Source organism: Lemur catta, chromosome 6, assembly GCF_020740605.2.
Source record: "Lemur catta isolate mLemCat1 chromosome 6, mLemCat1.pri, whole genome shotgun sequence".
Classification (NCBI taxonomy): domain Eukaryota; kingdom Metazoa; phylum Chordata; class Mammalia; order Primates; family Lemuridae; genus Lemur; species Lemur catta.
The window spans coordinates 73,935,173-74,039,083 of record NC_059133.1 but is presented as its reverse complement, the minus strand read 5'-3'; the positions used below and the strand labels follow the sequence as shown (position 1 = coordinate 74,039,083).

General features: G+C 41.8%; 1 protein-coding gene across 1 annotated transcript; it reads right to left on the bottom strand.

The window, feature by feature from the left end:
- Positions 1 to 2,085: 2,085 nt before the first annotated feature.
- Positions 2,086 to 99,488, bottom strand: LOC123640579 (ovochymase-1-like). The gene is given in 26 exon segments (XM_045555179.1): positions 2,086 to 2,174; positions 2,740 to 2,874; positions 3,914 to 4,048; positions 9,966 to 10,073; positions 10,392 to 10,484; positions 10,786 to 10,942; positions 70,051 to 70,205; positions 72,730 to 72,925; positions 73,366 to 73,438; positions 75,651 to 75,831; positions 76,925 to 76,999; positions 78,505 to 78,540; positions 78,543 to 78,632; positions 79,388 to 79,481; positions 80,244 to 80,374; positions 80,476 to 80,609; positions 81,794 to 81,931; positions 87,688 to 87,775; positions 88,322 to 88,420; positions 89,959 to 90,148; positions 92,661 to 92,812; positions 93,793 to 93,888; positions 97,325 to 97,497; positions 98,280 to 98,377; positions 98,664 to 98,782; positions 99,419 to 99,488. Coding segments are annotated over 26 exon segments (3,105 nt in total).
- Between the last annotated feature and the right edge of the window lie 4,423 nt (positions 99,489 to 103,911).

Here is a 103,911-nt window from a genome sequence, read left to right as displayed (position 1 = left end):
GGGGGCTTCACTATATAGACATCATTGATCCCATCATTAGTCATTGGTGATTAAGTCAATCTCCAGCCCTTCTCTCTTCCCCAGAGGTTAGGCTGTAAGTTCTACCCTCTAATCACATGGTTGGCTCCTCTGGCAACCAGCCCTCCATCCTGAGGGGCTTTCCACAAGTCACCTCATTAACATAAACAAAGGTTTGGTTGAAGAGAGCTTGTTCAGAATCATGAAAGACACTCTTTTCTTATCACTTAGGCAATCACAAGGATTTTAGGAGCTCTGGCCATTGATAAAGACCAAATATGTATTTATTATGTGACAATATCACAGATGGATAGAGGGAAAAGAATTCTTTTCCTCTCCTATACCCCAGAGCTTATAAACCTTATTTAAAGAAATTTAAATTGAATCATCCAACTTTTTGGGGGAAGAAAATAGGAAATAGTACCTATGTTTTATGAATTAATTCTATGAAAAACAGGTATAGAGTTAATTAACATAAATTATAATTGACATTGCCAATGTACTTTTCCTTTCCCATCCGTTTCTTTATTTCTTTGTTCTTCCAACTTTTGTGAACTCTGACACCCGTAGGAGAGGCAATAGGGAAACAGTCTAATATTTTCTTTCAAAGCAGCACACTTTCAAGAACAGGTATCAGGACACATGTTTCTAATCCATTGTTTCTTACATATTGACTAACATGCATTCTCTTATTTAATTCTCACAATAACCTCATGAGGCAGTGCAAGGTAACAGGTGTTCTGTAAGGCAAGAATGGTAGAAGCATACATAATTTTCAAGGATACTGCATTCTCCCCATAGGAAACTATTGTTGATACTAAATTGGCTCAGGAACCCAAGAAAGCTCAGTGTTTATTAGCATTCCACGAAGTTGAAACAAAGATTGTTAGTGCTCTTACTTCTGAGATGGTAACATAAATCCAAAGAATAAAAAGAACAGTGGTTTAGCAATTGGCTGTTGTATCACCTATGAATAGGACCCTGCCTGCGTGTAGAGTGACATTGGTATCTGGCTCCCTCTTAGGGAGGCAAAGGCCAGCAAAAAGGCATACATTCTCTTTCTCTAGGTTGTTACCTTATTTCATTACACATTTGTTTCATTAAGTAAATTGGGAATTTATGGTACAAAGTATGTGTGAGTGATGGTGGGGTGTCTCTTATAAATAAAGAAATTGAGTCTCAGAAAACTTTCCCAAAGTCACTGAACTACCATGTGGTAGAAATGAGATATGGACCTAGAACTATCAGATTCCAGAACTCTGGACTGCTATGTCCCATCACGTCTGGAAATGTTGGTTGACCACTCAAAGCCCATTTCCATTTTCTTTCTCCCTAGTCCCCTTCCAGTCAGGTGTGGCCGTGTGACAACTCTGGCCAAAGAGATTTAAATCTGCCACAAAATTCTTGGAATACATGCTTGCTCTCTTGATAGGGACATTCCTCCCTACCCCTCTCTTTCCTTCTTCCTTCAATGTAATGATGAGAACTAAAATAATGATTATGCAATCACTAGGAAAAGGCCAAAAGAATCACAGTAACTTTTGTGCTGGCAGAGATGAATTGTTGAACTATTAAATAACTGCATCTGCATACCCCTGGATATCTCTCTTAATAAGTTTAAGTCAGTATAACCAGGTTTCTAGCTACTTCCTAATTGATAAACCCATTTAATACCTTTTCCTGTGATTATTTTGCCTGATTAATAGTACAGTCTCAATTTTTATGGGTTTATATTTGTCTAAAACTGCTTTATACATCATTTATTTTTTGTATTTCTGAGAAAATTTAATCTAGGTGTGATCCATGTGGGAAACACAGATGCATTTTATTGTTAACATAATCTGAGAGGATGTCACCTTAATTTTAAATCTAAGAAAATAATAACAGTAAGGCTATTTCAACATCACATAAGAAGACCCTAGTTGATGTCATGTGTAAGCCACATACTGGATATAAAACAATCTAAAAATGTTTCATAAAAGAATATCAGTAGCTTAGTTCTCCGTGGGAAATTAGTTACCTATTTTTGCCTGGTCCAAATCCTTCAGAAACCCACCGGTGACTATGTCAGGCTAAGGTTCTTAGCTCCGTCTGGAAGTGGATAACATAAAGGCGAATGATGTGATTTAAAGGGGCTACTAACCCTCATTGGCAATGATGGCATAGATGAGAGAAAGAAATTATTTCTAAACAGAATACACTTATTTACTCAGAATTCAATGCATCAATTTTATTGCCTCTCAGTGAGCCTTAGTTTTTATGCCTGGGTGAGAGAAAGATTTCTACTTTAAATAATACCAATTAATAATATTCTCTAATACTTTATTTGCCAAAAGTTACAGTTAAGTTCACACATTATGGTGAATGGTTGGTCCATCATGTGTATTGTTCTAAATCCTGATTGGTAATCTATAAGAGTTGAAGGACCTAAATGTGCCAGAATTTGCCCCAAATTCTCCAAAATCTCTTTCATAGAGATTTGACTTTCTACTTTGCCTAATAAATTGGTCTCTTTTGTTGATAAAGTACAATTTACCAACAGGAATGTTCTTACATTGTTTTCTTTCCATATTAAAAGCCATAGATCCAGGGTTACCTAAGAGTCTATTTTTTAAGGAGAAGAAGATGGAGAGTAATGCTTTAAGCAAATACCAAGTATTGATGTTAGTCAACTGATTTTTCACATGCTTCATTCATCGTCATAAACATGCCTCCCTTATCTTACAGTGGCTCCATGAGAATATCTTGGGATCTGTATGACTTTGGCTGGTTTGGTCAGAAGAGCATCCTCAAAAGTGACCACATGCTCTTGGTTTGAACTCTGGGAAGGTCTGGTTATTTTACTGTCCTTTGGACCTAGAAGAAAAGGAAGCAGATGGAATGAGATAAAATTAATTTTAAACAGGCTTATAATATGCCTTTTCAGATGAAGGTAATCAACTCTCCTCCCTAATTGTCTTATGGAAAAAAGTAATTATCAGGATGTGTTGGTTTCACTGAAAACTCTTCCCACCTTAAATATTCAAAGATACAGGAAAAAGCACATCCCTCAGAATTATCTTTGACATAGCCTAGGGTCTATAGAAGATTATGTGGAAAACTATAGATAATGCCTGTTAACTGCCCAATTCCACCTAAAAGCAATTATTTTTTTACTCCTTCCCCTTCCCTGTGCACCATGCCTGAAAACAATATTCTTAATATAGTTCCTCAAGAGAAAATTTTCATATGATAAGAATTCTTTTATTTATTACTTTTTCTTGTTTAACAAATGTACAGTATATACAGGTCTGGAAAAATATATCCTCTGCAATGCTTTTTGGTGCCAAGAAGGGAAATTAACTTTCAGTTGTCTACATTAATCAAGAATCAAAAAGCCTTACTAATTACATGTTCTAAAGTGCAATCTTACAACTCTGAATTGCATAGTTTACATTTATAGTGCTGGCATCTAATCTGTGCAGTTTGTTTTCAAAATTTAATCTTTTGTTATTACATTACTACAAAGAAAATTGTGATACAGAGACAAATTGTCCAGAGCTGATCACTCAGCTAAGATTTAGACCCAAATCTGATCCAAAAGAATTACAGCAGGAGAAAAGGTTCTCTCTGGTCTAAAATCACAATCACAGTAACAATAAAAAAGTTATCTCATAACCAACCTATCTTAGCCATGTGGAGAAATCATAAGTCAAATCAATCAATATATCCACTGAGCAGTTTTTTTCCTTTTGGAACTGATCAAATCTTAGATGACTTAAATAGACTTTCCTCTCAAACATAAATTAATTTTTTCACAGAAACAATTTCTTACACAAAATGCTGTATAAGTTTTGAAATACTCCTAAAAAAAGTGACATTGATTTTTTTAACTTTTATATGTTTATAAAATGACCAAACATATCTTGGACTTTGAAGACAATATAGCTTATGCCAAAAGCACCTTGTACAAGGGAATGAAATGTCATCCTCACCAGTGGTCCAGAGCTCATGAAAATCATCAGGTAAACCCTTCTCCCACATAATTTACCTATTTTTTTTTTTAAATCAATTCTAGTAAAAAAAAAAAAAAGAACACAAATTTTAGAGCAGTTTTTATATGTAGGCAGTTTAACCTACAAGGTAGGAATTTACTCCATTCTGCAAAATGAGGACACAGGGTTCCAGAACTCAAGTAACTCACTCAAAGTCACAGACTGGTGTTGGGGGATGGGGGCTGAGGGTTAGGGGGAAGCTAGGATCTCAGCTCAGGTCCATGAATCCAAAACTTATCAAAGTTTACTATGTTAACAGTGCTACCTTGAAGGACACTAGGTAATAAATTATTTTATCTTTAAAATGGCACTGATATGCCATTTTCTCCTAGAAAAGTAACCTACTTATTAAAAACATCTCAACACAAAGAACCGCAATACAAAACTTTCTACTTGAAAATTTATTCTTTTCCTACAGTCAATCTTCTATTGAATGCTTTGAGAACCTAAATCAAAGATGGAAGGGAAAATTATAACCATAATTCTAAATGATTCAGAAGGTTGATTAACAAGGTGTGGAAAGAATCTGTGAGTTTCTTAAAATAAAACTCACCCACATTAAGAATAATTCAGTATCATTTTGTAACATTTATTTGAATGTCACCTACTCAGAAAGACATTTGCTGATCATACTACACACAACTATGAGGCACATACATCCCAGAATTTTTTTTCCCCTTCCCACTTCATTTTTTCCTCCTTAGTTCATCTAAGATATCATATATTTTATCTTATCATCTGTCCTCTCCTTTATAAGCTTGATAAAGGCAGGGATTTTTGTCTGTCTTGTTCACTACTAGATCTCCAGAACCAAGAAGGCCCAGTCCCTGGCCCAGAGCATGTACTCCACAAATCCTTGCAAGGAGAGAGGGAGGAAGGGGGAGGATATGCCAAAGGAAAAGAAGAAAAAGAATTTAGTTGGCATATCAGGGCAACTGATGTTGAAATACTGTTTGTAGAATGATCAAACATTTATTTGCAGCAAGTAGAGATAAATGCAACTCTTGAAAGAATGGCTAGCTTTCACAGGGAGAAACACAGCATTTACAGTATAGAAGAATACTATGCAACTTGAGTAATGGGTAATATTTCCATTACAGTCTTATAGTTCTGCCAGCTATAATCTAAAGAGTCAGAACAATTCCACAAGGTTCAAGCTGACAATTTCAAATCAAGGAAATGCTAGTCTGGAAAATTATAGGTGTTTCTCAGTTAATCTACAATAAAGTCAAGCATCGTTTTCAGTAGGGAATAATGATAAAGGTAAGTTTCCCCAGAAAATGTCTCTCTCTATATATGAATCTAGTATATCATAAAGATAGTTATAAATTGGGAAGAAAAAAATCATTTTTTAAAAATGAAACAGGTAGAGTCACTTTACCATATGAGACAATACATTTCAGCAGGGTTAAAGAGGTAGTTTTTTTAAATTATAAAAAAGATTGTTCTGACCTCAGAACGGAGAATGAATGTTCAAGCATGAAAACAATGAGATGAATCAAAGACATGTATGGATAGATCTAAACAAATAAATTTAAAAATTTTTACATCAACGTATATTAATAATAAAACCTAAAGCAAATGACATTAAGAATAAATGCTTAGGAAGATGGTTGACTAGAGACATTGTTTGTTGGATCATCCCAGCTAGAAAGTAGTATATTGCACTGAGAAGAGCAGAGACCAGTTACAGCCCAGCTGTGGATTATAGGGAGAGACAACAGAGACATCTGGGGACTTAAGCAGGAAAAATGGCGAAGCTGAGAAAGAAGAAGATAGAGAGGAGAAGACAGCAGCGCAGGCCAAACAGAGAGAGGCTCAGATCCCAGTGAAAGGGTAAGGGACGCTTCCCCTCCCCCACCTAGGTACCTTTGGTAAAAAGCGGGACACAAAACATACTGAAGGTACTTCTACCCTCCATGAGCCCAGGCATGGTGGCTAAATAGGAATAGAAGGTGGCTAAATAGGAACCAGCAAACCCCAGAAGTTTGGATGTTAAATAGGGACACTCCACAGCAGAGTGCCAGGAGAGACCAGACTGCTGGCTGTCTTACAACTAGACACTTCCTCCTCTGTACCTCCTCCAATCATGGTATCAGACAAAGTAATTTCACCTTGGGTCAGCTGGTAGCCACAGCCCCTCACCACCCACTGCATCCATGAGAATACTCTGACCAAAAAGCACATGAACGGCTACTCCTCTATGGCAGGTGTGGGTTCCCGACTGAACCTGCCACTGAAATCAGGGCCACTGCCACCATTAGCAAGCTTCCTGCCCACCAGCATTTCACAGGATCATGCTCTGGCAGCTTAGAATGGTGGGATGGACCTGGTGCCCCCTGGACACGGGAGTTGTACAGGGAGTTGCAGGGGAGAGGTCTTGGTCCCAGACTCAGGTGCTGAGGAAGCCCTTATTGGACATATCCAACAGGAAAGTGTGGAGGGGCACTGAGGAACAGAGATCTGTGAGCACGCCAATCCTTCACCCCCACTGGAGAACTACCATATTGGATAGGGGTGCAGCATTTGGAGTGAATTAGCCTGGCCCTTTGTTCCAATGACAACTGAATGCCCCAGGAGTGCTGGCTGAAAGGGAGCAGTGGTCCCTCCCCCATTCATTACAATAGGGAGTGCAGCTTGAGCCAAGAAACTCATCAATGGCCACTTCTCTCCAGAAGGAGCATACCCCTGGCAGAGGCACCTGCAGACAGAGAGACCTACCTTTCTCCCCTTGGGGTCTTGCAGTTAGTTAAACAGGCATGCTCAGCTGGGGAGCCCCCTATCTGCCAGTGCCCCACACAGACTCACGCTAATGGGTCAGACACATGGATTGAGGGGTAGTTCCAGGGCTGGTCTTGGGCAGTGAGGGAACCCACATGGACTATTCTGACTGGAGAATGCTGTGGAGTTTCAGGGAGCAAATAGACAGAGTGCTCACCCCACCCCACAGAGAAACTGTGCTAGTGGACAAGGGCAGAAAGAGCCTGGTCCTTAGCACTCAAGTGATTAGGCCCCTCCCTAGGGAACAGCTGTCTTGCCTTGGAGAGATTGCCCTGAACTCCATACCAGTGGCTCCCCCTAGTAGCCAGATAAGAAACTGCTGAGCCTTGCTGAGGCTTTGCAAAGGCTCATAGGCTCTCGCCATCCAGCCACAATTTGTAACAACCTGGATGGAACTGGAGACCATTCTTCTAAGTGAAATATCACAAGAATGGAAAAACAAACACCACATGTACTCACTTGGAACTAATCGGTTAACACTCATGTGTTAACAGAAATCAATCAGGTGGGTGGAGGGAGGAGGAGATGGGTAAATGCAAACCTAACAGATACAATGCACACTATCTGGATGATGGGCACACTTGTAACTTTTATTCAAATTGTACAAAAGCAATTCATGTAACCAAAATGTTTGTACCCCCCTTAATATTCTGAAATTAAAAATAATAAAATATGAAGTTATAATCACAAAGACATTAGAAGAGATAGCATCAGATCAAAGTTAAGGGTCATTAAACCTTATGTGAAGCAGAAAGTATCACATGTGACGAAAGGTACACATCTCCCTTTGAGAATATGTATTCATTCATTTCACAAACATTTAGAAATTTAAAAAATAAATACTTACAACTTACGACAAAGGAAAAATATCTTTGTTTATAAACCAGAAGAATAAATCAATAAAAATAATAGTCAAAATTTTTAAATGGACAAAAGGTAATGCCAATTAATTAAAAAAAATAAGAGCTGGGCATAGTCGCATGTATGCCTGTAGTCCCAGCTATTCGGGAGGCTGAGGCAGGAGGGTCTCTTGAGTCCAGGAGTTCAAGGCCAGGCTGGGTAACATAGTGAGAGACCCCCATCTCAAACTAGCAAACTTACTTTACCCCCATTAATGATAAAAGAAAAAAAAGTAAAACTGCCTATCAAATTGACATCTTAGGTTCTGGGCATGGTTAAAGAGGACTCTATGCACTGCTAATGGCAGTGAAAACTGAGTTAGCCTTTCTGAAGAGTGATTTAGCAAAATTTTATACAAATAAAAAAAATATCAAAAAAACCCTCAAGTTCTGAGTCCCTAGGCATTGTCCTCATTTGGAAGTATACAGAGGGGAATGTATACAGAAGGTGTCTCTCATAGGGCTTTATTTTAGTCAGGTAAATGAAGATGATTTCAGGTAGAAACCAAGGCTACCAATGAAACAGCCATCATAATAGACAATGACTGTGAAAGAGATGGATCATGCTATTATACTTTAGACTGAGAAAACCTTCCTTAGGAGTGACCATTCCCCCATTCACTTATTTGTTAAGTGTTTTCTACGTGTCGGGCACTGTTCTAGGCCCTGGGCCTTCTTGAGTAAAGAGACAAAAGTTCCAGCCCCCGTGAAGCCCACATTCAATAGGCAAGATACAGACAAACCATACTCATGAAAACAAAAATCATAATGTGTACAGTGAGTGCTCTAAGAGTAGGGGGCTGAGAAGTATGGAGGCAGGGAAGAGGCAACTTGTATCAGTTTCATTACGAAGTTAACATTCTATTCTGGGTGTGGTGGCTCACACCTATAATCCTAGCACTTTGGGAGGCAGGAGGATTGTTTGAGGCCAGGAATTCAAGACCCCATCTCTACCAAAAAGTAGTAAAAATAAGCCAGGCATGGTGGCACAAGCATGTAGTCCCAGCTACTTGGGAGGCTGAGGCAAGAGGATCACTTGATCCCAGGAGTTTGAGGTTGCAGTGAGCTCTGATGACGCCACTTCACTCTAGCCCAGGCAACAGAGCGATACTCTATCTCAAAAAGAAAAACAAAAAAGTAAAAGAAAAGCTAACATTCTAGTTAAGAATCCAGGGAGCTGAGGGACAAGGATGAGATGGAGCTCTTCAACTGTTGGGAGTAGACAAGCAATGGCCCTGAGGTTGGAAAGAGAAGTACCAGGAGCCTGTGAGCTAGAGAAGGAGGTGAGAAGCCTTCCAGGGAGGTTGAATTTTATTCCAGCTGCAAGGAGAAGCCCTAGAGCAGTTTTAATCAATGGGGGCAAAGGAGGTGATCTGATTATTGGGGGAAATGTGCCAAGTGGATAGGCTGGTTAATAGTTTTTTCTGTGATCTAAATGAAATTGTACTTAGAAAGAAAGATTCTTTAAACAACTGTTTATGCCTTCTAACACCACAATTTAATCTCTCAGAATTTATCCAAAGAAAACAACCTCACCCTCAAAGCAGTTTTCTTGGCCTCTATCATATGTACTTCAGAATCAAGCATGAGCATGTACTACACATGCTCTCACCATGACATATACCGACTCATTTTCTTTCCAGGTTTGCCCCATTAACCAAATTATTTCTATCACTTTCCTACCTCCCACTTTACAGAGAGCCAAAAAGCTCTCATTACACCTATCCAAACAGAAGGTGGCAAGTTTGTGTTGTTGCACAAAACCAGGTTTGCCTGTGCATGAAATGAAAAATGAGGGCTGCCATACTTGTAGCAAATCTTTTTAATCCTACCACTTTTAAAGCCTTTAATGTAGTTTGCTTTACTTTTTTCATTCATTTCCCTCCCCCATTCCTACTCTATTTTTAACCATCTTCCAACCTCTTCCTCTTCTATACTATATGCTCTTCTAGCACCCTGGTGTGGTTCAGGTATGTTTGAAGAAGGTGGACCCATCTGTCCTGCCCCCTCCCTTCCAAATACACACACACACACACATTCTTTCTCCCTCTATCTTTAGTATATCTGCTTTGTGGATCCAAATTTTGCAAATACTAAGGGTACACAGGGATAGAAAGACATGCCTATTACATGAATCAACATTTTGGTGGTATTATTACCAAGTCACTCTTGATCATAAGCTGCCTACACAGAAAGGCTCCTAGCACAAAGTTTACATGCCAGGACAGATTACCTGCCATCCTTCTCCCACTGTGGCTTTCTTCATAAATGGTCAGAACTGAGTTGATACTGATGCTAGTCTTAGTCATGTCATACCCATAGTCTTTACTTAGCAAGACACCTGAATGTTGAAGGACATTTGTTCAGGTAGGAGTTAATAGCTCAGAGTTGAAAACAATTCTATGGACTTCTCCAATATTCAAACACTTGTTCACAATCACAAGATTTTCTTTTTACCTAAAACATCTGTACCTATAGTGTAGAAAAGATGCTGAGACAATTGCGATAACTACTCTCCTCACTTTCAGCATAAGCTACCAACCAGAAGGAAAACACAGAGTTCACAGCGTTTCAAAGAAAATGAGTGAACCCACATATACAGTGCTTTTTGCTAAATTCTTGCTGAATATATTATTGGGATAATGTGAACATTTATTACCTGGCCCAGATGCACTGTCTGCTGAAGGTGTGAGTGGTGGTAATTGTGGTTCTAAGGTTTTGCTTTTATTTTTTGTCTGAAGTGAAGCAGGACCTATATTTGGGAAGAACATGTTAAAAACAAAGATGAAAGCCTGAGGACAAAATGTAGTCTATACCAAAGCAGCACTGTCAAATCCAGGATTAAGGCAGCCTCAGGAAAAATTGGTTTTATCCTAACTCTGCCCAAGGAAGAACTTATACTTATAGAGCCTTGCATTTTAATGTGTTTAGAAACTAAGTGAAATTCTACTCTATGATTTTCTTTTATAATGCTCATTTGCATCGTACTCACTGCTCCCAAACCCACTCTAAAGAAAGAGGCACTGTTTTCATAATATTTGAAAACAACTTACCTTTGATGTTGGATTGGATCCAGTCCAAGAAGACCCTCACCCTGGCAAATACACCTGGCTTCCATGGCAGGACACAGCCAGTTCCCCAGCTGACAATGCCATACAGGACAAAGGGACCACTTTCACGTCTACATACCAATGGACCACCAGAGTCTCCCTGAAACAAGAAAACATGTTCTAGAAACTTGCTTTAATTTAAACCTCCTGCATTCAAATGTTGGAAAGGAATGACCAATAATTTATTTATAAAGTGCTTAATTTAGATATTTGTTCTTTGTCAATCTGTATACTTTAGATATTAATATTAACTGTATATTCACTTTTTCACAAAATGGAACAAAATTTAAGGACAATCAGGTAGTAATTTGATTCCAGGGTTAAGTGAAAACCTACTTCACATAATAACAAGTCTTCCCAGCTCCATCAGAGGGGATCCTTCTTTAAATGATATCATCAGTTAGTGAAACTGCAACATTTAAGATTTCAAGCTATATCTTTTTAAAATCAAAATTTAATCAGAAAACTGCACAGTGGCTCAAACTGATCCAACTTAAGAAATGGGCTACCTGTCCCATTAAGATAATTGAGTTAGGATCAGTCGGTGCCAGCCTCTGTAGTGTTTTCCCTATCACTGGACACTCTTAACACAATCTATTCAGATCAACCCAAAAGTAGAATTACGACATATGCAGAGAAAGTAGAAGAGAATGTTGGGGGTAGGGTGAAGAAAAAAAATTAAAGACTGTCTAATAGCTATTAAAATGCATTTGTTCTAATTCTAGCATTATAATTTTATTCAGCTTACCTAAAGATTTCAAAGTTACAGAATTTCAGAGATTATAAGGACTGAACTAATCACTAGGTTATCAGATGCAGAAACTTACCCTTAGAGAAATGTGATCTGTCCCATTTATCTGAGCCCACATCACCTGCCAGAGTCCAGCTCTTCCCTCTCCAGCAGGTTGATAAGTGTGCATTAATGGAGCCACCTCGGACAGCTCTAGTATCTGGCTTACACAATTGCAGCACTCAAGACTCATAGACATTTGACTTATTATTTTTGCAATCTTAGATATTGCTATCTTGGTCATAATTAGAGTGAACACAGTTTAAAAGGCAAAAATACTACCCAACAGCATCATGGGCTCATATAGAGAGATGGTTCTCTCAATTTTCCTCAAAATACTTGCTTTGCTTAAATTAACAAATTATAAGTAGAAGAGGAGATTTTGAAGCAAACAGTGATTTTTTTATTTGTATAAATTTAAGGGGTACCAGTGCAGTTTTGTTATACAGATATACTGCATCATGGTGAAGTCTAGACTTTTAGTGTAACCTTCACTTGAATTATGCACATTGTATCCATTAAGTAATTTCTCATCACTTGCCCCTTCCCATCGTCCCCCTCCTCCGAATCTCCAACGTCTATTATTCCACATTCCATGTCCATGTGTACACATTACTGAGCTCACACTTATAAGTGAGAACATGTGGTATTTGACATTCTGTGTCTAAGTTGTTTCACCTAAGATAATGGCCTCCAGTTCCATCCGTGTTGCTGCAAGATACATTCCATTCTTTTCCACTGCTGAATAGTATTCCATTGTATATATACACCACATTTTCTTCATTCATCTGTTGACGAATATGTAGGTTGATTCCATATCTTTGCTATCGTGAACAGTGCTGAGATTGACATACGAGTGCATTAAGGGCCCAAAATACGTACGTCACACATATTCATCTGTTGGTTAGGACTAACGTCTTACAGGTCTCCTCATGGTTAAGTATGACAATCGATGCACTTGTTTACATGTATTTCTACTTCCATTATGTGCTCTTTGTACCCCAAGAGACCTAGTACAACACTTGGCACATAATAGATGCTTAAGAAATGTTTGCTTAATTTATAGTGAAGTGCTCTAAATTAGATGTATCAAAAACAAGCCTTAAAGCATATGATTTTCATTTTTTAAGGCAGTCTTTCCAATTTTCAATCAGGTCTTTTAGGGGATAGACACAAACGTATTTAGGACCAAACTAAATCCTTTGTCTTCCTATAAAATAAATTAAGCTGATGGTACATACCTGAGATATCTATTTTATATTAAGAATTTCACAGATTGGGAATAAAGAGATAGAGTCCCTAGTCTTTAAAGTAGAAAAATTAACATTTCTCTGGGCCTAATTTTTTTCACATAAAGATTATACTTAAGACCCCCTTCTGGTCTGAAAATGGTTTGATGTGTCCAGTCAGGTTTTTTTTTTTTTATCTTAAATCATTCATTCTTTCAGTTATCAACACATAGACAATACATAATTTTTCAGGCAATTACAAATATTCGATGATACAGGGAACCTGTCTAATTTCTTTTATTGCTGGTATCTATCCTAGGATCTAGCACATGGTAAATAATATTCAATAAAGAAATGAACATCTTTTATTTAATAAAATTATCTGGTGCTACTGTGAGCCAGACATACTGAACAAGACAGAGTATAAACAAATAAGATGGCGATAGTAGCTATAAAGGAAATGGAGTGAACGGTAGAAAATAAAGGCAGGTAAACGTGTGTGCTTACATGTACACGCACATGTATGCAGTTTCAACATCTGAGCTGATACATGAAGGAGGAGGAGGAGACAGATTTTCAATAACCTGGAGGGACGGCATTTTATGCAAAAAAATGTATCTGGGTTAAGGCCCTAGGACAGAGAAGACGTGGCAGGTTGGGAGGTTAGAAGGCAATCCATGTGGCTGAAACATAGTAAGTAAGGAGGAGAAAAGTATGAAATAGATGGAAAAAGTTAGCAGGATAGGACATACGTCACTGTGAGGATAGACATCTATCGCTTTGTAGGTCAAAGAACTTCGAATTAAAAAAATCTAAAATTGAAAATCCACTGTGCAAAGAACAGGATTCCACGTTGCATATCTGAAACCCCTATGTGTCCACACTCCAACATTGTCATTTTTACCTTCGTGGATGAGAAATTATACTAGCAGGTCCATCACTTTGAGCATACACAGGAGAATACAAATCAATTCCCTGATAGAAAAAGTCCATTTTATCAAAGCAAGTTTCTAAAGTCACCCTTTCAGTAATTCAGTGATCTTTGTAAAAGAGAGCTAAATATATTTATTGGAATCTACTCTCTTACTTTCTTCCCACATATTGGCAGTATTCAGTCATGCTGCTGCCAAAGTGATAGCTGTACACAGGTGAAATAAGTGCGAACCGAGATAATGGTATTTGGGCCACATATGACATGGACTCCTCTAAACTCCGCTCTGGTTCTTCTGCTCCTTTGACACAAAAAAAGATTGTCCCATAACGTTAGATGCTGTCAAATATAATAAAGACAACAAACCCTCTTGCCATTTCCTTGATTCAAAGCAGAAAGAAAAACCATCCCTGAAATTCTACAATAAACTAAGGGAGACATAATGGTTACTTCAAAAGTGTCAGGCTAAAATCTGAAACAGGATCAGCACTTCCACGTCTTACACAAGTGTGCACTTCTCATCTCTGGATATAATCAAATCAAACCCAGGACTGACAGAGGCCCTGCACCTACAGCCCACACAGAAATCTCAACTACAAGGGAGGATTCTTATGCTAATGGGTGAAAGTTGCTCCAGTTCTGACAATATTGGTTTAACGATGCTGCCATAATACTTAAAAGACTGACTTCCTCAAAGCCTCAAGTAGCAAGCATTGGAATGCCAAGGTAGCCGGGCCACAGCATAGTATTGTCTGCAAAACCACCTTAGGTTTAGGGATGCAGAGACCAACCTTATCACCATTATGGTGAATAGTGCCATAAAAAATGGCAAATAATTCTCCACCTAGTGGTTATTCCAAAAGGTCTGCCACACACCGCTTGGAAAAATCCAGTTACCGGGGCCTAGCCTTAGATTGGTTTAGAGAACCCGTCGCAATTCCCAGCGGATGAATCAAATGATTCTGAAAGGAACGGTGAAAAGTGCAGATCCTGTGTCAGTCTTTCGACTGAAACAGGATCCGCACTATTCACCTCTCCTACAAAGGCGCACTTCTCATGTCTGGTGCTAGTCCAACAAACCCAGGACTGACAGAGGCCCTGCACTTGCCACCCCAGAAAAATATCTCATCTCCAAAGAATGATTCTTATGGTAATGGTTGAAAAGGGCTCCCATTCTTGAAATAGTGGGGAAAGGATGGTGAAATAATACTGAAAACAATCCTATTTTCAAAGGCTCTGGTGCCAGGAATGGGAAATACCAAGTTACCTGGGCCACAGTAGAGTTTTCTCTGCGAAAAGCATCATAGGCTTAAGAATGCAGAGACCAACCTTATCAATATTACCGTGGAAAATGTAAAGGAAATGGCACATAATTTCCAACATACTGGTTATTTCAAAAGTGTCAGGATGAAATCTGAAGCACGATCCACACTTTTCCCATCTCCCACAAATATGCACTTACCAACTCTGGAGGGAAACAAATCAAACCCAGGGCTGACAGAAGCCCCGCACTTACACCCCACACAGAAATCTCAACTACCCGGAATGATTCTTATGCTAATGCGTGAAACCAGCTCTGATTCTGAAAATGATGGTGAAACCACAGTGGGATAATACTAAACAGAACACTTTCTTTATAGTCTCTACTACCAACTATTGGAAATGCCAAGTATGCTGGGCCTCAGCATGGTTTTGTCTGTGAAAATTATCCTATGCCTGAGGATGCAGAGACCAACCTTAGGACAATTATGGTGAAAAGTGCTAAGGAAAAATACCAAATAGTTCTCAACCTAGTGGTTATTTCAAAACTAGTGCCAAACACCTCTTCTAGCTTTCCATTGATCTAGAGAAGGAATCATCATTCCTAGCTGATGAATCAAATGATTCTGAAAGGAACGGTGAAAAGTACGGATCCTGTTTAAGAAGACTGAAACAGGATCCGCACTATTCATCTCTCACACAAAGGCGACTTCTGACGTCTGGCGCTAGTCCAAGAAACGCAGGACTGACAGAGGCCCTGCACTTGCCACGCCAGGAAAATATCTCATCTCCAAAGAAGGATTCTTACGCTACTGGTTGAAAAGCGCGCCCGTTCTTGAAACAGTGGGGAAAAAATGGGGAAATAATCGTGAAAACAATTGTATATTCAAGGGCTCTGGTGCCAGGGATGGGAAATACCAAGTTACCTGGGCTTCAACAGAGTTTTCTCTGCGAAAAACATCAAGGGTTAAGGATGTAGAGACCAACCTTATCACTATTACGGTGCAAAACGCTATGGAAACAGCACATAATTTCCAACATACTGGTTATTTCAAAAGTGTCAGGATGAAATCTGGAGCAGGATCCACACTTTTCCCATCTCACGCAAATATGCACTTACCAATTCTGCAGGTAAACAAATCAAACCCAGCGCTGACAGAAGGCCCGCACTTACACCCCACTCAGCAATCTCAACTACCAGGAAGGATTCTTATGCTAATGCGTGAAACCAGCTCTGGTTCTGAAAATGATGGTGAAAACACAGGGGAATAAGACTGAAATGAACACTTTCTTGATAGTCTCTAGTACCACCAATTGGAAATGCCAAGTTTACTGGGCCTCAGCATGCTTTTGTCTGTGAAAACTATGGTATGCTTATGGATGCAGAGACCAACATTAGGAAAATTATGGTGAAAGGTGCTATGGAAAAATACCAAATAGTTCTCAACCTAGCAGTTATTTCAAAAGTTGTGCCACACACTTCTTGGAAAGATCGAGTTACTTTGGCCTAGCCTTCGACTGGTATGGAGAAGGAATCACCATTCCTAGATGATGAAAAAAAATCATTCTGAAAGCAACGGTGAAAAGTGCGGTTCCTGATTCAGAAGACTGAAATAGTATCCGCACTATTCACCTCTCCCACAAAGGCGCACTTCTCATGTCTGGCGCTAGTCCAACCTACAAAGGATTGACAGAGGCCCTGCACTTGCCACCCCAGAAAAATATCTCATCTCCCAAGAAGGATTCTTACGCTAACGGTTGAAAAGGGCTCCCGTTCTTGAAACGGTGGTGAAAGCATGGTGAAATAATACTGAAAACAATCCTATCTTCCAAGGCTCCGGTGCCAGGTATAGGAAATACCAAGTTACCTGGGCCTCAACAGAGGTTTCTTTGCTCAAAGCATCATAGGCTTCAGGATGCAGAGACCGACCTCATGAATATTATGGTGCAAAACGCTATGGAAATGGCAAATAATTACCAACATACTGGTGATTTCAAAAGGGTCAGGAGGAAATATGAGGCACAATCCACACTTTTCCCATCTCATGCAAATATGCACTTACCAACTCTGGAGGTAAACCAATCAAAGGCAGGGTTGACAGAAGCCACGCATTTACAACCCACCCAGAAATCTCAACTGCCAGGCAGGATTCTTATGCTAATGCGAGAAACCCGCTCCGGTTCTGAAAATCATGGTGAAACCACAGTGGAATAATACTTAAAAGAAGACTTTCTTTGTAGTCTCTAGGACCAACTCTTGGAAATGCCAAGTTTACTGGGCCTCAGCCTGCTTTCGGCTGGGAAAACGCTCGTATGCTTAAGGATGCAGAGACCAACCTTATGACAATTATGGTGAAAAGTGCTACGGAAAAATACGAAATAGTTCTCCACCTAGCGGTTCTTTCAAAAGTTGTGCCACACACCTCTTGGAAAGATCGAGTTACTTTGGCCCAGCCTTCGATTGGTCTGCAGAAGGAATCGCCGTTCCTAGCTTATGAATCAAATGATTCTGAAAGGAACGGTGTAAAGTGCGAATCCTGTTTAAGTCTTTAGACTGAAACAGGATCCGCACTATTCACCTCTCCGACAAAGGCGCACTTCCAATGTCTGGCGCTAGTCCAACAAACCCAGGACTGACAGAGGCCCTGCACTTGCCACCCCAGAAAAATATCTCATCTCCAAAGAAGCATTCTTACGCTAACGGTTGAAAACGGTTCCAGTTCTTATAACAGTGTTGAAAGAATTGTGAGATAATATTGAAAATAATCTTATCTTCCAAGGCTCCCGTGCCACGTATGGGAAATACCAAGTTACCTGGGCCTCAGCAGAGGTTTCTCTGCTCAAAGCATCCTACGCTTCAGGATGCAGAGACTGACTTCATGACTATTACGGTGTAAAACACTATGGAAATGGCAAATAATTACCAACATACCGGTGATTTAATAAGGGTCAGGAGGAAATCTGAAGCATGATCCACACGTTTGCCATCTCACAAAAATATGCACTTACCAACTCTGGAGGTAAACAAATCAAAGGCAGGGTTGACAGAAGCCCCTCACGTACACCCCACCCAGAAATCTCAACTACCAGGGAGGATTCTTATGCTAATGGTAGAAACCTGCTCGGGTTCTGAAAATCATGGTGAATCCACAGTGGAATAATACTTAAAAGAACACTTTCTTTGTAGTCTCTAGGACCAACTCTTGGAAATGCCAAGTTTACTGGGCCTCAGCCTGCTTTCGTCTGTGAAAAAGCTCGTATGCTTAAGGATGCGGAGACCAACCTTATGACAATTACGGTGAAAAGTGCTACGGAAAAATACCAAATAGTTCTCCACCTAGCGGTTCTCTCAAAAGTTGTGCCACACACCTCTTCGAAAGATGGAGTTCCTTTGGCCTAGCCTTCGAATGGTCTGGAGAAGGAATCGCTGTTCCTAGCTGATGAATCAAATGGTTCTGAAAGGAATGGTGCAAAGTGCATATCCTGTTTCAGTCTTTAGACTGAAACAGGATCTGCACTATTCACCTTTCCCACAAAGGCGCACTTCTCATGTCTGGCGCTAGTCCAACAAACCCAGGACTGACAGAGGCTCTGCACTTGCCACCCCAGAAAAACATCTCATCACCAAAGAAGCATTCTTACGGTAATGAGGAAAAGGGTTCCCGTTCTTGAAACAGAGGTGAAAGGATGGTGAAATAATACTGAAAACAATCCTATCTTCCAAAGCTCCGGTGCCAGGTATGGAAAATACCAAGGTACCTGCGCCTGAGGAAAGGTTTCTCAGCGAAAAGCATCATAGGCTTCAGGATGCAGAGACTGACCTCATGACTATTACGGTGCAAAACGATATGGAAATGGCAAATAATTACCAACATACCGGTCATTTCAAAAGGTCTGGACGAAATCTGAAGCACGATCCACACTTTTCCCATCTCACGCAAATCTGCACTCACGAACTCTGGAGGTAAAGAAATCAAAGGCAGGGCTAACAGAAGCCCCACACTCACACCCCACCCAGAAATCTCAACTACCGGGCAGGATTCTTATGCTAATGCGAGAAACCTGCTAGGATTCGGAAAATCATGGTGAAACTATAGTGGAATAATACTTAAAAAAACACTTTCTTTGTAGTCTCTAGGACCAACTCTTGGAAATGCCAAGTATACTGGGCCTCAGCCTGCTTTCGTCTGTGAAAACGCTCGTATGCTTAAGGATGCAGAGACCAACCTTTTGACAATTAAGGAGAAAAGTGCTTCGCAAAAAATACCAAATAGTTCTCCACCTAGGGGTTCTTTCAAAAGTTGTGCCACACACCTCTTGGAAAGATCGAGTTACTTTGGCCTAGCCTTTGATTGGTCTGGAGAAGGAATCGCCGCTCCTAGCTGATGAATCAAATGATTCTGAGAGGAACTGTGAATAGTGCGGATCCTGTTTCAGTCTTTAGAGTGTAACAGGATCCGCACTATTCACCTGTCCCACAAAGGCGCACTTCTCATGTCTGGCGCTAGTCCAACAAACCCAGGACTGACAGAGGCCCTGCACTTGCCACCTCAGAAAATTATCTCATCTCCAAGGAAGGATTCTTACACTAACGGCTAAAAAAGGCTCCAGTTCTTGAAACAGTGGTGAAAGGATGGTGAAATAATACTGAAAACAATCCTATCTTAAAAGGCTCCGGTAACAGGTATGGGAAATACCATCTTACTTGGGTCTAAGCAGAGGTTTCTCTGCGAAAAGCATCATAGCCTTCAGGATGCAGATACAGACCTCAAGACCATTACGGTGCAAAAAGGTATGGAAATGGCAAATAATTACCAACGTACTGGTGATTTCAAAACGGTCAGGAGGAAATCTGAAGCACGATCCACACTTTTCCCATCTCACGCAAATATGCACTTACCCACTCTGGAGGTAAACAAATCAAAGGCAGGGCTGACAGAAGCCCCGTGCTTACACCCCACACAGAAATCTCAACTACCAGGTAGGATTCTTATGCTAATGCGAGAAACCTGCTCGGGTTCTGAAAATCATGGTGAAACCACAGTGGAATAATACTTAAAAGAACACTTTCTTTGTAGTCTCTAGGACCAACTCTTGGAAATGCCAAGTTTACTGGGCCTCAGCCTGCTTTCGTCTGTGAAAACGCTCGTATGCTTAAGGATGCAGAGACCAACCTTATGACAACTACCGTGAAAAGTGCTACGGAAAAATACCAAATAGTTCTCCACATAGCGGTTCTTTCAAAAGTTGTGCCACACACCTCTTGGAAAGATTGAGTTACTTTCGCCTAGCCTTCGATTGGTCTGGAGAAGGCATTGCCATTCCTAGCTGAAGAATCAAATGATTCTGAAAGGAACGGTGAAAAGTGAGGATCCTGTTTCAGTCTTTAGACTGAAACAGGATCCGCACTATTCTCCTCTCCAACAAAGGCGCACTTCTCATGTCTGGCGCTAGTCCAACAAACTCAGGACTGACAGAGGCCCTGGACTTGCCATCCCAGAAAAATATCTCTTCTCCAAAGAAGGATTCTAACGCTAACGGTTGAAAAGGGCTCCCGTTCTTGAAACGGTGGTGAAAGGATGGGGAAATAATACTGAAAACAACCCTATCTTCCAAGGCTCGGATGCCAGGTATGGGAAATACCAGGTTCCCTCGGCCTCAGAAGAGGTTTCTCTGCGAAAAGCATCACAGGTTTCAGGATGCAGAGACCGACCTCATGACTATTACGGTGCAAAACGCTATGAAAATGGCAAATAATTACCAACATCCTGGTGATTTCAAAAGTGTCAGGAAGAAATCTGAAGCACGATCCACACTTTTCCCATCTCACGCAAATATGCACTTACCCACTCTGGAGGTAAAAAAATCAAAGGCAGGGCTGACAAAATCCCCGCGCTACACCCCACCCAGAAATCTCAACTCCCATGCAGGATTCTTAAGCTATGCGAGAAACCTGCTGGGGTTCTGAAAATCATGGTGAAACCACAGTGGAATAATACTTAAAAGAACACTTTCTTTGTAGTCTCTAGGACAAATTATTGGAAATTCCACGTTTACGGGGCCTCAGCCTGCTTTCGTCTTTGAAAACTCTGGTATGCTTAAGGATGCAGAGACCAACCGTATGACAATTTCAGTGAAAATTGCTACGGAAAAATACCAAATAGTTCTCCACCTAGCGGTTCTTGAAAAAGTTGTGGCACACACCTCTTGGAAAGTTCGAGTTACTTCGGCCTAGCCTTCGATTGGTCTGCAGAAAGATTCGCCATTCCTTGCTGATGAATGAAATGATTCTCAAAGGAATGGTGAAAAGTGCGGATCCTGTTTCCGTCTTTAGACGGAAACAGGATCCGCAGTATTCACCTCTCCCACAAAGGCGCACTTCTCATGTCTGGCGCTAGTCCAACAAACCCAGCACTGACAGAGGCCCTGCAATTGCCACCCAGAAACATATCTCATCTCCAAAGAAGGATTCTTACGTTAACGGTTAAAAAGGGCTCCCGTTCTTGAAACGGTGGTGAAAGGACGTTGAAATAATAATGAAAACTATCCTACCTTCCAAGGGTCTGGTGCCAGGTATGGGAAATGCCACGTTACCTGGGCCTCAGCAGAGGTTTCTCTGCAAAAAGCATCATAGGCTTCAGGATGCAGAGACCGAACTCATGAGTATTACGGTGCAAAACGCTATGGAAATGGCAAATAATTACCAACATAGTGGACATTTCAAAAGTGTCAGGACGAAATCTGAAGCACGATCCACACTTGTCCCATCTTACGCAAATATGCACTTACCCACTCTGGAGGTAAACAAATCAAAGGCAGGGCTGACAGAAGCCCCGCACTTACACCCCACCCAGAAATCGCAGCTACCAGGTAGGATTCTTATGCTAATGCGAGAAACCTGCTCCGGTTCTGAAAAGCATGGTGAAACCACAGTGGAATAATACTTAAAAGAACACTTTCTTTGCAGTCTCCAGGACCAACTATTGGAAATGCCAAGTTTACTGGGCCTCAGCATACTTTTGCCTGTGAAAACTATCGTATGCTTAAGGATGCAGAGATCAACCTTTTGACAATTATGGTGAAAAGTGCTACAAAAAAATACCAAAGAGTTCTCAACCTAGCGGTTATTTCAAAAGTTGTGCCACACCCCTCTTGGAAAGATCCAGTTAGTTTGGCCTCGCCTTCGATTGGTCTGGAGAAGGAATCGCAATTCATAGCCGATCAATCAAATGATTCTGAAAGGAACGGTGAAAAGTGCGGATGCTGTTTCAGTCTTAGACTGAAACAGGATCCGCACTATTCACCTGTCACCAAAGGCGCACTTCTCATGTCTGGCACTAGTCCAACAAACCCAGGACAGACAGAGCTCCTGCACTTGCCACCCCAGAAAAATATCTCCTCTCCAAAGAAGAATTCTTATGCTAACGGTTGAGAAGTGCTCCTGTCCTTGAAACAGTGGTGAAAGGTTTGTGAAATAATATTGAAAACAATCCTATCTTCAAAGGCTCTGGTGCCAGGTATGGGAAATACCAAGTTACTTAGGCCTCAGCAGAGGTTTCTCTGTGAAAATCATCATAGGTTTCAGGATGCAGAGACCGACCTCATGACTATTACGGTGCAAAATGCTATGGAAATGGCAAATAATTACCTACATCCTGGTGATTTCAAAAGTGTCAGGACGAAATCTCAAGCACGATGCACACTTTTCCCATCTCACGCAAATATGCACTTACCCACTCTGGAGGTAAACAAATCAAAGGCAGGGCTGACAGAAGCCCCGCACTTACACCCACCCAGAAATCTCAACTACCAGGCAGGAATCTTATGCTAATGCAAGATACCTGCTCGGGTTCTGAAAATCATGGTGAAACCACAGTGGAATAATCCTTAAAAGAACACTTTGTTTGTAGTCTCTAGGTCCAACTACTGGAAAAGCCAAGTTTACGGGTCCTCAGCCTGCTTTCGTCTGTGAAATCTCAGGTATGCTTAAGGATGCAGAGAGCAACCTTATGACAATGACGGTGAAAAGTGCTACGGAAAAATATGAAATAGTTCTCCACCTAGTGGTTCTTTCAAAAGTTGTGCCACACACCTCTTGGAAAGATCGAGTTACTTTGGTGTAGCCTTCGATTGGTCTGGAGAAGGAACTGCCAATCCTAGCTGATGAATCAAATATTTCTGAAAGGAACGGTGAAAAGTGCGGATCCTGTTTTAGTCTTTAGACGGAAACAGGATCCGCACTATTCATCTCTCCCACAAAGTCGCACTTCTCATGTCTGGCGCTAGTCCAACAAACCCAGGACTAACAGAGGCCCTGCACTTGCCACCCCAGAAAATTATCTCATCTCCAAGGAAGGATTCTTACGCTAACGGGTGAAAAGGGCTCCCGTTCTTGAAACGGTGGTGAAAGGATGCTGAAATAATACTGAAAACAATCCTATCTTCCAAGGCTCCGGTGCCAGGTATGGGAAATAGCAAGTTACCTGGGCCTCAGCAGAGGTTTCTCTGTGAAAAGCATCATAGGGTTCAGGATGCAGAGACCGACCTCATGACTATTACGGTGCAAAACGGTATTGAAATGGCAAATAATTACCAACATCCTGGTGATTTCAAAAGTGTCAGGACCAAATCTGAAGCACGATCCACACTTGTCCCGTCTCATGCAAATATGCACTTACCCATTCTGGAGGTAAACAAATCAAAGACAGGGCTGACAGAAGCCCTGAACTTAAACCCCACCCAGAAATCTCAACTACCAGGCAGGATTGTTATGGTAATGCGAGAAACCTGCTCGGGTTCTGAAAATCATGGTGAAACCACAGTGGAATAATACTTAAAAGAACACTTTCTTTGTAGTATCCAGGACCAAGTATTGGAAATGCCAAGTTTACTGGGCCTCTTCCTGCTTTCGTCTGTGAAAACTCTGGTATGTTTAAGGATGCAGAAACCAACCTTTTGACAATTAAGGAAAAAAGTGCTTCACAAAAATTACCAAATAGTTCTCCACCTAGTGGTTCTTTCAAAAGTTGTGCCACACACCTCTTGGAAAGATTGAGTTACTTTGGCCTAGCCTTCGATTGGCCTTGAGAAGGAATCGCCGTTCCTAGCTGATGAATCAAATGATTCTGAAAGGAACGGTGAATAGTGTGGATCCAGTTTCAGTCTTTAGAGTGTATCAGGATCCGCACTATTCACCCCTCCCACAAAGGCGCACTTCTCATGTCTGGCGCTAGTCCAACAAACCCAGGACAGACAGAGGCCCTGCACTTGCCAACCCAGAAAAATATCTCATCTCCAAGGAAGGATTCTTACACTAACGGCTAAAAAGGGCTCCAGTTCTTGAAACAGTGGTTAAAGGATGGTGAAATAATACTGAAAACAATCCTATCTTAAAAGGCTCCGGTAAAAAGTATGGGAAATACCAACTTACCTGGGCCTAAGCAGAGGTTTCTCTGCGAAAAGCATCATTGGCTTCAGGATGCAGAGACCGACCTCATGACTATTACGTTGCAAAACGCTAGGGAAATGGCAAATAATTTCCAACATACTGGTGATTTGAAAAGTGTCATGAGGAAATCTGATCACGATCCACACTTTTCCCATCTCACGCAAATATGCACTTACCAACTCTGGAGGTAAACAAATCAAAGGCAGGGCTGACAAAAGCCCCGCACTTACACCCCAGCCAGAATTCTCAACTACCAGGCAGGTTTCTTATGCTAATGCGAGAAACCTGCTCGGGTTCTGAAAATCATGGTGAAACCACAGTGGAATAATACTTAAAAGGACACTTTCTTTGTAGTCATTAGGACCAACACTTGGAAATGCCAAGTTTACTGGGCCTCAGCCTGCTTTCGTCTGTGAAAACGCTCGTATGCTTAAGGATGCAGAGACCAACCTTATGACAATTACCGTGAAAAGTGCTACGGAAAAATACCAAATAGTTCTCCACATAGCGGTTCTTTCAAAAGTTGTGCCACACACGGCTTGGAAAGATCGAGTTACTTTCGCCTAGCCTTCGATTGGTCTGGAGAAGGCATCGCTGTTCCTAGCTGAAGAATCAAATGATTCTGAAAGGAACGGTGAAAAGTGCGGATGCTGTTTCAGTCTTTAGACTGAAACAGGATCCGCACTATTCAACTCTCCCAGAAAGGCGCACTTCTCCTGTCTGGCGCTAGTCCAACAAACCCAGGACTGACAGAGGCCCTGGACTTGCCACACCAGAAAAGTATCTCTTCTCCAAAGAAGGATTCTTACGCTAACGCTTGAAAAGGGCTCCCGTTCTTGAAACGGTGGTGAAAGGATGGTGAAATAATACTGAAAACAATCCTATCTTCCAAGGGTCCGGTGCCAGGTATGGGAAATAGCAAGTTACCTGGGCCTCAGCAGAGGTTTCTCTGTGAAAAGCATAATAGGCTTCAGGATGCAGAGACCGACCTCATGAGTATTAGGGTGCAAAACTTTAGGGAAATGGCAAATAATTACCAACATCCTGGTGATTTCAAAAGTGTCACGACGAAATCTGAAGCACGATCCACACTTTTCCGATCTCACCGAAATATGCACTTATTCACTCTGGAGGTAAACAAAAAAAAAGGCAGGGCTGACAGAAGCCCCGCACTTACACCCACCCAGAAATCTCAACTACCAGGCAGGACTCTTATGCTAATGCGAGAAACCTACTGGGGTTCTGAAAATCATGGTGAAACCACAGTGGAATAATACCTAAACGAACACTTTCTTTGTAGTCTCTAGGATCAACTATTGGAAATTCCAATTATGCGGGGCCTCAGCCTGCTTTCGTCTGTGAAATCGCTCGTAAGTTCACGGATGCAGAGACACACCTTATGACAATTGCTGTCAAAAGTGCTACGGAAAAATACCAAATAGTTCTCCACCTAGCGGTTCTTTCAAAAGTAGTGCCATACACCTCTTGGAGAGATCGAGTTACTTTGGCCTAGCCCTCGATTGGTCTGCAGAAGGAATCACCGTGCTTAGCTGATTAAACAAATGGTCTGAAAGAAACTTTGAAAAGTGCGGTTCCTGTTTCAGTCATTGGACTGAAACAGGATCCGCACTATTCACCTCTCCCACAAAGGTGCACTTCTCATGTCTGGCGCTAGTCCAACAAATCCAGGACTCACAGGGGCCCTGCACTTGCCAACCCAGAAAAATATCTCATCTCCAAAGAAGGATTCTTACGCTAACGGTTGAAAAGGGCTCCCTTTCTTCAAACAGTGGTCAAAGGATGGGGAAATAATACTGAAAACAATCATATCTTTCAAGGCTCCGGTGCCAGCTATGGGAAATACCAGGTTACCTGGGCCTCAGCAGAGGTTTCTCTGCGAAAAGCATCATAGGCTTCAGGATGCAGAGACCGACCTCATGACTATTACGGTGCAAAACGCTAGGGAAATGGCAAATAATTTCCAACATACTGGTGATTTGAAAAGTGTCATGAGGAAATCTGAAGCACGATCCACACTTTTCCCATCTCATGCAAATATACACTTACCAACTCTGGAGGTAAACAAATCAAAGGCAGGGCTGACAGTAGCCCCGCACTTACACCCCACCCAGAAATCTCAACTACCAGGCAGGTTTCTTATGCTAATGCGAGAAACCTGCTCGGGTTCTGAAATCATGGTGAATCCACAGTGGAATAACACTTAAAAGAACACTTTCTTGGTAGTCTCTAGGACCAACTATTGGAAATGCCAAGCTTACTGGGCCTCAGCCTGCTTTCGTCTGTGAAAACGCTCATATGCTTAAGGATGCAGAGACCAACCTTATGACAATGACGGTGAAAAGTGCTACGGAAAAATACCAAATAGTTCTCCACCTAGCGGTTCTTTCAAAAGTTGTGCCACACACCTCTTGGAAAGATCGAGTTACTTTGGCCTAGCCTTCCATTGATCTGGAGAAGGAATCGCCATTCCTAGCTGATGAATCAAATGAATCCGAAATGAACGGTGAAAAGTGCGGATGCTGTTTCAGTCTTTAGACTGAAACAGGATCCGCACTATTCACCTCTCCCACAAAGGCACACTTCTCATGTCTGGCGCTAATCCAACAAACCCACGACTGACAGATGCCCTGCACTTGCCATCCCAGAAAAATATCTCTTCTCCAAAGAAGGATTCTTACGCTAACGGTTAAAAAGGGTTCCCGTTCCTAAAACGGTGGTGAAAGGATGGTGAAATAATACTGAAAACAATGCTATCTTCCAAGGCTCTGGTGCCAGGTATGGGAAATACCACGTTACCTGGGCCTCAGCAGAGGTTTCTCTGCGAAAAGCATCATAGGCTTCAGGATGCAGAGACCGACATCATGACTATTATGGTGCAAAACGCTATGGTAATGGCAAATAATTAGCAACATACTGGTGATTCCAAAAGTGTCAGAACGAAATCTGAAGAACGATCCACACTTTTCCCATCTCACGCAAATATGCACTTACCCACTCTGGAGGTAAAAAAATCAAAGGCAGGGCTGACAGAAGCCCCGAACTTAAACCCCACCCAGAAATCTCAACTATCAGGTAGGATTCTTATGCTAATGCGAGAAACCTGCTTGGGTTCTGAAAATCATGGTGAAACCACAGTGGAATCATCCTTAAAAGAACACTTTCTTTGTAGTCTCTAGGACCAACTACTGGAAATGCCAAGTTTACGGGGCCTCAGCCTGCTTTTGTCTGTGAAAACGCTCCTATGCTTAAGGAAGCAGAGACCAACCTTATGAAAATGACGGTCAAAAGTGCTACGGAAAAATACCAAATAGTTCTCCACCTAGCGGTTCTTTCAAAAGTTGTGCCACACACCTCCTGGAAAGATCGAGTTATTTTGGCGTAGCCTTCGATTGGTCTGGAGAAGGAATCGCCATTCCTAGCTGATGAATCAAAAGATTCTGAAAGGAACCCTGAAAAGTGCGGATCCTGTTTCAGTCTTTGGACTGAAACAGGATCCGCACTATTCACCTCTCCCACAAAGGCGCACTTATCATGTCTGGCGCTAGTCCAACAAACCCAGGACTTACAGAAGCCCTGTAATTGCCACCCCAGAAAAATATCCAATCTCCAAAGAAGGATTCTTACGCTAACGGTTGAACAGGGCTCCCGTTCTTGAAACGGTGGTGAAAGGATGGTGAAATAATACTGAAAACAATCCTACCTTCCAAGGGTCCGGTGCCAGGTATGGGAAATGCCACATTACTTGGGCCTCAGCAGAGGTTTCTCTGCGAAAAGCATAATAGGCTTCAGGATGCAGAGACCGACCTCATGACTATTACGGTGCAAAACGCTATGGAAATGGCAAATAATTACCAACATACTGGTGATTTCAAAAGTGTCAGGACGAAATCTGAAGCACGATCCACACTTTTCCGATCTCACCCAAATATGCACTTACCCACTCTGGAGGTAAACAAATCAAAGGCAGGGCTGACAGAAGCCCTGCACTTACACCCACCCAGAAATCTCAACTACCAGGCAGGATTCTTATGCTAATGCGAGAAACCTGCTCGGGTTCTGAAAATCATGGTGAAACCACAGTGGAATAATACCTAAAAGAACACTTTCTTTGTAGTCTCTAGGATCAACTATTGGAAATTCCAAGTTTACAGGGCCTCAGCCTGCTTTCGTCTGTGAAAACGCTCCTATGCTTAAGGCTGCAGGGACCAACCTTATGACAATGCCGGTGAAAGGTGCTATGGAAAAATACCAAATAGTTCTCCACATAGTGGTTCTTTCAAAAGTTGTGCCACACACCTCTTGGAAAGATCGAGTTACTTTGGCCTAGACTTCGATTGGTCTGCAGAAGGAATTGCCATTCCTAGCTGATGAATCAAATGATTCTGAAAGGAACGGTGAAAAGTGCAGATCCTGTTTCAGTCTTTAGACTGAAACAGGATCCGCACTATTCACCTCTCCCACAAAGGCGCACTTCTCATGTCTGGCGCTAGTCCAACAAACCCAGGACTGACACAGGCCCTGCACTTGCCAGCTCAGAAAATTATCTCATCTCCAAAGAAGGATTCTTATGCTAACGGTTGAAAAGGACTCCCGTTCTTGAAACGGTGGTGAAAGGATGCTGAAATAATACTGAAAACAATCCTATCTTCAAAGGCTCCGGTGCCAGGTATGGGAAATAGCAGGTTCCCTGGGCCTCAGCAGAGGTTTCTCTGTGAAAAGCATCATAGGCTTCAGGATGCAGAGACCGACCTCATGACTATTACGGTGCAAAACGCTATGGAAATGGCAAATAATTACCAACATCCTGGTGATTTCAAAAGTGTCAGGACGAAATCTGAAGCACGATGCACACTTTTCCCATCTCACGCAAATATGCACTTACCCACTCTGGAGGTAAACAAATCAAAGGCAGGGCTGACACAAGCCCCGCACTTACACCCACCCAGAAATCTCAACTACCAGGGAGGATTCTTATGCTAATGCGAGAAACCTGCTTGGGTTCTGAAAATCATGGTGAAACCACAGTGGAATAATCCTTAAAAGAATACTTTCTTTGTAGTCTCTAGGACCAACTATTGGAAATACCAGTTTATTGGGCCTCAGCCTGCTTTCGTCTGTGAAAACTCTGGTATGCTTAAGGATGCAGAGACCAACCTTATGACAATTTCAGTGAAAATTGCTACGGAAAAATACCAAATAGTTCTCCACCTAGCGGTTCTTACAAAAGTTGTGGCACACAACTCTTGGAAAGTTCGAGTTACTTCGGCCTAGCCTTCGATTGGTCTGCAGAAGGAATCGCCATTCCTAGCTGACGAATCAAATGATTCTCAAAGGAATGGTGAAAAGTGTGGATCCTGTTTCAGTCTTTAGACTGAAACAGGATCCGCACTATTCACCTCTCCCACGAAGGCGCACTTCTCCTGTCTGGCGCTAGTCCAACAAACCCAGCACTTACAGAGGCCCTGCATTTGCCACCCAGAAAAATTTCTCATCTCCAAAGCAGGATTCATACGCTAATGGTTTAAAAGGGCTCCCGTTCTTGAAACAGTGGTGAAAGGATGGTGAAATAATACTGAAAACTATCCTACCTTCCAAGGGTCCGGTGTCAGGTATGGGAAATGCCATGTTACCTGGGCCTCAGCAGAGGTTTCTCTGCGAAAAGCATAATAGGCTTCAGGATGCAGAGACCGACCTCATGAGTTTTACGGTGCAAAACGTTGTGGAAATGGCAAATAATTAGCAACATACTGGTGATTTCAAAAGTGTCAGGACGAAATCTGAAGCACGATCCACACTTTTCCGATCTCACCCAAATATGCACTTACCCACTCTGGAGGTAAACAAATCAAAGGCAGGGCTGACAGAAGCCCCGCACTTACACCCACCCAGAAATCTCAACTACCAGGCAGGATTCTTATGCTAATGCGAGAAACCTGCTGGGGTTCTGAAAATCATGGCGAAACCACAGTGGAATAATACCTAAAAGAACACTTTCTTTGTAGTCTCTAGGATCAACTATTGGAAATTCCAAGTTTACGGGGCCTCAGCCTGCTTTCGTCTGTGAAAACGCTCCTATGCTTAAGGCTGCAGAGACCAACCTTATGACAATGCCGGTGAAAGGTGCTATGGAAAAATACCAAATAGTTCTCCACCTAGTGGTTCTTTCAAAAGTTGTGCCACACACCTCTTGGAAAGATCGAGTTACTTTGGCCTAGCCTTCGATTGGTCTGGAGAAGGAATCGCCATTCCTAGCGGATGAATCAAATGATTCTGAAAGGAACGGTGAAAAGTGCGGATCCTGTTTCAGTCTTTAGACTGAAACAGGATCCGCACTATTCACCTGTCCCACAAAGGCGCACTTCTCATGTCTGGCGATAGTCCAACAAAAACAGGAGGGACAGAGACGCTGCACTTGCCATCCCAGAAAAATATCTAATCTCTAAAGAGGTATTCTTACGCTAACTGTTGAAAACGGCTCCCGTTCTTGAAACGGTGGTGAAAGGATGGTTAAATCATACTGAAAACAATCCTATTTTCCAAGGCTCCGGTGCCAGGTATGGGAAATACCACGTTACCGGGGCCTCAGCAGAGATATCTCTGCGAAAAGCATCATTGGCTTCAGGATGCAGAGACCGACCTCATGACGTAATATTACGGTGCAAAACTCTATGGAAATGGCAAATAATTACCAACATACTGGTGATTTCAACAGTGTAAGGACGAAATCTGAAGCACGATGCACACTTTTCCCATCTCAAGCAAATATGCACTTACCCACTCTGGAGGTAAAAAAATCAAAGGCAGGGCTGACAGAAGCCCCGCACTTACACCCACCCAGAAATCTCAACTACCAGGCAGGATTCTTATGCTAATGCGAGAAACCTGCTCGGGTTCTGAAAATCATGGTGAAACCACAGTGTAATCATCCTTAAAAGAAGACTTTGTTTGTAGTCTCTAGGACCAACTACTGGAAATGCCAATTTACGGGGCCTCAGCCTGCTTTTGTCTGTGAAAACGCTCCTATGCTTAAGGATGCAGAGACCAACCTTATGACAATGACGGTGAAAAGTGCTACGGAAAAATACCAAATAGTTCTCCACCTAGGGGTTCTTTCAAAAGTTGTGCCACACACCACCTGGAAAGATCGAGTTACTTTGGCGTAGCCTTCGATTGGTCTGGAGAAGGAATCGCCATTCCTAGCTGATGAATCAAATGATTCTGAAAGGAACGGTGAAAAGTTCGGATCCCGTTTCAGCACTATTCACCTCTCCCACAAAGGCGCACTTCTCATGTCTGGAGCTAGTCCAACAAACCCAGGACTGACAGAAGCCCTGCACTTGACACACCAGAAAAATATCTCATCTCCAAAGAAGGATTCTTACGCTAACGGTTGAAAAGGGCTCCCGTTCTTGAAACGGTGGTGAAAGGATGCTGAAATAATACTGAAAACAATCCTATCTTCCAAGGCTCCGGTGCCAGGTATGGGAAATGCCATGTTACCTGGGCCTCAGCAGAGATATCTCTGCGAAAAGCATCATAGGCTTCAGGATGTAGAGACCGACCTCATGATTATTACGGTGCAAAACGCTATGGAAATGGCAAATAATTACCAACATCCTGGTGATTTCAAAAGTGTCACGACGAAATCTGAAGCACGATCCACACTTGTCCCATCTCACGAAAATATGCACTTACCCAATCTGGAGGTAAAGAAACCAAAGGCAGGGCTGACAGAAGCCCCGCACTTACACCCCACCCACAAATCTCAACTACCAGGCAGGATTCTTATGCTAATGCGAGAAACCTGCTGGGGTTCTGAAAATCTTGTGAAACCACAGTGGATTAATCCTTAAAAGAACACTTTCTTTGTAGTCTCTAGGACCAATTATTGGAAATTCCAAGTTTACTGGGCTTCATCCTGCTTTCGTCTGTGAAAACCCTGGTATGCTTAAGGATGCAGAGACAAACCGTATGACAATTTCAGTGAAAATTGCTACGGAAAAATACCAAATAGTTCTCTAACTATCGGTTCTTTCAAAAGTTGTGCCACACAACTCTTGGAAACATCGAGTTACTTCGGCCTAGCCTTCGATTGGTCTGCAGAAGGAATCGCCATTCCTAGCTGACGAATCAAATGATTCTCAAAGGAATGGTGAAAAGTGCGGATCCTGTTTCAGTCTTTAGACTGAAACAGGATTCGCACTATTCACCTCACCCACAAAGGCCCACTTCTCATGTCTGGCGCTAGTCTAACAAACCCAGCACTGACAGAGGCCCTGCACTTGCCACCCAGAAAAATTTCTCTTCTCCAAAGAAGGATTCTTACGCTAACGGTTGAAAAGGGCTCCCGTTCTTGAAACGGTGGTGTAAGGATGGTGAAATAATGCTGAAAACTATCCTACCTTCCAAGGGTCTGGTGCCAGGTATGGGAAATGCCACGTTTCGTGGGCCTCAGCAGACGTTTCTCTACGAAAAGCATAATAGGCTTCAGGATGCAGAGACCACCTGATGACTATTACGGTGCAAAACGCTAGGGCAATGGCAAATAATTAGCAACATCCTGGTGATTTCAAAAGCGTCAGGACGAAATCTGAAGCACGATCCACACTTGTCCCAACTCATGCAAATATGCACTTACCCATTCTGGAGGTAAAGAAATCAAAGACAGGGCTGACAGAAGTCCCGAACTTAAACCCCACCCAGAAATCTCAACTACCAGGCAGGATTCCTATGCTAATGCGAGAAACCTGCTCCGGTTCTGAAAATCATGGTGAAACCACAGTGGAATAATACTTAAAAGAACACTTTCTTTGTAGTCTCCAGGACCAACTATTGGAAATGCCAAGTTTACTGGGCCTCTTCCTGCTTTCTGTGAAAACTCTGGTATGCTAAAGGATGCAGAGACAAACCTTCTGACAATGATGGTGAAAAGTGCTTTGGAAAAATACAAAACAGTTCTCCACCTAGCGGTTCTTTCAAAAGTTGTGCCACACAACTCTTGGAAAGATCGAGTTACTTTGGCCTAGCCTTTGATTGGTCTGGAGAAGGAATCGCCATTCCTAGCTGATGAATCAAACTATTCTGAAAGGAACAGTGAAAAGTGCGGATCCTGTTTCAGTCTTTAGACTGAAAATGGTCCGCACTTTTCACCTCTCACACAAAGGCCCACTTCTCATGTCTGGCGCTAGTCCAACAAACCCACGACTGACAGAGGCCCTGCACTTGCCACCCCAGAAAAATATCGCCTCTCCAAGAAGGATTCTTATGCTAACGATTGAAAAGTGCTTAAATTCTTGAAACAGTGGTGAAAGGATGGTGAAATAATACTGAAAACAATCCTATCTTCAAAGGCTCCAGTGCCAGGTATGGGAAATACCAAGTTACCTGGGCCTCAGTAGAGTTTTCTCTGCGAAAAGCATCATAGGCTGAAGGATGCAGAGACCAACAGTATCACTATTACGGTGAAAAACGCCATGGAAATGGCAAATGATTACCAACATACTGGTCATTTCAAAATTGTCAGGATGAAATCTGAAACAAGATCCACACTTTTCCCATCTCACGCAAATATGCACTTACCAACTCTGGGGACAATCGAATCAAACAAAGGGCTGACAGAAGCCCCGCACTTACACCCCAGATAGAAATCTCAACTACGAGGAGGGATTCTGATGCTAATGCGTGAAACTGGCTCCGGTTCCGAAAATCATGGTGACACCACAGTGGAGTAATACTTAAAAGAACACTTTCTTTATAGTCTCTAGTACCAACTATTGGTAATGCCAAGTTTACTGGGCCTCAGCATACTTTTGCCTGTGAAAACTATCGTATGCTTAAGGATGCAGAGACCAACCTTTTGACAATTATGGTGAAAAGTGCTACAAAAAAATATCAAAGAGTTCTCAACCTACGGGTTATTTCAAAAGTTGTGCCACACACCTCTTGGAAAGATCCAGTTACTTTGGCCTCGCCTTCGATTGTTCTGGAGAAGGAATCGCCATTCCTAGCTGATCAATCAAATGATTCTGAAAGGAACGGTGAAAAGTGCGGATCCTGTTTCAGTCTAAAGACTGAAACAGGATCCGCACTATTCACCTGTCACACAAAGGCGCACTTCTCATGTCTGGCGCTAGTCCAACAAACCCAGGACCGACAGAGCTCCTGCACTTGCCACCCCAGAAAAATATCTCCTCTCCAAAGAAGAATTCTTATGCTAACGGTTGAGAAGTGCTCCTGTCCTTGAAACAGTGGTGAAAGGTTTGTGAAATAATATTGAAAACAATCCTATCTTCAAAGGCTCTGGTGCCAGGTATGGGACATACCAAGTTACTTAGGCCTCAGAAGAGTTTTCTCTGCCAAAAGCATCATAGGCTTAAGGATGCAGAGACCAACCTTATCACTATTACGGGGAAAAACGCTATGGAAATGGCAAATAATTGCCAACATGCTGGTTATTTCAAAAGCGTCAGGATGAATTCTGAAACAGGATCCACACTTTTCCCATCTCCCGCAAATATGCACTCACCAACTCCGGGGACAATGGAATGAAACGCAGGGCTGATAGAAGCCCCGCACTTACACCCCACACAGAAACCTCCACTAGGAGGAGGGATTCTGATGCTAATGCCTGAAACTTGCTTCGGTTCTGAAAATAGTGGTTACACCACAGTGGAATAACACTTAAAAGAACACTTTCTTTATAGTCTCCAGTACCAACTATTGGAAATGCCAAGTTTACTGGGCCTCAGCATACTTTTGTCTGGGAATACTTTCGTATGCCTAACGATGCAGAGACCAAACTTATGACAATTATGGTGAAAAGTGCTACTAAAAAATATCAAAGAGTTGTCAACCTAGTGATTATTTCGAAAGTTGTGCCACACCCCTCTTGGAAAGATCGAGTCACTTTGGCCTCGCCTTCGATTGGTCTAGAGAAGGAATCGCCATTCCTCGCTGATGAAGCAAATTATTCTGAAAAGAATGGTGAAAAGTGCGGATTCTGTTTCAATCTTTAGAGTGAAACAGGATCCGCACTATTCACCTCTCACACAAAGGCACACTTCTCATGCCTGGCGTTAGTCCAATCCAACCCAGGACGGACAGAGGCCGTGCGCTTGCCACCTCAGAAAAATATACCATCTCCAAAGAAGGATTCTTATGCTAAAGTGTGAAAAGGGCTCCCGTCCTTGAAAGCATGGTAAAAGGATGGCGAAATAATAATCAAATCAATGGTTTTTGCAAGGGCTATAGTACCAAGTATGAGAAATTCCAAGGCACCTGGGCCTCAGGAGAGTTTTCTGTGCGACAAGCATCCTAGGCTGAAGGGTGCAGAGACAAACCCTATCACGATTATTGTGAAAAATGCTATCAAAAATGGAAAATAATTATCAACATCCTGGTTATTTCAAAAGTGTCAGGCTAAAATTGGAAACAGGATCTGCACTTCTCATCTCTGGAGATAATCAAATCAAACCCAGGGCTGAAAGAGGCCCTGCACCTACAGCCCACACAGAAATCTCTACTACAAGGGAGGATTCTTATGCTAATGGCTGAAAATTGCTCCAGTTCTGACAATAATGGTTTAACGATGGTGCAATAATACTTAAAAGACTGACTTCCTCAAAGGCTGCAGTAGCAAGCATTGGAAATGCCAAGGTACCTGGGCCTCAGCATAGTTTTGTCTGCGAAACCACCTGAGGTTTAGGGAGGCAGAGCCAAACCTTATCACCATTATGGTGAATAGTGCCATAAAAAATGGCAAATAATTCTCCAACTAGTGGTTATTCCAAAAGGTCTGCCACACACCGCTGGAAAAATACAGTTACCAGGGCCTAGCCTTAGATTGGTCTAGCGAACCCGTCGCGATTCCCAGCTGATGAATCCAGCGATTCTGAAAGGAACGGTGAAAAGGGCAGATCCTGTTTCAGTCTTTAGACTGAAAAGGGTCCGCACTTTTCACCTCTCACACAAAGGCCCACTTCTCATGTCTGGCGCTAGTCCAACAAACCCAGGACTGACAGAGGCCCTGCACTTGCCACCCCAGAAAAATGTCACCTCTCCAAAGAAGGATTCTTATGCTAACGATTGAAAAGTGCTCCCATTCTTGAAACAGTGGTGAAAGGATGGTGAAATAATACTGAAAACAATCCTATCTTCAAAGGCTCCAGTGCCAGGTATGGGAAATACCAAGTTACCTGGGCCTCAGTAGAGTTTTCTCTGCGAAAAGCATCATAGGCTGAAGGATGCAGACACCACCCGTATCACTATTACGGTGAAAAACGCCATGGAAATGGCAAATGATTACCAACATACTGGTCATTTCAAAAGTGTCAGGATGAAATCTGAAACAAGATCCACACTTTTCCCATCTCACGCAAATATGCACTTACCAACTCTGGGGACAATCGAATCAAACACAGGGCTGACAGAAGCCCCACACTTACACCCCACACAGAAACCTCCACTAGGAGGAGGGATTCTGATGCTAATGCGTGAAACTGGCTCCGGTTCTGAAAATCATGGTGACACCACAGAGGAATAATACTTAAAAGAATACTTTCTTTATAGTCTCTAGTACCAACTATTGGTAATGCCAAGTTTACTGGGCCTCAGCATACTTTTGCCTGTGAAAACTATCGTACGCTTAAGGATGCAGAGACCAACCTTTTGACAATTATGGTGAAAAGTGGTACAAAAAAATACCAAAGAGTTCTCAACCTAGCGGTTATTTCAAAATTTGTGCCACACCCCTCTTGGAAAGATCCAGTTACTTTGGCCTCGCCTTCGATTGGTCTAGAGAAGGAATCGCCATTCCTAGCCGATCAATCAAATGATTCTGAAAGGAACGGTGAAAAGTGCGGATCCTGTTTCAGTCTTTAGACTGAAACAGGATCCGCACTATTCACCTGTCACACAAAGGCGCACTTCTCATGTCTGGCGCTAGTCCAACAAACCCAGGACCGACAGAGCTCCTGCACTTGCCACCCCAGAAAAATATCTCCTCTCCAAAGAAGAATTCTTATGCTAACGGTTGAGAAGTGCTCCTGTCCTTGAAACACTGGTGAAAGGTTTGTGAAATAATATTGAAAACAATCCTATCTTCAAAGGCTCTGGTGCCAGGTATGGGAAATACCAAGTTACTTAGGCCTCAGTAGAGTGTTCTCTGCGAAAAGCATCATAGGCTTAAGGATGCAGAGACCAACCTTATCACTATTACGGGGAAAAACGCTATGGAAATGGCAAATAATTGCCAACATGCTGGTTATTTCAAAAGCGTCAGGATGAATTCTGGAACAGGATCCACACTTTTCCCATCTCCCGCAAATATGCACTCACCAACTCCGGGGACAATGGAATGAAACGCAGGGCTGACAGAAGCCCCGCACTTACACCCCACACAGAAACCTCCACTAGGAGGAGGGATTCTGATGCTAATGCCTGAAACTTGCTTCGGTTCTGAAAATAGTGGTTACACCACAGTGGAATAACACTTAAAAGAACACTTTCTTTATAGTCTCCAGTACCAACTATTGGAAATGCCAAGTTTACTGGGCCTCAGCATACTTTTGTCTTGAATACTTTCGTATACCTAAGGATGCAGAGACCAAACTTATGACAATTATGGTGAAGAGTGCTACTAAAAAATATCAAAGAGTTGTCAACCTAGTGATTATTTCAAAAGTTGTGCCACACCCCTCTTGGAAAGATCGAGTCACTTTGGCCTCGCCTTCGATTGGTCTAGAGAAGGAATCGCCATTCCTCGCTGATGAAGCAAATTATTCTGAAGAGAATGGTGAAAAGTGCGGATTCTGTTTCAATCTTTAGAGTGAAACAGGATCCGCACTATTCACCTCTCACACAAAGGCGCACTTCTCATGCCTGGCGTTAGTCCAATCCAACCCAGGACGGACAGAGGCCGTGCGCTTGCCACCTCAGAAAAATATCCCATCTCCAAAGAAGGATTCTTATGCTAAAGTGTGAAAAGGGCTCCCGTCCTTGAAAGCATGGTAAAAGGATGGCGAAATAATACTCAAATCAATGGTTTTTGCAAGGGCTATAGTACCAAGTATGAGAAATTCCAAGGCACCTGGGCCTCAGGAGAGTTTTCTGTGCGACAAGCATCCTAGGCTGAAGGGTGCAGAGACAAACCCTATCACGATTATTGTGAAAAATGCTATCAAAAATGGAAAATAATTATCAACATCCTGGTTATTTCAAAAGTGTCAGGCTAAAATTGGAAACAGGATCTGCACTTCTCATCTCTGGAGATAATCAAATCAAACCCAGGGCTGAAAGAGGCCCTGCACCTACAGCCCACACAGAAATCTCTACTACAAGGGAGGATTCTTATGCTAATGGCTGAAAATTGCTCCAGTTCTGACAATAATGGTTTAACGATGGTGCAATAATACTTAAAAGACTGACTTCCTCAAAGGCTGCAGTAGCAAGCATTGGAAATGCCAAGGTACCTGGGCCTCAGCATAGTTTTGTCTGCGAAACCACCTGAGGTTTAGGGAGGCAGAGCCAAACCTTATCACCATTATGGTGAATAGTGCCATAAAAAATGGCAAATAATTCTCCAACTAGTGGTTATTCCAAAAGGTCTGCCACACACCGCTGGAAAAATACAGTTACCAGGGCCTAGCCTTAGATTGGTCTAGCGAACCCGTCGCGATTCCCAGCTGATGAATCCAGCGATTCTGAAAGGAACGGTGAAAAGGGCAGATCCTGTTTCAGTCTTTAGACTGAAAAGGGTCCGCACTTTTCACCTCTCACACAAAGGCCCACTTCTCATGTCTGGCGCTAGTCCAACAAACCCAGGACTGACAGAGGCCCTGCACTTGCCACCCCAGAAAAATGTCACCTCTCCAAAGAAGGATTCTTATGCTAACGATTGAAAAGTGCTCCCATTCTTGAAACAGTGGTGAAAGGATGGTGAAATAATACTGAAAACAATCCTATCTTCAAAGGCTCCAGTGCCAGGTATGGGAAATACCAAGTTACCTGGGCCTCAGTAGAGTTTTCTCTGCGAAAAGCATCATAGGCTGAAGGATGCAGACACCACCCGTATCACTATTACGGTGAAAAACGCCATGGAAATGGCAAATGATTACCAACATACTGGTCATTTCAAAAGTGTCAGGATGAAATCTGAAACAAGATCCACACTTTTCCCATCTCACGCAAATATGCACTTACCAACTCTGGGGACAATCGAATCAAACACAGGGCTGACAGAAGCCCCACACTTACACCCCACACAGAAACCTCCACTAGGAGGAGGGATTCTGATGCTAATGCGTGAAACTGGCTCCGGTTCTGAAAATCATGGTGACACCACAGAGGAATAATACTTAAAAGAATACTTTCTTTATAGTCTCTAGTACCAACTATTGGTAATGCCAAGTTTACTGGGCCTCAGCATACTTTTGCCTGTGAAAACTATCGTACGCTTAAGGATGCAGAGACCAACCTTTTGACAATTATGGTGAAAAGTGGTACAAAAAAATACCAAAGAGTTCTCAACCTAGCGGTTATTTCAAAATTTGTGCCACACCCCTCTTGGAAAGATCCAGTTACTTTGGCCTCGCCTTCGATTGGTCTAGAGAAGGAATCGCCATTCCTAGCCGATCAATCAAATGATTCTGAAAGGAACGGTGAAAAGTGCGGATCCTGTTTCAGTCTTTAGACTGAAACAGGATCCGCACTATTCACCTGTCACACAAAGGCGCACTTCTCATGTCTGGCGCTAGTCCAACAAACCCAGGACCGACAGAGCTCCTGCACTTGCCACCCCAGAAAAATATCTCCTCTCCAAAGAAGAATTCTTATGCTAACGGTTGAGAAGTGCTCCTGTCCTTGAAACACTGGTGAAAGGTTTGTGAAATAATATTGAAAACAATCCTATCTTCAAAGGCTCTGGTGCCAGGTATGGGAAATACCAAGTTACTTAGGCCTCAGTAGAGTGTTCTCTGCGAAAAGCATCATAGGCTTAAGGATGCAGAGACCAACCTTATCACTATTACGGGGAAAAACGCTATGGAAATGGCAAATAATTGCCAACATGCTGGTTATTTCAAAAGCGTCAGGATGAATTCTGGAACAGGATCCACACTTTTCCCATCTCCCGCAAATATGCACTCACCAACTCCGGGGACAATGGAATGAAACGCAGGGCTGACAGAAGCCCCGCACTTACACCCCACACAGAAACCTCCACTAGGAGGAGGGATTCTGATGCTAATGCCTGAAACTTGCTTCGGTTCTGAAAATAGTGGTTACACCACAGTGGAATAACACTTAAAAGAACACTTTCTTTATAGTCTCCAGTACCAACTATTGGAAATGCCAAGTTTACTGGGCCTCAGCATACTTTTGTCTTGAATACTTTCGTATACCTAAGGATGCAGAGACCAAACTTATGACAATTATGGTGAAGAGTGCTACTAAAAAATATCAAAGAGTTGTCAACCTAGTGATTATTTCAAAAGTTGTGCCACACCCCTCTTGGAAAGATCGAGTCACTTTGGCCTCGCCTTCGATTGGTCTAGAGAAGGAATCGCCATTCCTCGCTGATGAAGCAAATTATTCTGAAGAGAATGGTGAAAAGTGCGGATTCTGTTTCAATCTTTAGAGTGAAACAGGATCCGCACTATTCACCTCTCACACAAAGGCGCACTTCTCATGCCTGGCGTTAGTCCAATCCAACCCAGGACGGACAGAGGCCGTGCGCTTGCCACCTCAGAAAAATATCCCATCTCCAAAGAAGGATTCTTATGCTAAAGTGTAAAAAGGGCTCCCGTCCTTGAAAGCATGGTAAAAGGATGGCGAAATAATACTCAAATCAATGGTTTTTGCAAGGGCTATAGTACCAAGTATGAGAAATTCCAAGGCACCTGGGCCTCAGGAGAGTTTTCTGTGCGACAAGCATCCTAGGCTGAAGGGTGCAGAGACAAACCCTATCACGATTATTGTGAAAAATGCTATCAAAAATGGAAAATAATTATCAACATCCTGGTTATTTCAAAAGTGTCAGGCTAAAATTGGAAACAGGATCTGCACTTCTCATCTCTGGAGATAATCAAATCAAACCCAGGGCTGAAAGAGGCCCTGCACCTACAGCCCACACAGAAATCTCTACTACAAGGGAGGATTCTTATGCTAATGGCTGAAAATTGCTCCAGTTCTGACAATAATGGTTTAACGATGGTGCAATAATACTTAAAAGACTGACTTCCTCAAAGGCTGCAGTAGCAAGCATTGGAAATGCCAAGGTACCTGGGCCTCAGCATAGTTTTGTCTGCGAAACCACCTGAGGTTTAGGGAGGCAGAGCCAAACCTTATCACCATTATGGTGAATAGTGCCATAAAAAATGGCAAATAATTCTCCAACTAGTGGTTATTCCAAAAGGTCTGCCACACACCGCTGGAAAAATACAGTTACCAGGGCCTAGCCTTAGATTGGTCTAGCGAACCCGTCGCGATTCCCAGCTGATGAATCCAGCGATTCTGAAAGGAACGGTGAAAAGGGCAGATCCTGTTTCAGTCTTTAGACTGAAAAGGGTCCGCACTTTTCACCTCTCACACAAAGGCCCACTTCTCATGTCTGGCGCTAGTCCAACAAACCCAGGACTGACAGAGGCCCTGCACTTGCCACCCCAGAAAAATGTCACCTCTCCAAAGAAGGATTCTTATGCTAACGATTGAAAAGTGCTCCCATTCTTGAAACAGTGGTGAAAGGATGGTGAAATAATACTGAAAACAATCCTATCTTCAAAGGCTCCAGTGCCAGGTATGGGAAATACCAAGTTACCTGGGCCTCAGTAGAGTTTTCTCTGCGAAAAGCATCATAGGCTGAAGGATGCAGACACCACCCGTATCACTATTACGGTGAAAAACGCCATGGAAATGGCAAATGATTACCAACATACTGGTCATTTCAAAAGTGTCAGGATGAAATCTGAAACAAGATCCACACTTTTCCCATCTCACGCAAATATGCACTTACCAACTCTGGGGACAATCGAATCAAACACAGGGCTGACAGAAGCCCCACACTTACACCCCACACAGAAACCTCCACTAGGAGGAGGGATTCTGATGCTAATGCGTGAAACTGGCTCCGGTTCTGAAAATCATGGTGACACCACAGAGGAATAATACTTAAAAGAATACTTTCTTTATAGTCTCTAGTACCAACTATTGGTAATGCCAAGTTTACTGGGCCTCAGCATACTTTTGCCTGTGAAAACTATCGTACGCTTAAGGATGCAGAGACCAACCTTTTGACAATTATGGTGAAAAGTGGTACAAAAAAATACCAAAGAGTTCTCAACCTAGCGGTTATTTCAAAATTTGTGCCACACCCCTCTTGGAAAGATCCAGTTACTTTGGCCTCGCCTTCGATTGGTCTAGAGAAGGAATCGCCATTCCTAGCCGATCAATCAAATGATTCTGAAAGGAACGGTGAAAAGTGCGGATCCTGTTTCAGTCTTTAGACTGAAACAGGATCCGCACTATTCACCTGTCACACAAAGGCGCACTTCTCATGTCTGGCGCTAGTCCAACAAACCCAGGACCGACAGAGCTCCTGCACTTGCCACCCCAGAAAAATATCTCCTCTCCAAAGAAGAATTCTTATGCTAACGGTTGAGAAGTGCTCCTGTCCTTGAAACACTGGTGAAAGGTTTGTGAAATAATATTGAAAACAATCCTATCTTCAAAGGCTCTGGTGCCAGGTATGGGAAATACCAAGTTACTTAGGCCTCAGTAGAGTGTTCTCTGCGAAAAGCATCATAGGCTTAAGGATGCAGAGACCAACCTTATCACTATTACGGGGAAAAACGCTATGGAAATGGCAAATAATTGCCAACATGCTGGTTATTTCAAAAGCGTCAGGATGAATTCTGGAACAGGATCCACACTTTTCCCATCTCCCGCAAATATGCACTCACCAACTCCGGGGACAATGGAATGAAACGCAGGGCTGACAGAAGCCCCGCACTTACACCCCACACAGAAACCTCCACTAGGAGGAGGGATTCTGATGCTAATGCCTGAAACTTGCTTCGGTTCTGAAAATAGTGGTTACACCACAGTGGAATAACACTTAAAAGAACACTTTCTTTATAGTCTCCAGTACCAACTATTGGAAATGCCAAGTTTACTGGGCCTCAGCATACTTTTGTCTTGAATACTTTCGTATACCTAAGGATGCAGAGACCAAACTTATGACAATTATGGTGAAGAGTGCTACTAAAAAATATCAAAGAGTTGTCAACCTAGTGATTATTTCAAAAGTTGTGCCACACCCCTCTTGGAAAGATCGAGTCACTTTGGCCTCGCCTTCGATTGGTCTAGAGAAGGAATCGCCATTCCTCGCTGATGAAGCAAATTATTCTGAAGAGAATGGTGAAAAGTGCGGATTCTGTTTCAATCTTTAGAGTGAAACAGGATCCGCACTATTCACCTCTCACACAAAGGCGCACTTCTCATGCCTGGCGTTAGTCCAATCCAACCCAGGACGGACAGAGGCCGTGCGCTTGCCACCTCAGAAAAATATCCCATCTCCAAAGAAGGATTCTTATGCTAAAGTGTGAAAAGGGCTCCCGTCCTTGAAAGCATGGTAAAAGGATGGCGAAATAATACTCAAATCAATGGTTTTTGCAAGGGCTATAGTACCAAGTATGAGAAATTCCAAGGCACCTGGGCCTCAGGAGAGTTTTCTGTGCGACAAGCATCCTAGGCTGAAGGGTGCAGAGACAAACCCTATCACGATTATTGTGAAAAATGCTATCAAAAATGGAAAATAATTATCAACATCCTGGTTATTTCAAAAGTGTCAGGCTAAAATTGGAAACAGGATCTGCACTTCTCATCTCTGGAGATAATCAAATCAAACCCAGGGCTGAAAGAGGCCCTGCACCTACAGCCCACACAGAAATCTCTACTACAAGGGAGGATTCTTATGCTAATGGCTGAAAATTGCTCCAGTTCTGACAATAATGGTTTAACGATGGTGCAATAATACTTAAAAGACTGACTTCCTCAAAGGCTGCAGTAGCAAGCATTGGAAATGCCAAGGTACCTGGGCCTCAGCATAGTTTTGTCTGCGAAACCACCTGAGGTTTAGGGAGGCAGAGCCAAACCTTATCACCATTATGGTGAATAGTGCCATAAAAAATGGCAAATAATTCTCCAACTAGTGGTTATTCCAAAAGGTCTGCCACACACCGCTGGAAAAATACAGTTACCAGGGCCTAGCCTTAGATTGGTCTAGCGAACCCGTCGCGATTCCCAGCTGATGAATCCAGCGATTCTGAAAGGAACGGTGAAAAGGGCAGATCCTGTTTCAGTCTTTAGACTGAAAAGGGTCCGCACTTTTCACCTCTCACACAAAGGCCCACTTCTCATGTCTGGCGCTAGTCCAACAAACCCAGGACTGACAGAGGCCCTGCACTTGCCACCCCAGAAAAATGTCACCTCTCCAAAGAAGGATTCTTATGCTAACGATTGAAAAGTGCTCCCATTCTTGAAACAGTGGTGAAAGGATGGTGAAATAATACTGAAAACAATCCTATCTTCAAAGGCTCCAGTGCCAGGTATGGGAAATACCAAGTTACCTGGGCCTCAGTAGAGTTTTCTCTGCGAAAAGCATCATAGGCTGAAGGATGCAGACACCACCCGTATCACTATTACGGTGAAAAACGCCATGGAAATGGCAAATGATTACCAACATACTGGTCATTTCAAAAGTGTCAGGATGAAATCTGAAACAAGATCCACACTTTTCCCATCTCACGCAAATATGCACTTACCAACTCTGGGGACAATCGAATCAAACACAGGGCTGACAGAAGCCCCACACTTACACCCCACACAGAAACCTCCACTAGGAGGAGGGATTCTGATGCTAATGCGTGAAACTGGCTCCGGTTCTGAAAATCATGGTGACACCACAGAGGAATAATACTTAAAAGAATACTTTCTTTATAGTCTCTAGTACCAACTATTGGTAATGCCAAGTTTACTGGGCCTCAGCATACTTTTGCCTGTGAAAACTATCGTACGCTTAAGGATGCAGAGACCAACCTTTTGACAATTATGGTGAAAAGTGGTACAAAAAAATACCAAAGAGTTCTCAACCTAGCGGTTATTTCAAAATTTGTGCCACACCCCTCTTGGAAAGATCCAGTTACTTTGGCCTCGCCTTCGATTGGTCTAGAGAAGGAATCGCCATTCCTAGCCGATCAATCAAATGATTCTGAAAGGAACGGTGAAAAGTGCGGATCCTGTTTCAGTCTTTAGACTGAAACAGGATCCGCACTATTCACCTGTCACACAAAGGCGCACTTCTCATGTCTGGCGCTAGTCCAACAAACCCAGGACCGACAGAGCTCCTGCACTTGCCACCCCAGAAAAATATCTCCTCTCCAAAGAAGAATTCTTATGCTAACGGTTGAGAAGTGCTCCTGTCCTTGAAACACTGGTGAAAGGTTTGTGAAATAATATTGAAAACAATCCTATCTTCAAAGGCTCTGGTGCCAGGTATGGGAAATACCAAGTTACTTAGGCCTCAGTAGAGTGTTCTCTGCGAAAAGCATCATAGGCTTAAGGATGCAGAGACCAACCTTATCACTATTACGGGGAAAAACGCTATGGAAATGGCAAATAATTGCCAACATGCTGGTTATTTCAAAAGCGTCAGGATGAATTCTGGAACAGGATCCACACTTTTCCCATCTCCCGCAAATATGCACTCACCAACTCCGGGGACAATGGAATGAAACGCAGGGCTGACAGAAGCCCCGCACTTACACCCCACACAGAAACCTCCACTAGGAGGAGGGATTCTGATGCTAATGCCTGAAACTTGCTTCGGTTCTGAAAATAGTGGTTACACCACAGTGGAATAACACTTAAAAGAACACTTTCTTTATAGTCTCCAGTACCAACTATTGGAAATGCCAAGTTTACTGGGCCTCAGCATACTTTTGTCTTGAATACTTTCGTATACCTAAGGATGCAGAGACCAAACTTATGACAATTATGGTGAAGAGTGCTACTAAAAAATATCAAAGAGTTGTCAACCTAGTGATTATTTCAAAAGTTGTGCCACACCCCTCTTGGAAAGATCGAGTCACTTTGGCCTCGCCTTCGATTGGTCTAGAGAAGGAATCGCCATTCCTCGCTGATGAAGCAAATTATTCTGAAGAGAATGGTGAAAAGTGCGGATTCTGTTTCAATCTTTAGAGTGAAACAGGATCCGCACTATTCACCTCTCACACAAAGGCGCACTTCTCATGCCTGGCGTTAGTCCAATCCAACCCAGGACGGACAGAGGCCGTGCGCTTGCCACCTCAGAAAAATATCCCATCTCCAAAGAAGGATTCTTATGCTAAAGTGTGAAAAGGGCTCCCGTCCTTGAAAGCATGGTAAAAGGATGGCGAAATAATACTCAAATCAATGGTTTTTGCAAGGGCTATAGTACCAAGTATGAGAAATTCCAAGGCACCTGGGCCTCAGGAGAGTTTTCTGTGCGACAAGCATCCTAGGCTGAAGGGTGCAGAGACAAACCCTATCACGATTATTGTGAAAAATGCTATCAAAAATGGAAAATAATTATCAACATCCTGGTTATTTCAAAAGTGTCAGGCTAAAATTGGAAACAGGATCTGCACTTCTCATCTCTGGAGATAATCAAATCAAACCCAGGGCTGAAAGAGGCCCTGCACCTACAGCCCACACAGAAATCTCTACTACAAGGGAGGATTCTTATGCTAATGGCTGAAAATTGCTCCAGTTCTGACAATAATGGTTTAACGATGGTGCAATAATACTTAAAAGACTGACTTCCTCAAAGGCTGCAGTAGCAAGCATTGGAAATGCCAAGGTACCTGGGCCTCAGCATAGTTTTGTCTGCGAAACCACCTGAGGTTTAGGGAGGCAGAGCCAAACCTTATCACCATTATGGTGAATAGTGCCATAAAAAATGGCAAATAATTCTCCAACTAGTGGTTATTCCAAAAGGTCTGCCACACACCGCTGGAAAAATACAGTTACCAGGGCCTAGCCTTAGATTGGTCTAGCGAACCCGTCGCGATTCCCAGCTGATGAATCCAGCGATTCTGAAAGGAACGGTGAAAAGGGCAGATCCTGTTTCAGTCTTTAGACTGAAAAGGGTCCGCACTTTTCACCTCTCACACAAAGGCCCACTTCTCATGTCTGGCGCTAGTCCAACAAACCCAGGACTGACAGAGGCCCTGCACTTGCCACCCCAGAAAAATGTCACCTCTCCAAAGAAGGATTCTTATGCTAACGATTGAAAAGTGCTCCCATTCTTGAAACAGTGGTGAAAGGATGGTGAAATGATACTGAAAACAATCCTATCTTCAAAGGCTCCAGTGCCAGGTATGGGAAATACCAAGTTACCTGGGCCTCAGTAGAGTTTTCTCTGCGAAAAGCATCATAGGCTGAAGGATGCAGACACCACCCGTATCACTATTACGGTGAAAAACGCCATGGAAATGGCAAATGATTACCAACATACTGGTCATTTCAAAAGTGTCAGGATGAAATCTGAAACAAGATCCACACTTTTCCCATCTCATGCAAATATGCACTTACCAACTCTGGGGACAATCGAATCAAACACAGGGCTGACAGAAGCCCCACACTTACACCCCACACAGAAACCTCCACTAGGAGGAGGGATTCTGATGCTAATGCGTGAAACTGGCTCCGGTTCTGAAAATCATGGTGACACCACAGAGGAATAATACTTAAAAGAATACTTTCTTTATAGTCTCTAGTACCAACTATTGGTAATGCCAAGTTTACTGGGCCTCAGCATACTTTTGCCTGTGAAAACTATCGTACGCTTAAGGATGCAGAGACCAACCTTTTGACAATTATGGTGAAAAGTGGTACAAAAAAATACCAAAGAGTTCTCAACCTAGCGGTTATTTCAAAATTTGTGCCACACCCCTCTTGGAAAGATCCAGTTACTTTGGCCTCGCCTTCGATTGGTCTAGAGAAGGAATCGCCATTCCTAGCCGATCAATCAAATGATTCTGAAAGGAACGGTGAAAAGTGCGGATCCTGTTTCAGTCTTTAGACTGAAACAGGATCCGCACTATTCACCTGTCACACAAAGGCGCACTTCTCATGTCTGGCGCTAGTCCAACAAACCCAGGACCGACAGAGCTCCTGCACTTGCCACCCCAGAAAAATATCTCCTCTCCAAAGAAGAATTCTTATGCTAACGGTTGAGAAGTGCTCCTGTCCTTGAAACACTGGTGAAAGGTTTGTGAAATAATATTGAAAACAATCCTATCTTCAAAGGCTCTGGTGCCAGGTATGGGAAATACCAAGTTACTTAGGCCTCAGTAGAGTGTTCTCTGCGAAAAGCATCATAGGCTTAAGGATGCAGAGACCAACCTTATCACTATTACGGGGAAAAACGCTATGGAAATGGCAAATAATTGCCAACATGCTGGTTATTTCAAAAGCGTCAGGATGAATTCTGGAACAGGATCCACACTTTTCCCATCTCCCGCAAATATGCACTCACCAACTCCGGGGACAATGGAATGAAACGCAGGGCTGACAGAAGCCCCGCACTTACACCCCACACAGAAACCTCCACTAGGAGGAGGGATTCTGATGCTAATGCCTGAAACTTGCTTCGGTTCTGAAAATAGTGGTTACACCACAGTGGAATAACACTTAAAAGAACACTTTCTTTATAGTCTCCAGTACCAACTATTGGAAATGCCAAGTTTACTGGGCCTCAGCATACTTTTGTCTTGAATACTTTCGTATACCTAAGGATGCAGAGACCAAACTTATGACAATTATGGTGAAGAGTGCTACTAAAAAATATCAAAGAGTTGTCAACCTAGTGATTATTTCAAAAGTTGTGCCACACCCCTCTTGGAAAGATCGAGTCACTTTGGCCTCGCCTTCGATTGGTCTAGAGAAGGAATCGCCATTCCTCGCTGATGAAGCAAATTATTCTGAAGAGAATGGTGAAAAGTGCGGATTCTGTTTCAATCTTTAGAGTGAAACAGGATCCGCACTATTCACCTCTCACACAAAGGCGCACTTCTCATGCCTGGCGTTAGTCCAATCCAACCCAGGACGGACAGAGGCCGTGCGCTTGCCACCTCAGAAAAATATCCCATCTCCAAAGAAGGATTCTTATGCTAAAGTGTGAAAAGGGCTCCCGTCCTTGAAAGCATGGTAAAAGGATGGCGAAATAATACTCAAATCAATGGTTTTTGCAAGGGCTATAGTACCAAGTATGAGAAATTCCAAGGCACCTGGGCCTCAGGAGAGTTTTCTGTGCGACAAGCATCCTAGGCTGAAGGGTGCAGAGACAAACCCTATCACGATTATTGTGAAAAATGCTATCAAAAATGGAAAATAATTATCAACATCCTGGTTATTTCAAAAGTGTCAGGCTAAAATTGGAAACAGGATCTGCACTTCTCATCTCTGGAGATAATCAAATCAAACCCAGGGCTGAAAGAGGCCCTGCACCTACAGCCCACACAGAAATCTCTACTACAAGGGAGGATTCTTATGCTAATGGCTGAAAATTGCTCCAGTTCTGACAATAATGGTTTAACGATGGTGCAATAATACTTAAAAGACTGACTTCCTCAAAGGCTGCAGTAGCAAGCATTGGAAATGCCAAGGTACCTGGGCCTCAGCATAGTTTTGTCTGCGAAACCACCTGAGGTTTAGGGAGGCAGAGCCAAACCTTATCACCATTATGGTGAATAGTGCCATAAAAAATGGCAAATAATTCTCCAACTAGTGGTTATTCCAAAAGGTCTGCCACACACCGCTGGAAAAATACAGTTACCAGGGCCTAGCCTTAGATTGGTCTAGCGAACCCGTCGCGATTCCCAGCTGATGAATCCAGCGATTCTGAAAGGAACGGTGAAAAGGGCAGATCCTGTTTCAGTCTTTAGACTGAAAAGGGTCCGCACTTTTCACCTCTCACACAAAGGCCCACTTCTCATGTCTGGCGCTAGTCCAACAAACCCAGGACTGACAGAGGCCCTGCACTTGCCACCCCAGAAAAATGTCACCTCTCCAAAGAAGGATTCTTATGCTAACGATTGAAAAGTGCTCCCATTCTTGAAACAGTGGTGAAAGGATGGTGAAATAATACTGAAAACAATCCTATCTTCAAAGGCTCCAGTGCCAGGTATGGGAAATACCAAGTTACCTGGGCCTCAGTAGAGTTTTCTCTGCGAAAAGCATCATAGGCTGAAGGATGCAGACACCACCCGTATCACTATTACGGTGAAAAACGCCATGGAAATGGCAAATGATTACCAACATACTGGTCATTTCAAAAGTGTCAGGATGAAATCTGAAACAAGATCCACACTTTTCCCATCTCACGCAAATATGCACTTACCAACTCTGGGGACAATCGAATCAAACACAGGGCTGACAGAAGCCCCACACTTACACCCCACACAGAAACCTCCACTAGGAGGAGGGATTCTGATGCTAATGCGTGAAACTGGCTCCGGTTCTGAAAATCATGGTGACACCACAGAGGAATAATACTTAAAAGAATACTTTCTTTATAGTCTCTAGTACCAACTATTGGTAATGCCAAGTTTACTGGGCCTCAGCATACTTTTGCCTGTGAAAACTATCGTACGCTTAAGGATGCAGAGACCAACCTTTTGACAATTATGGTGAAAAGTGGTACAAAAAAATACCAAAGAGTTCTCAACCTAGCGGTTATTTCAAAATTTGTGCCACACCCCTCTTGGAAAGATCCAGTTACTTTGGCCTCGCCTTCGATTGGTCTAGAGAAGGAATCGCCATTCCTAGCCGATCAATCAAATGATTCTGAAAGGAACGGTGAAAAGTGCGGATCCTGTTTCAGTCTTTAGACTGAAACAGGATCCGCACTATTCACCTGTCACACAAAGGCGCACTTCTCATGTCTGGCGCTAGTCCAACAAACCCAGGACCGACAGAGCTCCTGCACTTGCCACCCCAGAAAAATATCTCCTCTCCAAAGAAGAATTCTTATGCTAACGGTTGAGAAGTGCTCCTGTCCTTGAAACACTGGTGAAAGGTTTGTGAAATAATATTGAAAACAATCCTATCTTCAAAGGCTCTGGTGCCAGGTATGGGAAATACCAAGTTACTTAGGCCTCAGTAGAGTGTTCTCTGCGAAAAGCATCATAGGCTTAAGGATGCAGAGACCAACCTTATCACTATTACGGGGAAAAACGCTATGGAAATGGCAAATAATTGCCAACATGCTGGTTATTTCAAAAGCGTCAGGATGAATTCTGGAACAGGATCCACACTTTTCCCATCTCCCGCAAATATGCACTCACCAACTCCGGGGACAATGGAATGAAACGCAGGGCTGACAGAAGCCCCGCACTTACACCCCACACAGAAACCTCCACTAGGAGGAGGGATTCTGATGCTAATGCCTGAAACTTGCTTCGGTTCTGAAAATAGTGGTTACACCACAGTGGAATAACACTTAAAAGAACACTTTCTTTATAGTCTCCAGTACCAACTATTGGAAATGCCAAGTTTACTGGGCCTCAGCATACTTTTGTCTTGAATACTTTCGTATACCTAAGGATGCAGAGACCAAACTTATGACAATTATGGTGAAGAGTGCTACTAAAAAATATCAAAGAGTTGTCAACCTAGTGATTATTTCAAAAGTTGTGCCACACCCCTCTTGGAAAGATCGAGTCACTTTGGCCTCGCCTTCGATTGGTCTAGAGAAGGAATCGCCATTCCTCGCTGATGAAGCAAATTATTCTGAAGAGAATGGTGAAAAGTGCGGATTCTGTTTCAATCTTTAGAGTGAAACAGGATCCGCACTATTCACCTCTCACACAAAGGCGCACTTCTCATGCCTGGCGTTAGTCCAATCCAACCCAGGACGGACAGAGGCCGTGCGCTTGCCACCTCAGAAAAATATCCCATCTCCAAAGAAGGATTCTTATGCTAAAGTGTGAAAAGGGCTCCCGTCCTTGAAAGCATGGTAAAAGGATGGCGAAATAATACTCAAATCAATGGTTTTTGCAAGGGCTATAGTACCAAGTATGAGAAATTCCAAGGCACCTGGGCCTCAGGAGAGTTTTCTGTGCGACAAGCGTCCTAGGCTGAAGGGTGCAGAGACAAACCCTATCACGATTATTGTGAAAAATGCTATCAAAAATGGAAAATAATTATCAACATCCTGGTTATTTCAAAAGTGTCAGGCTAAAATTGGAAACAGGATCTGCACTTCTCATCTCTGGAGATAATCAAATCAAACCCAGGGCTGAAAGAGGCCCTGCACCTACAGCCCACACAGAAATCTCTACTACAAGGGAGGATTCTTATGCTAATGGCTGAAAATTGCTCCAGTTCTGACAATAATGGTTTAACGATGGTGCAATAATACTTAAAAGACTGACTTCCTCAAAGGCTGCAGTAGCAAGCATTGGAAATGCCAAGGTACCTGGGCCTCAGCATAGTTTTGTCTGCGAAACCACCTGAGGTTTAGGGAGGCAGAGCCAAACCTTATCACCATTATGGTGAATAGTGCCATAAAAAATGGCAAATAATTCTCCAACTAGTGGTTATTCCAAAAGGTCTGCCACACACCGCTGGAAAAATACAGTTACCAGGGCCTAGCCTTAGATTGGTCTAGCGAACCCGTCGCGATTCCCAGCTGATGAATCCAGCGATTCTGAAAGGAACGGTGAAAAGGGCAGATCCTGTTTCAGTCTTTAGACTGAAAAGGGTCCGCACTTTTCACCTCTCACACAAAGGCCCACTTCTCATGTCTGGCGCTAGTCCAACAAACCCAGGACTGACAGAGGCCCTGCACTTGCCACCCCAGAAAAATGTCGCCTCTCCAAAGAAGGATTCTTATGCTAACGATTGAAAAGTGCTCCCATTCTTGAAACAGTGGTGAAAGGATGGTGAAATAATACTGAAAACAATCCTATCTTCAAAGGCTCCAGTGCCAGGTATGGGAAATACCAAGTTACCTGGGCCTCAGTAGAGTTTTCTCTGCGAAAAGCATCATAGGCTGAAGGATGCAGACACCACCCGTATCACTATTACGGTGAAAAACGCCATGGAAATGGCAAATGATTACCAACATACTGGTCATTTCAAAAGTGTCAGGATGAAATCTGAAACAAGATCCACACTTTTCCCATCTCACGCAAATATGCACTTACCAACTCTGGGGACAATCGAATCAAACACAGGGCTGACAGAAGCCCCACACTTACACCCCACACAGAAACCTCCACTAGGAGGAGGGATTCTGATGCTAATGCGTGAAACTGGCTCCGGTTCTGAAAATCATGGTGACACCACAGAGGAATAATACTTAAAAGAATACTTTCTTTATAGTCTCTAGTACCAACTATTGGTAATGCCAAGTTTACTGGGCCTCAGCATACTTTTGCCTGTGAAAACTATCGTACGCTTAAGGATGCAGAGACCAACCTTTTGACAATTATGGTGAAAAGTGGTACAAAAAAATACCAAAGAGTTCTCAACCTAGCGGTTATTTCAAAATTTGTGCCACACCCCTCTTGGAAAGATCCAGTTACTTTGGCCTCGCCTTCGATTGGTCTAGAGAAGGAATCGCCATTCCTAGCCGATCAATCAAATGATTCTGAAAGGAACGGTGAAAAGTGCGGATCCTGTTTCAGTCTTTAGACTGAAACAGGATCCGCACTATTCACCTGTCACACAAAGGCGCACTTCTCATGTCTGGCGCTAGTCCAACAAACCCAGGACCGACAGAGCTCCTGCACTTGCCACCCCAGAAAAATATCTCCTCTCCAAAGAAGAATTCTTATGCTAACGGTTGAGAAGTGCTCCTGTCCTTGAAACACTGGTGAAAGGTTTGTGAAATAATATTGAAAACAATCCTATCTTCAAAGGCTCTGGTGCCAGGTATGGGAAATACCAAGTTACTTAGGCCTCAGTAGAGTGTTCTCTGCGAAAAGCATCATAGGCTTAAGGATGCAGAGACCAACCTTATCACTATTACGGGGAAAAACGCTATGGAAATGGCAAATAATTGCCAACATGCTGGTTATTTCAAAAGCGTCAGGATGAATTCTGAAACCGGATCCACACTTTTCCCATCTCCCGCAAATATGCACTCACCAACTCCGGGGACAATGGAATGAAACGCAGGGCTGACAGAAGCCCCGCACTTACACCCCACACAGAAACCTCCACTAGGAGGAGGGATTCTGATGCTAATGCCTGAAACTTGCTTCGGTTCTGAAAATAGTGGTTACACCACAGTGGAATAACACTTAAAAGAACACTTTCTTTATAGTCTCCAGTACCAACTATTGGAAATGCCAAGTTTACTGGGCCTCAGCATACTTTTGTCTTGAATACTTTCGTATACCTAAGGATGCAGAGACCAAACTTATGACAATTATGGTGAAGAGTGCTACTAAAAAATATCAAAGAGTTGTCAACCTAGTGATTATTTCAAAAGTTGTGCCACACCCCTCTTGGAAAGATCGAGTCACTTTGGCCTCGCCTTCGATTGGTCTAGAGAAGGAATCGCCATTCCTCGCTGATGAAGAAAATTATTCTGAAGAGAATGGTGAAAAGTGCGGATTCTGTTTCAATCTTTAGAGTGAAACAGGATCCGCACTATTCACCTCTCACACAAAGGCACACTTCTCATGCCTGGCGTTAGTCGAATCCAACCCAGGACGGACAGAGGCCGTGCGCTTGCCACCTCAGAAAATTATCCCATCTCCAAAGAAGGATTCTTATGCTAAAGTGTGAAAAGTCCTCCCGTCCTTGAAAGCATGGTAAAAGGATGGCGAAATAATACTCAAATCAATGGTTTTTGCAAGGGCTATAGTACCAAGTATGAGAAATTCCAAGGCACCTGGGCCTCAGGAGAGTTTTCTGTGCGACAAGCGTCCTAGGCTGAAGGGTGCAGAGACAAACCCTATCACGATTATTGTGAAAAATGCTATCAAAAATGGAAAATAATTATCAACATCCTGGTTATTTCAAAAGTGTCAGGCTAAAAGTGGAAACAGGATCTGCACTTCTCATCTCTGGAGATAATCAAATCAAACCCAGGGCTGAAAGAGGCCCTGCACCTACAGCCCACACAGAAATCTCAACTACAAGGGAGGATTCTTATGCTGATGGCTGAAAATTGCTCCAGTTCTGACAATAATGGTTTAACGATGGTGCAATAATACTTAAAAGACTGACTTCCTCAAAGGCTGCAGTAGCAAGCATTGGAAATGCCAAGGTACCTGGGCCTCAGCATAGTTTTGTCTGCGAAACCACCTGAGGTTTAGGGAGGCAGAGCCAAACCTTATCACCATTATGGTGAATAGTGCCATAAAAAATGGCAAATAATTCTCCAACTAGTGGTTATTCCAAAAGCTCTGCCACACACCGCTGGAAAAATACAGTTACCAGAGCCTAGCCTTAGATTGGTCTAGCGAACCCGTCGCGATTCCCAGCTGATGAATCCAGCGATTCTGAAAGGAACGGTGAAAAGGGCAGATCCTGTTTCAGTCTTTAGACTGAAAAGGGTCCGCACTTTTCACCTCTCACACAAAGGTCCATTTCTCATGTCTGGCGCTAGTCCCACAAACCCAGGACTGACAGAGGCCCTGCACTTGCCACCCCAGAAAAATATCGCCTCTCCAAAGAAGGATTCTTATGCTAACGATTGAAAAGTACTCCCATTCTTGAAACAGTGGGGAAAGGATGGTGAAATAATACTGAAAACAATCCTATCTTCAAAGGCTCCAGTGCCAGGTATGGGAAATACCAAGTTACCTGGGCCTCAGTAGAGTTTTCTCTGCGAAAAGCATCATAGGCTGAAGGATGCAGACACCACCCGTATCACTATTACGGTGAAAAACGCCATGGAAATGGCAAATGATTACCAACATACTGGTCATTTCAAAAGTGTCAGGATGAAATCTGAAACAAGATCCACACTTTTCCCATCTCACGCAAATATGCACTTACCAACTCTGGGGACAATCGAATCAAACACAGGGCTGACAGAAGCCCCACACTTACACCCCACACAGAAACCTCCACTAGGAGGAGGGACTCTGATGCTAATGCGTGAAACTGGCTCCGGTTCTGAAAATCATGGTGACACCACAGAGGAATAATACTTAAAAGAATACTTTCTTTATAGTCTCTAGTACCAACTATTGGTAATGCCAAGTTTACTGGGCCTCAGCATACTTTTGCCTGTGAAAACTATCGTACGCTTAAGGATGCAGAGACCAACCTTTTGACAATTATGGTGAAAAGTGGTACAAAAAAATACCAAAGAGTTCTCAACCTAGCGGTTATTTCAAAATTTGTGCCACACCCCTCTTGGAAAGATCCAGTTACTTTGGCCTCGCCTTCGATTGGTCTAGAGAAGGAATCGCCATTCCTAGCCGATCAATCAAATGATTCTGAAAGGAACGGTGAAAAGTGCGGATCCTGTTTCAGTCTTTAGACTGAAACAGGATCCGCACTATTCACCTGTCACACAAAGGCGCACTTCTCATGTCTGGCGCTAGTCCAACAAACCCAGGACCGACAGAGCTCCTGCACTTGCCACCCCAGAAAAATATCTCCTCTCCAAAGAGGAATTCTTATGCTAACGGTTGAGAAGTGCCCCTGTCCTTGAAACAGTGGTGAAAGGTTTGTGAAATAATATTGAAAACAATCCTATCTTCAAAGGCTCTGGTGCCAGGTATGGGAAATACCAAGTTACTTAGGCCTCAGTAGAGTGTTCTCTGCGAAAAGCATCATAGGCTTAAGGATGCAGAGACCAACCTTATCACTATTACGGGGAAAAACGCTATGGAAATGGCAAATAATTGCCAACATGCTGGTTATTTCAAAAGCGTCAGGATGAATTCTGAAACAGGATCCACACTTTTCCCATCTCCCGCAAATATGCACTCACCAACTCCGGGGACAATGGAATGAAACGCAGGGCTGACAGAAGCCCCGCACTTACACCCCACACAGAAACCTCCACTAGGAGGAGGGATTCTGATGCTAATGCCTGAAACTTGCTTCGGTTCTGAAAATAGTGGTTACACCACAGTGGAATAACACTTAAAAGAACACTTTCTTTATAGTCTCCAGTACCAACTATTGGAAATGCCAAGTTTACTGGGCCTCAGCATACTTTTGTCTTGAATACTTTCGTATACCTAAGGATGCAGAGACCAAACTTATGACAATTATGGTGAAGAGTGCTACTAAAAAATATCAAAGAGTTGTCAACCTAGTGATTATTTCAAAAGTTGTGCCACACCCCTCTTGGAAAGATCGAGTCACTTTGGCCTCGCCTTCGATTGGTCTAGAGAAGGAATCGCCATTCCTCGCTGATGAAGCAAATTATTCTGAAGAGAATGGTGAAAAGTGCGGATTCTGTTTCAATCTTTAGAGTGAAACAGGATCCGCACTATTCACCTCTCACACAAAGGCGCACTTCTCATGCCTGGCGTTAGTCCAATCCAACCCAGGACGGACAGAGGCCGTGCGCTTGCCACCTCAGAAAAATATCCCATCTCCAAAGAAGGATTCTTATGCTAAAGTGTGAAAAGGGCTCCCGTCCTTGAAAGCATGGTAAAAGGATGGCGAAATAATACTCAAATCAATGGTTTTTGCAAGGGCTATAGTACCAAGTATGAGAAATTCCAAGGCACCTGGGCCTCAGGAGAGTTTTCTGTGCGACAAGCATCCTAGGCTGAAGGGTGCAGAGACAAACCCTATCACGATTATTGTGAAAAATGCTATCAAAAATGGAAAATAATTATCAACATCCTGGTTATTTCAAAAGTGTCAGGCTAAAATTGGAAACAGGATCTGCACTTCTCATCTCTGGAGATAATCAAATCAAACCCAGGGCTGAAAGAGGCCCTGCACCTACAGCCCACACAGAAATCTCTACTACAAGGGAGGATTCTTATGCTAATGGCTGAAAATTGCTCCAGTTCTGACAATAATGGTTTAACGATGGTGCAATAATACTTAAAAGACTGACTTCCTCAAAGGCTGCAGTAGCAAGCATTGGAAATGCCAAGGTACCTGGGCCTCAGCATAGTTTTGTCTGCGAAACCACCTGAGGTTTAGGGAGGCAGAGCCAAACCTTATCACCATTATGGTGAATAGTGCCATAAAAAATGGCAAATAATTCTCCAACTAGTGGTTATTCCAAAAGGTCTGCCACACACCGCTGGAAAAATACAGTTACCAGGGCCTAGCCTTAGATTGGTCTAGCGAACCCGTCGCGATTCCCAGCTGATGAATCCAGCGATTCTGAAAGGAACGGTGAAAAGGGCAGATCCTGTTTCAGTCTTTAGACTGAAAAGGGTCCGCACTTTTCACCTCTCACACAAAGGCCCACTTCTCATGTCTGGCGCTAGTCCAACAAACCCAGGACTGACAGAGGCCCTGCACTTGCCACCCCAGAAAAATGTCACCTCTCCAAAGAAGGATTCTTATGCTAACGATTGAAAAGTGCTCCCATTCTTGAAACAGTGGTGAAAGGATGGTGAAATAATACTGAAAACAATCCTATCTTCAAAGGCTCCAGTGCCAGGTATGGGAAATACCAAGTTACCTGGGCCTCAGTAGAGTTTTCTCTGCGAAAAGCATCATAGGCTGAAGGATGCAGACACCACCCGTATCACTATTACGGTGAAAAACGCCATGGAAATGGCAAATGATTACCAACATACTGGTCATTTCAAAAGTGTCAGGATGAAATCTGAAACAAGATCCACACTTTTCCCATCTCACGCAAATATGCACTTACCAACTCTGGGGACAATCGAATCAAACACAGGGCTGACAGAAGCCCCACACTTACACCCCACACAGAAACCTCCACTAGGAGGAGGGATTCTGATGCTAATGCGTGAAACTGGCTCCGGTTCTGAAAATCATGGTGACACCACAGAGGAATAATACTTAAAAGAATACTTTCTTTATAGTCTCTAGTACCAACTATTGGTAATGCCAAGTTTACTGGGCCTCAGCATACTTTTGCCTGTGAAAACTATCGTACGCTTAAGGATGCAGAGACCAACCTTTTGACAATTATGGTGAAAAGTGGTACAAAAAAATACCAAAGAGTTCTCAACCTAGCGGTTATTTCAAAATTTGTGCCACACCCCTCTTGGAAAGATCCAGTTACTTTGGCCTCGCCTTCGATTGGTCTAGAGAAGGAATCGCCATTCCTAGCCGATCAATCAAATGATTCTGAAAGGAACGGTGAAAAGTGCGGATCCTGTTTCAGTCTTTAGACTGAAACAGGATCCGCACTATTCACCTGTCACACAAAGGCGCACTTCTCATGTCTGGCGCTAGTCCAACAAACCCAGGACCGACAGAGCTCCTGCACTTGCCACCCCAGAAAAATATCTCCTCTCCAAAGAAGAATTCTTATGCTAACGGTTGAGAAGTGCTCCTGTCCTTGAAACACTGGTGAAAGGTTTGTGAAATAATATTGAAAACAATCCTATCTTCAAAGGCTCTGGTGCCAGGTATGGGAAATACCAAGTTACTTAGGCCTCAGTAGAGTGTTCTCTGCGAAAAGCATCATAGGCTTAAGGATGCAGAGACCAACCTTATCACTATTACGGGGAAAAACGCTATGGAAATGGCAAATAATTGCCAACATGCTGGTTATTTCAAAAGCGTCAGGATGAATTCTGGAACAGGATCCACACTTTTCCCATCTCCCGCAAATATGCACTCACCAACTCCGGGGACAATGGAATGAAACGCAGGGCTGACAGAAGCCCCGCACTTACACCCCACACAGAAACCTCCACTAGGAGGAGGGATTCTGATGCTAATGCCTGAAACTTGCTTCGGTTCTGAAAATAGTGGTTACACCACAGTGGAATAACACTTAAAAGAACACTTTCTTTATAGTCTCCAGTACCAACTATTGGAAATGCCAAGTTTACTGGGCCTCAGCATACTTTTGTCTTGAATACTTTCGTATACCTAAGGATGCAGAGACCAAACTTATGACAATTATGGTGAAGAGTGCTACTAAAAAATATCAAAGAGTTGTCAACCTAGTGATTATTTCAAAAGTTGTGCCACACCCCTCTTGGAAAGATCGAGTCACTTTGGCCTCGCCTTCGATTGGTCTAGAGAAGGAATCGCCATTCCTCGCTGATGAAGCAAATTATTCTGAAGAGAATGGTGAAAAGTGCGGATTCTGTTTCAATCTTTAGAGTGAAACAGGATCCGCACTATTCACCTCTCACACAAAGGCGCACTTCTCATGCCTGGCGTTAGTCCAATCCAACCCAGGACGGACAGAGGCCGTGCGCTTGCCACCTCAGAAAAATATCCCATCTCCAAAGAAGGATTCTTATGCTAAAGTGTGAAAAGGGCTCCCGTCCTTGAAAGCATGGTAAAAGGATGGCGAAATAATACTCAAATCAATGGTTTTTGCAAGGGCTATAGTACCAAGTATGAGAAATTCCAAGGCACCTGGGCCTCAGGAGAGTTTTCTGTGCGACAAGCGTCCTAGGCTGAAGGGTGCAGAGACAAACCCTATCACGATTATTGTGAAAAATGCTATCAAAAATGGAAAATAATTATCAACATCCTGGTTATTTCAAAAGTGTCAGGCTAAAATTGGAAACAGGATCTGCACTTCTCATCTCTGGAGATAATCAAATCAAACCCAGGGCTGAAAGAGGCCCTGCACCTACAGCCCACACAGAAATCTCTACTACAAGGGAGGATTCTTATGCTAATGGCTGAAAATTGCTCCAGTTCTGACAATAATGGTTTAACGATGGTGCAATAATACTTAAAAGACTGACTTCCTCAAAGGCTGCAGTAGCAAGCATTGGAAATGCCAAGGTACCTGGGCCTCAGCATAGTTTTGTCTGCGAAACCACCTGAGGTTTAGGGAGGCAGAGCCAAACCTTATCACCATTATGGTGAATAGTGCCATAAAAAATGGCAAATAATTCTCCAACTAGTGGTTATTCCAAAAGGTCTGCCACACACCGCTGGAAAAATACAGTTACCAGGGCCTAGCCTTAGATTGGTCTAGCGAACCCGTCGCGATTCCCAGCTGATGAATCCAGCGATTCTGAAAGGAACGGTGAAAAGGGCAGATCCTGTTTCAGTCTTTAGACTGAAAAGGGTCCGCACTTTTCACCTCTCACACAAAGGCCCACTTCTCATGTCTGGCGCTAGTCCAACAAACCCAGGACTGACAGAGGCCCTGCACTTGCCACCCCAGAAAAATGTCGCCTCTCCAAAGAAGGATTCTTATGCTAACGATTGAAAAGTGCTCCCATTCTTGAAACAGTGGTGAAAGGATGGTGAAATAATACTGAAAACAATCCTATCTTCAAAGGCTCCAGTGCCAGGTATGGGAAATACCAAGTTACCTGGGCCTCAGTAGAGTTTTCTCTGCGAAAAGCATCATAGGCTGAAGGATGCAGACACCACCCGTATCACTATTACGGTGAAAAACGCCATGGAAATGGCAAATGATTACCAACATACTGGTCATTTCAAAAGTGTCAGGATGAAATCTGAAACAAGATCCACACTTTTCCCATCTCACGCAAATATGCACTTACCAACTCTGGGGACAATCGAATCAAACACAGGGCTGACAGAAGCCCCACACTTACACCCCACACAGAAACCTCCACTAGGAGGAGGGATTCTGATGCTAATGCGTGAAACTGGCTCCGGTTCTGAAAATCATGGTGACACCACAGAGGAATAATACTTAAAAGAATACTTTCTTTATAGTCTCTAGTACCAACTATTGGTAATGCCAAGTTTACTGGGCCTCAGCATACTTTTGCCTGTGAAAACTATCGTACGCTTAAGGATGCAGAGACCAACCTTTTGACAATTATGGTGAAAAGTGGTACAAAAAAATACCAAAGAGTTCTCAACCTAGCGGTTATTTCAAAATTTGTGCCACACCCCTCTTGGAAAGATCCAGTTACTTTGGCCTCGCCTTCGATTGGTCTAGAGAAGGAATCGCCATTCCTAGCCGATCAATCAAATGATTCTGAAAGGAACGGTGAAAAGTGCGGATCCTGTTTCAGTCTTTAGACTGAAACAGGATCCGCACTATTCACCTGTCACACAAAGGCGCACTTCTCATGTCTGGCGCTAGTCCAACAAACCCAGGACCGACAGAGCTCCTGCACTTGCCACCCCAGAAAAATATCTCCTCTCCAAAGAAGAATTCTTATGCTAACGGTTGAGAAGTGCTCCTGTCCTTGAAACACTGGTGAAAGGTTTGTGAAATAATATTGAAAACAATCCTATCTTCAAAGGCTCTGGTGCCAGGTATGGGAAATACCAAGTTACTTAGGCCTCAGTAGAGTGTTCTCTGCGAAAAGCATCATAGGCTTAAGGATGCAGAGACCAACCTTATCACTATTACGGGGAAAAACGCTATGGAAATGGCAAATAATTGCCAACATGCTGGTTATTTCAAAAGCGTCAGGATGAATTCTGAAACCGGATCCACACTTTTCCCATCTCCCGCAAATATGCACTCACCAACTCCGGGGACAATGGAATGAAACGCAGGGCTGACAGAAGCCCCGCACTTACACCCCACACAGAAACCTCCACTAGGAGGAGGGATTCTGATGCTAATGCCTGAAACTTGCTTCGGTTCTGAAAATAGTGGTTACACCACAGTGGAATAACACTTAAAAGAACACTTTCTTTATAGTCTCCAGTACCAACTATTGGAAATGCCAAGTTTACTGGGCCTCAGCATACTTTTGTCTTGAATACTTTCGTATACCTAAGGATGCAGAGACCAAACTTATGACAATTATGGTGAAGAGTGCTACTAAAAAATATCAAAGAGTTGTCAACCTAGTGATTATTTCAAAAGTTGTGCCACACCCCTCTTGGAAAGATCGAGTCACTTTGGCCTCGCCTTCGATTGGTCTAGAGAAGGAATCGCCATTCCTCGCTGATGAAGAAAATTATTCTGAAGAGAATGGTGAAAAGTGCGGATTCTGTTTCAATCTTTAGAGTGAAACAGGATCCGCACTATTCACCTCTCACACAAAGGCACACTTCTCATGCCTGGCGTTAGTCGAATCCAACCCAGGACGGACAGAGGCCGTGCGCTTGCCACCTCAGAAAATTATCCCATCTCCAAAGAAGGATTCTTATGCTAAAGTGTGAAAAGTCCTCCCGTCCTTGAAAGCATGGTAAAAGGATGGCGAAATAATACTCAAATCAATGGTTTTTGCAAGGGCTATAGTACCAAGTATGAGAAATTCCAAGGCACCTGGGCCTCAGGAGAGTTTTCTGTGCGACAAGCGTCCTAGGCTGAAGGGTGCAGAGACAAACCCTATCACGATTATTGTGAAAAATGCTATCAAAAATGGAAAATAATTATCAACATCCTGGTTATTTCAAAAGTGTCAGGCTAAAAGTGGAAACAGGATCTGCACTTCTCATCTCTGGAGATAATCAAATCAAACCCAGGGCTGAAAGAGGCCCTGCACCTACAGCCCACACAGAAATCTCAACTACAAGGGAGGATTCTTATGCTGATGGCTGAAAATTGCTCCAGTTCTGACAATAATGGTTTAACGATGGTGCAATAATACTTAAAAGACTGACTTCCTCAAAGGCTGCAGTAGCAAGCATTGGAAATGCCAAGGTACCTGGGCCTCAGCATAGTTTTGTCTGCGAAACCACCTGAGGTTTAGGGAGGCAGAGCCAAACCTTATCACCATTATGGTGAATAGTGCCATAAAAAATGGCAAATAATTCTCCAACTAGTGGTTATTCCAAAAGCTCTGCCACACACCGCTGGAAAAATACAGTTACCAGAGCCTAGCCTTAGATTGGTCTAGAGAACCCGTCGCGATTCCCAGCTGATGAATCCAGCGATTCTGAAAGGAACGGTGAAAAGGGCAGATCCTGTTTCAGTCTTTAGACTGAAAAGGGTCCGCACTTTTCACCTCTCACACAAAGGTCCATTTCTCATGTCTGGCGCTAGTCCCACAAACCCAGGACTGACAGAGGCCCTGCACTTGCCACCCCAGAAAAATATCGCCTCTCCAAAGAAGGATTCTTATGCTAACGATTGAAAAGTACTCCCATTCTTGAAACAGTGGGGAAAGGATGGTGAAATAATACTGAAAACAATCCTATCTTCAAAGGCTCCAGTGCCAGGTATGGGAAATACCAAGTTACCTGGGCCTCAGTAGAGTTTTCTCTGCGAAAAGCATCATAGGCTGAAGGATGCAGACACCACCCGTATCACTATTACGGTGAAAAACGCCATGGAAATGGCAAATGATTACCAACATACTGGTCATTTCAAAAGTGTCAGGATGAAATCTGAAACAAGATCCACACTTTTCCCATCTCACGCAAATATGCACTTACCAACTCTGGGGACAATCGAATCAAACACAGGGCTGACAGAAGCCCCACACTTACACCCCACACAGAAACCTCCACTAGGAGGAGGGACTCTGATGCTAATGCGTGAAACTGGCTCCGGTTCTGAAAATCATGGTGACACCACAGAGGAATAATACTTAAAAGAATACTTTCTTTATAGTCTCTAGTACCAACTATTGGTAATGCCAAGTTTACTGGGCCTCAGCATACTTTTGCCTGTGAAAACTATCGTACGCTTAAGGATGCAGAGACCAACCTTTTGACAATTATGGTGAAAAGTGGTACAAAAAAATACCAAAGAGTTCTCAACCTAGCGGTTATTTCAAAATTTGTGCCACACCCCTCTTGGAAAGATCCAGTTACTTTGGCCTCGCCTTCGATTGGTCTAGAGAAGGAATCGCCATTCCTAGCCGATCAATCAAATGATTCTGAAAGGAACGGTGAAAAGTGCGGATCCTGTTTCAGTCTTTAGACTGAAACAGGATCCGCACTATTCACCTGTCACACAAAGGCGCACTTCTCATGTCTGGCGCTAGTCCAACAAACCCAGGACCGACAGAGCTCCTGCACTTGCCACCCCAGAAAAATATCTCCTCTCCAAAGAGGAATTCTTATGCTAACGGTTGAGAAGTGCCCCTGTCCTTGAAACAGTGGTGAAAGGTTTGTGAAATAATATTGAAAACAATCCTATCTTCAAAGGCTCTGGTGCCAGGTATGGGAAATACCAAGTTACTTAGGCCTCAGTAGAGTGTTCTCTGCGAAAAGCATCATAGGCTTAAGGATGCAGAGACCAACCTTATCACTATTACGGGGAAAAACGCTATGGAAATGGCAAATAATTGCCAACATGCTGGTTATTTCAAAAGCGTCAGGATGAATTCTGAAACAGGATCCACACTTTTCCCATCTCCCGCAAATATGCACTCACCAACTCCGGGGACAATGGAATGAAACGCAGGGCTGACAGAAGCCCCGCACTTACACCCCACACAGAAACCTCCACTAGGAGGAGGGATTCTGATGCTAATGCCTGAAACTTGCTTCGGTTCTGCAAATAGTGGTTACACCACAGTGGAATAACACTTAAAAGAACACTTTCTTTATAGTCTCCAGTACCAACTATTGGAAATGCCAAGTTTACTGGGCCTCAGCATACTTTGGTCTTGAATACTTTCGTATGCCTAAGGATGCAGAGACCAAACTTATGACAATTATGGTGAAGAGTGCTACTAAAAAATAACAAAGAGTTCTCAACCTAGCGATTATTTCAAAAGTTGTGCCACACCCCTCTTGGAAAGATCGAGTCACTTTGGCCTCGCCTTCCATTGGTCTAGAGAAGGAATCGCCATTCCTCGCTGATGAAGCAAATTATTCTGAAAAGAATGGTGAAAAGTGCGGATTCTGTTTCAATCTTTAGAGTGAAACAGGATCCGCACTATTCACCTCTCACACAAAGGCACACTTCTCATGCCTGGCGTTAGTCCAATCCAACCCAGGACGGACAGAGGCCGTGCGCTTGCCACCTCAGAAAAATATCCCATCTCCAAAGAAGGATTCTTATGCTAAAGTGTGAAAAGTGCTCCCGTCCTTGAAAGCATGGTAAAAGGATGGCGAAATAATACTGAAATCAATGGTTTTTGCAAGGGCTATAGTACCAAGTATGAGAAATTCCAAGGCACCTGGGCCTCAGGAGAGTTTTCTGTGCGACAAGCATCCTAGGCTGAAGGAGGCAGAGACAAACCCTATCACGATTATTGTGAAAAATGCTATCAAAAATGGAAAATAATTATCAACATCCTGGTTATTTCAAAAGTGTCAGGCTAAAAGTGGAAACAGGATCTGCACTTCTCATCTCTGGAGATAATCAAACCAAACCCAGGGCTGAAAGAGGCCCTGCACCTACAGCCCACACAGAAATCTCAACTACAAGGGAGGATTCTTATGCTAATGGCTGAAAATTGCTCCAGTTCTGACAATAATGGTTTAACGATGGTGCAATAATACTTAAAAGACTGACTTCCTCAAAGGCTCCAGTAGCAAGCATTGGAAATGCCAAGGTACCTGGGCCTCAGCATAGTATTGTCTGCGAAACCACCTGAGGTTTAGGGATGCAGAGCCAAACCTTATCACCATTATGGTGAGTAGTGCCATAAAAAATGGCAAATAATTCTCCAACTAGTGGTTATTCCAAAAGGTCTGCCACACACCGCTGGAAAAATACAGTTACCAGGGCCTAGCCTTAGATTGGTCTAGAGAACCCGTCGCGATTCCCAGCTGATGAATCAAACGATTCTGAAAGGAACGGTGAAAAGTTCAGATCCTGTTTCAGTCTTTAGACTGAAAAGGGTCCGCACTTTTCACCTCTCACACAAAGGCCCACTTCTCATGTCTGGCGCTAGTCCAAAAAACCCAGGACTGACAGAGACCCTGCACTTGCCACCCCAGAAAAATATCGCCTCTCCAAAGAAGGATTCTTATGCTAACGATTGAAAAGTGCTCCCATTCTTGAAACAGTGGTGAAAGGATGGTGAAATAATACTGAAAACAATCCTATCTTCAAAGGCTCCAGTGCCAGGTATGGGAAATACCAAGTTACCTGGGCCTCAGTAGAGTTTTCTCTGCGAAAAGCTTCATAGGCTGAAGGATGCAGAGACCAACCGTATCACTATTACGGTGAAAAACGCCATGGAAATGGCAAATGATTACCAACATACTGGTCATTTCAAAAGTGTCAGCATGAAATCTGAAACAAGATCCACACTTTTCCCATCTCACGCAAATATCCACTTACCAACTCTGGGGACAATCGAATCAAACACAGGGCTGACCGAAGACCCGCACTTACACCCCACACAGAAATCTCAACTACGAGGAGGGATTCTGATGCTAATGCGTGAAACTGGCTCCGCTTCTGAAAATCATGGTGACACCACAGTGGAATAACACTTAAAGAACACTTTCTTTATAGCCTCTAGTACCAACTATTGGTAATGCCAAGTTTACTGGGCCTCAGCATACTTTTGCCTGTGAAAACTATCCTACGCTTAAGGATGCAGAGACCAACCTTTTGACAATTATGGTGAAAAGTGCTACAAAAAAATACCAAAGACTTCTCAACCTAGTGGTTATTTCAAAAGTTGTGCCACACCCCTCTTGGAAAGATCCAGTTACTTTGGCCTCGCCTTCGATTGGTCTAGAGAAGGAATCGCCATTCCTAGCCGATCAATCAAATGATTCTGAAAGGAACGGTGAAAAGTGCGGATCCTGTTTCAGTCTTTAGACTGAAACAGGATCCGCACTATTCACCTGTCACACAAAGGCGCACTTCTCATGTCTGGCGCTAGTGCAATCAAACCCAGGATGGACAGAGGCCGTGTGCTTGCCACCCCAGAAAAATATCGCATCTCCAAAGAAGGATTCTTATGCTAAAGGGTTAAAAGTGCTCCTGTCCTTAAAAAAATGGTGATAGGATGGCGAATTTATACTGAAAACAATGGTTTCTGCAAAGGCTCTAGTACCCTCTACATCTCTCATATTCTACAATAAACCATCCCTCAAATTCTACAATAAACTAAGGGAGAGGATGAATGCATTCCTTAACAGTACTTTTCTATCTGATTTTTATAAGATAATATTTAAGTATCTAGCAGACAGTGTTTGCACCATTCCCACGTTCCTCATATCTTCCAGTACCTGTGATTGCTCTGTGCCTGAGGGCTGTTCCCTCTCTCCTCTCCTCTCCAACCCAGGAGACAGCCCCAAAGCGTGGAAAATGCTGAGAAATTAACATTCCCTTCCCACAGCAGCCTCAAAACTATTACTTTTGGGAAGTAGTGTACAAGTACCCCAGTTCCCTCACCCTTGGATGGGTAAACATACCATGTGTATTTTGCATCACTGCCAGGGTTTTCCTACAGGATGAAGCTTTAGTCCCTCACTGTGGTAGCTGTCTTAATAGCACATCTATATTGGCTGCCTTCCCTTCCCTGGACCATCTCTCCTCACTGTCCAACCAGTGATGTCTATGCAGCCTAAAACAGATCATTACACTTGAGTCTTTGTCTCCGAGTCTGCTTCTGGGGAATACAAATTAAGATATGCAACATCAAAACAGAATTTAAGTAGTACTCGACACCATGAAAGGAAGGGTTTAATTACAATAAACTTATATTCAGTGTTAAGGAGGGGGGGACCTCATTCCTTCTTTCTTCGTGTTTTCACATGGAATGACTTGCTACCTAGATGCCCAGTTGCTTCTCCCCCTGGAGGTGACATCCATTGGTTCATGTTTCTTGACTGAGTGGTGGGGAAAACTATCAAAAAGTTGCAAAGACTAGAGATTCATTCTTTCTTCCCTCTCTACCCCAGACTAGCATCAGTAAGTCAGGAGTAGTGTGTCTGCCCTAAAGACCCAAACTTTCCCTTAGGTGGGCTGCCCCAGATTCACCATTGGAGGTGAACATACAGAGTGTCTGCAACTCTTTAGATTGTATATGTAAAGTCACATCCCTCAATTGACTCTGAATATTAAAGCTGGTATTTTACAATCCAGTCATCCATATTCTGTCTTTGTCTTAGTTGATTCTGAACTTGCCAATAGCAAGCTTGCCCAACTGACATCTTTGTGATGGATGTCACAAAGTGAGAATACACAGATTAGTAATAATTTACAACAAGAAATCTTTTAAAGTCATAAGTAGAATACGTAAGTCTAGAACCTTAATTTGTTTTTCTTTTCCCGAAGGCTTACCCATCTCTGAACACATCTCCCCGGCCTGGCTAAGGTGCTGCCATCCCACCTTCTCATGGGCTCCTGTGTGCCCACTGGCCACTCTGCCATCTCAGCAAGTTTGGATTAAGTGACTTGCTCTTCCTCTTATCCTGCCAGCCCTCATGCCAAAATGTGGTTGATGTTTGAGGCACAGGGCCAGCTTGGTCACAGTGGCTTCAAGAGTGGTTTCCTTCTGTCTAAGGAGACTCTCCAGCAAAAGGCAATTTTCTACCTTCCCGTACAAAATCAGAATCCTCTCACCTGGCAGAAATCTTTCCCTTCAGATGCAGCAAAGCCAGCACAGATCATCTTCTCTGTGATCTCTCCGGGGTGAGCAGAATAGTAAGTGTGTTCACAGACCTCTCTTTCTAACACAGACACTTGAATTTGCTGTAAGCGACGTGCTAGGCCACCATCTAAGAAAGACACAGATTCAGAAAGGGAGAAGCTCGATGATGAAGTAAGCAACAAGTGACGTTAAAGAAATATATTTAAGTGCAGACTTGCTCCATACCAACATAATTGTGGTCATTCCTTTGCCTGCACTGAGGTAGAATATTGGGGCAGGGAGGGAAATATAAGCATTCCATGTACCATGTCTTCATTTCCAGATTTGGCATCTTTACCATGGGCAGGCAAACAAGGCTAGACACACTGTTTTCTAGCTTATTTACAATTTAAATTCTGGTACATAAAATATTGCTGCATTAGAATTCAGAAATAAAAATTCCACAAAATATGAATTAGTGTTATATATGTTTTATGATTATAAATACATATGGTTACATATTTATACATACAAATATTTAAATATATTCTTATAAATATAACATATGCTTGCATGATTTCCTATTATAAACTGAAATCTTATTCCACTTTTTCCCTCTATCATCACTGAAGCTTAATCTCACCTTCAATTTGAGGTAACAATAAACAATTTCTTCTCATACTTGATGACCCTCAGGCAGGCCCGTGCTAACTTGTATTTTGCATGACTTATTCTATCATTTTAGATTTATGGCTAATGTTTTAAAAGTTGAGCATTTTATAGCCCTATGCCTTTTGGGGCAATATTAATAAAAATTACTCTACATTTATATAGCAGCCTAATATTTACAGTCCTTTACTCCAACGTAATGCGACCACATCGGGAGGCAGGTTAATCACACTAATCTCACAGGTGAAAACGCCAGACCTCTGAAAATTTGATCTCATATCTCTTACAGAACAGAACCAGGACTGAAGCCCAGGTCCAACTCTAAATCTTGCATTCTTTTTAATGTACTAAAAATTCTCTTTACAGGGTCCATCTCCATGAGGGTGGCTGAGGGTGGCTGAGGATGTATCAAACATTGAGAATTCATTTTTTTCTCCCAGCTGAAAAGAATGAATTCATCTTTTAAGTCTGTAACCACCTTTCAGTCGTCTAGTGGTCACAGAATTGGTGACGGTGGAAGGTGTTAGAGAGCAGGCACTTTTGTTCAAGGGCTTTGAGGCCAGTAAGTCAACCAATCCTTACTCTGAATGCTTCCTCTTTGCCATGTATGTGTCTAGTCCTGGGGAGAGGGTGGTGAGGACAGATCTGCCTCCAAGAGGCTCCCACTCTCATGGGTGGGAGGTAGCAAATGATTCCATAAAAGCATGCCAAGTACATTTAAACGCAGTGAGATGATGAACTGGGGAGTGTGGAATGTGATGGAAGGTCAGTCCTGCTGCAGCATTTGCTCCGAGAAAGGAAGCAACATTTTGGCTGAGAAAGGAATGATGGGGAAGCAGCAATTGTAACAGGAATGTCCCAAATGGGAGGACACAGGTGCAGAACTTCAGAAAGCAGAGAAAGCCTGGTGTTTAAGCGAAAGAAAGAAGGCCATGGGACCTGCAGGTTAACCAACAAGACACAAGAGGGAAGTGATTTTGGAGACCTACATGGAGGTCAGATCACACAGAGCTCTCCAAGCCGGGCCAAGCAGTTCAAACTTCATTCTAAGTGTAACGAGAAGCCATTAAGGAATGATTGTAAGCTGGGCCATGCCAGTCTCAAATCTTATAGCTTTGATATTTATCAGTCTTGGGATCTTAGCAAGTTACTTAAATCTTTGGGCCGTGACCCTCTCATTTGCAAAGCGGGGATGATAAAAACTCCTCACGTAGTGGGTGGCAAGATTTTATGAAAATGCAATTTGGCGGCAGGTAGCACGGTAAGCTGTGAGCATGAACACTGCAAGCAAAGATTCCTTTCTCCTTCAAGCTCACAGATTCCAAATAAATGACACACAGAAGGAAAACATACAAAGAAAATGATCTTATACAGTGAAAGAAGCAAAAAAAATGTATCAATCCATTCAGCTGTTTCAGTATTTTGCTATGCTTTTAAGAACTCTATAGTCTGCCAGGGGTTAGCAAACTATAGCCAGTGGGTCAATTCAGCACCATCCCCCAAACACAGGTCTGTTTTGTACAATCCAAGAAATGAGAATGGTTTGTGCATTTTTAGATGGGTGAAAAAAATATCCAAAAACTCAAATCTAAATAAATTTTATGAAGAAAGTGCTATTGGAATACAGCCACACCCAGTCTGTTACATATTGTCGGTGGCTGCTTTATGCTGCACAGACATATGCTTTATGCTTTATGCTGTAGACTTGAACAGTTGCAACAGAGACCATATGGCCTGCAAAGCCTAAAAGATTATATGGTCCTTTAGAGAAAAAGTTTGATGTCCCCTAATCTAATCTACTTATAATCTAAGTTATCCTGAAGGAAAAATTTGAAATAGCTCATTCTCTATTCACTTGCTGAGCTATTATTACCACTGAATAAAATACGGTTTCTATCTTTTAGAAAGAAGAGGGGCTAAAGCAGATACTGCTTGGTATCATTTCCATGACCTATTTTCAAAAATAAGTCGCAGTAATATTTATGCAAAAGTCAAATGTTTACCTTTACTGATGCTTCCCCATCCGGTCACAGCACAGATCTCCAAGGAAAACAGAGGCTCTGGGCCATGTGGGAGACACACCGGCCTCACTGCTGAGTTGTACTCCAATGGAGAGCTCAGCTGTATGAGGGCGATGTCAGAGTCATAGCTCAGAATATTAAAGTCTTCATGCACCACTATGCGTTTGGCCCTTCTCACCTGCACAGTGGCAAGCAAGCGCATTATAAGATAAGAAAGTCAAAGACTCAAGCAATTTCCTTGCATAATACTTCAAAGTAATCCTAAATCTCTGTATTTACATATATCAACAAAGAAGATGACTTTGTGCTAAATTCAAAAGAGCAATCTCGGTTTATAATTTGTGGGAGGCCACAAACCACCTTCTGAGAACTGGTGGTCCTAGAGAAACCAAGCTATGTGGACTTGTGCACATAAACCTGAGTTTGCATTTCCTGACCTACTTCACCTAATTCTCAAATTAAAATGTGACCTAAAATTGCATCTTTAAATGTGGTATAAAAGAGCATAAAAGGGCACCAGCAGATTACTAACTAATCACATATTTTAACTAACAGTATTCCCTGGCATGTGACAACATTCAGAGTATAAACAGAATGACCTTTAAAAATATTTCTCACCTGCTCAGTTGATTCCTTCAGGGTTCTATCATGGTCCCCAGCAATAATAGTCCAAGAGAGTGGATTATTTTTCCTAGAGAAAGAAAAGGTTGACGTGAAAATATTTTTTGTATTTTGGTCTCATCCCATCTGGCCTTACCATCATGCACGGTTCAGTTCAGCCAGGTGACACCCACTCCCCTGTCTGAGTGCCTCTGTGGTCTCCCTCCCAGGGAGGACACACGTGGCCTCTTGATCAGCAAGATTCCTTGTGGATCTTGCTCCCTTCTTTTGGCCATAAAATGTCCCTGAATCCCCTACCAAATATCACCAAAGTCTTTTTATAAGTTGAGAAGGAAAAAAAGAAAATTTAAAGCTTATTTTAATTTCAGTGATATGAATACATAAAAAAAAGTTACATTCATAACAAGGTAGCTTCTGGTCTATGTTTTACTGTTCAAAATTATCCAAGCACTATCTCACAGGGCTGTATCTTAAAGAACCAGCTTTTACCAAATCATCAGAATTGACGAAACTGGGAGTATAAAGAATTTATCAGCTCAAAAATAGGCAAAGCTCACCCATGGTGTTAGATATAAGGGTGCTGATTACTTTTAGGGGAATGATGACTGGAGGGGGATGAGGTGGCTGCTGTTGGGTGTTGGGTGTTGGGTGTCAGTAATACAGTCGTTCAGGTCTTGATCCGGGTGCTGGTTATGTGGGTGTTCCCTTTGTGAAAATTCTTGCACACTTTTGATATACTTCAAAAAGATGCTAGAAAACTTGAGTCACATCCATTAGTTGGCCATATATCAAAATCTCCAGCTGAAAAAATACCTAAGGAAAGAGTCCCTCAATTGCCACAAATATATCGTCACTTCTGCTTGGAGACTAAGTCACCCATTTTTTTTTTCAAAACTTTCTTCAGGAAAAGTTATTGAAATTATTTTTCAATACAACTTATTCAAAGGAGAAGTTTTTTAATACACGTAGGCATCTCCTTCCTAGTCACAATCATGCTCATTTCAATTCCTGGCATGATGAGCTTGACTTATCCATGTGTTTCAATATGCCTTTATTAGGGGAGTGAACTCAGGCAAAGTGCTTGGCAAGTACCTTGCAGATGGTAATGACTCCATAATGGCAGCCATTATCATTATTATTATCTGCCATGCACTCTAATGGAAGGACTGAACTTTGTTTTCAAAGTCATCCTCCAAATTATTTCAGTTTTTGGAGAAATCTCCATACTGGTTTTCATATAGTGGCTGTATTAATTTAAATTCTCACCAACAGTGTATAAGAGTTCCCTTTTCTCCAGACCCTCACCAGCACCTGTTTGTTTTTTTTTTTTTTTTTGAGACAGAGTGTCACTTTGTTGCCCGGGCTAGATTGAGTGCCGTGGTGTCAGCCTAGCTCACAGCAACCTCAAACTCCTGGGCTTAAGCGATCCTACTGCCTCAGCCCCCTGAGTAGCTGGGACTACAGCCAAGCGCCACCATGCCCGGCTAATTTTTTCTATATGTATATATATTTTAGTTGGCCAGATAATTTCTTTCTATTTTTAGTAGAGACGGGGTCTCACTGTGGCTCAGGCTGGTCTCGAACTCCTGACCTCGAGCAATCCACCCGCCTCGGCCGCCCAGAGTGCTAGGATTACAGGCGTGAGCCACCGCGCCCGGCACCAGCACCTGTTAATTGTCTTTTTAATAGCCCTTCTAGCTGGAGTATGATGATATCTCAGTGTGGTTTTTATTTACCTTTCCTTGATGATTAGAGAGGTTGAACATTTTTTCATATATCTATTGGCCACTTGTAAGTCTTTTTAGAACTATCTATCAATGTCCTTTGCCCACATTTTAATGAGATTATTTAGTTTTTTTAATGTTGAATTGAATTCCTTGTATATTCTGCATATTAGTCCCTAATAGGATGAGCAGTTTGCAAATATTTTCTCCCATTCAACAGTTTGTCTCCTCACTTTTTTTTCTTTGCTGTGCAGAAGCTTTTTAATATAGTACTGTCTATTTTTGTTATCTGTGCTTTTGAGGTCTTACCCTTAAAATCTTTGCCTAGACCAATGTCCAGAAGTGTTTTCCCTATGTTTTCTTCTAGATTTGATTAACTTTTTCCTCACTGATATTGTTTAAAAAGAGGCTAGATGGCCAAGTAAAATAACACTTGAAGATTCTCACCTTAGAAACAGTCTGGGTGATCTTAAGTAGTTAGACAGTTATCCTTGTGTCCTAGGCATTGTCTATAAACGCATGTGCTAAGCAGATAAGAAAAATACCAATTTCACTCACGATTGCACACAGTGGGCTGCAGTCAGAATCCAAGTTGGCCTAATGATGGCACCTCCACACTGGTGCTCTCCTAGAAACCTTAGACCCACCTGCCATGGCCAACAGTGGGGGCAGGCTTCTTCCCCTCCTGCAATTCTTCTGGAAAGCCACTGGGGACTAAATGGAGGAATGCCACAAACACCTACAGCAAAGATGAAACCAATGACACAACCAGCTGAAATGATTAAGAACATACTCCTCCAAAGGCTTGTCATCATCAGCAATGGTAAATCCCAAATACCAAGATGAGCTTTATAACGACATTAGTTCCCAAGATCCATCTCTGAGGAATCTGATTTTAAAAAGCCAGGTGACTATGCAAGGCAATCAGAATTTTAGGTACTCGCCTACAGAATAATATTTACTTATTCACTGAACACTTATTTGGTGCTTACTATTTTCCAGGCACTATTACGGACATTGGTGATATTAAGTGAATAGAGCAAATAAAAGTGTCAGCCCTCATGGAACTTACATTCCAGGAGGAAAATTTCACATCCTTTAGCAATGAATCTACAAGATTCTTCATTATAAGTCCTTGTTTTTACCTTCTATTTTTATGGTATGAAACCATTTATCAATCCTCAAACATGTCAAATTTGCTTATGCATCTAAATGCTGTTCTCTTATATGAAATACTGGGACTCAGCTCAAGCGCTATGTTTTCCATGAAGCCTTCTCCAACTCCCCAGCAAGAGGCAGACATTTTCTCCTCTTATAGTTCTTCATGTAACTCTCTATTACAGTCCATCACCTTGCACATACTTAATACATGCAGGCAGAACAATGGAAAATAATCATATTTAGTATTTAACCTGATGCTTTAGAACATAAGGAAGTTAAAAAGATGCCAGTATGAGTTTTAAAAAATATACAAAAGACCACACAACCAAAAAAACTTTGTTTTCCTCCTCTGCCCCACAATGCATACTCATATTAAATATAGACTCTAGGAAGTCATTTTAGATATTAAGTTTGTACAGGGAGAGATGAGGATAAAGGATTGCTCTTGTAGGCCTTTCTTCCTGTCAAAAAGCTTATTTGTTCTTCCCTCTATTTATGAGTCTAAATATAAACCCAAACAGGATTCTGGAAGTTTTATAGACCCAGGTATAAGAACCATTTGTCTTCACTGCAGAGTTATATCAAATATAAGATGAGGATTTCTAAAAGAGACATCTAGTTAATGAAGAAAGGAAATTAAACAGATAATAACAACATGGCCATCAACTCACCATATGGAATAGCTTTTGCAGCAGATACAGGATTGGTTTTGGGAGGTGATGTCAGTTCAATTTCATTTGAAGTGTCTACAGAAGAAAATTTTTTAACTGAAAATATTTAGAAGTAGCCACACTAACTGACCCTACTTGTTTACCCTGGTCAATCATTAAAACACTCTACTGTAGATCTCACTACCACTACCATTCATATGCTAGATGCCACATCCCATAGATGTATTTCTTATATATCTCTTAATACCACTGCTGCATCTGGCTCTTTTAAGCACTTCCTCCTTCCTTGGCTTCATGACATTACTCTTGGTTTTCTTGATCAATCTATGGCCATCTCTTCTGAATATCAGGTTTTTTCTTCTTTTTGCTTTTTTCAAGATCCTGTTCTTCAGCCTGAAAATATATTCCTTAAGGTACTGTTCATTACCCTATTTTTATTCATCTAACATGTACATGATTTCAAGATTTCTGTCTTCAATCTAAATCTTTTTCTGAATTCTAGACCTAGGACTGCTAGATATCTCCATTAGGATTTCCAACAAGCTCATAGAGACTCACATGTCTCAAATGGAACCAAACGATTTTAATAGTCAACATTGCCTCATTTTTATGTTTCCTTATATCATGCAATGGCTCCACCATCTACCTAGCCACTCAAGCTAGGATCCTGAAAGTCATGCTGGACTTTTCTTCCTTCATATACTCCATGCCTTAACATATATAATCAAATACATCTAGAATAAATGATTTACAACGACTTCTTCACTGCTCTCCTTGCATGTAAGTTCGCCCATATTTTTCACATTGCTGTAGAGTAAGAGAAACGTAGGTGTGAATCCTAGCTCTACCTCTTGCCAACTGTACATTTTTGGGAAAGTCATTTAATTTCTCTAAGCCTCAGTTCCCTCGTCTATAAGAGGAGAGCAGCACACATACTTCCTAGATGTGTAAGGAGGAGTATATGCAATAGTACGGGTGAAATGCTCAGTCTATACCTGCTGCAGAGCAAGTAATTAATAAATGTTAGCTAGCTATACTATCACTCTGGTACTTACAGTTTAATGCCTTGTGCCCAACATGATCTAACACCTACCTTTTCTATCATTCCCTCCAAAACTCAATGTTATTTGTAGTTTTCTTATACATCATCCATTCTCTTTCATTAGGGTGTTTGCATATGAGATTCTTTTTGTCTGGGTAAAGTACACTGTATCTTCTAGAGTGCCAGGAAAACTACTAATGTGAAACCCTCTAACATTCTAAAACAGAGCCAATCTCATTTCTGAATTGCATTCTCTAATCTGAATCTCTACTTTTCATATATGGATTTTTTTTTATGTTCTAGTAGATGCCATTTCTGGAGTACAACCCTGAGATGCTTGCTAAATCACAGATTCCTGGGCCCCATCCAAGATCTATAAAATCTATTATAATAGATCTCTAGGAGTGAGCCTAGGAATATGCATTTTATGTTTCCAAGGTGATTCAAACACCCTATGTTTAGGTAAACATGGCTAAATTATCTTCTCTATAATTGTTTTTATAAACAAAAGTCCCTATTACCAGGTGTTCATGCCCACCTGAGAGCAAAAAGGTGATTCTAGCCTTGAAGCCTCAATATTATTTTCACCATCATTTGTAAAATGTGTCAGCATCATGTTATTAGGACTGAATAGCGGAGTGATGTTCAAGATTCCACAAAGTTTAGCTGAGAAGTTTTAGGGAACTCTGATTTATAGTTATAAAAATATTGTTCAAAGGTCAGAACACAGAGGTAAAATATAGCCCGAGTAATTTTTGAATCAGCAATTTTGGCTTTCTCCAAATTTGGTTTGTAAGCACAGCCTTACAACTCATGTGGGAATTAAACATTAGTTTCACAATAACAATGTACTATAATTTTATATCAAAGAAAAGGCTCTTATAAATAGGATAAAGACATCTAAATTCTAACATACACACAAACCTCAACTGATTGTATTTTTTTTACCTGCGTCTTCTCATTGTCTACAAATTAACACTCAAGTTTTATAAAATCGGGTCTTAAAATTAATTGTAAGACTCAAGCAGAAATTATAGCTTCTGGTTACTTTTCTTTGGTACAAACACCAGAATACCATCAACGAAGGAATTAACACAGAAAGAAGAAAGTGTAAAAGTTACCTTAAATAACTGTTAAAAATTTACTGTTACCATTTTCCCCTTTCTTTGGGGACTTCCTTTTCACTTTTCAAAAAGTCTGAAGCATTCTTCACATTTTTCAAGTTTTGATTAGAAACTTTACTGGTGAATCAATTGCTGACTCACAGATTTTAAAGCTAAAGTTTTATGGCACTGTGAGTTTCCAGTGCAAGAAATTCACATCCCCACACTACCTCATGGTACCCAAGGAAGCCGGCCAATGCTGCATCTACTCTAGTTAATCTAAAGCTTTTCAAATTTAAAGGACAGAACATTACCCACCTAACTCAGGTTCTTCTTTGGAATCACCATAAATCACAACCGCCTCATAAATATGGTTTGGATTAAATTCAACAGTAAAGTCCTCAAAGGTCAACTGTACAAATTATAAACATAACAGAGAAGTGGTCATGGAAGTGAAGTTTAAAAAGTTACCTGTGTATATTTAAAGGCTCTGTCACACCCGCGCACACCTTCAGATAGAAGTGTAAATAACTGCAGTCTTTTTGAAGGGCAATTTGGCAATGACTGCCAGGTTTAAATGCACAACCCAGTTGGCCCAGCAAGTCCAATTCTGGGAATTACATATATCCACATGTGTCCAAAAACAGTGATACAGGGATTTTTGAGGGCAACATTGCTGGCATGGACAAAGACTAGAAACTCACTAAACATCTATTAATAGGAAACTGGTTTAATCAGAAAACATCATATGATATTTTATGCAGTCATTAAAAAGAGCTCTGTAGGTGCATCTGGAAGTATCTTTGAGATATTTTACAGTGGACAAAACATTGCCAAGCAACATAAGTGTGTGTGTGTGTGTGTGTGTGTGTGTGTGTGTGTGTGTTAGTAAATGCTCAGAATACCTCTCTAGGGGTGCTGTCATAATTAATCAGTGTTTGCCTCCAGGGCGTAGGATGGGAATCTGATGAGAAGAGGCCTTACTTTTAACTGTATGCACTTTAAAGCACTGAAATCTTTAAGGTCACACACACAGAGAGCCCTTGTGAGAGTAAAAAATGACAAAAAGCAGCTCCTCATCATAATGGCAATTTAACAATCCAGATGAATTAAGTTCTGCTTAACTAACATAGCTGAGTTCTCTGTGGAGTGGAGAGATTCCTTAGCTGCCTACCTTTATAACGTGTTTCTCTGGAGCACGAATGAACCGATGACACTGTACACTGCAGGGATATGAGTCAGGACAACTGGCAGAGTGAATTGTCCCTTCTTCTGCCAATACAGCCACACTCCAATAACCTGAACCTGTGCAAGTATTGAGGACATTCAGTGAATGGCCAAAGGCATTTCCTCTTCCTCAGCCCCACATCATGGAAAAACAGCAGGGAATTAAATACCTGAAATACCTGCTTCTGAATTCTGTACAGCAGTACAGGTAAGCTCAAATCCGCTGCCCCTGTTTTCTGTATCAGAAACAAACGTACCTGTGGCCTCACTGGTCTCTGTCAGCAATGGTGAGGGCAGTGTATCCCCACAGACCCTACCTGAAAAGGAAAAGAAATGACTGAAAAGTGGTAGAAACTTGCATGTGTTTATTTTTCTAATGTTATCTTCCATGAGTTCTCTGTTCTAAACAGGCCAAACTATCCAGTGGCCCCTTTGGACATGCCACATCCTCTGCTTCAGCAGTTTTGCCGTCCCCTTCACTTCCTCACTCTCGGTCTCACGTGTCCAAGGCTTAGCTCAAAGTTCGGTTCTCCCATTAGCCCTTCCAGACCCCAATTGGAAATAAGAACTGCCTTTTCTTGAATCAACACAGCACATTCCCAGTTCTATGTCATTTCCTACTTTATCACACACCTTTAGTTACCTCAAACTACAAGCTCATTTGGGCAGAGACTGCCTTGTACCTGGCATGGTACTCTCTGACATAATTTTTAACAAATGATTGGTTGTAAAAACTGATTGCTGGGTAAATAGCAGTCTTGAGAATGAAATCATTTAGTCAATCAATATTATAACTCCTAACATGATACTTTGTCTATAGCAACCTATCTATGTGTGAAGAGAAATTTGTCCTAACCATTGGCCAGATGGAGACTTAGAGATCGAGGTGTATGTCAGTCATGGAGATCTTCTATCATATTTAACCACACAGTATTTCACAAAAGTTAGACACATCAATTATGTGTACATACCTTATAAGAGGTGTTTAATAAAAAGAAGTGTAATGACACAAAATGATCTATAGGGTCATGAGAAAAAAATTATGGAACAATGTAAAGTTCAAAGTGTGTATGTAAAGGTATATACATCAAAATGCAAACAGTGGTTATCTCTAAGTGATAGGGTTATGAATGGCTTACATTTTCTTTTTGCTCATATGTATTTACCAAATTTGATCAATATGCACCCACTTTTGTGATAAAAATATAAAAAAACTGCCTCAAAAGAAAGTTTTCTGGCAATTATGACATCAATTTCATTCAACATTGTTATTGAACTTGAGAAAAGAATGCGATACTTTGATATTTTGTCCCTAGCTTAGAAAAACACTGAAGAGAATGGTCAATGTCTTTCATTGTCTCCACTCTTACACCCCACCCCCACACACTGTATGTAAGATTAAATGATTGCCCTGTGTGCAGAAATTTTGTTTTAGATCTTTTAGCATGTCTTTGGTTTTTTAGATACTTTAAAACAATACAAATAAACATAGCATACTTACTAATTAGCATTCCAGTGCTTGATTGTAAAGATACAAAATCATGATCACACCCAACTTGATTTTCTATGTCTAAATTTGTAAATTTTATCAGGATGATTTTATCTTGTGGTACTATTATTTTCCAGGTACATAAGCTGGGGTAGAGGAGAGTGGAGAAAATAAAATAAATGGCAGAGTCAAGTTTGACAAGTAAAATGTAATATATACATATATATATGTTTCAGCTCATAACTCACCAATAATAATATTTTGCAGAATATTAAAAGATAAAAGGCTATGGAAATTTTTTTAAGTGAGCAAAATTTGTTTGTGCTCAAATTGCAAACATTTATCCAACAAATAGATGAGTACTAGACAACGGCCAGAAACCACCCTTTAAATTTCATTTAGTTCTAAAATGCTAGAACTTTGATGTATAGATTGAAGAAACCTAAGATTCATCTAAGTTATTATCAGTCTAAATAAAATTCATATTATTTGTCCAGAAGTTGAATTATGGATGAACCGTGCAGCATATGCTGACCCTAACCAGCCACATCCTCCAAGGTCAGCCTAAGCCATAGTCCCTGGGGTTGCAACGTCCGCTCTGACTCCCAATAAGGTCAGCCATAACCTTTAAAAACACGTCCAAACATTTTGAAAGTAATCTTACATAACAATACATAATCTTTTACCTTTATTTTCCTACATGAATTCATCTTATCGTTCAAGAAAAGAAATCCCAGTGGGCCATAAATCCTAGGTTCTTGCCTGTCTCATACTCATCACACCAAGCAATCTTATCCAGAATCGAACACATCAGAATGAACTTCTTTCCAAAAACTAGCGGTCTTTATCAGCAACCTTAGACCTGATAATAGCCCCACTGCCCTTTAAGTAATATATGTTCCAGACTGTAGGAATTATCCAACACTTGTATGCCCAGTTTCCAAAAACTAGACACTAGTAATTCTTCTTAACATCTCCTCAGAAACTCTTTCTTTGCTTTGGTCTTTTTCTATTTAAGTCCATAATCCTGAATACAGATGTAAAAATAAGATGCCTAAAATATCACAAAGCTCGCTTTCTAAGCACGTCAATGGAGAAAGCACTCCACATCCATCATCTTTCTTGAGACTCATTACATCCCTCTAAGATAGGCAGAAAAGAAATTATTCCTCCTTTTCCAAATGGAAAAACTGGCATTGATATTAAAAGACTCATTACATCTCTTACATAATTGGAACTCTGGTTTAGGCTTTATGACTTCAAAGGCCAGTACTTTGTTTTTATGAAATTATTTTCTGCCTCAAAATCTCTAACTCAGAGGTGGAAAATAGGCTTCAAATCTATGCCAACCTTGATTTATTATGATTGCTGTATTTAAAAAGATTCTGAGGTCTAGTCAAGCTAAGTGAGAGAGGGGTGCGAAAATTACTCATTGATTTATTCATTCAAATATCTATGGAACATTTACTATGTGCCAGGCACCGTTCTAGGCTCTGGGAAATTCAACATCTCCCTTGGGTATGGGAGGAAAGAGGGCAGACTGGGTGTTATCTATCTGTCATTTCTGAGAGCCTAACCACCAACTTCCAGAATAAAGAGAGGTGTGGAGGGGCTGTACAACTCCCTCTTCCTCCTTTACATTATTTCTTTCTCCCTTATGGTTACCTAATCAGATCCACTTGAAACTTACCAAACCTTTTCACTGCCCCAGACTGCTTGGGATGCTGGAGAAGTCACTAGCTATGCAGGCCAGTTTGCATGCCTTATTTCTAAAACACATCTTTTCACATTTTAACATTCTAAAACCAGAATGCCTCTTACAATTCCTGTAGACCTGGATTGAACGAGTTCTTCCAGGGAGGATTTTTATTAGCTTCTGCCAATTACCTTGGGGCACCATCAACTTCATACTGCTGAATTTTTCTGCTTAAGGTGTTTTGGATATATTAGTGGTAGAAATTTAGACTGTAGATCTGCACGAGTATTAACTTGTGATTCAAATTCTTCAGATTTTTTTTACACCTGCCTATACCCAGAGCCAAGGTTGAGGCATGTAACTTTCCATGTGGGTGGGTTTATGCCTTGTTTAGTCTTACACTGAGGATTTAGCCTTTGGTGACCCAGCTTTACATGGACCTATCTTGGGTATTTTGTTTTTCCTATTGGTGGTAGATGAAATATTGATGTATCTTCTAACCAGTTTTTTGTTTCAGATTTGTTGAAACATAGTACAAATTCCTGCTAGTACTATCTGGGTTGTAATGCCGCTGAAAGTGTTCTTATTTATCTCTGGTTGACTCTACTTTAGTTCCTATAAGCTATTTAATATCTTAACTATCTAATCTCAACTTCATTCTCTGAACTTGAGGCAATTGAAATATGATCACTAAGATATCCAGTGTATAATCCCTTCAACTTTCCTATTGATCACTTTAATTTTATTTGTTGCTTTCTCAGTAAAGGAATTATTCTTTCTTTTCTCCAACACCAAACCTTCTTTATTTGTTGTATTCTCATAAAACTTGCTTCACATTTTTATGCCTTTCTCTAGACTCTCTCTTCTGCCCATAAGCATTCTTGAGTCCACCCTATCTAAACAACATGCTTCTCTTGACCCTACTGCCTAAAAGCCAATGCCCCATCTTCCTCATCTCAGATAACACAAGTTCCATTCTTCCAATAGCTCAGGTCAAAAGCCCTCAAAAGTCCATGAGGGGCTCTCACTTTATCTCAAAAGCCAAAAAGAAAAAAAAAAAAAAAAACCCAAATTTTCAACTCATCAGTAAATCCTGTGGCTTTACTACTTCTGCGGCTACAAATCTAGTCAAAGCTATCATCATCTCTTACCTGGATGAGTGCAGCAGCTGGTCTTCCAGCTTTTGGTCTTGTACACACACACACATACACACACACACACACACTTATTTGTTTGTTTTTAAGGAGACAAGGTCCTACTGTCACCCAAGCTGGAATGCAGTGGTGCAATCATAGCTCACTGCAACCTTAACCTCCTGGGCTCAATCAATCCTCCCACCTCAACCTCCCAAGTAGCTGGGACTACAGGTATGTGTCACCATGCTCAGCTAACTTTTGTTATTTATTTATTTTTGTAGAGCTGAGATCTTGCTATGTTGCCCAGTCTGATCGCATATGATCCTCTCAAAGTGCTGGGATTATAGGTGTAAGCCACTGCACCTGACCTTACAGTCTATTTCTAATACAAGAACCAAAGTGGTCCTTTTAAAATATGTCAATTTATGGTCTTCCTCTGTTCAAAATCCTCCAATGGCACTCCGTCTCAGAGTAAAATACAAAGTCCTTTTTATGTCCCATAAGGTCTAAACAATCTGACCACTGCCTTCCTCTTCCACTCAACTCTAGCCCTCTGGTCTCTGCTATTTCCCAGTTTACCAGAAGTATTCTTGCCTCACTCCTACCATTCCTTCTGGCTGGAGTGTTCCTTTCCGAAAATGACTATATGATTCCCTCCCTCACCTTATTTGAGTCTTTTTCCAAGTGTCATCTCTATAGTGCAGTCTTCCCTAACTATTGCATACACCTCTTTCTTGCTTTATTTTTCTATATAGTACTTAACTACTTTCTAGTGTTATATTTCACTTTTTTTTTGTATTATCCTATTTCCACCTTCTAACTTGCCCCACAAAGGCAAACATTTTCATTATGCTTCTTTCACTATTGTATCCCTAGGACCTAAAATAATATCTGACACATCCTAAAGCTTCAATATGAATTTGGTGACCATTTGGGGTACCACATTTTCCACAATCACTTAACCCATTATGAATATGACTTCTGATCCTACAGTTCTACTCAGTGAATTCTCAAATTTTGAATTTCTGTATCCAATAGCATTTTATCTAAACTCATTTTGACTTATGAAATTTCTAACATTAATAACTTCCCTCTGTCTTGAAAATTCTTCTTGCGGAAATCTCTGCGATACTTCATTGTTTAAGCTGAGTCTCTGTGTTTGCCCAAGGTAAACAGGCTGTTGTCTGCATGTCTCTTACCCAATATACAAATACTTTGTTCAAATATCCACCTTCAAGGACATTCATTAATTCCTGAGGCAGGCCAGTTTCAGAAGTCTTTCCAATTAGAAAGTATTTAATATTGGACTGAAATCTGCCTTCTGGTAACTTCTACCCAGCAATCCTGATCTTCAATTCTGCTTCTCTAGTAGCCCCTAAGATAATAGTTCCTTCCTCCTCTTCAGTCTTTTTGGATCAAAAATATTCCTGGTTTCTTCAACCACACCTCTTAAAACATTGTTTTGAATTTCTTTCCACCTTGGTCATTGTCCTTAAGATAAATTCCAGCTTATCTCCATCTAAAGATTATACCTAAAGGTCTTCTCACTCTGGGACTCTCACTAGTTATTATTCTTCTAATAGTTTAAGCAAAGATGGCAAAAGCTTTATTGGCATCCTATTATCACAAGGTTGACTCAGAGTAAGTCAATTTAGACCCTTAAGCCTTTCAAATATGGGCTGCAATTAAGACACATTTTCCCCATCCCATACTTGAAATAAATATTTTTCATTTTACATTAGTTTTATAAATTATAATCCTTCCATCATTTTAGCTTCTCATTGCCTATGGCAGAAAGTCTAAACTCCTTTTTGCATGGAACTCAAGGTCCTCTGTAATTAAGTCCTGGTCATCTTTCCCATCCTTACTGTCCACTGCAACCGCAGTTCCCATTCCCATAGCTCTCCAGCCACACTGGGATGCTTATGACCAAGCCAACCCCTACCTTTCCCACTTCCCTGACATTATTTATACATAGTTTCCTTTGTTTACAGTGACCTCCTTCCTTCATCTCTATCTGTTGAAATTTCAGATATTAGAGCTACAAAAGACCACATGAGCTATAAAATCATAACTATCCTTCAATGCCTAGTTTCAATGCCACCTCTTTCACTAAAGCATACTTAACATCTCTGTCCCCTTATAACCACTTTACTCACACACCTTACAAACTACTTCAAGGGGAATTAGTCTCCATTTTTCAGAATACCAACATACTTGGATAGTATGGATTATAAAGTTTATTTCACCCTGTTTTGTAGTATAGTGATTTTTGTCTAGCTCCCTCTTCCTACCAGATTATAAACTCAGGACTGTCATCTATTTTTGTAGTACACCACCCAATGCTCATTTTCTTTCTTTCTTTTTTTTTTTTTTTTTTTAAAGGAGACAAGGTCTTGCTCTGTCACCCAGGCTGGAGCACAGTGGTCCAATCATAGCTCACCACAGCCTCGAACTCCCAGACTCAAGCAACCCTCCTACCTCAGTCTCCTGAGTAGCTGGGACTACATGCATGCACCACTACACTCACCTAATTTTCAATACAATTTTTAAAATGAATTTAGATCACTTAAAAAAATGAGATACTTGCAAAAACCAATTTCTAAAGCTTCAAGAATTTTTAGCTACACAGAGGACAGAGTATGTAGAAAATCTGTAAAAAAACGATACTGACGTTTATAAAGCCTGAACTATTTTCATATCACTGGGTGATACTTAACCAAATATTACCATAATTACAGAAATAATTATGTGACAGGATTAATCACTAAATTCCCACAGCAATCTCATTACCAGATGCTATTAATATTAGATATTGAATACATCAATGCAGGTAAGCTTTAATCTTGATCCTACTCAGGTTCTTTATTTATATTGATGATATAAATCAGGAATACCAATTAGTAAATATTCACCAACCAAAAAACATCGGATGAAATATATGCTTTGATATTAATCAGATAAGGAATTTGAGATACTAGATAAAATTGCCAAAATATAGTCTTTTAACTGCCTGATTTTGGTGGTGGGGGTGGGAACCCCAGGAATCATTCCTACCTAGGATACACACCTATTAGGAGAATAGTTGTCTTCTTTGGAATAGGGGTAATGAATCTTCCCACTTTCTGCAAATAACATTGTCCCCTGAGGTTTGTAATCTTCAAAAAAAAAAGGGGGGGGAGTAGTTAATCCTTTATCCCACCCATGGGCAACATTTCAAAAAGATATGGAGGTCAGCCTGAAGCTGTACAATTTATATTTATATAATTGATATTTATGATAATGCAAATGTTTTTAGAGGCTATGATTTATACATTGTATTTACAAACAGACTTCAGAAAAGTTCTGAATCGTAATGCTTTCTTTTTAAAACAATTCTTCAGATTTAACATTTATCCAACTTTCCCATCTCTTTCTAGGATCTCCTGGGTATTGCTAAAATACCTTTGTATAAAGACATTAAAGTAAATGTATGCAACTTTTAGCAATGGCATAGCAAGTCTCTATTCACTCAAAATTTTCTGATGCCAATATCAGGTTTTACATGTTGGAAGCTCTGTGTATAAATATGAGCAGGGCATTTTAAAGTTGACATTCACAACTCAAAATTCAGATTATGAATATGGTACAGTCCTTCTATTTGCCTTCTCTTGATGATGACCCCCACGTCAGCTTCCTACCTAGATAAGTAGGACCACACATACCCTTTCCTCTCTGGCTTCCACGCACACCTTGGGCAGAACTCAGGCCCTTTGTCACACTCCTTTGACTCATTCTTGAGAAGGGTTTGCCCCGATCCAAATCTGTACAGGGTGGAAAGAGTTAATGCCGTTCCCAACAATAAATAATGGTAAAATAGCCATTTAAATGACAGTTTTGACATTGTGATGTTAATATTAAGGATTATAACTTCTACTAAAAAATCAGTGCAGACCTTTTCTCAGAGTCAGGGGCCTACTATGTCTTTAAAAATAGGCTAAAGGGCTACATGGAAGCAGAAATTAATTTGATTTGATGGTGAGGGTGGTTTCAAAATCAGGATGTGAAAGATTCAATTCATCTGATTTCTAAGGGTAAGAAAGCTTTGTTTAACCCTATTTCCAAAGCATAGCCAGTTATAGGGAGGGATGAGGGAAGACAGGTAGAAACAGGCAAATAAAGGGGGAGAAGCTTAGATGATCCTAAGGATGTATTATTTAAATAAACTACTTACCACCTTCTGATGTTCATCTGACTGTAGAACTAACTCTTATTGCCTGATTTCATTGCCCTTTTAAAATCTTATTATTATCATTAACCTTTGTTCAGGGCTCATTAACCTCGTTGACCTTCTCTTCCAGGTGATCAAAATAGAATGCAATCGCTACCTGGAGAGAACTGCCCCCTTGCAGTACACAGCAATGAACAGAGGACTTTTATGCCTAAGACCAAACAAAAGTGAGCTGGGAGTCCCGTCATCTGAGGCAGCACCGGCCTGCACCTGGACCAACAGCAGCGGTGCTTCTCAAGGTCCTCAGCTAGGTGGCTGACCTTGGACCACAAGGAGAGAGGGACAGAGAGAATGCCACGTTCTGGGGCTCTGGGTGCTGTCAATTTGGTTCCTATGGTACACAACTTGTTCTGGAAGTTGTGTCTCTCATGCCGCTTCATTCTGCAGAGGCTGCCTGGTGAGTCATTTGCTTCTGCAGAAGTTGCCCCTTTTCACAGCAACATTCTGGTCTCTCAGGACTGAGCCCCCCTGACCTCTTCCCCTCAGTGCTCTTGCAGTTCTCTGGGCTTACCCTGCGCTCCACACTTTTATTGTAACTGTCCCTACCTTTTTCTTCTTCCTAAATAATTAGAAAGTTCCTTGAGGACAGGCTTGGCATCTCCAGACCCATATTTTCCTAATCTGGATTTTAGTGCCACAGAATCAAATTAACTCTCCAAAGCCTTCCTCATTTTTTCCCAACTGTTGTTAAGTAAAATGAATAAGGCAGAATGGGTGAGGTGGGAGAGGAGTGATTTATTTTTAGTATTCCTAAGTAGTGTAGAGAAAAAAATGTCAACTGAGAAAATGAAGAAAGAATCCCTTGATGAATGTTCTAAAGTCTCATAGATCCAAAAATACATGAAATTTTTACACAGGGATTGGTTTTGTTCAAGCTATAGATATCAATGCTCAGGAATTCAGACAAATTTATATACATTGGTAGTCCTACTAGAATTTAAAACCAGCCATATTCTTGCTTTGTTCTAAAGCTTAGTTCTAATTTTATTACAACATAGAGTGACTACCCCTAAGAGATGAGCATCATCAGTTTTTGTCTTAGAATGAAATGAGGAGGAAGAATTCACCCACCTCTGATCATGTTTTGAGTGATAAAATCCATCAACTCCAACACCTTGGAGAAAATGCCAAGCGATGCCTTCCTATGGTGGTATCTTAGAGGAGCTGAACCTCCAGCACAACCAGCTACCCAGGAAGTTATCCCAGCAAGACTCCAGATTCCACCACCTCTTCTGCACACCAGTGGTCCTCCAGAGTCACGCTTTTACAGTATGGAAGAGAGAAAATTTTAAATAGCCACAGGATAAAATATTTCATCAGTTCCACAAACATCAGCACTCATCTCAAAGTGCAAAGAAGTAGAGGCATGGAAGTCTGCTAGGCACTGTCCAACTTTTTGTTCCTCTACTTTGTTGTTACCTTGTCATTAGCTTCAAAGCACAATCGTTTCATCCAGATGTAATCTCTTTGCACCGACTGTTTACAATCTTGTCAGCCTAATACTTAATTTTTCTCCATTTTTGGAATTGCCATGTTCATTTTAAAAATCAATGGAAGAAGGGGGTGTGGTTACAGATGTCTGCTTCTACTGTAGCTTGTCACCTGGAAAGACTAGGTCTTCTCCCAAGCCTACACAGTCAGTGAATAGAGCCCCCAAGGTTGCTCTAAGGCCTCAAGTCTTTAAAAACTCCCTCCAACTGCTTTGATCATCATTTATTAGCGTCTTATAACTGTAGTTTTCCAAAGTTTGGATGGGACTTTTCAGGTCCTTTTGTTGGATGTCGGGTTGGGGGGCAGGGAGGAAGTTCTCTGGAAATTCCATTAGAGCTGGCTTCTCTGGGGAACTTGTTTTTAAATCGAAAGACTTGAACCACATTCCCTGCACATGAACATGTTTGCTTTCCCTTCCCTCATTGTCTTCTTCCCATCTAGTACCATTGTAGTTATAGACATCTGCATTTTTAGAAGAGTTTTACCCATTTATTTTTTTTAAACATTTAAGAACTACTAACATACTGTGGATACAGTAGAGTATAAAACTTGAAAAATGCAGATGTTGAAGGAATAAGTATCTTGTGCTTTAATACTTTGTGGCAGGATTGTGCTATAAGCAAATAAATCAAACTATGTAAATCACAAACAAAAACTAAAAATGAACCAAAGTGAAAAGGATAACTTCCAGGCAGTATCTTTCTATTGTAACCTGTTATTTAAGGGTATACTAGTGATTTCTTCTAAATAGATGTAAAACTTGTTCCAAGTTACTCTTCCTCAGTCCTGCCTGCCAAGAACTCAAGTGTGACTGTGATATAGCAATCCTTCCCAGGTATATTGGCAGGTATGTGTGTGATCTCAGAATACACAGGTGACATAGATATGATATGACAGCTGGTAATGGTGGATTCATTTACATTGTTTACACTCTATGACCAGACCTTAAGGGAAGGTCAGTTTTTTAAAAAACCAAGTAGTGTCTTCTTACCTATCTCCAAATACATGTCAAAAAAGAAGGATGTTTCTGCTTAAACTTTGTTTTTGCTCAGTAATACAGTCAAGCAAGAGTTTGTTTCCAAGTGATCCATTGAGCTGTATAAGCATTTTTGTTTATTTCAAATAAAATATATTTGTATTATTTGTCATTCATACTATCCATCCATACCACACTATCTTCTGTATCAGGTAGTCCAATAGAAATATACCTGTTTTGTTCTAAGAAAAAAAAAAAAAAAAACAGAAAGACTGGGCAACCTAATTTTGTCCCAGTAAGTATATGTAAAGGATCACATTGGCTCCCATGCTAGAGAATAAAGAATCCAAGATTGTAGGATCCTGTCTTCAATAACATTCCAATAACATTAGAATATATGCTGCTTTGAGAACATGTTTCAATCTTGTGTCAGCCTAACCTCTCCTCAAAAGGTGCAGAATTGTTTTTCTGAGGACTTCATCCAAAAAAGAATTGCCTATAATGAGTGCAGATAACACAAAGCACCTTTAGCCTGTGTTCCAGTTTAGAAAGTGGTATAAGTGTACGATTCTATCTCCTGCCTCCCAAACTCCTCCTGTCACTCCCTTGAAGAAAAACTTAGAAATTCTTCCAACAGATAATTTCAGGGAGCTTCTCACTACAGTTTCAAGCTGCTTTCTGGCAAAGAATAATGACTCCCTGCTGTTCCCTGCTGCTTTTTAATTTATAATAAATTTTAAAGAAAATAATTTATTTGGAAGACTTATCAAAAACTTAAAACTAGTGTCTTTCACAAGTTGGTCTCTCTTTCCTCTCTCTATATCTCATAAGGATTGGTATTCTTTGTGAAGTTGTTGTGTCAGTCTTGGGAGGTCATTGTCATTCACAACATCTCTTACCCAACAGTTACTAAAGCTATGTGTCTTTGGTCAAACTTTGTGCAAACATATTCTTCACTAAAGGAAAAAAAAGTTATGATAGTTAAAAAAATGTGGAAAAGAATTAATTCATAGCTGGATCTGATAAGACTGTTGAAGTGGTCATCTTGCTTAATTCCAACAGTGTGGACATGTTGAAACTAATCCCTGCCCTCAACCCACAATAAAACAGGTGTAGGAAGAGGCGTGGGAATAGAAACAGGCAAGAATTCTCTCAGTTCAGCTACACTTTTTCAGTGGAAGCCAGATGGAAGGTTCAGAGGCAAAGGAATTTGACACAGTAGCTCCCCAAAAGGAGCTCATGGGGGAAGGCAGAATCCACTTTCACCCACCTTACTGAACAACTGGGCTGATCTACACTTTTGTACCTGGCAGGCATCCATTCCCCCACCAGGAGAAACAGCACACATCATGGTCCTTTCCAGAGGAGGGAGGTTCATACTCTTGAGCACAGTATTACACGTTCTGTCATCCATGACGGTAAGTTCCACTTCCTGTAGGACATTGGAATAGTCTGACACTATAGAGAAAGAACTGATAAGTCAATAATTATCCTCATTGAAACAAATAAGAAAACTACAAGTTTAAAACTATCTCAAACAGATCTTCAAACAGATGTCAAAGTTGGTTTTTTAGATGTGAATTACATTCACTTCTAAAAATCAAATGTGATAAAGGACACGTTTTAAAAATTCAGATTTTTAAGATAATATAGGAAATTGTGGCTTCTCTGAATACATGCTTATATGTTTCCCCAAGAGGAAAAATTTAGCCAATAAATCAATGTTTTATAAAAATCTTTATTAAAAAGAATACTTCACAATGTATTTTTCAAGCTTTGAGGTATAGCTGACAAATAAAAATTATATATAGTCAAGGTATATATTTTGATATACATATACATTGTGAAGTGATGACCACAATTGAGCTAATTAACATACCACCTCACATAGTTAACTTTTTTGTGGTGAGAATACATAAAATTTACTCTTAGTAAATTGCAAGTGTATAATACAATATTACTAACTATAATCAGCGTGCTGCACAGCAGGTCTCCAGAGCCGATTTGTTGTATAATTGCAAGTTTGTGCCCTTTGACTAACATCTCCCCATTTCCTCCACTCCCAAGTCCCTGGTAATCACCCTTCTGCTTTTTGTTTCTAAGAGTCTGACTTTTTAAACAGTCACAACATTAAAGACAAGGAAGCTTAGCTATTGTTACTATTTCCTGATTATCTTTTTACCACATTCCTCTTCATCTCTCATAGTTACATCTAGTTTCCTTTATCCGACAGACCTAAACAAAAGGGCAGGAGTGATATGAACAACCTTAAAAAATATAAGACTTTTCTATAGTGAAGACAACCAGCAATCTTCACTAGGTTAGAAATTAGGAAGAAAAGAAAGGATAAATTTCTTATGGTCAAGAAAATTATTTCTGCTTCTCCTGGACATTCAGCATCCTGGAAGAAGTATTATATACTTTTTAATGCCTCTTACTCTCTGAAATCTTGCCCCATCCACTGGCCATACAAAGAATCCCTGCTTTAAGTTTATCCTCTCTGTTGGGAAGACAGATTGGTTTAACAGCAGTTCCTGAAAAACAAACAAAAAACAAAAAAAATTGTCAAGTTCACGGATACACAAGTGATGTTGAATATATTTGAAGAAGTGACATCTGTTGATTTCATGGCTTCTCTGCTTTTCATCCTAAAGATAATCGTGACCTATTTTAAGTTTTTCCCCTCAAACAAAACTATTTCATATTTATAGAAATTTAGAAAAATGCAGAAAAAGTAAAACAAGGAAAAATATCACCCATTGTTCTGCACACCACCACGAGCCCCCCCAACTACTAACATTTTAGAGTATGCCCTTGTTCTGAAAGGATGGTTTTTCATCCAGTAGTTACTGAGCACAGCTACGTGGCAAGCACTCTTTTAGGCCTCCATGAATGAGCAGGGGAAAAAAAACCCTCTGTTGTGGTGGAGCCTATACGTGAGAGAGTGAGTATATGTGTGCATGTGGGGGGTGGGGGAGATACAAACAATAAATATGATTATTTAGTGGTTGGATAATACATGCTCTGGAAAAATCAGGGTAGGATAAAGGCAAGAAGTCTGGAGATTAGGGAAGATGGCATGGGAGTAATAGTTTTAAACATGGTGTCATGGCAAGTTTCATTGAAGAGATGATATTTGAGCAAAGGAAGCTGAGGGAGGGAATCATGCAGTTGTCTGGGCTGAACGCATCTGATGAGGAAACAGGATGGAAAGTCCTTGCAGCAGGATCCCATCTTCGCGTCTGGGAACAGTGGGGAGGCCAAGATGGCCGGAGTGGATTTAAGCAAAAGGAAGCTGAGTAAAAAATAAAGCAGAGGTGAGATGTAGGACTGGGAGGAAGGAGAGATCAGATGATGATACCATTTTCATCTGAGCCTAATGGGGAACCATTGAAATGGTTTGAACAGAGTGATAATTTGATTTATATTTTAAGATGTATTATTCTGGCTGCTGGCTTAATAATAATTAGGGATGAAGAAAGAGCAGCTTAAGACAATTTCAGAAACCATTAAAATTAACACAGGTAAGAAATGATGGTAGTGTGGCCTGGAACACGATGGTAGAAGAGTAAAGTGGCTGAGGCAGGAGCAACAGGATTTTCTGATCCATTTCGATGTACAGTGTCAGAGAAAGAGCAAAGATTAGTCCAAAGTTTTTAGCTTAAACAATTGGAAGGAAGGAGTTGTCAACTGAGATGAAGCAGGCTCAGGGTAAGCATGTGTGGGGTATGGGGGGCCAACAGGATCCTATTTCAAACATATTAAGTTTGAGGTGCCTGTTAGCCATCCAGGATGGCAGTTGGTTATATGAATACCATTAATTCCAGACACGTATGTAACACATAGAAACCTGGGCTAGATGGATGAAATTTGGAACAGTCTTCAAGGAGATGGTGTTTAAAGCCTTGATCCTGGATGAGATTACTAAGGGACTGAACACTAACAGAATAAAATGGCCCAGGGCTGAGCCCTGAGGTGCTCCAACAATAGGAGGGCAAGGGGAAGAAGAGGCCTCATCACAGAACTAAGACAGGCTGCAAAGGGGTAGGAGGAAAAACAACAGGTTCCTGGAATTCAAATGAAGAAAATATTTCCAGGAAGAGAATGAGCAAACCTGCTAAGAACTCCCATCAAGAAAGATGAGAACTAAGAATTTACCTTTGAATTCAGCAACACAGAGATCATTTGTGACTGACAAGAGCGAATTTGGTGGAGCAGTGAAAGTCCAATCAACCTGGATGTCTAACAGACAACTTAACCTAATACATCCAATTATGAGAATTGAGGAAATTGACGTAACTAGCACAGATGGCTCTTCACAGACTTTTTCTATAGAGGAAAGAAATAAATGGGGCAATAGCTTCCTATGATATACAATTCTAGTTTGAGTTATTCTCAGGATTTTGATAATCTTGTTTTGTCTTCTGACATTTATGCACTGCTATTGAGAAGTCAGCTGCCACTCTAATTTTCATTCCTTTTTTGGAAATCTGGTGTTGTTTTTTCCCTCTAGATTCTTTTTGAGATCCACTGTGTTTTCAGGGTGCTGCATTTTTAGTACATGCCTAGGCATAAAGTTATTTTTTGTAAGATTTGTGTCTTAGCAAGTATGGTTAACCCTCAGCCACTTTCTCTTAAATTATATCCTCTTCTCCCTCATTATCCATATTCATTTTTAAGTTCAAATTGAAGGTTTACTATATTCTTTCAGTTTCTCTTCTCCGTATCTCTTACCCTCTGTCTCTTTTGGGTAATTATTTCAGATTGTCCAGTTCCCTATATGCATTCTGGTGGATAATCCTTCCATTTAGTTTCTAATTTCAATTATATTTTTATATCTTCATGTTTTGTTGGCTCCTTTTCAAATCTTCCCCTCCATGTAGTAGTTTCCTATCCTTCAGTTATTTTCAATACACTTTTACTTCTTTAAACCTAAGTAAAATATGCTTATTTCCTATGCTGTATCTCATTTTGAGATCTGTAATCTTCCAAGGTCTGATTCCGGTTGTTAATGTTTCTGACTGTCTTTGATGGCAAATATCTCTGCATGTTTGTGTGCTCACAGTCTTTAAAACTTTATGGGAATACACTGAAGCTGGGATTTAAGGTTCATTTCTTCAGAGAAGATTTACTTTTGCTTCTGCCAGAAGCTCTGATTACTCACCTGGAACCACTTTAAACTAAAATCGTGCCCTTGGAGTTTCGGGGCCACACAGGTAATGTCAATTCCAGCAAACCTCAATAAAGGCTGGCTCATGATTACAGATTCTTCTGAGAACCCTCTGCCCAGAGCCAAGGTTCAGAATAAGTTTTCTTATTCCTTCACTTTGTGTGTCATATTCCACCACCTGTCCCCCTCCTTGTTTTTCTCCAGGTTTCACGGCATTGCCTCTCAGTAAGTCCTAGGTTCTTTGTAGCTCCCTTACATGGTCAGGTAAATCTCTAGGATCTTAAAGATCAATTAGATGCCTTAAGGGCAGTGGCCTGCTTCAGTGGCTGGCTAAATCCTCTGGAATTGTGCTTTTTTATTGTTTTTGGCTAATGAATACTTCTTTTACTTGCATCGGGAAAAAAAAAAAAAGGTTTTTAGTATTTTATCCAGAATGTTTAGATTAGATACCCAATACTGTCTCAGCACAGATGATCTATAATAATGACAGAAAGGAAAAAAGCCTCTGAAACATTTTCAAAAACCCCAAACTTCTTGGTTAGAGCTGAATATGAGTAGATAGTCTAGAATATAGCCCAGCCAAGACACAGGAGTGTCTTCAAATGCTGATTGGAAGGTTAAGCGTACACAATTTGTGACTGGGACTCCTAGCCTGCACAGTACTTTTTATTTTTATAGGTCACAGATTGAACAAGGTTTCTAAAATACAGCTTAGCTATTCTGTTACTAGACATCCACACAGAAATTAAACTTGGACATAATTAGCAGTTTTCTCTATTGCATTATCTCTCCCTACTTACCAAACTTCACTTTGTGTTTTAGATACAGCAGTGCAATATCAGCACTCATATATCCAAGCCTGTTGTACTCAGGATGGATAATAATTTCTGAGACAGGAATATTCTGTTCTTGCTTATCTTTCTGAAGGAGGCTGTACTCTCCAGAAGTCACAGTTAGACCCTTAAGTTGCTTCCTAAAATCAAAGAGAAATGTTCCAATAAGTAGTTGTTTCTTCTAGGAAGGACTTCTTGGTTCTATATGATTAAATAAAAGTTATTAAGGTACTTTTAAACATTTCCAAGTCTTTACAGATGTTTATTACTGAATTACCAAGGGCCATAATTTCCAATTTTTTGATCTATAAAAAGTTATAGTTTTCAGTCACAGAATGTTTGTTTACATTCTTGTGAACACTTTCATCTACCATCAATTATCTTTCTAAGTATTTAAATGTTGCTTCCTTTTCTTATTTTGTACACAAACCATGGTCTATACATGCTATACCATTTTTTAATAAGATAAAAGTTAGCTTCTAGAACTGTCCCTCCTTTTCTCTTACTAGTATCCTCTTTTAATCTGGCCAAGTATTTGCTATTCCTGCAGGTTTTTTTCCCCCTCCTAATGACTTCAACTCAGATGATTAAAACTTTGGAGCATACATTTAACGTTCAATGTTAGTACTTTATTATAATAAGTAACCACCACCCCTACCCGACTGGTAAATCCACAATCCACAAATCATAGAGGCTGTCTGGGATCTTTGGGAGTTTCTCTATTTAGCAGAGCAGGAAGTGCTGGAAATCGTGGGAAAAACACAAGTTTCTGGGAAACAGGAAGGTCAGTGGGTGGGTGCACGAGGTGGCAAAATTAAGAAAGGGACTGAGATTGAAACTTGCATGATATTGAGAGCATCGAATCTCCCAGTCCCATAACCATAAATGAAGGTTTGACAAGGACTGGAAAACCACAACTTACTCATTGAGGCTAGCCAGGCAGTGCGCTGCTGTAACCACCTGATCGTCTTCAATCAAGCTTCCTCCACAGAAGTGGTGCTCGCCTAACTTTAGGGAGACCTGCCCAAGAAGAAAGGTACAAGCACAACTAATATACATATCTCCCCATAGATACTGTCTCCTTCAGAAACATTTGAGATCAACTCTCTGAATCTTACACAATATTCTTAAAATACTGACATAAATTGGATAGTGAGATATTTCCCATGGACATAAACTTTTTGGCACAGAGGTAGAAGAGGCCAGGAGAAAAACTGCATATTAACCTGGACTCTTGATATTTGAAACAGGAGATATTAATAGTCTGCCATTTACTCATTCAGAAATCAAAGTCTGTTATACTGACCTGCCATGGGTGGCCGCCCACTGTTGAATTTCTCCAGCTAAGAGTTCTGGAGAAGAACCCAGATTCCACCGCAGGTTCCTTGCTTTCCAAATCAACGGCACGAAGTCCAGGCTTCAATCCTGTTAGAAGAGCACGTCTACGTGTGCTCACACACAGAGCCTTACTAAGAGTTCACTTTATAGGGATTCCACGTCCAGATTCCCCCGGACTGGCACAGATGTTCTGCCGTCACTCACCTGCAGGCTAGCCCCCTTCTCCTCGGAAGATCCCCCAGCCACCCCGGGCTGCCAGAGCTCGCCGTCGACCCCCTCTGGGCCTAGGCTACCGTGACAAGGGAGCACCCCGAGCAGGAAGGCGCCAGCTCTGCCTGGTGGTTGATTTGGGGCTTCCTCTGGGAGGACGCACTTTGTGAAATTTACAGCGTTATTAAAGATACTGGAAACAGCATATGCTAGTCTGGAAGAGGGCTATTTGGCTTTAAGTTACTTTTACTAGGTTATGTTTCTTCGGAGGAAACTCCTGAGCACGGACATGCTTAGTAGATGTGCCTAAAAACTAAAAGTTCAAAAAGGAACCTGGCCTAGGCCTTCCTTTGGGAACATTTGGGCCCACAGCATTTGCCCCCACCCTTTCTTCTCAGACGCGTCAGGTGTGGCTGCACCACCGGGCAGTCCCGGGTTAAGGAGTGATGGAGCCATCCCTCCCCGGCCCTCTCAGCCTCCCCGCAGCCCCGGTGCCCAGGGCCTTGGGCTCACCTAGGCTTTGCGGCACGTCCACGACGGCGACGAGCAACAGCAACAAACCAGCCCCGACAGGTGCGCCCATGGCCCCCGCGCACCGGGACCTGGCGAGTCCTCCCTCCCCGCGGGCTGCGACCACCGTGGGGGGAAGGTGGGCCTGGCCGCGCCCTTTATTCTCTCCTGCCGATGGGCCGCACCTGCCTGGGCTTCTGGGCTCGCAGGTGTTCCTCTTCAGGTTCATTCTGAGCAGCTGCTGCCGCTCTCCGGCCACCTGCGGTGTCAGAGCGCCTGGCCGTCCTGCCTTAGGGCCCTGGAGACCGCGCCAGGTGCCCCGGTGGCTGGAGGGCCGCTCGCACACGTGCGGAGGTCCCCACGGACAGGTCCCGGGAGCACGACCATCAGTGGCCTAGAACCTTCGCCTAATGAATGCCGTCCCAGACCAGGGAATGTGGCCCAAGCCCAGGGCCAATGAGGTCCTCCATGCTAGGCACAGGCAGGTGCACTTCCCAAAGGCGCAGGGAGACTCATTAATGCTGAACACAGTACCACCTTCTTTTAAAGAGCTGCTTAAAGCTCTTAACCCTGGAGAGTTTTGCAATAGAGTAGATAGGAAAGAGGAGGTTTATGCTGCCAAGCTTTTCTAGGTGGCAGTATTGTCCTCAGCTTCAGCAGAATGGCCCACAGCTGTAGAACCCATCATGTAAGATTATTAAAATTAATTCATTGGTAAGATGATCATGTCAGCATTTTTTCCGTAAATATTAGTTTGGAATAAGTTAGCTTTAGTTTGGGAGAGGAATAAAGCCAGTATTTGTAGTGGGCTTATGTTTTGTCAAAAAAGTACGGCAAGGCTACCTTGGGTATTATACACACACACACACACACACACACACACACACACACACACCAACTGACCTGGATACCAGTCCCCAGACTCATTTGTCTTGGTTCCATGTAAAACAAAGGTAAAAGGTCCTTGAGGTAGGAGGGTAAACAAACTGAAGGAGGTAGGTAGACAAATGATCAGGAACACAGAAGATAGTCAAGGTGGGGAGAATGCAGGTCCAGGTATAATAAGCCGGTGATGACCAGCTGGGGGCAATGGGCCCTGTAACTGCAGAAGAGAGAAGAGGGCGAATGGACACCTCTTGATGAAAAGCCTAAAATCATGATTCGCCCCCAAACTTGAAACACATAGTTCAAACCTTCTTGTCCCATGAACCCAAAAGGAGTTTCTGTGAATTTTATGTCCCAAATCCCACACTGTTGAAAAGCTCTAGAGCTGCACTGACCAATATGGTGATTAGCCATATGCCGCTATTTAAATTAAAACTAAGTAAAAATTAAAAATTCAGTTCTTCAGTCACAGTAGTTACATTTCAAGTACGCAGCGGCCACTGTGGCTAGTGGTTACCATATTGGACACCGTAAGTAAAACATTTCTGTCATCACAGATAGTTCTATTGGACTGTGCTGTTCTTGAGCATAGCACCATTTTCTTTTGAGTATTTATTTCAAATAAAGACACCATGGACGACAGTTTGCCTGAGTAGATGACTCCTGGGTTTGAAGCATGAGCATCTAGGGAATAGTGGGTGTCCAGTGTGGGAAGGGGCTTGGTATGGTAAGCAGCTCTTCTGTGAAAATAGAGCGCTGAACCTCCAGGCTTGAGTACTGTCCAGGAAATCTCTGGGAATGGTACCTGCCTGAGGGGTGGCCGTCATCACTCTCCACCCCGTAGCCATCTCATGAGGATTGCCATGTGAACCACCATGATGGCTCCAGGGGCAAACTGTTCTCCAATGAAAGCTCAGAGCCCCCAAAGAGACCCAAAGCCCTCGTTCTTTTTAGCAGGAGGTCAGGTTAAAACCATCAGAAAGCCTTTACTAAACAAACAGGGAAAGCGGAAAAAATGAACATGTGATGTGCAAGAACAGTCAGGCAGACAATGTTCAAGGTGCTGGTCACACTGTGGCTAACAGACGTGGTCCCCTTGTGTTCTTCTGCACATAGTACACAGCTCGGCGGGATGTTCTTGGTTTCTTTGTTTCAAACCTGGGAGCCTCTGTGCATTGGGCACTGTCTCATCTCCTGTTACGGAGTTAGCTCCCTTTGTTGCCAGAGTTCAAAACCTACAGCCTCAAGTGAGACTGTGTCCTTATACACAGAGGATTGGCCCCTTACAGGCCTAACAAAATAATGGCTTCCCATCAAATGGAAAAAGAGGCATTCACTAAGAATTACATACATACAAAATAGCCAGGTCATTAGTTTTAGATCCAAAATTTCTAATAAGATAATGGTTTAAATACACATTGAGTTTGTGGTGATGTTGAAGCATCCAAATGGAAGACCCTTGTTTTTCTTTTTAAAATAACTTCAGAAAAGGAAAAGACTCTCAGGGAGGGGAGAGAGGAGGAAACGGTTTATGATATATGACAAATCTGTCTTTGATTTAGACATGTCTGCACTAGTGTAGGACAACAGCAAGCTGCTACTGAAAAAGCTTGGCTGTGAAGGACAGAAAGAGAGGCGATAGTAGCTAGAGCTATGGCATAGAAGAGAGGGTATTTTTTTTTCAAATGGTTTTGATGGTGATTACCTAAGTATGTGTTTTACGATAGAAGGGAAACTGACAAATTGGTAAGAGCCAGCAGAAGGAAGAAGTAAAAAGATGAAAGAGAAGTTAATGAATGGAATGAAGTTTCACAAGAGGCAAAATCCAGAGCCTAAGGGCCCTCTTCTTCCATTGTGGCAATAGGAGAAAAGAAAGGCTAGAATTGAGTGTCGGTGCATTTACAGATGGAGTGCAGGATATTGAGGGAATATCTGTTTTCTACCTTTAATTTACTCTGTAAAGAAAGAGGTGAAGGCATCTGATCTGGAGTGGGTAAGTACTGAAACAGGCATTGTGTGGCATGAGGGAAAGAGCAGACAGGAAGCACGCAGAAGCACGCCATGAGTGAATGAATGAAGGAGGGAAGGAAGGACGATGACATGGATGTCAACAGGTACTAACCACACAATACTTGAGAGATTGAAACCAGACATACGTATTTTCATCATATTTTATATAAAATAGACATTTACATAAATTTTATTTTGGAAAGACCTGGACAAAGTGTACATAGTCAGACTTAATGGGAGAAATACCTTATGGGAGAAATTTTTCTAACTGGCACAGCAAAAAGTAACAAAAATTATACATTTAGATACAACTGATCAAAATAAGAAATAAAAGCATTACGAACAAAGAACAGGATGCAAGTCATTTCCTCCTGACAAAAGGAGGGATCTGTGTTGAGTCACAGCAAATCAAATGATTTCCATATTATAAAAGCAAGCCATGGCTCCTACCAGAATTTTAATTCCTTAGGAGGAAGTTTTATCTTATCTTTTTTCCCCAGTAAAGTAACAATCACTGTAAGACGTTTTTAAGTGCACAGACTATAACATAGCAGTAATTACCTCTGCCATGTTCAAGCACTTGGGAAATTCAGTCACTTTTAGGTTTGTTTGTCTATGTGTTTTGTTGCAGTGATTATGATTATCTTAAAAATCACTAAAACAAAGGGCGAAATACATAGTGCTTTTTAAATCCAGATTCAAGAGTAACCACTGCAGAGGCTCAAAGAGCTTAATGGAACCATCAGGCTGATCAGTCCTTTTATGGGCGGTAAACATGACTGAGACTTTGGCTGACTTGCTCCAGGTGAGGCGGCCCCTCTGTGGCAGAGCTAGAATTCAAATGTCTTAATTCTTGGACTAGTGTATCGCTCCTATGGATCAGCAAGATAAATAACCCCAAAAGGACATTACACACATTGGATCTGCCAAGCATGATACGAATATATACCATGTCCAGCACTGAGGATGTGAAGAAACTCCTGGATTTCTAGATGTGCACATCTCTTTCCAGTTGGGAGTCAATGGTGATCTAAACTTACAAACTGAAATGACCATATATTGTGATGGCTGCTGACTTTATGAGTTACATGCCCTAAAGGTTTTAATTGAAACGACCTTTGGTGGAAAAAATAGAACATTTTAATATGAGACAATTGATTGTTACAAATATCTTATTGTTTCTGTTGTGCCACTTTCATTGATATTAAACCACACTTGTGATTGCAGTTGTCTCTTTTCTTTAAGTTACATGGCTATTGAAAACAAAAATATAGAGGGAAATGCTATTTTTGGAAGGACTATTTGACACAACTTTTCTTGTGCATCAAAAACTTCAAGAATAATCATAAAAAATTAAAATATTTTCCTATGTTATGTTTTAGCATCCTAAGTTTTTCTCTTATTCAACCACAGTCTAAATTCAAGATTCGACAGGTGTTTACTCTTTTTAAATGTCAAAAGATGCCATTCAGATAGTTAAGTTTTGCTATATTTGAGAGATACCAACATTCAATCAAATCAAAGTAAATGTGATTTGGAAACCAGGACAAACAAATTAAAAAAAAAACAAACCACTTCTAACTATGTTTGCTTTGAATGTC